The 144,179-nt window shown below is 35.0% G+C and overlaps 4 protein-coding genes and 2 long non-coding RNA genes across 12 annotated transcripts; 1 reads left to right on the top strand and 5 right to left on the bottom strand.

Annotated features, from left to right (window-relative positions):
- Window positions 1-13,845: 13,845 nt before the first annotated feature.
- On the bottom strand, window positions 13,846-19,327 carry LOC127858395 (uncharacterized). The gene is made up of 2 exons (XM_052395515.1): window positions 18,913-19,327; window positions 13,846-18,454 (listed from the first exon to the last, which is right to left on the bottom strand). The coding sequence occupies exons 1-2, from the start codon at window positions 19,129-19,131 to the stop codon at window positions 16,142-16,144; spliced, it is 2,532 nt and encodes an 843-aa protein (XP_052251475.1). The 5' UTR covers window positions 19,132-19,327; the 3' UTR covers window positions 13,846-16,141.
- Window positions 19,328-36,821: 17,494 nt separating this feature from the next.
- On the top strand, window positions 36,822-104,510 carry LOC127859064 (galactocerebrosidase-like). Of its 3 annotated transcripts, XM_052396469.1 has the most exons (19): window positions 36,835-37,195; window positions 67,703-67,774; window positions 68,329-68,397; window positions 68,771-68,834; window positions 70,081-70,169; window positions 72,187-72,351; window positions 80,978-81,016; window positions 81,434-81,567; window positions 82,794-82,911; window positions 85,695-85,732; window positions 87,308-87,432; window positions 90,171-90,310; window positions 91,192-91,281; window positions 93,212-93,301; window positions 97,781-97,922; window positions 98,621-98,792; window positions 99,482-99,648; window positions 102,660-102,736; window positions 103,635-104,510. In XM_052396469.1, exons 1-19 carry the CDS (start codon window positions 37,055-37,057, stop codon window positions 103,914-103,916), a joined length of 2,214 nt encoding a protein of 737 aa, XP_052252429.1. In that variant the 5' UTR covers window positions 36,835-37,054; the 3' UTR covers window positions 103,917-104,510. The 3 variants fall into 3 exon arrangements, with proteins under 3 accessions (XP_052252431.1, XP_052252429.1, XP_052252430.1); XM_052396470.1 differs by lacking the exon at window positions 67,703-67,774 and having other exon boundaries at window positions 36,836-37,195; window positions 103,635-104,509; XM_052396471.1 differs by lacking the exons at window positions 102,660-102,736; window positions 103,635-104,510 and having other exon boundaries at window positions 36,822-37,195; window positions 98,621-98,701; window positions 99,482-99,642.
- On the bottom strand, window positions 49,665-60,401 carry LOC127859069 (uncharacterized). 3 transcript variants are annotated; one of them, XR_008039254.1, is made up of 9 exons: window positions 60,183-60,401; window positions 58,592-58,717; window positions 57,818-57,886; window positions 56,891-57,008; window positions 55,578-55,701; window positions 53,802-53,907; window positions 51,321-51,376; window positions 50,242-50,335; window positions 49,665-49,736 (listed from the first exon to the last, which is right to left on the bottom strand). It is a non-coding gene; the product is annotated as an uncharacterized LOC127859069 (long non-coding RNA). The 3 variants fall into 3 exon arrangements; XR_008039256.1 differs by having other exon boundaries at window positions 56,920-57,008; XR_008039255.1 differs by lacking the exons at window positions 49,665-49,736; window positions 50,242-50,335 and adding an exon at window positions 50,817-50,869.
- Window positions 54,644-55,452, bottom strand: LOC127859070 (uncharacterized). Its single transcript, XR_008039257.1, has 2 exons — window positions 55,194-55,452; window positions 54,644-55,048 (listed from the first exon to the last, which is right to left on the bottom strand). It is a non-coding gene; the product is annotated as an uncharacterized LOC127859070 (long non-coding RNA).
- A 6,143-nt stretch (window positions 104,511-110,653) lies between the features above and the next one.
- LOC127859065 (uncharacterized) lies at window positions 110,654-125,939 on the bottom strand. Of its 3 annotated transcripts, none has more exons than XM_052396472.1 (9): window positions 125,840-125,939; window positions 122,390-123,195; window positions 121,499-121,802; window positions 120,897-121,031; window positions 120,452-120,589; window positions 119,612-119,740; window positions 117,424-117,602; window positions 115,143-115,268; window positions 110,654-110,822 (listed from the first exon to the last, which is right to left on the bottom strand). In XM_052396472.1, exons 2-9 carry the CDS (start codon window positions 123,182-123,184, stop codon window positions 110,730-110,732), a joined length of 1,899 nt encoding a protein of 632 aa, XP_052252432.1. In that variant the 5' UTR covers window positions 123,185-123,195; window positions 125,840-125,939; the 3' UTR covers window positions 110,654-110,729. The 3 variants fall into 3 exon arrangements, with proteins under 3 accessions (XP_052252432.1, XP_052252434.1, XP_052252433.1); XM_052396473.1 differs by lacking the exon at window positions 110,654-110,822 and adding an exon at window positions 112,367-113,789; XM_052396474.1 differs by lacking the exons at window positions 121,499-121,802; window positions 122,390-123,195 and having other exon boundaries at window positions 125,840-125,904.
- A 10,216-nt stretch (window positions 125,940-136,155) lies between these two features.
- LOC127859067 (uncharacterized) lies at window positions 136,156-142,569 on the bottom strand. The gene is made up of 8 exons (XM_052396477.1): window positions 141,783-142,569; window positions 140,889-141,186; window positions 140,295-140,441; window positions 139,867-140,004; window positions 139,273-139,401; window positions 138,554-138,732; window positions 137,398-137,523; window positions 136,156-136,873 (listed from the first exon to the last, which is right to left on the bottom strand). The coding sequence occupies exons 3-8, from the start codon at window positions 140,419-140,421 to the stop codon at window positions 136,781-136,783; spliced, it is 792 nt and encodes a 263-aa protein (XP_052252437.1). The 5' UTR covers window positions 140,422-140,441; window positions 140,889-141,186; window positions 141,783-142,569; the 3' UTR covers window positions 136,156-136,780.
- Window positions 142,570-144,179: the final 1,610 nt, after the last annotated feature.

Below are 144,179 nucleotides of genomic sequence, written 5' to 3'. Positions count from 1 at the left end.
TAATAGAAAAACTTTGTGTAGAAAATAGAGGTCACAGTTTTCATCCAATCTGAAATTTGGTCAGAATGTTTATCTTGATGAAATCTGATTTGGGATTGTATTTGGGTCATCTGGGGTCCAAAACTAGGTCACTAGGTCAAATAATAGAAAAACCTTGTAAAAACCTTGTGTAGACAGTAGAGGTCACAGTTTTCATCCAATCTTTATGAAATTTAGTCAGAATGTTTATCTTGATGAAATCTGGGTTGGGATTGTATTTGGGTCATCTGGGGTCAAAATCTAGGTCACTAGGTCAAATAATAGAAAAACCTTTAACAGCATAATGAATTGTTTTTCAATAAGTGTTTTATAATAATTTATATACCAGATTGAAGAGAATAAATTTTTCTTTATTATGGTTATTTCATGAAAATCCATAAAAGATAATTGTTATTAATCGTTGCTTAATTATTGAACAATGCGAATTATCGGTTTTGGTTTTTTTCCTGACATGCCGTCCCAGATATTAACCGCTTTCAGCTGTAGACTGTGCTTCAATACATCGCCGTGTTATTGACCTGAAAAATGATACGCAGTCGGCTTTAACACCGGTCATCGAGACAAATTACTGATGTGAAAACAAATCGTACATCGTACCGGCTTGAATAAACAATTACATCTGATTAAAGATTAAAGATTGCTGCAGATTTAAATCAATTTGAGTAGTTTTTTCGTATATTTAATGCCGAATGGGAAGCTGTGTTTAGACTTAAGTTGAGAAAAATGGCAACGAGATACTTGCCTGTTGTCATGTAACAGCTTATAACATATCGTTTATTCTTATGAGTTTATTCTTATGATGGATATTAATAAGGGGATATTTCAATAGTATGTTTATGCAATGTTAAGATGAAGTTTGAGAATTTAATAATACATTTTTAGGAGATATTTGCATAAACTAAGACCTGATTTAAGATTTATTTCAAGTAAGAACACAAATACGTTTACACCCAGGGTGGGGTATAATTGGGATCAATCAAATGAAAAGTCATTTAGATAAAAGAATCGAAGGACCATATACTTAACTATGAGTTCAGGGTCAGCATTTAGGTACGAGATTAAAAGAACCCACACATGGTCATCAAACAGCGCAGATGAAAGGGTCACCTATTTGCCTGGGATACATTCGATTACGTGACAAGGTCATATTTTAGTATACGGGTGAAATGCCAATTGTCCGTGCGCAATAGCGAACAGCTCTGAAGCGTAATAAAACTTTGTTTGTATATACCTCGATCGGGTACAAACATGACAAGAAAGACCACACCTGTCGCAAAGGACGGTAAATACCCATATCGTTTATCGATCTAATCCTATTGACCGACGCTTTTGTATGTTTGCACATAAGACATTATACAAATATACGCGTATCAGACCAGCTTATGATAACACACTTGACAATGACATTAACTAACGCTAGCTTATGCCCTACAGCGCTTAAGTAAACACCATTTTAGGCGTAGGTAACATTTTAATACAGTTTGTAAATATCCTTAAAAGCAAAGCACTGTACCTTTTATAAGTATTATGTAAAAAATACAACTATATTGCTATGATTCATTAAATTTGTATTACTGATTTTATATGTAGTTTGTTATTTTTCGTTTCTTTATAAGAATGACTACATTAAGACAAGGGATTTTGTTTGTAAATTTTTTTCTCTAAGTAAATAAAACATAATAAAGCACAATGCATTTTATTGAATAGACAAATGCGTATAGTTTAAATAAAACATAATAAATTTGCGTCATGAGAATAGAGTTTGTTTAGCACATTAATTTTATTTGGGTATATCTTATCATAGGTGTGATGAGTAATCTGAGTGCTAATATTGCAAATTCCATTTACTATAAATATGAAAATAGAAGGCCCGTTTATCATTTCATGTAATTGACCCTATAAGATTTGCCAATGCGATACAAGTTACGGAGAAAAACAGCGCTCCTGACATCGTCGGCGTGGTTTGCCTGCAGCAACATGCGTTCATAACGCATTTGAGATCGTGATCAGATCTTAACGCCCCGACACAGAAGACGAATATGTCATCGACATACAGATATCTTCGACGACGATGTATCCGTCGAGGATAAGATGACGCAACAGACGACTTCAATTAGGATACAACATTGTCGACATTGATCCAAATTGTGAACCAGCATCAGTACCATACAACGAGTGGACTGTTAATGGACATTTCACGCGTCGTCGAAAATGATTTTTAAAGATACGTTGATATGAATGGACTTGATGAAAAATCGCGCGTACTTTGTACATATATTAGGTGAAAATTTTATCGTCTATGGACTTATATATATGTGTGTTACCTTAATTACGTGTACATAAACAATTATTATAATACTACAGTCATGAGCGCAGACATTCTTCAGAACTATATATAATAAACGTTTGCAGTATTCTAAATCGTACGACAACCGAGGACCAACAGCTTCTCCGACCGACAATCATCGTCATCAATCGGAAGCCGCCGTCTTCAATCGACTGCATGTTACCATCTACAACCAGATATCACATACTCTCCAACCGGACGTCTCATCTCTTCACCCAGACGCCACATCGCCTCCAGCAAAGATGTCAAAAATAAACACTATTCATAATGGATTTTCCAAATCAGTGACGCATTCCATTTCATTGTGATTGACATTGACTATTTAAATATCCCAACATTTTATTATTTCAGCAGAAACACTCGTAAAAAATTTCATTCATAATTTGCAGATTTTCATCATATATATGTTTAAGTCACTGATGTTTTCATGTTTGCATGGTCCATTTTCTACATCGTATGTGTTAATATGTTTTCGTTTACTTCCATACTTAAATTCTTAAAGATTTTTCTGTATCCTAAAATACATAAAAATCAAATTAAGAGGATAGGTTGTGTCACATAATGATAGATATTAGGTGAAATATTTGGGTTTTCTTTATGTAAGAAATATTGACAAGTTTATCAATGGCGAGTATACATGACAGTCACAAATTGAAAGATTAAATATTTAGATCTGGTGTATGTTTAACAACAAAAAGGGAACGATGCTGTTGACACAAGGCTTGGGCTGTATTTGCATTATTTATTTGTATCACAATGCTGATTAGCGTGTACATACTTGAATAGTGACTTCTCCAGTCCTAGGTCGTAATTTAACCAACCAGCAATAAGTGCGCATAGAATCGACCAATCAAATATGTTATAGAAATTTTATATTGTATGTTTATGTGTAGTTCGATATAACGAGATGTTTGGTGTGGAAACGAAGTGAGACAGCGTTTAGACTTGGAGGCGTACGGATCGAGAAAGATACGATCATGTAGCTATAAGACTGTGTTTGTATAACTGAAAATATTAAGTATGTTAGACAATACATTGGACTAGAAACTGATATATGGTATTGTTGAATAAAATACCCCACATTATGCAGAGAAATTAACATTAATAGAGAGGGACGGACTTGTCCCATGCGCGACACGGGAAAATGGTAGTTAATGCAAATCTCGTCACCATGGCAATACGCGCATGACGAGATAGTGAATGATAGGCTACACACCAGTAATTTAAGAGTAATGAATATTGCTAGTAACTATGTGTCGTCCATGAACTATGAACGATTACGGGACACAGGACATTAAATGGTGCCGTGATCAGGATAAACCTGAAGTGCCACTTCTTTAACGGGCCAATGGAGAAAAAAACGCAGATGGAAAAAACGGTCAGTGTTTTAATAAATTATGGCAAACAGGGGTTAATTTCAAATTTTATCAAGTAAGAAATACAAAGAAAAAGGCGTCATGACAACGAAATTTTTAAGAATTGATTTAAAGAATTTTACGTAGTTAAGTGTTAAAGAAATAAGTAATCATGTACGGAGAAATTATGCAAGTATCAAATCAATACAGTTTTTCATTGATCAGTATTTTTTCTAAAATATCGGTAAATTAAGAATAAAATAAATGAATAAGAAAGTATTTGAATTTTACATAATTGTATGACTTATAGAAATACTGAAATTTAATGCGCATATATAATTGAGGGTATTTAAAGAATTTTCTATATTTTTTGTATTATTAGAATATATAATTATGTACGGACACATTTTTGCATAGTATAAATACATTTGTAATTGATGGTATTTTTTTAAAATTATTGATATTTTTGCAAGTTTTCATGAAATTAGAACGTATGAAGAAATGAGAATATTTGAAGAATGTTTCATTAATTTGACATTATAGGAATACGGATACATGAGGCGTATACATTTTTATAATTAAGGATTTTTGAAGGAAGTTTAATATTTTGATATCATATTAAAGGAACTTAGAATGTAGGAATAAACATTAGAGAGTATCCGATTTTGACGTCATTTTATATAAGATATGAAATAGAAACCTGCACATAAATGGGAATTTAGAGACGTACACAAAAAATCAGTATACTTGACTAATTGTATATGGTTTTATGCATTAAACAATGCAAGAACACAAATACGTTTACACCCAGGGTGGGGTATAAATGGGATCAATAAAATGAAAAGTCATTTAGATAAAAGAATCGAAGGACCATATTCTTAACAATGAGTTCAGGGTCAGCATATAGACACGAGATTAATAGTACCCACACATGGTCATCGAAACAGCACAGATGAAAGGGTCACCGAAAAGCCTTATTTGCAAAGGATACACAAGTTATGGCACTGACAAATATAACGGGATTACTCTATACCAATATAAATTGATTAGATTTTAGTGCATTTGGCAAGCAAGTAAATACATGAATAGATTGTTCCTTCTAGAACATTCTAATAAGTCAACCAATCCGTAATAAGCCCGGACCTTGGTGACCAATGGAAATTACAAGTAGATTTTATATAAATTAACCTAGGGATAAAATGCAGTGTTTTAGTTAGTAGTGGAAAAAAGCATCCGCGGTAAGATTTGAAAAGAACTTGGAGAGTTGTCACGTCTTCTTGACGTGGCGGCCATGTTGGCTGCCGCGCTGTAAAATTGTATTTCGTGTACATTAGCAAGCGTTGTGTTAAAAGAAATATTCGACATAAATAAATCGCGATGAAATCAGAAATGAACTTTGGTTGTTACTGTGTGTTATCAACGAACAATGTGTAATTACGCTACACTGTTGGATATAATGTTAAAGATCTTGAAGGTGCATAAAATAAGTGGCGCTGGGAATTTACACGAGAAAGACTACGCTGTAGTCTACGGGCAGGAAGTAAACTGGTTGAGAAAATTGGAAGCTTGGAGAAAAGCGGTTTGAGAAGTTTGTAAGAAAACCCTGAATTATCAGTCTTGTGGGAAGAAGGCATTTCGTCTCCACGCAGAGGACCCTAATCACATAAAGAATATGAGAACCATCAAGACCAACCAGGTAGGGTTTTTATTTTTTTAAACTAACAACCCGAATTTGGTCGAATTTTCTGTTGCTAAAGTTTACTGTTTAGGTTGTTTTGCATCAAAAATCGGCAAGATAGATCTAGCAAATTTGCCATTTTTTTATTAATAAAGTATGATTCATTGATTGAGAGCTTTTACAACATTTTGACCTTTGAATAAAGCATAAAACAGGAAAAGAATTGTAACAGTAATTGAAAATACGATCAAATACGCCATTTTTACTGACTTGGACAGGTTTTTTTATGTCCCCCACTATAGTAGTGGGGGACATATTGTTTTTGCCCTGTCTGTTGGTTGGTTGGTCCGTTGGTCTGTTGGGTGGTTTGCGCCAACTTTAACATTTTGCAATAACTTTTGCTATATTGAATATAGCAACTTGATATTTGGCATGCATGTGTATCTCATGGAGCTTCACATTTTGAGTGGTAAAAGGTCAAGGTCAAGGTCATCCTTTAAGGTCAGAGGTCAAATATATGTGGCCAAAATCGCTCATTTTATGAATACTTTTGCAATATTGAAGATAGCAACTTGATATTTGGCATGCATGTGTAACTTATGGAGCTGCACATTTTGAGTGGTGAAAGGTCAAGGTCAAGGTCATCCTTCAAGGTCAGAGGTCAAATATATGTGGCCCAAATTGCTTATTTTATGAATACTTTTGCAATATTGAAGATAGCAACTTGATATTAGGCATGCATGTGTATCTCATGGAGCTGCACATTTTGAGTGGTGAAAGGTCAAGGTCATCCTTCTAGGTCAAATATATGGGTCAAAATTGCTCATGTAATGTAACTTCTGCAATATTGAAGCTAGCAATTTTATATTTGACATGCATGTGTATCTCATGGAGCTGCACATTGTGAGTGGTGAAGGGTCAAGGTCAAGGTCATCCTTCAAGGTCAAACGTCATATAGGGGGACATTGTGTTTAACAAACACATCTTGTTAGTTAAATAAAATGTTTTATTGTCCCCAACATATGAGCCCAGCAGCAAGAAATGTTTTTTGTTTACTTTTTGTAAAACAAATATGGGAAACCTATCGTAGCCCAAATTCGACGACACCTTAATTCGACGATGTTCTATTTTTATCGATTAAATGGATGGTTATTGTCTTGGAATCATTTCAAAGTAATACAGCCGAAATTAAAATTATTATTTTATGCTATTAAACATTTCATTATTTCTTTAATTATTTGCTAAAAATTGCTTCATGTAACCGTTACATCGTCGAATTTGTGTCACACCGGGATACAATTATTTAGCATTCAAACAAAACGATTGGGATAATAACTAGGGGAACCCATGCTGATATTTTCAATTTTAACTGTTGAGCAGAAGCCACCATACCCAATTTTCTTAGGTGTATGTGGAGGCTTCTGGCAGCATAATTCTGTGAATATAAATGGGGACAAACATTTGAATTTGCATTTATTAAACATGTATAATTTACTTTTTAAAGTATGTGTGAAAAATATAATGATTTGTAACGACTGTTACAGGTTTTATCGGGTTCTTCAAAAGCAACACCTGCAGTCGAGTCCATGCTATACAGAGGGTGCATATGGATGAATTGCCTTTTGACTAACTTTTGTGTGTTCCTTATCAAATACATGAAGATTTTTAAATATAGGGGAACCCATGCTGAAATTTTCAATTTTAACTGTTGAGCAGAAGCCACCATACCCAATTTTCTTAGGTGTATGTGGAGGCTTCTGGCAGCATAATTCTGTGAATATAAATGGGGACAAACATTTGAATTTGCATTTATTAAACATGTATAATTTACTTTTTAAAGTATGTGTGAAAAATATAATGATTTGTAACGACTGTTACAGGTTTTACCGGGTTCTTCAAAAGCAACACCTGCAGTCGAGTCCATGCCAGACAGAGGCGGCATGTGGATGAATTGCCTTTTGACTAACTTTTGTGTGTTCCTTATCAAATACATGAAGATTTTTAAATATATGTGTATGTTGTTTTTTTTAAGAAAATAGAATCCCCAGAACAGGTACAGGCACCCTTTAAATGCGTCGAATCCAGGAGCTTCTGGGGGCCTCCGGCCCCCTTGTCCCCTGGACCCACCGAGGGCCCTGCGGCCCCTGGCCCCCAGCTTTAAGTTCAGGATTTTCAAAATATACAACTTTGACCCCTGCAAATGCGTTACAAAAAAATTGGCTACAGTTTCTAAAATTTGGCTACACAAAATTCCATTTGGCTAAAATGTTGGCCACAGAAATTTTTGGGCAAGGGGAGCCCTGTTTAGATTGTATTTGGGTCATCTGGGATCAGCAACTAGGCACTAGGTCAAATAATAGAAAAACCTTGTGTAGACTATAGAGGTCACAGTTTTCATCAGACCTTAATGAAATATAGTCAGAATGTTTGTCTTGTTAAAATCTGGGTTGGGATTGAATTTTGGTCATCTAGGGTCAAAAACTAGGTCAGATTTAAAAAAAAACTTTTGTAGACAGTAGAGGTCATAGTTTTCATTAAATCTTGATGAAATTTGGCCAGAATATTACTCTTGATGAAATCTGGGTTGGGATTGTATTAGGGTCATCTGGGGTCAAAAACTAGGTCACTAGGTCAAATCATAGAAAAACTTTGTGAAGACAATAGAGGTCATAGTTTTCATATGATCTTAATAAAATATGGTCAGAATGTTTATCTTGATAATATCTGATTTTGGATCGTATATGGGTCATCTTGGGTCAAAAATTAGGTCACCGGGCCAATTCTAGTAAAACCTTGTGTAGATGAAAGAGGTCACAGTTTTCATCACTCAATGAAATTTTGTCAGAATGTATTAATTGATGAAATTTGGCTTGGGATTGTATATGGGTCTAATTAAATTAAAGTTCATGAAGCAAGGTTAGTCAGGTGAGCGATTCAGGGCCATCATAGCCCTCTTGTTATATAGTAGGGTTTAACACTTAATTTGTATGAAACACAGTGAGTTTTTTGCTAGAGTAATTTTCAACGATGTCATCTGCTTTAAAGTCTGAGAAAGTCTTAGGGGGAACTCTGCATTTAGATTGCTGGACTGGGATAAGGAAGTCTTGGCTTGGCATGGCTGGTACCTGCCCTAAACCACCTTATAGAAGAAGATAAGTCCGTTGGCCTTTCTTTTCTCCTGGAGGGGTTATGATGGAGTTGCAGCATAGTCCCACTTCCTGCAGAAGGGATCTGGATACTCCATCGTTACTTAACTCTTTGCAGTCTTTCACCTTTAACACAGCCAGAAACACTTATAAAATAACAATACATATCAAATATTTATAAAATAATCAAATGCATATAAAAATCGTTTTGATGTCGTTTTCCTCCATTATCTGGCAGCTTTGCAAAATCGCGAAAAAAATGGTACGAACACGCGAATAAAATTTTAAGTTCGTACCCGGTTCAAACAAGCCATTTAATTACGTAAATACTGATAGAAAAACGTATTCATTTATTTGTTTTTATATAAACAGCCATTTTAATGCGATTATTTGCATGCATAACACGATACTGAAATATTCATTCACATAATGGTTATATGATTTGCGTGTAAAATTGACAAATCGCGAACGTTGCCATCGGCATCGATCCGAAAAGCTGGTTTAAATATATATAGTATGATTTTGTTTTTAAATATCTTTCAACCATAATTAATCAGAAAATGACCATAGCAAACCTTTTCTGGTGTTTTCTGTATAGTTAACGCGAGTATGATTTAATGAATTCCGACTATTATGAACGATACCGATTAGCGAAGCAAAACAAAATTGGTGCCACCCTCTTGCAGGTAAATCGAGGTCAAATGGTATAAATGCGCGTCTTTGTTTAAAGATGCGGATACCTAATTTTTATTTGCGGGCAATAATTTTGGAAATTTAAGTTAGACTTTCTAGTTTTTAGAACTACTTTCGAAATTTTGATCGGTCCATCCTAAGTCATTTTATTCAACGTCAACGTCGGGTACTATTTTCTCGGCGAAGGGTGGTCCTACGTCAATTTTGAAAACATTGTAGTAATTTTCAATCATTCGTGAACAAGATGACGTCAATCTCATGAATATTCATGATGTTTGACATATCCGCATTTGTTTTGTAAACACACACATGTCGCAAGTAGTCCGAAAATCGGTATGACTAGGTTGCGATATTTCTTTCTCAATTAACAGCATATTTAGTTAACATTATGAAATAATAGTGAAATAAAATGTTTATGCATGATAAGAAAAAAGATTTCTCTTTTTAAAAAACTTTTTTTTAAAGACCACTTTTTTTGGATACGGAGGAAAAAATAAAAGTAAAATTTTTTTTTTCTGTTTTATTTTTATTTCACTTTTCCGAAAATTGGATACGGCGCTTCCGTTAAACAGACGATCAAATTACTCTGGCCTAACACTCTAGAGGTCACATTTATTTTCCGATCATCATGAACCTTGGTCAGAAGATTTGTCCCGTTGATATCTTGGATGAGTTCGAAAATGGTTTTGGGTGCTTTAAAAACATGGCCACAAGGGGCGGTGCATTTTTCCTTATATGGCTATATATTACTATAGTAAAACCTTGTTACCTCTAGAGGCCACATTTATTGTCCAATCTTCATGACATTTGGTCAGAAGATTGGTCGCAATAATATCTTGGATGAGTTCGAAAATAATTATTTTTGCTTGAAAAAAAATTGCTTCCAAGGGGCGGGGCATTTTTTTATATGGCTATAGTAAAATCTTGTTAACACTCTAGAGGCCACATTTACTGTCCGATCTTCATGAAACTTGGTCAGAAGATTCATCCCGATAATATCTTGGACGAGTTCAAAAATGATGCCGGTTGGTTGAAAAACATGGCTGCCAGGGGACGGGGCATTTTTCCTTATATGGCTTTAGTAAAACCTTGTTAACACTCTAGAGGCCACATTTATTTCCGATCTTCGTGAAACTTGGTCAGAAGATTTGTCCCAATAATATCTTGTTATCTCAGGTGAGCGACTTTGGGCCTTTCATGCCTTCTTGTATAAATTTTATTTTTGATTTTTTTACTGGAGCTTTTAAAATTTAATGTTTTCATTTATCAATATAAAGCATTTAATGACAAACTTCAAAACATGCCAAAATCTGTGAAAAGGCCCCTTTAAAGTTAGAAAAGAAAAATATAGTTATCTGATTATCTGAGTGTTTCCTGTATTTTCGTTTTAGTATTTTAATTCATACCCATGATATACCGTACCATACTTTTCATCTCAACAATTGTAGTATTAATATATGTTGTTTTTTTTCTACACCGACATTACATGTACATTTATGTTTTCTTTGTGGCTATGTACTAATGTATTTGCCAATAAAATTGACTTGACTAATAGTACATGGGCGTGAAAAGTTGTACAATTTTAATTGGATAGTTTTACACATGCATTTGAACATTTTAAAACCGTAGGGCTCTTATGAGGTAAACAGTGTATGTCAATCTGATTACTTCATCTCTTTAAGTGTGAGTTACCAAAGTTGGGTTTCTTTTAATAATAACAACTTGAACCAGATAAAAAATAGTTATCTAATTTGTGACAGATAGTGAGACCTGCACAACTCAAAAGATTATTACGGGCAGGTAGCGTGTTACATTTTGTAACCACATCAACCGTTCATAGTTTTATAATAAAAAGCACATCTCAGTACCATAGAAGTCTAAACTTAATGAAGCCATTCTTCGTTCTAATTTTACAAAAATACACAAACCTATTTTCTTTGATATGTGCTTTATATTTATTTTTCTTTATATATACGTAATATACGGGTGCTTGACTTATTCAACAACGTAAAAGCAACGGTGGCGTTGTTATATATATATACGCCGCGTCGTAGTGGATATGGTGTCCGCCTTGCGATCACAGGTTCGATCACATCGTGATATCGGTTTTTTAATCTCCCCAACCATATACTGGTTCTACCCAAAACCAAAGATTCCTTGTATTGTCGAAGTGCGTCGATGCTCCAGATGTGCCCTGCACTTTATCGAAAAAAGAAGAAAGGTATTTTAAGGTAATTTAAATCGCGTCATAACCAACAGTATTTGAAAAATACTAAATTTCGTGTGTGTTGTGTTGTTTATTCTTTAAAGTTTAATAATTGAACTGATGCTGCCGTGCCTTTATAGAGGCATTCTTAAAACAATATGTGTAATTCGCAAGTCGCTCTGCCAATCTTCAGTCATTTATATGGTTTATTTTGTTTGGTATATATTGTCCTATATTGTATAAGCAATGTTCACTTGCAGTAAATATAAGACTTGCAGGTATAAATAAGAATCTTTCTACTGGTAATGTTTTTGGAGTTTCATTATTCCTATATATTTTTTAATTATTAAACGTACCAGTATATCCATACGTGGATACGGCTCTCGCCATCTCTTTCATAGCAAGTATTATTATATTATGAAAGAACAAGTGTTTTTACATTGCTTTTACAAACATTGACATTAAGATAATAGAGCATAAGTGTAAATACTTACACATAGGCCTCGCAGGAAAAGTGCTTGTAATAACAATACGACCGAAAACGCAACAAGCATTCGAATACACAAATCTAATTATCAATGTAACTACTTCCATTAATATAAAGGATTAATATAATTAACACTTTCAAAACCAATCACGTAATTGTCAGATTTTTAAATTTGATAATCGACACATAAACGGTTATAGGGCATGCAGGACGTAAATTAAGAACATACATGTATTATGTTAATGGATTGATATTTTAATAACGAGTTGATATTTTCTGATATAATCTGCGCAAATAATTGACCAAATGTATGTCACTCAGTTTATTTTAAATGAGAATGAAATTCGAAATGGCTCTCTTTATTATACAAGCAAATCTAACTCTCTACAAATACATAAACGTGCCGAACCGCATTGAAAGCTTGGCGTTGAATTCATCAACAACTCAAGAAATTAAACAGTGTTAAACAAATATTAAAAGATCATAGTTTCATTCAATCTTATATAAACTATTTGATATTGTGATTGCGATAACGCACTAAACACCCAGGCGATTTCTTTAAATATGAAGTACACATTACATGGACAGTAAATGGTGCCTGATAACAATGTGTTTAACGTTCAACTTGGTGCATTTAATCTGAACAGCAAAAAATAGAATATTTGACAGCGGTTCAAAACAGTCGAAAACAACGGCCCTAGCTGGTCGTTATCGGTTCATTAATTAATCGTATACATTGTGCATACACAAATAAAACCGAACAGAAGTACCTCATATTTTTCATTGTTTTTAATGCAAACACAATCTATGATAGGCCAGATCGAATCTTGGTGGGCGAAGCCTTTCATGAAAGCTTAATAGATCTGCAAAACACGTTCCTATCAAAACATATTTTAGTTGTAATCTTAACAGGCGCTTCTTTCGCTTGGAGCGATTGTACTGAAAATTACGCATTGCTATTGAGGTTAGTTTGAAATTGATAAAAATGTATAGCATATCAACGGTGACGTGGATGGGACATTAAAAATATTTATAGTCTTTACATGCGCAAGTTTAAATCCTGCACGTGCATACATAAATACTAGCACGTTCGCACCTAAGGATGTGTACTTGCACACGTGCTAGTTTTAATGTATGCACGTTCAAGACTCCATATTTGCCAGTTTAAGTATTTACGCTCGCACTTGAACGCTTTTAGGTGAACACTGTCAGCAAATAACGTTGACATTATGTCGTAAATATTTCCAAAAACATAAAACTAAGACACGTTTTGAAGTATGTAAAATAATAAGGAATTTAGGTCGTGAAACATCTTATAAACTTACTAAGTCGTTTGATCGACTAAATTAGACATGGGAAATACTTAGTTAAACGTAACTACCTTATGGAAAGTTTTCGAACATTTGATTTATTTAGTGTATTTCCAAATAAAAGCACATATTTCGGTAATTTAATTTTTTTTATAACTAGAACCCTTTATAATACACTTTTTATTTTGACTGTTGCTTTAATCGAATAATACCATATATCAGGCCGTTCATTGGTAATACTTACACGTGAAGATTTAACGTTACACACACAAATACCTAAGCGTGCACATGTCAAGACTTTTACGTGAAGAGTTACACGTGCCAACGTAAAGACGTGTACACCATGTCTTCACTTGCGCACGTAAATTGCACGTGAGATAACAATAATATTTAAAAAGCGCACGTGCGTGACTTAGACTTTTAGACCTTTACAAGCGCACGTGTAGAAGAAAGTATTACGGATGACACCACTATTCCACTTAATCACGTGGCGCCAGAAAAAAAGTCAAATTGTTTCGGCCTCGTAGGAAGTTAGCACAAGTGCATTAGCAATAATTTACCTAAAATAAATTAATATCAAAAACTTTAATTCAAAATCATGTATTAGCATTAATAAACAAGCATACATAATGACGTTTTTATAATACATGTTCTTCTAGACAAACAATATAATGACACCAATTATATGGAATCAAGCCGGATTTTTATCAAACCGTTATGGGTGTTATAAATTCTTAAAGACATATCATTCCGTTACTGTGCCACATTGTGTGGCTTTTAAACACTGGAGAATGCTTTTAGGAATACGTTTTCCTGAAATTGGATGTTATAATGACATAAAAGAGATATTGCGACACATGTAAAATATATCGACTGCCTACATTGATAGTAAAATATTCAGTGGCAAATACTTATACACAGGCTAACTTTATTTCAGTGTTTTTATTTCTCACTGACTGACAACAGTGTATCCTTGTGGGGGTTTACGTTAAGAGATAATATATATTTTCTCCTAACTTTCCCCTTTATATTTACATTTCTCTAAAAGTGAATTCGGCCATGAAACAAATTATAAAAAAAATAATTTCTGCAAAAACTTTATAATTGTCAAATTATTACAACACTAAACATATTTATAATTTTACTACTTTTTAAAGAAAATAAAAGAAGTCAATACCACAAATTAACTACATCACGTGGATTCTAATTTGTAATTTAACCATAAGGCAAAAGAATGAAATCTAGCGGTCACGAAAACATATAACATAACTATTATTAACCGTGAACTGAAAATTATTTACAAAATTGAACTTCGCTACAAACGTTTCTTAAATACTTACAGAAAATTATCATGTTTAAAATTAATACAATATTTTCAAAGACTGCAATAACACCGAACTGAAATACAAGACGTGTTTGCATACGTAATGTTTACATTTGATAGCAAAGGAACTATTTTTGTGCACATACGCACACGTAATAAGAAGTGCGCCATAAATATTGAAAACAACGAACAGTTACAGAAAGTTCTAGTGACGACATTCACAATTAAAAAGTACAAAAGTCACGTGGTGTAAACAAAACTTCACATAAACACTGAACAACACGCGGATTTCTCTTACGAGAAAGTGCATAATTAATACACAATCCAGCTGTCCTTTCGAAAGTACTGCGGGTCCTGCGAAACGGTCCTAGGAGCTGGACGAAAGTCAACGCGCTTCTTTGGGGTTGTCGTGCTCCCGAATCCAGCACCGCTCCGACAGCGTGGGCCCGTCCTCAACGAACGTGGTACCAACCTCGCCGCCCTCCGGGAACCTGGTCCAGCCGCCAACCTGGTCCTTCCGTCGCACGTCTGCCCCACGTTGGGCGCCATTTGTAGTGGGTGTGGAGATTGGGGGTACACCATTCAATCAAAGCCGTGGAGGTTTAATTGTATTTATTGACGCTGACCAATATAGCCATAACGGAAAAGACCAGGTTGGAATAAAACAACGACTATGGACTTGCGTCCACTAGACGGTCTTGGCAAATGCCTGCGTGGTCAGTTATTTCATAATGAAATCAACAGGTACATTTGAATGACCAATGAAAATCTTGCAACAGATCAATTCTAAATAACGATTGGACATGACCACATAGCACGAGCTTTCATGGGTAAACGAACACTGCCGAGAGGACGAAATACACACAAGAAGTAAATATATGTTATATGAAAAGGGAGATAACAAATTGACCTGTACTACATTAAATTTATATCATTAAAAAATCAGTCGCCGTGAGACTTGGTTAAAAAGTCCGATGGCATTAATTACAAAAAAATTACCATTCGAATCTCAGTGTCACTATAAATGCATTTCCAGTCTGAGAAAATTATATACCCCGCAGTATTCCTCACGTGTTCTGGGTTCAGTGGTTTATGTTGTGTTATGCATTACATCCGTTTATTATTCTATAATGAGTGTCAGTTAAATAAAATAAAATACACATTTAACACATTTTGTAGATAATGGTCACTAAACAGTAACCTTCACGTAAGCTCGTCAAAATGATTTTGATTAATCAAACAAAAGAATATGTTCATGTTTAAAATAATTAAACAGTTTGATGGAGACCATGTTAAACACGTCGCTATTAGCTGCCCTAACTTTATTAAGCTGTCGCACCTACGTGCATAAAACCGCACTCGGTTTATATCACATAAAAAAATCAGTTGTGTACAGTATGATGCTTTTGCAGATACGGTCTATTAGCATTGTTTATAATCCATTATTACTGTAGCGTCCAGCGTTGCAACCTCTCTTAGTTTCAGGCAGTCATGAGATTTTGAATCGCAGTACCAATATGCTACTGAACCCTCTGGCTTCTCTTTTAGTATCGTTTTCATATATCCATACACTCCGCCATTAACCCTTCCATATCATCAATCATGTTCCCATCAGTATTTTGATTCTGTTTCATCGATTCGACAAGTTTTTGAGCAAACTCTTGGTCAGCTGCTCTTGTCTCTCCTCCATCTGGCATCTTCAAACTCTTGCATGCCGACTGGAGTATACTTTCTATGGTTGGTATCTCGTTATCCTGTATTGTGTTGTTTTTGTTGTTGCATTGTTTTTCTTTAATTAGTGTTTTCTTTTTCATATAGTCCTCTTTTGCTTTTTTCATATTGGTCTTTATGTCCCCAAGTTCGAACGGAATGTGTGCATCATTCGGCTCGCATGCTTCAGGTTTTTGGTTCTTTATCATCAATCTTACAAGAGTCCTACCAAACGCTGGATCAGCTGCACCTTCCTCTCCTCCGAGCAGCATCTTTACACTCTCCCCTGCCAACTGCAGTAAGGATTCCAGGATTGGAATTTCGCTTTCCGATATAACATTGTTAAATTGGTATACATGACACTTTTCTTCTGAATTTGATAACCTTGTCAGTTTGTACAAGGCATCGCCAAAAGTGTTTTTCACGTCGAACTCCACTGGCTTACGTTGTGTCTCTTGAGAAGATTTCTGGCTCTCTGGAATTTCTGTCGCAGATGTTTTCGCTGATGGGTTTTCATGTTCGATTTTGATAGGTCCTCTGTTGTTGGCTTTTGCCAAAGTCTCCTTTAAAAGATCAATAATGTCCTGTTGTGGCTTACTTAACAAGCATGTTGATGACCTTTTCAGTTGGTGCAAGGTGTCATCAACTGTTCTTTTCACGTCGTCTTCCATATGCTCACAATGTTTCTCTGCAGGAGATACACGGCTCTCTATCGCACAATTCGCCACTGGCGGGTTTTCTTGTCCGATTTGGATAGGTCCTCTGGTGGTGGCTTGTGACAAAGTGTCTTGTAAAAGATTACTAACGACCTGTTTGTATCTGCTTAACAATTGTGCGTCACTTTTTAAAAGATCAATAACTTCCTCTGTGTTCCCACTGAACAAGCGTGCGTCATTTAAGATTTCATTCACAAAATCTAGAGGTGTCACTGGCTTTGATTTTTCCAGAAGATTTGCACGTTGTGGTTCCGGCATCATAGTGATTGGTTTTGGAGGGTTTTCAAGAAACTGGCGGAGACTTTCAATGGGCTTTTCTAGAATTTGTTGAATCGTTTTGATTGTTTTCTTAATCGCATATTCGCTTGTCGTCGTGATTAAGTTTTGCATTCGCACGAAATATAGAGGGAGGAAGCGTTTCTCGAGGCAATCGATCATCTTCTCAAGCATTTTTAAAACAGCATTCATGAAATTTTCTTCTTTCCAGAAGGTTGGTTTGGTCTCTTCTACGAACCAGAAGACTACAGTTTTCCAGTGATAAGATTTCAAAACTTGCGGCTGAGTTTCAAAATAAGCTTTCTGGTAGGCTTTTAACACACGCCAACATAAAACTTGCAGCTCCGACAGGCTTTCGACAAGGATACGCTCACATTGAGAAAATGAAAGACGAAAATATCCATCATTTACATTTTCTTCATCTGAATGTCCTCCATCTTTATCTGCGTTATTAACATATCTTTGCTGGTCTGAATCATTCTCATCTGTTTGTGTATCAATAACATTGTCGACTTTCTGATTGCTATCAGTATGTCGTTCAATAAACTCAGGAATACTTGCATATAATCCTGTGTCTAAGGGCCGCTTAGCAATAATCTGACAGCCCTCATCAATAACCTTCTTAACTACCTCCTCAGATGGCCATTCTCTTTTCCTTTTGGTCCATTCTTCTGCTGTAAATGGCCATCCTTTGAAAGAAAAAGCAGGAACAATGTCTGCGGAGAGAAACTTTTCGAATACAGCATCTTTTTCGTCTGTGTCTTCTTTGTCTTCTCCAGTTGGCATTGATTCATAAGTATACCCTACTTTCGATCGCTGAATAGTATTGATTCTATCCTCAGAAATGTATATTCCGTGTTGAACTTTCCTATTGATGTCGGCTTTTAGTTTTTCCTCGAAGTCCTTTTTAATGTGCCTTAGCACAGACACTGGGACATACTGACCTTCAATCAAAGTTACATCTATAAAATACTGGGCATGTTCTTTGTTCTTTGCAGGTACCCAAAGGGATGCCGGATGATCCTTGACATACCGAAACAGTGGTTCCGATAAAAGCTTGTCCGTTGCAATAAGAATAATATCAACGTCACCAGCGTCATAAGGGGTGTTTACCTTCGACCCATCTTGTGAACTTCCGACTAATACTATTTTAACTTTAGTTAATTGCTGAAAATCCAAAAAGGTCGATATAAAATTACGCAAACATTGTTTAGTTTTAATCGTTGTATTTTAGTGAATGCTCATTCTGGATAAAATGTGCTTTGTAAACATAAGGACACATTCACTCTGTTAATAAAAGCTCATATTATTCAAAAGCTCTGCGTGAATTTTAGCTTTATAGTGTACTCCATGTTTAGAGCATGTTCATGATAAAACATAAATGTTGAGAAACTTTCGATTAAACGTAAACATGAAACGGTTTATAACTTAATATTATCAAATACGTGTCGATTATTTTCAAACAAAAATACTGTTATAATAACAGGATGTTAACATTGAACAGGCAATTAAAATGGACAAAACGTTTTAAGTGTAACAGAGACATAGGCCAAACAGCTTTTTATATTTGTACAAGGTCGTATTTTAAGAAATTATAATAACGTTTCTTCATTCACAAAACAAACCTCGAGCAAAGTTGAGTGTAGTGGCCCTATTGCCAGCGTCTGTTGAACGGCTTCGGATAACTTCGAGTCGAGTTTATCGGCCAAACGTTTAAGTTCTTGACTATTTTCTTTTTCCATACGTCTACGTTCCTGGCTCTTTTCTTTTTCCAAACGTTTAAGTTCCTTGCTCTTTTCTTTTTCCGTGTTCAATGACTCAGAATAGTCGAGAGCAGTCGCCATTATGTTTTCAACCTCGATATCAGAGCAAATCACATCATTATACTACACGTGAATGACTTAATACTTGAACGTGTGTGTTTCTCCTTCTAGATAAGAAAGGGTGTTCACTTATAAACGCGAAAACAAACCAATACAGAGTACGTGCAATCTAATATGGCAAAATATCCGTTGGAAAAAACGATCATATAGTTGAATCGAAACCATACACAAATCTATAAATATGCCGATAACAAGGACATTGGATATAAATAGATCACCGATAACCTTCCTTCGCTTCTGTAGTTAAATATTGATGATCTCATGTAAGTATGAAATGACCTATGCATAAACATGAATTCAATAATGTCTCCACGCTTCCTTATCAGCCTTAAATATAAAGGACATTTTTCATGCACTTTTCCAAATAAATGAAAGGAGAGAGCGAATTATTATTTTATTTAAGAGTTTATTTTTATTTTACTTGTTCGTACGAGCATTCTATAAACACACATCTGCAACGGTGTCATTCCTTCAAATTCAGCAGTGGCAAAGGATTTTGTTTCTGGAAACGCTTTATTTTGCTGTCAGGTATTTATAATTTATCATTTAGAAAAATCATACAAATATTGTATAAAGATTATAATCGTCTTTTCTCTAGGCAGAAAATACGAGCCATAATGTTATGGCTATAAAGAACCTTTTTTTATCATGAAGGAAAGGTTGATATACATAATATGCACGCTCATAATAAATTAAACCTAAGCAAGATTCTGTCATCCAGCCATTCAACCACTCTACCATCCATCCATTCAATCACTCTACCATCCGTCCATTGAACCAGTCTATCATCACTCCATTAAATCACTCTACCATCCGTCCATTGAACCATTCTATTATCCATAAATTCAATCACTCGATCATATATCCATTTAACCAGTCTATCATCCATCCATTTAATCACTCAGCATCCATCTACTCAACACCTCTATCATCAATTCATTAAACCATTCTACCATCCATCCATTCAACCACTCTACCATCTATCCATTAAACCAATAAAGCATTAATCCATTCAACCATTCTACCATCCATCCATTCAACTATACTACCATCCATCAATTCCACCACTCTACCATCCATCCATTCAACCAGTCTACTATCAATCCATTCAACCACTCTACCATCCATCCATTCAACCACTCTACCATCCATCCATTCAATCTCTCTACCATCCAACCATTAAACCACTCTACCATCCACCCATTCAACCACTCTACAATGAATCCATTGAGCCTCTCTACCATCCATCCATTAAACCACTCTATTATCCATCATTTCAACAACTCTACCAGCCATATATTCAACCTCTCAACCATCAATACATTCAACAATTATTCATTCAACCACTCTAACAGCAATCTATTCAACCTCTCTACCATCAATACATGCAACCACTCTTCAATCAATTCATTCCACCATTGTACTTTCTATGAATTCAACCACACTCCAATCAATACATTCAATCACTCTACAATAAATCGATTTAATAACTATTGTCATCCTTCCATTCAACCTCTCTACCATCCATCCATTAAACCACTCTACCATCCATACATTCAAACACTCTACCATCCATTCAATCACTCTAACATCCATCCATTTAACCACTCTACCATCCATCCATTAAACCACTCTAGCATCCATTCATTCAACCACTCTACCATCTATCCATTAAACCACTCTACCATCCATCCATTCAACCATTCTACCATTCATCCATCCGAACACTCTACCATTCATCTATTCAACGTCTCTACCATTTATATATTCAACCACTTTTCATTCAACCACTCTACCAGCCATCTATTCAACCTCTCTACCATCAATACATGCAACCATTTTTCAATCAATTCATTCCACCACTGTACTATCTATGAATTCAACCCCACTTCCGTCAACACATTCAACCACTCTACATTCAATCAATTCAATCAATCTACCATCCATCCATTCAACTGCTTTACCATACATGCATTCAATCACTCTATTATCCATTCATTCAACCAATTTAATTTATTCAACCACTCTACCATCCATGCATCCATTTAACCACTCTGCCATAAATCCATTTAACCACTCTACCATCCATTCATCCATTCAACCAGTCTACCATCCATCCATCCAACCACTCTACTATCCATTCATTCATTCAACCACTCTATCGTCTACCCATTCAACCCCTCTACTATCCATCCTTTTAGCAAATGTACTATCAATATATTCAACCACTCTACCATCAGTTGTTTGAACCACTATATCATTCATCCATTTTATAACTTCCCCATCCATCCTTACAACCACTATATCATGTATTCATTCAACCACTCTACCATCACTCCACTCAATCACTCTATCATCCATACATTCAACCACTCTACCATCCATTCAATCACTCTACTATGCATCCATTAAACCAATCTACCATCCATCCATTCAACCACTCTACCATTCATCCATTCAACCACTAAAACATTCATCCATTCCACCACTCTACCATCCATCCATGCAACTATTCCATCATCCATCAATTCAACTGCTCTACCATCCACTCATTTAATCAGTCTTTCATCCATCCATTCAACCACTCTATCATCGATCCATTCAACCACTCATCCATTCATGCTTTCAACCTCTCTACCATCCAACCATTAAACCACGCTACCTTCCATCCATTCAACAACTCTACCATGAATCCATTCAACCTCTCTACCATCCATTTATTAAACCACTCTAACATCCATTATTTCAACCACTCTACCAGCTAGCCATTCAACCTCTCAACCATCAATGCATTCAACCATTATTCATTCAACCACTCTACCAGCAATCTAATCAATTTCTCTACCATCAATACATGCAACCACTCCTAAATCAATTCATTCCTCCACTGAAATGTCTATAAATTCAACCACACTCCAATCAATACATTCAATCATACTACAATAAATCGATTTAATCACTATATTATCCATCCATTGAAACCCTCTACCATCCATCCATTCAATCATTGTACAATCCATACATTCAAACACTCTACCATCCATTCAATCACTCTAACATCCATCCAATTAACCACTCTACCATCCATCCATACAACCACTCAAGCATTCATTCATCCAACCACTCTAATATATATCCATTAAACCACTCTACCATCCATCCATTCAACCATTCTACCATCCATCCATTCGAACACTCTAACTTCCATCCACTCAACCTCTCTACCATCCATCAATTCAACCACTCTGTCATCCATCCATTCAACCTCTCTACCATCAATTCATTCAACAACTATTCTTCAGCCACTCCTCTACCAGCAATCTATTCAACCTCTCTACCATCAATACATGCATCCACTTTTCAATCAATTTATTTCCCCACTGTACTATTTATGAATTCAACCTGTCGCGTAATCGTTCATAGTTCATGGACGACACATAGTTACTAACAATGTTCAATACTCTTAAATTACCAGTGTGTAGCCTATCATTCGATATCTCGTCATGCGCATAATGCCAAGGTGACGAGTTTTGCATTAACTATCATTTTCTCGTGCCGTGCATGGGACAAGTCGGTCCCTCTTTATTTATGTTAATTTCTCTGCATAATATAGGATAAAATATTCAACAACACCACATATCAGTTTCTAGTCCAATTTAATGTCTAACATACTTAATATTTTCAGTTATACAAATACGTTGTGATTGCTACATGATTGTGTCTTTCTGGATCCGTTCGTCTCCAAGTCTAAACGCTAACTGTCGTGTTTCCCTCTAACATCTGCCCAGTGAAACTCTGTTATGAATCCCATTGGTCGGTGTTCTATGTGTGTTTATTTCTGATTGGCTGAATTTCAACCTACTGGAGAAGTCACTATTCAAGTATGCACACGTTAAACAGCATTGTGATACCAATAAATAATGCAAATACAGCCTAAGGCTTGTGTCAACAGCATTGTAACCCCTTTGTTGTTAAACATACACCAGATCCAAATATTTAATCTTTTGACCGTCATGCATACTCGCCACTGATATACTTGTCAATATTTCGTACATAAAGAAAACCCAAATATTTCACCCAATTTCTCATCATTATTTGACAAACCACACTTCCATCAATACATTCAACCACTCTACAATCATTCAATTCAATCACTCTACCATCCATCCATTCAACCACTTTACCATACATGCATTCAATCACTCTATCATCATTTCATTCAACCAATTTAATCTACCATTCATTCATTCAACCACTCTACCATCCATTCATCCATTCAACCACTCTGCCATCCATTCATTCAAACACTCTACCATCCATTAATCCATTCAACCATTCTACCATCCATTCATTCAACCATTCTACCATTCATTCATTCAACCACTATATCATCCATCCATTCAACCACTCTATCATCTATCCATTCAACCCCTCTACCATCCGTTCTTTGAACCACTATATCATTCATCCATTTAACAACTTCCCCATCCATCATTACAACCACTATATCATGTATTCATTCAACCACTCTATCATCCTTCCACTCAATCACTCCTTCATCCATACATTCAACCACTCTACCATCAATTCAATCACTCCAACACCCATCTATTGAACGAGTCTACCACCCATCCATTCAACCACTCTACCATTCATTCATTCAACCACTCTAACATACATCCATTCAACCACTCTACCATCAATCCATTCAACCACTCTACTATCTATTGATCGATTCAATCACTCTACCATTCATCCATTCAAACACTCTACCATCCATTCATTCATTCAACCACTATATCATCCATCCATTCAACCACTCTATCATCTGTCCATTCAACCACTCTACCATCTATTGATCCATTCAATCACTCTACCATTCATCCATTCAACCACTCTAACATCCATTCATTCATTCAACCACTATATCATCCATCCATTCAACCACTCTATCATCTGTCCATTCAACCCCTCTACCATCCATCTTTTCAACCCATATACCATCCATTCAACCACTCTAATATCCATTCTTTGAACCACTTTATCATTCATCCATTTTACAACTTCCCCATCCATACTAACAACCACTCTATCATGTATTCATTCAACCACTCTACCATCCATACACTCTATCATCCATACTCATACATTCTCATGAAGCTGCACATTTTGAGTGGTGGAAGTACAAGTTCAAGGTCATCCTTCAAGGTCAAGGTCATCCTTTAACGTCAAAGGTCAAAAAAATAATTTCAAAGCGGCGCAGAAGGGGTCATAGCGTTTCCGACAAACACATTTCTTGTTCTTGTTTGTGATGGTTTTCTTTGAATGTTATTTATAAAATACAAGCTTAACTGTCACAAGTCTTTAAAGATGTGCTTGTTTACAGTGCATATATTATTCTGTTTTCATGGTACATGTATCTTTCTGCAAATTGTAGAAACTGTTGTATGCTTGCAGAAAGACGCTTATGTAGTTAAAACAGATAATCGAGAGAGAAGATTTTTAGGAATCGGCGGCCTTAGTGCTGGAGTAAGACAAACTCTTTACCTTTTACAAAATAAACCTTGTCTCTATGGTATGAATGTATTATCAAGTGCTTGATATGTACCTATGAAGTTTCATCATCCTTGGCGTAAGCATTCTTGAGTTATTATCCGGAAACCATTTTACTGTTTCGAGTCACAATTAACATTGACCTTTGACCTAGTGACCTGAAAATCAATAGGGGTCATTTGCCAGTCAAGATCAATGTACCTATGAAGTTTCATGATTCTAGGCATAAGCATTCTTGAGTAATCATCCGGAAACCATTTTACTATTTCAAGTCACTGTGACTTTTGACCTAGTGACCTCGTTTAAGCGAGGCAGGCCTTCTGATATGTGGTGGATATTGATAAAGCTGAAAGCTCGGAACCCTGAGTTCTCCTTGCGAAGCCGTGAGGTAACTGCAGCAAACAGGCACACGGCCATTACATGTAATGCACCAAAAGAAAAAAGTCGCGTACACACATGTTTGAGTTGATTTGTAACTGGATAACTCAAAAATACCAATTAGAAATTATGTTGTACATTGTATTTGTCTTCAGCTTGAAAACACAAATCTTCAATCTTCAACTTGTTTTCGATACCTGATGAGCTTCATAGACGTTCTTGTCCATACACGCTAACAAACGTAGTGCATTAAGCAAGGCATCATAACTATATAGTTGCCCAATATTAACCTGATACTTATGAATAGTGTGAAAATAAATTAAGCAAAACCTCGCTGATCTAGTATGGCAACCACCAATCAAACTGGTATGCACCGGAAGCGAAGTCGAACCCGGGTCGCCGAGCTTAGAAGCGCGTGTAGAAACCACTGGTCGATAACGTAAGTATATAAGTAATTTTACATAATATAATTAGATTAAATAATTTCAATATAAACCAAATATTGAAAAACATTAATAGAACAAATAGTATTGTGCATTATTGATTTAGAATAGTATTAAACCATATAATATATTGTCATTTACACTGACATCTCTCACTGTCCGACTCAATATCAAAACTGTCCGACTCACAATCGAACTGGAGTAACTGTATTCAACTACACATATAGTTGACTCATAGATATTGTGCGTATTTATTGACCTGGCGTGGCGGAATTTACAACTGACTAATGTGAATAACGGTTATCACAAAATACGACCAAACCAGGGAGGTTATTATACATATTTACTACCATTATCGTTTGGTAACTGTTTGGTTACCGTTGGGGAATTCCTACACATTAATGCGATGGACCGTGATACTCCGCCCCGCATGGTCAATACATACTCACAATATGCTTGATAATTATAATTAAAAAAAAGTGACATTGAATCTTCTTTTAATTGGTATATAATCTATTTAAATGCATTATATCATTGAAACTTCTTGGTTTGTTTGTTTTTTCAATCTTGATATTTTTATTCATTTTGTCCTCAATTAAAAAAGATATTTCAAACATTTATTATGAATAAATCTGAAAAAAGCGGCTCAAGAGACGAGTGTTTTGCTTGGCTTTTCAGTAAATTTGTACGTCGAAGTACAAACATGTACGCCGATGTACAATGTGTACTTAGACGTACAAATATATATTTCGAAGTGTATTTCATACTTGTGCGTCGAAGAACAATTTACATATTGAACGTCGAAGTACATTTCTCTTTTTACCTTTTAGGTCTTGTTGACTTTCGACACAAATGGTACGCCATAAATGAGCTCTTAATTTGATGTAAAGCGGTAACGCCGACGTCATTTTTGCACAACAATTTCAATAATGCGTCGCAAATATTGATGAAACATAAAGATTTAAAACGTAAATGATATGCATGCATTGAGAAAATAAATACTCGCTGTAGCATTCAAATTTGGAAAAACAGAAACGAAGACGATTTGATCTAACAAAATGTATCAGTTTGTTAGACATTTAAACCACAACATAAATAGGACTACAAATACATTTCAATCATGCTCAATTTAATATGTTTAAATATATTTTAATCGATTAGCATGTCTATCCGTACTATCGGCCCTCTAAATGAATACATACCAAATGAAAAGTTCTAAAATACCATATTTTTACAATTGTTAGTTTATATTGATTTAAATATCACGACTCGTATATTACATTACTTGAAAAAAGTTCATATTTTTAGTATAATCGGTAATAAAATTTCGCGATGTGAAATCAAAAGTACATCGCGAAAATAGGTGACATAACGATTTACACACTATTAATAACGCAAGTAGATTGATCATTTTATATATAAAATATATACAATTCACTACGCATGCACAATTTGCATTTCTGGGTTTACCAAATGTCGATGATGATCAATCTACTGGCGTTATTTATAGTTAACTGGTAGTTACCTGGTAGACATACCCAGTAAAATTTATCACCAAATATACAGAAAATATGAAAACTTAACAACTTTTTTCAAGTAATGTAATATACCAGTCGTGATATTTTAATCAATATAAACTAATAATTGTTAAAGAACACGGTATTTTACAACTTTTCTTTTCTTCGTCGTCGTGGTTGACAGTTCCTTTAAATTGGAGGCGATTTAATTACAACCCGTTGATAAGATAACATAATTTACACCTTCAATCAGTTGTGAGGTAATTAAAACTCCGCTGATGGTTTAACTGTGCATTCCGTTGATATTTCTATCATGAAATAAATGAAACACAAGTTAAATACCCCGTCTTATATATTTCTGTTGTTGTAATGTTTTAAAAAATTATTATAGATGTTAGAAATGTTTTATTATATTTTGAATTGTATTTTCATTCTCTTCATAAATCTTTGTTATTTATTTCATGTAATAAGCCGTAATTGATGCTTTGTATGTTTTCAATAAAAATGTTAGTATCTTGAGTATGTAATTGTTATAAATTATGAATATAATTATGAATATAACACATTACAAGTTTTTGTGTTTTTCCCATGTATTATTCGTTTTGTGTATTTTGCATTCCTTTTAAAGTCAAAAATGTTATATAATACTTTTTCCCCACAAAGAGTATTATATATATCACAAAATATTTCGTTGTGTGATGTTATTTTATTTGGGGCGCTTTGTATTTCATTTAAGGGGGAATTGCCTTTCGATTGGGGCGAGTTGTCCAAAAACATTGGGGCGAGTTGTCCAGATTTTTGGGGCGAGTTGTCTTGGGGCGAGTTGTCTTTGGGGCGAGTTGTCTGTAATAATTTAGATTCATTAGTAAAGGGGACACATTAGATGCCTGACCTGAAAAATGTACGCCACAACAAATAATTATAAGTTCACTAACCAGATAAAATATATATAAATTTGGGGCGAGTTGTCTTTGGTTGGGGCGAGTTGTCCAATATATTTGGGACGAGTTGTCCAGATTTTTTGGGCGAGTTGTCTTGGGGCAAGTTGTCTTTGGGGCGAGCTTTCTGGCTCCCGTCAATAACAGAGTGCAATCTCCATGCAGAGTTGTCGTTCCTTGCTCTCACATACAACCTCTGCCATCACAAGAAAATCCTACCAGATTCGGTAGGACGTCATTATTTTTTTTATAAGTGTTATATTATGAAAAGTAGTATCGTTCTCTTTTAGATTTTCAACATATTGAATTAGTTTAGGTTCATAATAAAAAAATAAATTACCTAAATTAAAAAAGTAAAAATAACGACGGGACATTTTTTCGATTTGGTAAACATGGGGGTGCTGGACGTTTCGTGCCACTACCAGTTCGTGCCACTGATATTTGTGTAGGAGGGCATTGGACGTTTCGTCCCACTGATAATACATAGGCGGATAGGTGTGAATAATACCGTATAGGTGTGAAATCATAACAGGAAACTTTCGCACCTTTGATTGTAACATCTGTTCAATGGGAAAACAACAATGTTTTTTTTTCAAGATTGTTTAAAAGTCAATTTAAATGCTTCATATAGTACATTAACAATACATTACATAAACATATTAAAACATCAGAAGTGAATGCAAACATACATTTTAAACAAAAAATTGCATCCTACCCAATCTGGTAGGATTATCTTGTGTTGGCAGAGATTACATAAATATATATAAACATTTGCAATAAATTGACATTAACAACATCAGAAGTGAATGCATGCATACATTTTAACAATATCTAGATTGATAACATAAATATATTCAAACATTGTTTTAATACACATATACAAAAGTGCACAAATATAGAAACACAAATACAACAGCATACTATCCTATCATACACATACAAAATTCATATATACAATATATTGCATTTCAAAAGTCCTCATCGTGGATGTCATCCTGGGTTGTGCTTGGTCCCAGCTCGTTTATATGGCTGCACGCTCTCAGCAGTTGCGTAGTTGTCATGTCATCGTCTTCGTACTTCTCCCAGATCTCGAAGAGCCGCCCGTGCACTTCTTGAAAATTTTCCGGTGTACCCGAGTCAGGGCGTGCTCCAACACAAGGCGGATTGTCAGATCCACTGTTTCTGCCTCACGACGCAACAGTGGGACGAGCACGTAAAACCCTAGGTTGGGACGCCCTGCTCGACCGTTGATTCTGAAATGCCATCCTGGAAAAAAAGAAATATGTTGTGAACGATATGATGTATATTAGTTTGTATTTAATAATATTTAAATTATAACTATCCAATGAAAATGTGATATATTAGTTTTTATAAGATAATATTTAAATTATAACTATCAATTTAAAATAATATATTGCTTTATTATTCTATATATGTAAAAAAAATACCTTAAACGTCGTTGTTCGTTCGTACCGTCTGGCGGTATTATATACTGTGTGTTCAACTGACTTTATTTACTCCTTCAATGAATTACACAGTTTGTATCATAATTGATGCGGTGAGTTGTTTACTAATTGGCCATTAAAAGCCCGTGTCGGTAAATTAAAGGCCCGAGTCGGTAATTAATTGTTTGCTAATTACGTAAATACACATACGGCTAATTGAAAGTTTGTGAGTCGATAGTAAAGCATAAGCTTTTCTTAAAAGAAAAAGACCAACTTTATTATTTTAAATTGTATTATTTTTCTTTCATGTTATATATTATTATTTATGTATATAATACATACAATTGAAGCATAGAAAATAACAGCATTTCATGTTTTATATTTATTAAACATAATGAACTATGCACACATGTTTTTATACTAACAATAAATCATTTTATTTTATTATGACAAGCGCATACACATGATTCATAAAAAATAACAACACTTTATGCTTTATGTTTATCGCATATAATACACTATTTACAAATATTAGTATACTAACGATAAATCATTTTATTTGTTTGTTATTTATAATCATAATTGCCAACATTGTTGTAATGTTCAACATTTATATACACCCCAATATCATTCACACCTATACGGCATTATTCACACCTATCCGCCTTTATATTATCAGTGGGACGAAACGTCTACCCCGATGTAGCGGATCCGTGGTCTAGTGGTAACACACTGGCTTCACAATCCAGAGATCGCTGGTTCGATCCCCCGCTGCACCTAACCTACTAACTCGTCTTTCGCATGAGACGTTAAACCGAGGTGCAGTGTACTAGGTGCTATACACCGGGCACTAAAAAGACCCAGGGTCACCTCTGGAACGGGGTGTCTCCTGTATCTTGCACTATCCCCCGTAACCAACTAACACGTCTTTCTGGGGGCGATGGCCATATGGGAGACAATCCCGGTGCACTCGATAAAAAAACAAAACAACAACAACGTCTACCCCTTTTCAACACAAATATCATTGGCACGAACTGGTAGTGGCACGAAACGTCCATAAACCAAACATGGCGTTCACTTCTGAAATAACGAGAGCTTTTATTGAATTTTGTCCATCTTTTCAGCCTTAAGCGAAACAGATTGAATGTTTGGAACATTTTTTAGCAGGGAGAGACATAATTGCTAACCTTCCTGTAGGTTATGAAAAGAGTTTGGTGTATCAGATAATTCCAAAGTTGTTGTCAATTGTGAAAAAAGATGAACCGCAACTTGGCGCAAGCGACGATATTAGTCATCTCTCCATTAACAATCATTCAAAATGAGCAGATTGAAACTCTGAAAAAGTATGATGTAAAGGCCTGTAGGCTTTCTTACCATGAATGTGATGGAGAAGTAGAGGTAATTGCATTGCATTATCATTATTACTATTAGAAATATTATGAAGACCTCTTACCAGGAGACTTTGCATACCTTTTTGTGACTATTTTATACCAATATTTTCAACAAAACAAAATATATATGTACCTTTTTGTTTGTGGCATTTAAACATCTCTTTATGTGTGGAATGTATGTATCCCGGAAAAGTAACCTCTTGAAAAAACCCACTAATCTTTTGGTACAAATAATTCTGACCCATTCATAGTACTTTCAAAATCACACACGGTATCAACAGTTATAAGTTAAATCAAGATATCATTAGTTGATATAATGGACCAGCGTTGTTTTTACCGGTATGATAAGTGTTTTTTTTTAAATGATCATAACATTCATATTACATTAATTTTAAGTGGTGGAATTTTAACACTTTTTAGTAGATCCAGCAATAATTGTTAATAAGTACATGTAACACTGACTAGCCTTAATTTATTGTATGACGTATTTCAAATTATTTTTAATACTGCTTGAATAAATGATATTTTAGAATAAATGATAGATATTTATATAACATGTATATGCTTTGCTGTACTGATATAAAGCCATTGTAATTGTATTTATAGTCCGTATATATACCATATTATTATTATTCAAGAAATATAATATATATATAATAATCGATAATTATACCAGTAAACGTAGTACCATATTACTTCCACTCGGACTTGACCAAGAGTGAAAGAAGAGTTATTATTCACATCATATAATCTGTAAGTTAGCAACTATTGGTATATTTATTTATAGCTTATGGAGAAAGATATGATCCAGAATATTGCAGAAGGGGAATTCGCAATTGTGTTTGCTCATCCTGAAGCACTTCTTAACAGTCAGTGGAAAAGTCTTGCTGAGCAAAAGACAATTCATTGATCATGTAAAAGGGGTAGTGATAGATGAATGTCACATTGTAAAAGAATGGTTAGTAACTAAGTAAGATTCAAGATTTTATTAACAGCATTTTTAGAAGGCCAATTGCCCATGTGGACAGATGTTAATACATGCAATATGATAATAACATTAATAGACACATATACATTATTTTAACAAGCACTTGAAATTATGATTAAGCAAGGTTACAAAACGTTTAAAATAATAATAACATAAGTAGTACAAGCAGTGTGCGAAATTCAAATTTTAAAGTAATATCCCAAATTCTTTTACACATGTATTGTATAGAAAAGTTAAATTTCTTACTGGCCCGACTATATACATTTTTAAATTCCCACTACCTCGAAAGGATTTTCACTAGCCAAAACCCTTCAAGCTAGTGCGAATTTCGCACACTGAGTACATGTATCAATAAATAATTTACATCAGGAAAAACATATTAACTGTAATTATATTTAAGAGGAGTACTCATACTTATCAGTACATAAATTAATGCATTGATTTTAACATACGTTTACTCTATAAACTAAATCTAATGTGGCGTAAACAAGAACTCACACAAAAATACTGTTTATACAGGATTTCACATGTATTCACATACACAATCAAAAACAGCAGTAAGTGAGTAGGGAATATGGGCCCCATAGAAGAGTCAAGACATATATCCTCTTAATTTCATATACAATTTATTAGCCTTTGTAGTTCAATGTAAGAACACTTCCCCTGCTCTGTGGGAAGAAATCTGGGTTCAACTCCCAGCAAAGGCCATAATTTACACATGTGTTATTTTGAGGATAAAATTTTTTTGCAGGGCATTTGTATATTTTGATCATTAATGTATTGATAATTTCTTCCAAGAATGATTTTTATTGGTATTTTTCCCCCTTTCATTATTTATGCACAAAGACAATTTCAATAGCTAAATATTAACCGTTGTGATGTAGGTATACATGTTTAATTATATATGTACACCATTTTATATGAATTCAGTCAACTTCATGTAAAATGTTTTGTGCTTGAGCTGTGAGTGCTTGTACAAGTTAATGATCACAGAAGAAGTAGACTACTAAAATTTCTAGATTGCCATTAAAAATGGAAACTTCACTGATGCATTTAGGTTTGTTTTAGTCTTTGCCTTATCTTCACTTAATACATGTATATAAAATTATGTTCATCATATTTTCTCTTTATAATCTTCAAAGCACCCTACTGATATTAATGGTTCTAAAAATGTAAAAGAGAACTCTAGTATAGTTATAATAATATTACGACTTTTGTTGTTTAAATCTTCTTTCATTATTAGGGGAAAGGAATTCAGGACAGCCTTTCAAAAGCTGAAGACTCTTCCTGCAGTGTTTAATGATGTCCCATTTATGGCATTAAGTGGGACATTACCAACCAGTCTGATGAAGGAGCTGCCAAACATATTGGGTCTCAACAACCCGTGACAGTCCAAGAAAGCCCTGACCGTACGAATATAATTCTGAAAAAACTTCACAAGTCGAAATCTGGCGACACTAATGAAATTTATGAATCAATTTTCAAAACAGGAAGCAAAAAACTGTTAAATTAAAATAATAACATTTTTCCGTACTCCAATTTCTGATAAGTATTATAAATTAATTTTAAAAACAAAACATCGAAATTGAGATGTATTTTGGCAAACAATTAATAATTAAGAAAGAAGCATTTACCATAATTTTAACGCCGAAATATTTTGAATGCAAAAAAGTTAAATATGTGCTCTTTATGTATTTTGGAAAATATGTACTCCTGAACAATTTACAAAATGCCAGTTACACATGTTATAACATTCAGTAGACAAAATATTTTATGTCTTGTTTTGCACTGGAAAATAATCCAGAGCTGACCTAAAACAAATAATACTGAATTTAAAAAAATCACATGACTAGCCTGTTGGTAAATGTACATAAACTGTAAATCTTCAGTGTACAGACAGAACATATTTGTGTTCTACATAAACATGTGTTCTTGAAATGAGTAGTTGATTAAAAACACAGGTGATGTGAATGTACCATGATATTAAATTACATGTTATTTGTATGGTATTTTGTTATGCATATTTGTTCTTGCTAGGCAAACATTAACTCTTTCAGTGCGGGAACCGAATTTTGAAGGCCTGTGCAAACAGTTTGGATCCAGATGAGACGCCAAAAAACATGGCGTCTCATCAGGATCCAAACTGTTTGCTATTCAGATAGTATTCTTTGAAAAAAATCGAAGAAAATGCTAATTGTAGAAATTTAGCAGACAACATTTTAGCAGACGACAAATTTCCCAGCATGCAAAGGGTTAATGTAGTTCAGTTCGAATTATACATGTAGTCCCAATCAACAAAATACTACGCACATTTGAACGTAAAAAGATGCATGTCAATTTATTATTGTGATTTATTGTGAATAAGACCTGTCAACAGAGAGGAATACTGACAATTTCTTTTGCTCTTATTTGAACAAAACGTGTAAAACGAAAAAAGAAAAAGAACACAATTCTAAATACATCCACTTCTGACAGATAAATATTATGAAAAAGTTTTTTATATTCTGTATTTATCACACAAAAGTGAAAATGATGATCCAATTGAATAATGTGGAAGCTTTCGTTCTAATCATAAACTCACACAAAAAACAAACATGTATATAGTAATGTATACAACATATAAGAGGGAATTTTCACAATATAGAAGAAAACCTTTTAAAGACTTTTAAGATGCATAGTCATGATTGGTAGAATTTACACTTCAACAAGGTATTATTTAAATGTTAATGTTTTTGTAATGCCTAAAGAATCCACTTTGATGAATGAAAATATCCTAAACAGAAGTAGGGTTATAACTTAGGAAGAACAGCTAGTGTGCTTGCACATTCAGGTGTACTTTCATGTTCTTTTCATTCATAAAAAAAATACTTCTACTAGAGTTCTATGCACCCATAGGATCAATTTTTACAGTTTCACATTTTTTGTATAGATTGCTCATTAATGTATGGTAAAATTTAAGTCTTTACCTTTCTGAAATTTCCTGTAATATTTCTGGAATAATGTTTTCCCCATTCTGCATCAACTGTGAGACACTTTTCTTTTTCAGAAGAATGCTGTTAAATGCAGCATTTCTAGAGGACAATCAAGCGCAGACATTGTTGATTTGTTCCAAGAATCTTGCTTGAACTCGATTGGATAATATCTACAATAGACCGAAAGGTTACTGGTATATTAAATAACATAGTTGCTGTCTATTTACAGAAAAACGTTTATTGTGGAAAAGGGAAATTATCTGTTTAATTGTATAGCTGGTCCTTAGAAGAATATGTACAATTTATTTGGGATTATTCTACATTTCATTTGAGGAATCAACACCAGTTCAAATAATTTGTAAACAATATAATTATCCCGCTGCTATTTTAAGCCCATGTTTTCATTCTACCATGATTTTAAAAATGTGACAAAAATCCACATGGTGACTTTGAAACCAACAAAATAAAATAATGCCTAATACAATATATCTGAAAGTATTTGCATTTATTTTCATGTTACTAACATGTTTGATGACAGCATAATTGGGTAAGTAGCTATGAATAAATGTGATGAGTGGTGGATACAAATTAAGACTTTCATGCTGTGGAATGTCCCTTAAGCCTCACACCATAAAGTTCATCTCTATCTAACACTATAAATCTTATATTCAATACAGATCCTGATTTAAAAAATTGTATCAATACTTCCAATATGCAGATTTAAGTTGATAAATTGGTACAAATTATAAATGAAGAAGCAAATTATTATCAGTAATTGTTAGTACAAACCTTGTTATTGGCGACAATATCCACTATTTCGCCCACTATTTCAGTGCTCCCACTTGTCTCACACAAATGCTGCTTGATTATGTCCATGGCAGTTATTGTATGGATGGCATGAATGTCATGTGGTTTCATATCTGTGTTTAAAGCCCTGGTGTAGTCATGATCTGACCCAACGGCTTTGGCCGTATAGTCATGATCTTTTGTGAGCACAGAATGACCTACAACAACTTCAACCTCTGAAGTCTCCTTGGAAGGACCTGGTATGGCCATGTCACCAAGTGAATGCCTTGCAGGTTTTTTACCAGCAGTAGGAGCATGTTTGCAACGCTTCACAGTTGAAGATAATTTTGGGGTTATGGGCGAGACTGTGCCACGCTTAAATCGAGTTGAGTCTGATATTTGAACGCCATCATTCAAAGCCAGGTCCAGTTTTTTTTACAATTTCATGAGCAGATTTAATTTTGGCGTCACACCCTCTACAAACTCCTTATTCAATTTGTGCCTCTTGATTTGCAGATACAAAATCCTTAAATGGACGCTTTAATAAATAAGAAATTGCTTCATTATAATTTTATTCTTTTTTTCCAGTCAAACTAAAAACTCTTTTGTTTTCACAAAGGAAACAATTCTCCGGCACTTTCTTCTTCGGCGTACACATGGTCATCTATCATTTCTACGTCGTCTGCCTGGATTTCGATGAGACATAACATATTTTAACATAGTTCTAAACTTACTTTATTAGCGGGCGCACTCGACTTTATTCTCTCCACTTTCCTAGTTATCAGTTATTGGTTTACACTTATAACTAACTAAGTTACAGACAATTGCTAAGGCTTAAGGAACAGAAATAAAGAAACACTTTATATTGTAAGGCGCCATTATTTTTTATCGTATCACGTGGCTCGACTATCATCACGTGGTTGCTTATAATGGCAGGGTTTTGATCCAGCTATGCTGGTTCCCGTCAAATCACTGCGCGGGGGTTGAACAGAGTGTTCTACATTGAGCTAAGTCTACCCAGTATTTTGTCAAAACAATGTCGATTAAAATGCAGTATTGTTGTTTTGTCCAAGAATACACATTTAACGACAGATTTATATATAACACATACGTGTTTTTTATTTGTTCACTTCCAAAATTCGTATGTATTCATTAAGACAAAGACCTATAATACACTATATATAGGTCTTTGATTAAGAGGACCGATACAACGGATAGACATACTAGTGTAATCATACTCTCTTACACTGCGGTTCGTTGCATTCATGTATGGTGAGGAACGAACGACAACTCTGCAAGGAGAATGGTGTAATCTATGTCTCTAACTATAAGGAGAGTCCATAAACATTATTTGAAATTATCACACACCGTTTTTACGTGCGACCATCTTGTCCTTAAACAAAAACAATAACAACGAACAACTTCATAGATCTAGTCTGCAAACTTTTGCCAAGTTGGTGTTTGCTTATTAAAATGTCATCAGTTATAGCAAATCTATTTCTCTGCATCGTAGGATTTGTTAATGTTTTAAATGCCTCCACTGTTTATAAAGTTGTTCCAACACGAAATGAAGCTGGAAGGTTCAATGGCATCGGTGGGCTGAGCGGAGGTGGGGTAAGCTACGGGTGTCATTGTATTCAATATAGATATGACACAAATAACGGTACCAATAGATATTACACGTCAATCAAATGAGGATTGATACAATAAATATTGTTTACAAAGATATTGTATACGGATGAAGGATTCTTATTAAAAATCAGATATTATGATAAAATTAGTTACCATATGTATGCGTTTAAAAATTTAAATCTCAAGTTTTTAATCTATTACGGGAACTATTTTGCGTTTGCTTCAAACACGAGTCGAGAAGGCCACAGGTACAAACGGTCTATGGACGCTTAATTACCGGTTAACGTTAGCAGAAGGATATGATTTCCGTTAGCGAATTTGTAAAAATATATAATAAATGTGTATAAATTATACTCAGACGTTAAACGTTTTTTTTCCGAGCGAGTATCATACGTTGTCAAGTATAAGGCGTGTGGAAGAGTGCAACGATACACTACGGAGCATGTAACAAATATGTGGTGCTATATTATTCGATAGCGCGCAATATTATTGTGAATAAATTCTACTGAGATATGCAACATTGTATTTCTTTGAGCGAGAGTCAACCTTTGTCAAGTTAAAGGTATGTGAAGGAGCTATACAATGCGCTTCAGAGCAAAAACAACACATGCGCCATGTCTATTTGGAGTTATATGTGCCGAAACCATGAATCGTGAACTTTTTGGAAATAATTGAACAGCGTTTATGGCAATATATGTGTATAAATTATACTAAAACGCACAACGTTGTCTGTCCCCGAGCGGGTATAATCCATTGTCAAGTCTGAGGCATGTGATTGAGTGCAACAATACACAACGGGGCATTAGCAGAATATGTGCAACATCTTGTGGTGTTATATTTTCCGATAGCGCAATGTGCAATATCTAGTTGGAGTTACATGACCAACGATGTGCAACGATGTCTAACCCTCTGCCAGTATTTACCACTGTAAAGTTAAAGGCTTGTAAATAACTCACACAACACGCCTCGGCGCAAAAACAACGCACGTGTAATATCTATTTGGAGTACTATTTTCAATTGCACGGGTGAAAGGCACAGAATGTGCATAATCTAGTTGGGATTTCCTGACCAGGGTGTATCGGACATATGCTAGGCGTGTGATTCCGTAAAATATTTCATTTCGGACCATTCACACCACCTGTGCTCTATCGGACTGGACTTGATTTTTTCCATAGTACAGAAAGTGCTATATCTATTTTGAGTTCTATTTATCCTCAAACGCGCAACGGTGTCTGTCCACGAGCGGGTACAAACAATCGTGCAGTCTGAGGCATGTGAATGAGTGCAACAATACGCTGCGGGGCATTAACAGAATATGGGCAACATCTTTTTGGTGTTATATGTTGCGATATATATAGCGCGCAATGTGCAATATCTAGTTGGAATTACATAACCATGGTGCAAAGGCAATGCATATGTACATATTTTGCTTCGATGTCCAACGATGTCTTGCTCTCTGCCAGTATTTACCACTGTAAAGTTAAAGGCTTGTAAATAACTCACACAACACGCCTTGGCGCTAAAACAACGCACGTGTTATATCTATTTGGAGTACTATTTTAAATTGCACGGGTGAATGGCACAGAATGTGCATAATCTAGTTGGGATTTCCTGGCCAGGGTGTATCGGACATATGCTAGGCGTGTGATTCCGTAAAATATTTCATTTCGGACTATTAACATCACCTGTGCTCTATCGGATTGGACTTGATCGTTTCCATAGAACAGAAAGTGCTATATCTATTTTGAGTTCTATTTATCCTCAAACGCGCAACGGTGTCTGTCCACGAGCGGGTATAAACCATCGTGCAGTCTGAGGCATGTGAATGAGTGCAACAATACGCTGCGGGGCATTAACAGAATATGGGCAACATCTTTTTTGGTGTTATATGTTGCGGTATATATAGCGCGCAATGTGCAATATCTAGTTGGAATTACATAACCATGGTGCAAAGGCAATGCATATGTACACATTTTGCTTCGATGTCCAACGATGTCTTGCTCTCTGCCAGTATTTACCACTGTTAATTTAAAGGCTTGTAAATAACTCACACAACACGCCTCGGTGCAAAAACAACGCACGTGTTATATCTATTTGGAGTACTATTTTCAATTGCACGGGTGAAAGGCACAGAATGTGCATAATCTAGTTGGGATTTCCTGACCAGGGTGTATCGGACATATGCTAGGCGTGTGATTCCGTAAAATATTTCATTTCGGACCATTCACACCACCTGTGATCTATCGGATTGGACTTGATTTTTTCCATAGTACAGAAAGTGCTATATCTATTTTGAGTTCTATTTATCCTCAAACGCGCAACGGTGTCTGTCCACGAGCGGGTATAAACCATCATGCAGTCTGAGGCATGTGAATGAGTGCAACAATACGCTGCGGGGCATTAACAGAATATGGGCAACATCTTTTTGGTGTTACATGTTGCGATATATATAGCGCGCAATGTGCAATATCTAGTTGGAATTTCATAACCATGGTGCAAAGGCAATGCATATGTACATATTTTGCTTCGATGTCCAACGATGTCTTGCTCTCTGCCAGTATTTACCACTGTAAAGTTAAAGGCTTGTAAATAACTCACACAACACGCCTTGGCGCAAAAACAACGCACGTGTAATATATATTTGGAGTACTATTTTCAATTGCGCGGGTGAATGGCACAGAATGTGCATAATCTAGTTGGGATTTCCTGACCAGGGTGTTCGGACATATGCTAGGCGTGTGATTCCGTAAAATATTTCATTTCGGACCATTCACATCACCTGTGCTCTACCGGATTGGACTTGATTGTTTCCATAGTACAGAAAGTGCTATATCTATTTTGAGTTCTATTTATCCTCAAACGCGCAACGGTGTCTGTCCACGAGCGGGTATAAACCATCGTGCAGTCTGAGGCATGTGAATAAGTGCAACAATACGCTGCGGGGCATTAACAGAATATGGGCTCTTTATTGGTGTTATATGCTGCGGTATATATAGCGCGCAATGTGCAATATCTAGTTGGAATTACATGACCATGGTGCAAAGGCAATGCATATGTACACATTTTGCTTCGATGTCCAACGATGTCTTGCTCTCTGCCAGTATTTACCACTGTTAATTTAAAGGCTTGTAAATAACTCACACAACACGCCTCGGTGAAAAAACAACGCACGTGTAATATCTATTTGGAGTACTATTTTCAATTGCACGGGTGAATGGCACAGAATGTGCATAATCTAGTTAGGATTTCCTGGCCAGGGTGTTCGGACATATGCTAGGCGTGTGATTCCGTAAAATATTTCATTTCGGACCATTCACATCACCTGTGCTCTACCGGATTGGACTTGATTGTTTCCATAGTACAGAAAGTGCTATATCTATTTTGAGTTCTATTTATCCTCAAACGCGCAACGGTGTCTGTCCACGAGCGGGTACAAACAATCGTGCAGTCTGAGGCATGTGAATAAGTGCAACAATACGCTGCGGGGCATTAACAGAATATGGGCAACATCTTTTTTGGTGTTATATGTTGCGGTATATATAGCGCGCAATGTGCAATATCTAGTTGGAATTACATGACCATGGTGCAAAGGCAATGCATATGTACACATTTTGCTTCGATGTCCAACGATGTCTTGCTCTCTGCCAGTATTTACCACTGTTAATTTAAAGGCTTGTAAATAACTCACATAACACGCCTCGGTGCAAAAACAACGCACGTGTTATATCTATTTGGAGTACTATTTTCAATTGCACGGGTGAATGGCACAGAATGTGCATAATCTAGTTGGGATTTCCTGGCCAGGGTGTATCGGACATATGCTAGGCGTGTGATTCCGTAAAATATTTCATTTCGGACCATTCACACCACTTGTGCTCTACCGGATTGGACTTGATTGTTTCCATAGTACAGAAAGTGCTATATCTATTTTGAGTTCTATTTATCCTCAAACGCGCAACGGTGTCTGTCCACGAGCGGGTACAAACAATCGTGCAGTCTGAGGCATGTGAATAAGTGCAACAATACGCTGCGGGGCATTAACAGAATATGGGCAACATCTTTTTTGGTGTTATATGTTGCGGTATATGTAGCGCGCAATGTGCAATATCTAGTTGGAATTACATGACCATGGTGCAAAGGCAATGCATATGCACACATTTTGCTTCGATGTCCAACGATGTCTTGCTCTCTGCCAGTATTTACCACTGTTAATTTAAAGGCTTGTAAATAACTCACATAACACGCCTCGGTGCAAAAACAACGCACGTGTTATATCTATTTGGAGTACTATTTTCAATTGCACGGGTGAATGGCACAGAATGTGCATAATCTAGTTGGGATTTCCTGGCCAGGGTGTATCGGACATATGCTAGGCGTGTGATTCCGTAAAATATTTCATTTCGGACCATTCACACCACTTGTGCTCTACCGGATTGGACTTGATTGTTTCCATAGTACAGAAAGTGCTATATCTATTTTGAGTTCTATTTATCCTCAAACGCGCAACGGTGTCTGTCCACGAGCGAGTATAAACCATCGTGCAGTCTGAGGCATGTGAATGAGTGCAACAATACGCTGCGGGGCATTAACAGAAAATGGGCAACATCTTTTTGGTGTTATGGATACTATGAAACTCTTATTACAGAGTTGGTGGGTGGCTGACCTGTGATATGATGCGTCTCTCTGTTCCATTTCCGGCCTCTCCTGCACTTGGTGCGAACACCGAGTTATCCATGACAGGGTCACTGAATAACACGGAATGAGCACCATGGATAGCGTCACTCACTTTGCAATTAACACTGCCTATTTCACTCACTACACTCTTTGTTGACTCATTCGACCCACCAGAAATACCCTTGTTTTTGGCAATACCCTTGTTTTTGGCAGCTATCTTCTGTTCATTTTTAGTTGGTCGCGTTAGCGGCTGAATGAATTTACAGACCATGTTTTGCAATCAGTATGTGCTTGGAAGCCTAAGCTACGCTAACGCTAAGAAGCGCAACTCACTATGCTAGGAACGATTACCGCTGCCTATCTGCACTGCAGACGACATATGCTAAGGAGCGTCTGTTCTACTAAACTGCAGTGACTGTATTTACCAGCTTGTAAGATGTAATTGGCCAGTCTTGTGGTTATCATTGAAATCTGTACATATCGGCTGCTTTCAGGGAAAACGGTGCTTAATGCATGTAAAACAAGATTAGCCTGTGCACACTGATGAGCCTGTGGAAAGCGCACAAGCTAATCAAGGACGACAACAGCGAACTATTTCAGTGCCTTCGGCGCTTTGATTTGGTCCATTGCTACTACTAGAGTTGTTACTACTGTTTTTACGTTTTTGTGCTTTTCCCATGGACTGTTCTGTAAAATAAGCTGATAATTGCAATACGCTTGTTTGAATCTAGAGGTGTGTAAGTGTAAAAATTATACGCAATGTGCGACGTTGCCTCTCCCAGGGCGAGTATGATGATTCGTGAATGAGTGCGATCAGAAAATACAACATATCACAATTAATTACATTAAGATGAAAAAAAAACGATACACGGATGCCTGGCACCGCAACATAAGTAATTTGAAAATCAAGTTAAGAATGACGATATCACTGCGTGAACCAAAAACATTGTAATAACTTTTTTTCATTGAATTGTCAACGTTATAAAAATACTTTTTTTATCTTGATATCAGCACCTCGATTATCACATGCGACACACAATACTACTTTGGTTGTTATTTATATCAAGGAGCATTAAAATACGACCATGTATAGCGACGCTATATGGTGAACAAAAACCATTTTGATGATGACATTTAATTTTACATCGATTTTTGTCAAAGTTCAAAAGCAACGTTTATCTGTATCATCATGCGTCTTTCACGAGACATATTATTCACGTGTGGGTATTACTCTCGCCAAGTATTATTAAAATCCCGACCATGTATGGTGTTTTTTTGCGACATGAACCCCGGTGTTGTTTCGGACTTATTAGTTATGTTTGTCACAGTGCAAAAACACCATTGGACCTTGATCTTCAGGACTTGACAGAACAGAACAGAACAGTTAATGGAGTAAATCAAGGCCTCTGGCCCATAATACATAGCATAATGACATAATGCAATACAATGTAAGAGCTGTGTCCATGATATATAACACAATAACATCATAATTAATTATAGTTTCAAAAGTTGTGAAATTTTAAATTTCAAAAGTCGAATGGCAGGCTTGTCGGATCACCTCAGACATAAGACCCGTTTTCGCAATACGTGGCTCAGTTTTAAAAGCACGCCCAATAACATGACAACAGTATTGGTATAAATGAAAAAGAAATGTCTTGATAACAATTACAAAGATTATGAAATAAAAGAAGACATCAGCATTACGAGTCTTTTACGCGACAACCATTTATATTGTGTATAGTGAAGTTATTTAGCGTTCACGAACGACTGAAAAACTTAGAATTTTTTATTGTTTTTTGTGAAAGTTCAATAGCACCGTTTGAGCTTCACATCAGCACCTTGAGCCTTTTGCGCTTCACATCATACTTGTGGCTATTAGTTATGACAAGTATTATAAAAATCCAAACATTAGCAAAGTTATTTAGTGGAAACAAAACACTGTGATGATCACATTGTTACATTGTTTTTTTTTTTGTCAAAGTTCCAAAGCACCTTTTTACCTTGACCTTGACATCAGCATCTCGAGTCTTTCACGTGACATATCAAACAACATGTATTGTGTTTTTTTCTTATGCCAATTGTCATTAAAATGGACCATGCACGGCAAAATGATTTATTGGACACCAAACACTGGTATTTACATTGATTATTGTCAAAGTTATATAGCACCGTTTGACCTTGACATCTGGCTGTTGAGTATTTCACATATACTCTTGTGGTTAATACTCATGCCAAGTAATATTTTAATCCGACCATACATAGCAAAATAATTGAGCGGACACGAAACCTTTGCATTTTTTAGAACATAGTTTATTAAACAATCCATCCAGAAAGCCAAAAGCCCAAGTGGACAAATCAAGCATACATGATACAGTGTTTCCACAATACACAGTTTATGTTTATACAAAATAAAGTTATGCAAAGAAATAAAATCGTTTGGTTACAACGGTGCATACATGAATTATTATACATTATGAGTTATTATACATTACACTAGAACATAAATAATTATCGAAAGTATACATGTAATTAAATATATCCTAAGTGCGCCAGAGTGTATGAGGCTAATAAACTCAATTTAATGCAATATAAAAACAAGGGCTGTTTGTAAAACATGCATGCCCCCCATATGGACTGTCCGTTGTAGTGGCAGCCATTGTGTGTATATGATTTTTGTCACTGTGACCTTGACCTTTGACCTAGTGACCTAAAAATCAATAGGGGTCATCTGCGAGTAAAGATCAATGTTCCTATGAAGTTTCATGATCCTAGGCCCAAGCGTTATTGAGTTATCATCCGGAAACCACCTGGTGTACGGACCGACCGACCAACAGACCGACCGACATGAGCAAAGCAATATACCCCCTCTTCTTCGAAGAGGGGCATAAATATAGGTATAATTATATTAATAACCATTGATAGTATATATGTAATTGAATAGGTCGTATTACATCATTTGTAATGGAGCTTAATTATGACAACAAAATATCAAATAAGCATATTGTACATATATTGGGTCTTCACATGACAATTGTCACAATAATAACACGTTTTACTTACCCCGCGTAACAAATTTCGTTTCACGTGATAGCAAACAGTATTTAACTAAATATCAATTATGCATTTTTCATGCTTGTATCAATTTCATAAGAATTAGCCCTTGCTTGCTACCTTTGCGAAACAAAAATATAGGCAGCTCAAAGGCTCTGCACATAGTACAATATATTATTTAATGAAACTGATATTATGACATTATGAAAAGGTGTCTGTAGTTAAACAAACACGAGAAACAAAATGTTTTAACTGGTTGCGTTTGATATTAAAAACAAGCATTTCATAAACCATAAACAGACCACCTACGCAATAAAAAATGTAGATGGTCAAAAGGTCATGTAATATGCTCTATGAAAATATAGATGTTACAAGTACAGTATTTAATGTGACATAATAGTTGTATATCAGTGCATAACAGTTCTAAAAATGCAGCCATATTGTCGTAGAATACATCTAGGAACAGACACGATACTATAATATAACCTTCATTAAAAAGATAATAATGGCAATTGATTAAATACATTCAAACACAGTTTTGACAGTCCATTAAAGGCGACCGTTAAAACACAAAGACAGATTAAACAAGATGCGTTTGTGAAACACAATGTCCCCCTATATGATGTTTGACCTTGTAGGATGACCTTGACCTTGTGAAGGATGACCTTGACCTTTCACCACTCAAAATGTGCAGCTCCATGAGATACACATGCATGCCAAATATCAAGTTGCTATCTTCAATATTGCAAAAGTATTCATAAAATAAGCGATTTGGGCCACATATATTTGACCTCTGACCTTCAAGGATGACCTTGACCTCGACCTTTCACCACTCAAAATGTGCAGCTCCATGAGATGCACATGCATGCCAAATATCAAGTTGCTATCTTCAATATTGCAAAAGTATTTATAAAATAAGCGATTTGGGCCACATATATTTGTCCTCTGACCTTGAAGGATGACCTTGACCTTTCACCACTCAAAATGTGCAGCTTCATGAGATACACATGCATGCCAAATATGAAGTTGCTATCTTCAATATAGTTAAAGTTATTGCAAAATAATAAAGTTGGCGCAAACAGACAGACAGACCAACAGACCAACAGACAGGGCAAATACAATATGTCCCCCACTACTATAGTGGGGGACATAAAAACACGTGAATAAAAACACGTTACATATGCGGAACTATCCCAACAATTAATATGCAGTACATAATAAATGCAATTAAAGTTACAACAAGATATATACCTTACTTTACAGTTTCTAGTGTTAAACAAAAACAATAATGCAAAATCCTTGAATATAGTAAGTGGATTAAGCAGACATGTTATAAAATAGTTATGAATGAACTTTACAGATAATTGAACAAAACTTGTTTTAAATCACATGATAACAGTGTATATTGCTTTTCACTCGCGTTATAACCGTTAAGGTGAAACCTTAATTGTATTTTGAAGGAGCATAGAATATAACAGTGTGCATCCAAACCACATAAAATTTAAGTAGCAACGGCACTATTACAAATTATAGTTGAAAGTGTATGAAAATTAAAATATAAACATAATTCTAATTTCGAAATATAACAATAATTATACTTTGTAATATACACAACTATACAACCATTGATTCATTTAACTGTCATTAATAACAGATACTTACAAATGTTATATGTAAGAGTTTTCAATATACCTAATATGTCAGACTGCCTATTTGGAACACAAAAATAGAATCACACATAATAAAATGTAGTATTTAATTGAATCTCTGTACAAACGAGACAGTAACATGTCATGTCCAAAAGAAATAGAGCATCAGTTACAACCTTTAAAAGAACAGATATTCATTCTACCCAGATACATTCTTAGACATTATTACTACTGAAAAATATTAAGAAATAGATATAAACAAGAGCACCGCCTTGCGGGTGCAGACCGCTCATCTATTTTCTTTTTAAAGGTGAAGGGACTCTCATTTTCAATCACAAAGGAGGGAGGGGTGGAGTGAAGAGGGGTGTATAGCATGGGAATGTGGACATTTATGACATTATTTTCAAAAAAAGGGGAAAAAAATGCGAAAAAAAATAAAATCGGGGGGGGGGAGGGGGAGGGGGTTTAACCATTAAAATAAAATGAAATTTTGGGTGGAGGTGGGGTGGTATAGTGTGAGGGTGTGGTGGTCAATTCGGGTAGGGGGTAGGATTCAAGGTAAAATTCAACTTGCCAGGTACAGTCACCTCATGATAGCATGAAAGTATTTGAAGTTTGAAAGCAATAGCCTTGATAGTTAAGAAGTAAAGTGGATCGAAACACAAAATTTAACCATATATTCAAAGTTACTAAGTCAAAAAAGGGCCATAATTCCATAAAAATGACAACCAGAGTTATGCAACTTGTCCTTTTACTGTACCCTTATGATAGTTTGCAAGTGTTCCAAGTATGAAAGCAATATCTATGATACTTTAGGGGTTAAGTGGACCAAAACACAAAACTTAACCAAATTTTCAATTTTCTAAGTATAAAGGGCCCATAATTCTGCCCAAATGCCAGTTAGAGTTACATAACTTTGCCTGCACAGTCCCCTTATGATAGTTAGTAAGTGTTGCAAGTATGAAAGCAATAGCTTTGATAATTACGGAATAAAATGGACCTAAACACAAAACTTAACCAAAATTTTCAATTTTCTAAGTATAAAAAGGGCACATAATTCTGTCAAAATGCACGCCAGAGTTATCTAACTTTGCCTGCCCAGTCCCCTCATGATAGTAAGTAAGTGTTCCAAGTTTGAATGCAATAGCATTGATACTTTCTGAGAAAAGTGGACCTAAACGCAAAACTTAACCAAAATTTTCAATTTTCTAAGTATAAAAAGGGCACATAATTCTGTCAAATTGCACGCCAGAGTTATCTAACTTTGCCTGCCCAGTCCTCTCATGGTGGTAAGTAAGTGTACCAAGTTTGAATGCAATAGCATTGATACTTTCTGAGAAAAGTGGACCTAAACGCAAAACTTAACCGGACGCCAACGCCGACGCAAAGGTGATGACAATAGCTCATAATTTTTTTTCAAAAAATAGATGAGCTAAAAATACTTATCACAAGGGAAGAACATATGAAGTTGATTTAATAGTAACCATATCATGCCTATTTGAAACAAAACAAGGAAAACAATTGTCAGAAAACCAAGTTGTCAATTACAAAAAAGTATGATAAAAGGTGATATGGGATTTACAATTAATATTTAATTAAAACAAGCCGTCAGAGATGGGTGAAGCTCCCAAAAGTTTTTTTGGTCACAATATTGCACTATATATTCAGATAAAAGGAAACATCTTGAGTGGCATAACTTTGGACAAAATAATAGGATGGATGGTTTAGCAACTTAACAATTTCAAAGGGCCATAAGTCTCTAAATAAATCATCTAACCAGAACCCACAAATAACACGCGCATCTCTTCAAGGCAGTTAAGCTTCCCATAAAACTTCATTGAATTCAAGTCATTAGTTGGGGATAAATAGCCCAGACAAGAATTGCACTATATGTACAGTATATTGAAAATTTCAAAGGGCCATAACTCTGTGAAAAATCATCCGACCATAACTTGCTGATAATATGCACATGTCCTGTTGGTAGTGAAGCTTCCCATAAAGTTTCATTCAATTGCAGACATTAGTTGCTGAGAAATAGCCCGAACAAGAATGCACAATATGTACAGTAAATGGAAAATTTCAATGGGCCATAACTCTGTGAAAAATCATCCGACCATAACTGGCTAATAACATGCACATCTCCTCTTGGTAGTGAAGCTTCCCATAAAGTTTCATTGAATTCCCGTAATAAGTTACTGAGAAAAAGCTCAGACAAGAATTTTTTAGAGGAGCATAAAAATGATTCAAATATGAAATTTCTTTGTGTTATATACCTCATTATAAACTTCCTATTTTAAAACAAATCAATAGGCAACCGTGAGGCAAACACGAAGGTATTATAAAATGACAGCATATTTTTTATTGAAGTTTCTCTCTGTGAAGACAACAGACTATGAATTATTGCATATGGTTTCTTAGTCTGATTTTTGTTATCCCTGAATTATTAAAAAAAACACATTTAGTTCTGATCACCTTTGAATAAGATGCATTTTTAATTTGAGAAGACATGCTTCGCACAATTATAAGGCAACTTTTAAACAAATGCAAAGCACAAGATACACGTCGTTATAAACTTGTGTGTTTAAATTGTACACTCTGGTCAAACTTTATGTTCAAATAATTATTTTTATCAATTTTACAAGTCTAAACTAGGTTTTTTTGTTATAAAAGCAAATGTAAAGAATGCTTCATTAATTTGTAATGCAATGAAGACTAGTTTTCTCATGAAATATCACATATACCTAAAGCTACCGTATAGGGAGAAATAATTACTTTTGACAACTTTCAAATTCGAATAAATGACAATTGAATGTTATTAAACAATGTTTCTGAAACAAGTTATGTATTAATTTTAAAACAATTTGCAAAGAGATATCATATTAATTCATCAATTTTACCAAAAAAAAAATACCTTGACCTTACACAACTCAAAGTGTGTAGCTCCTTGAGATGCACATGCATGCTATATATGAAGTTGCTACCTTTAATATTGCAAAAGTTATTGCAAATGTTAAGGTTTGCACAAACAAACAAACCAACAGACAGGGCATTATGTAAATTAAATTAAATAAATTGTATTTTTTAAAGAAAAATTGTGCTTCCAATGCTGGATGCATATTTCCTCATCAACTGTGTCCGCTTTGACTCACCTGAAAAATATATAAAGATGCATATTAAATATTGGATCTGTCATCTTTACACATATACTCTAAGCTGGTTTTCTAAAAGTTTCTAAGATAATTCTTAAACAAATTGTTCTAAGATTTAAAGTTTTAATTTACTCTTCTTTTCATGAATCTTCAACACAATATGAAATTCAAAATCCATGCATATTTGTATGATTGTTTCAAATGATCATGATATACTCATATTTACTTCCTTTATTTACTAAGGACTTATAGAAAAGCAAGAATTGAAATTACCATAACACAGATGAAATATTTGTTATCAAGGACACGTTTTTAACAGTAACTCTTATTGCTGTTGCTTCGCGATTGTATAATCAATTGAGTCTTACTGACTAGACAGTGTTTTCTCAAGCCCTTTTCAATCTAAGTATGCTGCCTAAGATAGTTCACTGCTCTTTGCTCGGATAACTTTTTCTGCATTTTTGGATATATTTATGTTTACAATTAATTCACATAAATAGAGTACCCTGGCTGTTGCTACATGATCGACCACTGGGTCAGTGTCTCCCCCCTTCCAACTCCATGGCAGAGGCAGGGTTGTTTGCCAGCTGGTCCGAGTTCTGCAAAATGATCATGATGAACTCATATTTACTTCTTTTATGTTCTTGTATTCTTATTTTCTCTACCGTAAATGACAGCTGCAATCTCATTCCTAATGTGCTTATTCACTCATGTTATCCTAGTATTTTAATGTAGTAGATGGAATATCATGTGAATGGATCTTAAATGAGAAAGGACTTATAGAAAAGAAAGAATTGAAATTACCATAATACCCATAAAAGATTTGAAAGCAATAGCACACTTTTAACAGTCACTCTGATTCCTTTTGCTTCGCGATTGTATAATCAATTGTGTCTTACTGACTAGACAGTGTTTTCTCAAGCCATTTTCAATCTAAGTCACCTGCTGCCTAAAATAGTTCACTGCTCTTTGATCGGATAACTTTTTCTGCATTTTTGGATATATTTATGTTTACAATTAGTTCACATAAATAGAGTACCCTAGTTGTTGCCACATGATCGACTACTGGGTCAGTGTCTCCCCCCTTCCAACTCCATGGCAGAGGCAGGGGTGTTTGCCAGCTGGTCCGAGTTCTGCAAAATGATCAGGATATACTCATATTTACTTCCTTTATGTTTTTGTATTCTCATTTTCTCTACCATAAATGACAGCTGCAATCTCATTACTCCTGTGATTATTCACTTATGTTTTCCTAATATTTTAATGTTGGAGATGAAATATCATGTGAATGGGAAATCAGATCAGAAAGGAATTATAGAAAAGCAACAACAGAAATTATCCTAACTTTGAGTAAAGATTTGTTAGCAAAGGCACGTTTTTAACAGTGACTCTTATTGCTTTTGCTAAGAGATTGTATAATCAAGTGTTTCTTACTGACTAGACAGTGTTTCCTCAAACCCTTTCCATTCTGAGTCCTTTGCCTAAGATATTCCACTGCTCTTTCATCGGATAACTTTTTCTGCATTTTTTAAACATATTTATTTTTATAACTAATTCACATCAATATAGTAAGGTGGCTGTTACCTCATGTTCGACTGATGGGCTACTTGCTATCTCTTCTAGATGACCTTCAATGAATTCTAGAAAAGTAAGTTAACAATTTGAATAAATAAATATGCTTTAAAAGTATTTGCAGCAATTAAGTTAGTCATTCATGTGTCCAAACATATTATTTCTATGGCTTTTCAAACAAGGCATGCAAACAAGGGCTGTTTGTAAAACACGCATGCCCCTCGAATGGGCTGTCAGTTATAGTGGCAGCCATTGTGTGAATATGTTAGAAACTATTTTAATGCTTCAGGTCAATGTGACCTTGACCTAGTGACCTGAAAATCAATAGGGGTTATCTGCCAATCATGATCAATGTACCTATGAAGTTACATGATCCTTGGCCTAAGCATTCTTGAGTTATCATCCGGAAACAATTTTACTGTTTCTAGTCAATGTGACCTTGACCTTTGAAGAAGTGACCTGAAAATCAATAGGGGACATGTGCCAGTCATAATCATTGTACCAATAATGTATCATGATCCTAGGTTTACGCGTTATTGAGTTAACATCCGGAAACCATTTGGTGGACGGACCGACCGACAGACCTACATGCGCAAAACAGTATAACCCCTGGGGGCATCCAAAGTGCAATATAAATTCATTTACATATACATGTTCACACTGTACATGCAAACCAGCAGATTCTGTTGTGTGTGAGTTCCAATTCCACAGGGACAGTATTGGAATTTTGTGTGTGTGTTTCATTTCTTTGACTTAACAATTTCATCAATTATCATAAGTGCATAGCAAAACACTTTAGTAAATTTTAGTCTTGACTCTTGATGATTTACATTCTACTTCATTTTTAGTTAAAGTGCCCTGGGGATTTTTTTAATACTTATTCAAACACCTATCTTACAGGATAATTATTATAATGGGGTATCATTTTAAATAAATCATTAAAGCGGGTATATACGATTTTTATATGTGCTGAATTGTAAAATATTGATACAAATATGTTATAATAACACACAATATGTAAGAAAAATGATACATTTAAGACGAATAGTAGTAGAAGTAGTAGTAGTAGTAGTAGTAGTAGTAGTAGTAGTAGTAGTAGTAGTAGTGGTAGTAGAAGTAGTAGTAGTAGTAGTAGTAGTAGTAGTAGTAGTGGTAAAAGTAGTAGTAGTGACAGTAGTAGTAGAAGGTGGTGGTGGTGGTGGTAGTGGTGGTACTAGTAGTAGTAGTAGTAGTAGTAGTAGTAGTAGTGGTAGTGGTAGTAGTAGTAGAAGTAGTAGTAGTAGTAGTAGTAGTAGTAGTAGTAGTAGTAGTAGTAGTAGTAGTAGTAGTAATAGTAGCAGTAGCAGAAGCAGTAGCAGCATTACAAGACCAATACTTAAGAATGATCAAATGGGAAAAGGTAACCTACACTGGCAGTAAATATGGGGCTCATTTACAGGTCAGATTTGGAATCTCTGCTGTAAAATGAGATTTTGAATGAATTAAAGGGAGGTAAATCTGTAATAAAAAGAACATGCATAAACCGTAGTTATTTCCCTTGTTTGAACCATGCTAAATCCTTACAAGTTTGGAAATAATTGGATGAAAAATTTGGACTTTATTGCATAAACACCATTTTCTCAATTCAAGGGGAGGTAATTCTGTACTTCATGGACCAGTAATGCTCATTTTTTGTAGGGTTCGTGTCCTCATCGATATAAAGACACTGTGCAAATTTGGAAAGGATCGGACAAAAAATGTGGAAGATTTTTTAAAGTTTTCACAAAATAGGCAAAAACGAATAAACATGCAAAGTTCAACGTGCTCCTGCGGCCATGTTTTTTGACGAATCAAATTTCTTTGAACAACTTTTTCAAGGGAGCCTTCAAAGGTCATCCATGTGAAATTTTTTGAAAATTTGATGAGCGGTTTCTGACAAGAAGATTTTTTAAGGTTTTTACCATATATGGTCATGGCGGCCATCTTGGTTATGTGATCAATTTTTTTTTAACAATTCTTTTGTCCCATGACCTAGGGATGCTCCACATGAAATTAAGTTGAAATTGGCTCAATGGTGTAGTAGAAGAAGATGTTTACAAATTGTTTACAGACAGACAGACGGACGGACGGACGCCGGACGCTGAGTGATCACAATAGCTCACCTCGAGCTATCGCTCAGGTGAGCTAATAAAAAATATAATCATATTGCAATGATTTGTTTCTTATTTGTAAAGCCATTTTCTATCATTTTCCTTATTGAACATTTTTTTTTTCATAATCCAGTAAAAAAAGCAATGGAAAGTAATTCACTTAAGAAAGCATAAAAAGAACTTTTCTGGATAAAAAACACTGGTAAGTTATAATAACGGTTTGCTTTTCTTTGGTTTTAAATCAAAACATATAAAACATATATATCATTTTGGTGGAAAAGTGATAAATGATAAAATGGTGGAAAAGTGATAAATGATAAAATATATACAGTGTTTCGTTTTTGTTGGAAATAAAATTATTTACCCCCTTCAGAAAGCAGTCTTCTGGCTATTTGTCTCCGTTCTTCTAGTAGTTGTGTTTTGCTGAGCACAAACTCTAGGGATTGATTCTGCAGGTAGCATTCTGCTTACTAAAGTTGTTAATATCATTATATTTACTGAGAGGTAGCATTGGGCAGAAAAAAACACAACTGTTTCAACCAATTAAGTGGGTTTGAAAATTAATTTACCAAGGCAATCCAAGTAATACTTAGGCACGCACAAACATTTTATGAACATACATATTAATTACAAGTTTCATGTAGTTCCATACAATAGTTACTGAGCAACAGCTATGGAAAGCAAAAAAAAGTTATGAAATTCCTTACTTTCAATCAATGAAGAGGATAACTATGGCTTTACCAAGTTGATGCAGATTCCTAACGTTCAATCAATGAAGAGGATAACTATGGCTTTACCAAGTTGATGCAGATTCCTTAATTTCAATCAATGAAGAGGATAACTATGGCTTTACCAAGTTGATGCAGATTCCTTACTTTCAATCAATGAAGAGGATAACTATGGCTTTACCAAGTTGATGCAGATTCCTTACTTTCAATCAATGAAGAGGATAACTATGGCTTACCAAGTTGATGCAGATAAATTGAATGCGTGTACCAATGCAACATGATAATAGAAAATAATTTTTAAGGTTCATTACAAGAAAAAGTTAAGAAACAGCTGTGGACAGAAAAGTGTCACAGATGGACAAAAAGACAAACAACGCTTAAAGAAAAACAAGAGTTCCGCGGTCGGAGATGACCGCATTGAAGCCGGATTTTTGATTTAAATGACAGGAAAGTACCTTTCGTGTTTTTGTCAATGCAATACTTAAATTACTGAAATATTGTTCAAAGGTCAAAATGAAATGTAAGTACTTTTCAAGGCATGAGCAAACCTTGTGTTATGTTTTGAATGCATGCATATACATGAACAACAATAACCAGTGGTCATCTAAGTGTGCTTGCAAACCTTCATGTCAAGTTTGAAGACTCTATGTCCAAGCATACCAAAGTTATAACAATTTTAACATTTTAACATTTAAGGTCACAGTGACCTTGACCTTCAAATGAATGACATTGAAATGACCAGTGGTCATCTTCTAGTACTGGCCAATCTTTATTTCAAGTTTGAAGACTCTAGGTACAAGCATACCAAAGTTATAACATGAAATAAGAACTTTAACATTTTTACATTCAAGGTCACAGTGACCTTGACCTTCAAATGAATGACCTTGAAATGTCCAGTGGTTACTTACTAGTTCTGGCCAACCTTCATGTCAAGTTTCAAGACTCTAGGTCCAAGCATACCAAAGTTATAACAACTTTAACATTTTTACATTCAAGGTCACAGTGACCTTGACCTTCAAATGAATGACCTTGAAATGTCCAGTGGTTACTTACTAGTTATGGCCAACCTTCATGTCAAGTTTCAAGACTCTAGGTCCAAGCATACCAAAGTTATAACAACTTTAACATTTTTATATTGAAGGTCACAGTGACCTTGACCTTCAAATGAATGACCTTGAAATGACCAGTGGTCATCTGTTAATCCTGGCCAACCTTCATGTCAAGTTTGAAGACTCTAGGTCCAAGCATACCAAAGTTATACCATGAAATAAGAACTTTAACATTTTCGAGCACGCCGCCACCCCGCCCGCCCGACCCCCGCCCGCCCGACAACATCAATCTATAAGCCGAGATTTTTTCGAAAAAAATCCGGCTAAAAATCATTGGGAAGTACAAATAACAGATTCCATTACCTTTAAAACGTAGACACCGCAAGATATTGAATCTGACTGTTTTGCATGACGTGGGCAGAGTATGTTCCAATGTATTGGTCCGCCCATATCAATGCTGGATAAGCGCCGAATGTGCACAAATTTACTGTTCAAAAGCAAAAAGTAAAAAAACAACATCATCAAATCACCATAAATGATACATTATGAGTACAAATATTATTTGCTAAATTTTTGGAATGAATAAGGAATGACATTCCCTAGCTGGTAATGGAGACATATTTTTTGCGCTGTCCAGAGTGATGTCAGGATGTCTGGTTAGATGTTCCTTGCATCTTGTCAGCACTTATTCTCATAAAACACTTAAAGGATTAAAAAGAAACTTAGAAGGAGTGTTCATTACCAAGCCTTGGTTTGCATATTGGCAGATTTGTCAATTAAGTCAAGTTCACAAGGTTAAAAACATAATTACCTTGCCAGTGCTTCTTTGCATAAATCAATGAAGGATTTTAATGTTACTTGGTCAGATTTATTAATAGCTAGCTTGGTTCTGCATACTGTGAGGATTTTTATTTGGGTCAAGGTTAGAAGGTTAAAACATGGATTTATTGTACTTCAAACAAGAGCAAACAAAAGCATAAAGTAAAGAAATGTTTCCCTTGTCCACGCCTCTTCTCGTAAACAAACCAATGCAGGAATATTAATGAAACTTGCTAAGTGCTAGTACTAAGCCTAAATGTAAATTATCAGGATTTTTAGTTAGGTTAATGTCAGGGTCACATGGTTAAACAAGAAAAGTGTTTTTAGAAACACTATGTCCCCTATTGCGCCGCTTTGAAGCTATATATTTGACCTTTGACCTTAAAGGATGACCTTGACCTTTCACCACTCAAAATGTGCATCTCCATGAGATACACATGCATGCATGCAAAATATCAAGCTGCTATCTTCAATATTGCAAAAGTTATGGCAAATTTTAAAGTTTGACGCAAACATACACTCAAACCAACAAACAAACCTACAGACAGATAGACTTACAGACAGGGAAGAAACAATATGTCCCCCACTATAGTGGTGGGGGACATAAAAAAGTTCTTGGTAGCAATTATTCCCATAAACCACTGAAAGGTGTCAATCAAACTTAGAAGGAATTACGCTTATGCTACATATTGTCAGGAAGTCTAATTTCGGTAACGGACATGACACCAAAACCTCCACAATCTGATCAGTGTAAACTTTTTATATAAATGATGATTATTTGCAAGTTAAATATTTACATAGCATTTTACAGTCTGTGATATTTTCTAATTTAGTATATGAAGTTAAATGTATCTAACCTGTTTAATTAAATAATGTACACATTTACATCCATTGTTGCAGGATCTGTTGCTGGGAAACATTCTGCTCCCCCATCGGATTTATGTACAAAACTTTGTTGTCTTTCGGTTGCACAACCTTAAGAAAATAAAAGAGGCCCCCAGAGGGCCTTGGGGTGCTAACCTGAATAATATGCGATCTTAATAATTAGTCCCACTGGCAGGAATCTTGAAAATTTAACCTATTTAGAAAAATTTTAAAGTTTTTTTTATATGTACATGCATAAAAATAATTTGACTGCTCCAGGTTGGGGATATTTTTTTGAACAAGAAAAATAAATTTAGCAATCAAGATGAAAATACTATAAATTGTTCATGCCAAAAACCTTTTATCTATGCCTTATGTTTTCAGAGGTTTTTTTAAGTTTTTACTAACTACATACTTTCTTGTATGAACACAATGGCCCAGCAGGACAGGGCAAATTTTAACCTGTGTGCCTAAATTTGAACAATATTGGCAGATGTCCACTTGGCAATGTTGTATGCACAATATTTATCCTATATGCCTTGTGGTTTAAGAGAAGACTATTTGTGAAGTTTTTTTAGTATATACATGTAGGGCAAACATATTGGGCCCCAGGGTGGGCCTAACTTTTGGCCCCAAGCCTGTAATCTCAACAATCTTTGTAGAAGCCCACTATACGAATGCCAAAAATGTAAGCTCTATGCCATGTGTTTTGAGTGAAGATTTTTGAAGGGTTTACTGTTCACATAGAGGAAAAACAGATTCATCACAGGACAGGGCAAATTTTGGCCCCAGCTCTGTTATGGAATCAATTTTTGTAGAGGCCCAGTAGACAATGTTTCATGCCATTTATACATGTATCCAAGTTAAAAATTGGACAACCGTGATATTTCGCAAGTAAATTGAGAATCATTTTCACTTACTATAAGAGACCAGTGGAATCCACCCTCATTGACTGCACCAACCAGATGATCATACTCCAGTATCTGCACCTTTGCATAGAAAATACACTTAAGACAAGAGCAACGCTCGGCGGCAGGTTCAGTCTTGAATAAATGAAAGCTTGTCAGAATTATTTTTAAATCACAAAGACCTTGACCTTTGACCTAGTGACCTTTAAATTGAGTGTGGTGTGTAGAACACATCAAAGTGCATCTACATATAAAGTTTCAAAGTTGTAAGTGAAGCACTTTCATTTTAGAGCCAAAGTAAAGGTTTTAGCACGACACAGACGTCGGACAGCACGAGCTGGCTATGACAATACCTCGAGTTTTCTCTGAAAACAGCCGAACTTATAATACTCAATCAATTTATTCTTGAAAATAACAATATACATGTAGACTTCTTTTAATCAATGCTTTATAAACTTTTATTCATTGAGACCATCAAACAACTCCTAATAAATACCAAGTAAATGCACAGATTTAACATGAATCTTCATGCAGTTATGACCATATTTCATAATATTTAAAAATATTTCAATGCTTAAAAGTTTTTACATGTTCCAGCAACTGTCACAAAATCTCAGCCCTTTAATTTCAGGTGAGCTAAAATATGGTTTCCATCATATTGGTCAATGCAAAGGGTTATTTCTTAATAACGTTAATGTGCTGTCATTTTAATGTAAATGTTTAAATGTTCACGGAAATGCCTCAAAGTTAAGGTATTAAGATTTTATTATTGAACATGCTACATACCTCGCTTAAATACCTGTGTTTATCAGGGTCTTGTCCCAAAAATATGGCAGTCCATACTGTACTTGCTACATGGAGAACACTGCCATCCAAAGGCAAACACAGCAGATGTAAAAATGCATCCATTATCTAAAATTAAGTATTTAAGACATGCCATAATTAAACAATCATTTTAACACATGAAGTCAGAACAACCAGATACACTGTTATCATGACAACAAAGTTTGTTTGTTCATTGAAATGTTTTCCATTTATGTGTTGGCATTGTATATTTGTTTATATGTTTTCAATTAATTGGTTATTAAAATATATTCAATAAACTCAAGCCAAGCCATCAATTTTTCTGTTCAAGTTAGAAACAAGTACACATCAGTGAACAATGAAATAATAATAAGAACACCATGAACAATTTAGAAGCAAGACATGGATTAAATAATCATTGGTACAACTATCTGTGTAAACAACAAACTATAAAACACCATTTACTCTACATTATTAGAAGGAGACTATTATTTTCTGAATGCAAAATTAAATATATAAGGAAAATAAATATTATAGGTATTAATGTTCAAACAGGTCACACAATTTTACGGCAGTTAAATTGTAAGAACATTTGGTTTGATAAAAAGGTCACGAGGTCCGGTAATATTAGAATCATTTCCAAATTTGCCAAATTATTATCGGAAAAATCCGAGGACCGACAGTATTTCGGAAAGACTGCAATAGCAGAAACAACACATGTTCTTTAAACCCACTATGTCTTTCGCGTCTCTGTTCTTAACGATCAATGGCACTGACATCTTCATATAAATATTTGATGCAAATGTGCCAAAAATATACATATGTGGTATGTAATTTGCAAAAGTAGCATGATTTTGTAGTAAGTGGGAAAAGATTGAAGTGATAGAAAGTCCTGAATTATTTTTGATGTAGGACGAACCTAGTCATGATGGTGTTGAGGAGCGATTGTGTGAAAAAATTATGCAAGAAACATGTAAATAATGATTTCAAGATAAATGAGATTTTCAAGTCTGCTTGCAAATTTTTAGCAAAGGCAAATTGACAGACAATACTTCAGTATGTTTTTTGGTAAACGTACAGCTTAATTAAAAAATGTTCACATAGTCAGTATAACGAATCGATATGCATGACAATGTTCTGTGCAAGTGAATTTCATATAAACTTAATGTTTTAAATCTATAGCCAGTGGCCAACGTTAATGATTCCGACAACACTTATTTGCATGTACATGTAACCCTTTTGGCTTTATCATCGTGAACTCACTTTTGAAGCGAGTCAACAGCATCTTGAAACCCATAGAGAAAGTGTAAACAATAAGCTAGGTGCGGTATTTAACAGGCACAAAAATTCGATTCGAAATATTAAAACACCTGTAGACTGGGGTGACCCACGTCTTGCCAAAATAAGGGCACCATATAACACACTATGCATCTGCGGAAGTGCAGGTCAACAGAACAGGAACTTCAAAATGCTGGAGGGGTGTAAACAAATAAGCAAGGTGCAGCATTTAACAGGCAGTCTTCGAATACCAAAATGACCATAAAAAAACACTGGAATCGCACTGTTAAAATACCTGTAGACTTCGGTGACCCACGTCTTGCCAAAAAAACAAAACGTTCGCACGTTTTGATTTCTTCCTCTCTGATGTAATTGTCGGCGTCAATAAAATAGGGAAATTTTAACACCGCCATTTTTTACAACAGACTAAGTTATCTCCCTTCGTGGGCGGAGTTAACACCGCACTACTTTTGAGAATACTCTTTGGCTGATTAATTTATTTGGAATACAGCGTTACCGGGTAAGCTACGCTCGATTAGTCATAGTCGGCTTTGGTACTACTTAAATGTATCACCACGGGTACTCCCAAGATACTTAAATGTACTCGGGGGCAAGGAAAATATACTAAAACGTACCAGGAATTCTAACGCTTATTGATGTTGTCTGCTTTTTTTCAAATTTATTTTATATTTACACGGTGTGTAACCTAGCTGAAATAATTCGCGTTCAGAATAAATCTGAACCCTGAAACTCCGGTCTGCAAAAACCATAACGAAAATTAAATACAATACTATTATATCAATATGCTTAAAATTGCAAAAGAACGTAACCAACTCATAAAGTTTTAGTTAATAAGTCCATTTTTACCTCAAATAGCGTCGAATTGAAGTTAAAAGGCATAATTTGTTTCAGTTAAACTTCTACTTAAATCGCAATACAATCACTGACCTCTCGCCATGTTATGAAATATTTAAATATCAACCAATCAGAAGAAGGCATACAGTGTAATAGGCTGCGTTATCGATTAAAATCTACCTGCCGTATACAGCGGGCACAGCGATTGGAATTGAAAATGTGAGTAGTGTGTTGCATTAAATTGGTCAGGCGTGCAAAATTGAAAGAGTCATTACATAATTCTTACGGAACATTATTGAGGAATGAATTATCTACACAGGTATGTAAATATTATTGCAATCCGTTGATATTAACTGTCTGATATCGGGGCTTGAATGTTGCGCACCAAATTCCTTGCGCATCAATATAGACAAAGAAGAAAAAATCTCGCTATTAAAAAGATAGAGTGGACTATTGACGCCAAGAGTCTGCCAAAGAAAAAATCATCAAAAGACTCTTAAGGCGGCAATTTATATTGACTAGTGTGTAACCATATCAGTCTGGGACAGTCACCCTCTCGGATGAAACGCTATATCGCATCCCTCGCGGATGCAATACCAGTCATTCTCAGATAAAAACATGGTTCTGTGATGAAGAGGGGTCACCAAAAATTAGTTTTGGTCCTTGAAGAAAACGCAACTACAGACAATACCAAACTTCCAGATTGTTGTCAGACATCGCGCCATTTTTATTGAGACAAAGGGTAAACACCAAATAAATTATCAATGTTTATTTGAAGCAAGAGTCTGTTAACGTAGAGTTAACATTTACATTCCGAAGTGGGTTTCGGATTACAAATTTAATTATGCTCATTTAAGACTTCAAGAAAACATTAAAAGTTGCATAATGAATTCAACGATGATTTGTTTAAACGCTTTGCTAGTCAAGTAAATGTTTTCACAGTATTATTCATGAAATGCAAAACTTCCACAGCGATCATCAGTCTTCTAAGTAACTGGCCAAGATTTCTGTGAAAATAACATGTACATCACGAGTCGTCTGCACGATTTAACTGCAGGTAGTGCCTGCCTAAGAGTGCTGTTGCTTAAACAAAGCGTACTCTCTCAGTGGCCAATATTGATTTTCCATTACAGCGACGCTGCACTCTTAAGCGGGATTTAGTTGGGTAAAACGTTATATGTAGTTGACAGAGGATCGTAAATAGACTTTCAAAACTTTCGGCGAAGTTTATATCGCTTTGATCTTATGAATGGCTAGTTGCAGTAACAGCCAAAAATACACTGATCGGAACATTTCAGGCGCCCCGCAGACTCTGATTTCAAAATTCAAGCCCCCCGGTGAGGGACCGTTAAATGGCCTGTGGAAAGCACTGCACAAAAAAATGAGAAGATGCGCCATGAACGACATTTTCTAAAAAAAATATATTTTCAAAAATAAAATTATTTGCCTACCTACCTACCCTAATATTTTTGGCCCTGTCAGTGGAAACAAACACTTTTTTTAGGCCTTATAATTAAAATCAAAATCAAACAGTATCGCCAAGTATCTCAACATCGTGGGAGTTCTAACATCGTGGTATCCATTATTCTCGTGACCTCTTGTCGCGTGCGATATTTTTCTGCGTGCGACTTATGTCAAAATTGACAGCAGTTTGTTTAAACAGCGTCCGAGAAGAAATTCAACAAAAATGCGATTCAAACAGGTAAATAAGAATAAATGTATTACCACCTTTTTAAAAAAATTATAGCTTACTATTCCATGTTCATAGCACGTGAAAAATGACCGATATAACGCCCCAAAGTGTTGCCCTAATTTTTTTCATTTACAGAGCATACGACATGACCTTTCCAGGGCCGCGTATGCAAATGAGTATTTAAATTTAAGGCCAAGCAATTTTTATTTTTCGGTTAAAGTGACTTGATATTTTAGCTGTTTTCTACATTTTATCAATGGTCTGCAATAAAATAGCACTGAGTTAAATGGGTTAAAGTCTCTATAACGCTCAAAATCAACGAAAATTTCGTAAAGTATTTCGTAAAATAAAGTAAGCACCTGAACAATTAGTGTTCCTAATAGCAATAGCCAAAATGTCAACGCTAGATGTGGTATGATTACATAGAATTTTGTAGGTACAAAATGCTCGTTTTTATTTATTTGTGACCACAATTAATTCATTGTTAATTTTCTGCGATTATAACTATTGGTACGACACATAAACACTAAAATGGTACCATGTTAAAACCATAATAAAAATGAACATTTTGTATCCACAAACATCTCCTCTACCATACCACATCTGGCGTTGAAATTTCGACAATGGCCATAAGGGACAATGATTTTTAATTGTTTAGCTTTATTTTACAAAGTATTGTACGAAATTTTCGTTGATTTTGAGTAGTAATGTTACTTTAGGTAAACGCAACTAATAATATTTTGTAAGGATTGGGAATCCCTTTTACTGCATCTATTTCTCCCCTGGTTCCGAGGAATAAGTTCTGTTTTAATGAGACATACGTAGATAGTGTTTTTGTTATTTTCAGTGTTCAAAAGTTAGAACTTGTTAATCCCACATTAAAAAAAATTTCTCAGCTAAATGAAAGTTAATTATTTAAAGTAAACAATTGTTCTGATTGGCCTAATGCAAACAAAGAACATTTTGAAACCGGAAGTTGATCAATTTTAACCTGGAAGGTTTACCACAAACTTAGAATACACAGGGACCGATACGCTGAGCAATGGGTATGCAATGAAAAGGTAAATTATGTAATATTTTGCTGCATGTTTTTTGTTTTATCTACCGTAGTAACATTAACCGATAACCGATGTAATATTGAAGTGTTGAACCGCCAAGATCTCTTGACAGTTTACGTCGCGCGAGGCAAACTTTCGTTATTACCACAATGTTAGGATACTCGAGGATATTCATTAAATAATTGATGTTTAAAACGAAATATCAGTCGGGGTTTTCAATAGTTTCTGAATCTTATTTAAGCAGCAGTAAAGTAAACCAACTTTATCTGAGAGGTTGCCTGTGAAGGTATACTCACATATTGAAGTGGGATACCAGTGCTTCATATAAAGGGGAAGTAGACAGATGTCAATGGTCTGTTCACGTTTTAAACCATATCTACCATTATTTTATACAACTTCTGTAAACAAAGCGATCAGATGTTTGCATTTTACACCACAAACTCATTTTAAAATAATAAAACTCATATTCAATAGCAGGAAATCCCTTGACTGCGTAGCTTATATATAAGTAGTCACTAAGGAAGCAAAGAAATTAAACATATAACTACAAAGCAGAATGATTCTAATCTTATGTGCAATAATTACTTTGAATGAACCGTGTCCTTTTTTATCAATAAATTATTGTTTTGTGGATGACTATCCACACAGAACCATGTTTTTATCCGATAATAATCCGAGTTAGCGTTTCATCAGAGAGGGGGACGGATATGATTATACACTGTGATTAATATCAACATTTTGGAAAATGGCCTCGATATTATCGAAACTTATACTCAAAAAAGAAAGTTTAGGCAGGTTTTGTTCATAGAGAATGTGTTTTGTATTCTGTAGCGTGTTTTCCAACATCTTATTTTTGGCAGAATAAAACTCCGGTATAGTCTAAATTTACCGGGTATGTTTTAGTAGATTTTCTGTACCAGGGGTACATTTAATTATACTTAAGAGTACCTGAGGTACATCGAAGAAGTACCTGAGCAAACAATGACCAATGGAAGGTAAGGGACTTTACCCTATGTTGAATTGCACTAATTCAAGTTGCTATAGGGTCCCAATATACAACTGTCAACTTTCAAAGCATTTTTCATACCTTTTCTATGTATCAAATTGTGTAAGTCTATTTTCTTAGTTTTTTTTGGTCAGATTTCAATAAAAGCATTGTACTTCAATAAATGCTACCCATACATGCATCTTTCAACTCCCCTATGAAATGAACCAAATGGTTGGTAAGTGAAAATAAAATATTAACTGGAAACACCCAAGTAAAATATCCGAGAAAAAAGCAGCATTTTCTTGCAATAGACTGTTATAAAGTTTAAGCAAGTAATCATAATCTGAGTTGTATGTCCATATATGTAAAAAATACTTAAAATACAGAGCTGTCTAATGTGCACACCGCAGTGTGATGTCATTTTAATATGGCATTTTTTGCCAATCGTTATAATAGTGATAGAAAATCGGGACATTCTCTCTCTATCATGAGCAAAACTTATGCAACTGTGCAAGATTTTGTGAATGACACTATATTTTGTTATAAAAGAGAAATTACTTACCCATAGATAGGCCATTTCTCTGATATTTTTATATTCGATACCCTGGGGAAAACACTAGGAAGCCATGTGGCAGATATTTGGCATGTTTCGGATTACATCGATACGTTGTACCCACAAAACGCAGTACTGGAAAGATACCCCATGAGTCTATTTCCTGGTGCTTTTTCTAGGAAATCATGAGAACGCTTCTAGTGTGGGGATCGTACCCATAACTCCTCCATGAATCAGAGTCCAAACTTCAGTTAACCCTTTCCCACTCAGAAGCAAAGTGAAAATGGCTATGAGTGTGAAAATAGCATAAAACCAGCACTTCCTGCGAGTAACTCGCAGCCTGTTTTATGCTGTTTGCTTGTCATCAGTATCTAAGGGTTGGAATAGAAGCCTTTAAAACTTGAATCTAGTAAGAAAGGTTTTTAATTACATTTAACTTAGGGACTACAAATGCGTACAAATACGTATCTAACTCTAAGTGGTAAAGGGTTAAAGTTTTTTCTGTTGTCAACCTGATTTCTATTCACAGTTCCCCTGATATTCCATCCACCCTCATTTTTCAACCAGCTCTACAACCTTCCCCCAAGTTGAAAACATTAAACCACAAAAATTGAATTTCATGATTTTCCACATTTGCAAACGATTTTGGTTCTCATTTTATCGGAGTAAGGACTTATATTCCTAGGTTTTTATGCCCCCACCCACTATAGTGGGGGACATATTGTTTTTGCCCCGTCTGTTGTTCTGTACGTTGGTCTGTTGGTCTGTTTGCTCCAACTTTAACATTTGCAATAACTTTTTCAATATTCAAGATAGCAACTTGATATTTGGCATGCATGTGTATCTCATGGAGCTGCACATTTTGAGTGGTGAAAGGTCAAGGTCATCCTTTAAGGTCAGAGGTCGAATATATGTGGCCAAAATCGCTCTTTTTAAGAATACTCGTGCAATATTGAAGATAGCAACTTGATATTTGGCATGCATGTGTATCTCATGGAGCCGCACATTTTGAGTGGTGAAAGGTCAAGGTCATCTTTCAAGGCCACAGATCAAACATATGTGGCCAAAATCGCTCATTTTATGAATACTTTGGCAATATTGAAGATACCAACTTGATATTTGGCATGCATGTGTATCTTATGGAGCCGCACATTTTGAGTGGGGAAAGGTCAAGGTCATCCTTCAAGGTCAGAGGTCAAGTATATGTGGCCAAAATCGCTCATTTTATGAATACTTTGGCAATATTGAAGATACCAACTTGATATTTGACATGCATGTGTATCTCATGGAGCCGCACATTTTGAGTGGTGAAAGGTCAAGGTCATCCTTCAGGGTCAAAGGTAAAAAAAAATCAAAGTGGCGCAGAAGGGGACATAGTGTTTCTGACAAACACATTTTTCAATATTTAAGATTATAGCAACTTGATATTTGGCATGCATGTGGCATTTCATGAAGCTGCACATTTTGAGTGGTGGAAATTCAAGGTCAAGGTCATCCTTCAAGGTAAAAAAAAAATTGTTTCAAAAAGCGTTCTCATGAAGCTGCAGATTTTTAGTGGTGGAAGTTCAAGGTCAAGGTCATCCTTCAAGGTCAAAGGTCAAACAAATAAATAAAAAAAAATCAAAGCAGCGTTCTCATGAAACTGCACATTTTAATGGTGGAAGTTCAAGGTCAAGGTCATCCTTCAAGGTCAAGGTCATCCTTCAAGGTCAAAGGTCAAAAAAATAATAATTAAAGCGGCATTCTCATGAAGCTGCACATTTTGAGTGGTGAAAGTTCAAGGTCATCCTTCAAGGTCAAGGTCATCCTTCAAGGTCAAAGATAAAAAATTAAAATAAAAATCAAAGCGGCGTTCTCATGAAGCTGCACATTTTGAGTGGTGGAAGTTCAAGGTCAAGGTCATCCTTCAAGGTCAAAGGTTGAATATATGTGGCCAAAATCGCTCTTTTTATGAATACTTGTGCAATATTGAAGATAGCAACTTGATATTTGGCATGCATGTGTATCTCATGGAGCCGCACATTTTGAGTGGTGAAAGGTCAAGGTCATCCTTAAAGGTCAGAGGTCAAGTATATGTGGCCAAAATCGCTCATTTTATGAATACTTTGGCAATATTGAAGATACCAACTTGATATTTGGCATGCATGTGTATCTCATGGAGCCGCACATTTTGAGTGGTGAAAGGTCAAGGTCATTCTTCAGGGTCAAAGGTAAAAAAAAAATCAAAGTGGCGCAGAAGGGGACATAGTGTTTCTGACAAACACATTTTTCAATATTGAAGATTATAGCAACTTGATATTTGGCATGCATGTGGCATTTCATGAAGCTGTTCATTTGGAGTGGTGGAAATTCAAGGTCATCCTTCAAGGTAAAAAAAAAATGTTTCAAAGCGGCGTTCTCATGAAGCTGCAGATTTTGAGTGATGGAAGGTCAAGGTCATCCTTCAAGGTCAAAGGTCAAAAAGAAAAAAATCAAAGCGGCGTTCTCATGAAGCTGCACATTTTAGTGGTGGAAGTTCAAGGTCAAGGTCATCCTTCAAGGTCAAGGTCATCCTTCAAGGTCAAAGGTAAAAAAAATAAAATTAAAACCGGCATTCTCATGAAGCTGCACATTTTGAGTGGTGGAAGTTCAAGGTCATCCTTCAAGGTCAACTGTTGTATGCTTGCAGAAAGACGCTTATGTAGTTAAAACAGATAATCTCGAGAGAAAATTTTTAGGAATTGGCGGCCTTAGTGCTGGAGTAAGAAAATCTCTTTACCTTTTACAAAATAAACCTTGTCTTTCGGTATGAATGTATTATCAATTGCTTTAGATTTTCATCTTTTTTGTGAGAGGTGTGAACAATTATTTTTTTTGCAACTTTTTATTACACATATTTGAGTATAGCATGCTATGATCCTTTGGAATAAATATTTTAAGCCTGTCTTATTTATGTCAGCAACCAATATATGTTGCCACAAAATGCATCCCATATAATCATTTGCTTAATTTTGCACAAGTTTTGCTCCTGTTTCACTGCTGTCCATGCATCACTTATTTTAACCATTTAGCAATTACGTTGATATTTACATGTAATTGTTAAATAAATTGTAATAATTTATATTATTAAAAACATCATGTCCTTAATTAACAGACTGTTAATGAAATTGAAAACTATATGTGCATAATCAGATTTCCTAAAATTATAATCAACCCATAATAATATTAAATTCATTTTATAATTTTCGTAAACATACCCACTAGCTGACATAATATTTTGTGGTTTAAAGTTGTTGTTTTTTGTTTTGTTTGCAGGCAACATCCAAACTGTTGATGAATTATCCAGAGGAACAAAGAAATCAAATTCTCGATTATCTTTTTAAGGAAGGGTATCATGCTGTTTGTTAAAATATACTTACAAACTTGGATGTGTTATTTGTGCAAAAGATTCCAGGGTTATTGAGACTCCTTAGTAGAATTGTTTTAACATAATTTTGCAGCAAAACAAGCTTATGTTTTCAATTAAAGCAGGCAAGTTTTATCTAAATTCAAATAATTTACCCAGTGGTGAAGTTATATAAGTGGTCACTTAATATGTTCCAGTAACGTACCAAACAAGATTTCTTGGAATACAGATTAGCACAGTCTACAATTATGGTGTCAGTATTGAAATTTGTCACCACTCGTAAATTTGTCTAATTTTGCAACAATTGCAATCAATAGTGAAACCTCTGCTATTTTACCTGCCATATTTCAGCCAGGGTTTGGAGCATCCCTTCAGATGTTAAAGGTGGAGATAGGAGGAGATGCACAAAGCACAGGTGAGTGGAAATTTGGCATCAATAGATTAATACATGTAGAATGTTTTAAGGACTGATTCAAATCTGGACTTAAATTCTGCCTAATTCCACGATACTTTCCTATATTTTCAGAATTATAGATGACTCTTGAGTTGTCAAATGATATTTAAACAAATATAGCTAGTATTAAGGAAGTTAAATGCCCTTTTCAGAATATTTGAGTACTGTACACACAGCATAACACAACAATTAATGTTTAGAACCACATTAGAAATGTCCGTTGGAAACATTAGGTGTAATATTTCACGTGAAAGGAATATTTAGCCTCACACAAATGTCACCATACATGGGCTTGTTAATTAATTTCATAGAGCTTTTTTTATTATGCCCCCTTCTTCAAAGAAGAGGGGGTATATTGTTTTTGGCCTGTCTGTCAATCTGTCCCAAAACTTTAACCTAGGTTAAAGTTTGATGACTTTTGCAATATTGAAGATAGCAACTTCAGATTTGGCATGCATGTGTATCTCATGGAGCTGCACATTTTGAGTGGAGAAAAGTCAAGGTCATCCACCAAGGTCAAAGGTCAATATCATTGTATTTTCTTTCTTAAAACTTTACCCTTCGTTAAAGTTTGGTCATAACTTTTTGAATATTGAAGATAGCAACTTGATATTTGGCATGCATGTGTATCTCATGAAGCTGCACATTTTGAGTGGTGAAAGGTCAAGGTCATCCTTCAAGGTCAAAAGTCAAAAAATACAATCCCTAGGAAGGTAGTAAGCTTTAAAAGGGAGATAATTTCTAAACCTGCCAAATGATATATTGAAATTTTATTTCAAAGCGGGGCAATAAGGGCCTTTGTGTTTCTGACGAACACATCTCTTGAATAAGTATATATCATATTTGTTGTGTCCTCCAAATTGTATTGAAACATATTGCCTGTTTTGATAAAGTGACTGATAAAAAGTGGAATTAAAGATGACCCAAAATACCTTAGGGTGACCTGATATTTTCAGCCGCTAGCGCTGCAGGACAAGTGGCTTTAAACAGATATGGTCACCTCTGCTCATATAAATTACATTGCTGGTCAGTCTTATAGGATAGACAACCCCTATTGATTTTGAGATCAAGAGATTAAAAGTGGAGGTCCTATGATCATGCAATATTAATAAAAATGTATTGACAATTGCACTAATGAACAAGCTGGGTGCAGCTTGCTGACATAAATGTTTTGAAAACTTGATGTAGATATATAATTGTAATTCAGATGGTACAGAAGCATCTCACATGCACTACCCCTGGGACGAGAATTATCAGAGAGGCTATGAGTGGTGGCTCATGGTAGAGGCAAAGAAGGTGAGAATATGGTCCCTGGACTCTGTCTAAGCCAGTCTATATAAGAGGGGCGACACTGTCTATAACAGTCTATATGAAAGGGAGTGACTCTGTCTATATGAGAGGGGGTGAACTCTGTTTATACCAGTCTATATGAGAGGGGCGACACTGTCTATAACAGTCTATATGAGAGGGAGTGACTCTGTCTATATGAGAGGGGGTGAACTCTGTCTATACCAGTCTATATGAGAGGGGCGACACTGTCTATACCAGTCTATATGAGAGGGTGTGACTCTGTCTATACCAGTCTATATGAGAGGGTGTGACTCTGTCTATACCAGTCTATATGAGAGGGAGTGACTCTGTCTATATGAGAGGGGGTGAACTCTGTCTATACCAGTCTATATGAGATGGGCGACACTGTCTATAACAGTCTATATGAGAGGGAGTGACTCTGTCTATACCAGTCTATATGAGAGGGTGTGACTCTGTCTATACAAGTCTATATGAGAGGGTGTAAACTCTGTCTATGCCAGTCTATATATGAGGGTGTGAACTCTCTCTATGCCAGTCTATATGAGAGGGTGTGACTCTGTCTACACCAGTCTATATGAGAGGGTGTGAACTCTGTCTTTGCCAGTCTATATGAGAGGGTTTGACTCTGTTTATACCAGTCTATATGAGAGGGTGTGACTCTGTCTATACCAGTCTATATGAGAGGGGGTGAACACTGTCTATACCAGTCTATATGAGAGAGTGTGACTCTGTCTATAACAGTCTATATGAGAGGGTAGACTCTGTCTATAACAGTCTATATGAGAGGGAGTGACTCTGTCTATACCAGTCTATATGAGAGGGTGTGACTCTGTCTATACCAATCTATATGAGAGGGTGTAAACTCTGTCTATGCCAGTCTATATATGAGGGTGTGAACTCTCTCTATGCCAGTCTATATGAGAGGGTGTGACTCTGTCTATACCAGTCTATATGAGAGGGTGTGAACTCTGTCTTTGCCAGTCTATATGAGAGGGTTTGACTCTGTTTATACCAGTCTATATGAGAGGGTGTGACTCTGTCTATACCAGTCTATATGAGAGGGGGTGAACACTGTCTATACCAGTCTATATGAGAGAGTGTGACTCTGTCTATAACAGTCTATATGAGAGGGGTGACTCTGTTTATACCAGTCTATATGAGAGGGTGTGACTCTGTCTATACCAGTCTATATGAGAGGGGGTGAACACTGTCTATACAAGTCTATATGAGAGGGGGTGTTTATACCAGTCTATATGACAGGATGTGACACTGTCTATACCAGTCTATATGAGAGGGGGTGAACTCTGTCTATACCAGTCTATATGAGAGGGGGCGACACTGTCTATACCAGTCTATATGAGAGGGGGTGACTCTGTCCATAGCAGTCTAAATGAGAGGGAGTGACTCTGTCCATACCAGTCTATATGAGAGGGGGTGACTCTGTCTATACCAGACTATATGAGAGGGGGTGACGCTATCTTTACCAGTCTCTATGAGAGGGGGTGACACTGTCTATGTCAGTCTATATGAGAGGAAGTGATTCTGTCTATACCAGTCTATATGAGAGGATGTGAACTCTGTCTATGCCAGTCTCTATGAGAGGGGTTGAACTCTGTCTATACCAGTCTATATGATAGGGGTTGAACTCTGTCTATACCAGTCCATATGAGAGGTAGTGAACTCTGTCTATACCAGTTTATATGAGAGGGGTTGAACTCTGTGTAAACCAGTCCATTTGAGACGAGTTGACTCTGTCTATACCAGTCTATATGACACGGGTGGGATGTTATTTACCTATGTAGAGGTGTTCTGCCTACATAACCCTTGAAAGGAGAACTCATGGAAGAGGCAAATAAGGTTATAACATGATCCCCAGATATCCTATTAATTTTCAAGGCATTTACACATAATTTTAATTAACATTCATTACCTTTTATTAACTATTATTCTAAATCCTAAAGTATTCTGAAATTTGGAATAAATGTGAATCCTGTCTTTTCAGAGAAATAGTGACATCTTGCTTTATTGTCTCCCCTGGGCATTCCCAGCCTGGGTTGGGGCCGGAAAGAGGGACCCCTACAATGACCCTGAACTGACGGCCTCCTACGTTGTTAAGTTTATCCAGGGGGCCAGAAAATACTACAATCTCACCATGGACTATGTAGGGGTAGGTTTTGGGGCCAGGTATTTACTTCAATTCTATCATGGACTATGTATGGGTAGCCATATATAATGTGGTCAGGAAATACTACAATACCACCATGGACTATGTAGGGGTAGGTTATGGGGCCAAGGGATACTACAATCTCACCATGGACTATGTAGGGGTAGGTATGATACCAGGAAATACCACAATTTCACCATAGACTATATAGGGGTAGGTTATGGGGCAAGGTTTTTACTTCAATTCTACCATGGAATATGTAAGGGTAGCCATAGGTAATGTGGCCAGGAAATACAACATTACCACCGTGGACTATGTAGGGGTAGGTTATGGGGCCAGGAAATACCACAATTTCACCATAGACTATGTAGGGGTAGGTTATGGGGCCAGGAAATTCTAAAATCCCACCATGGACTATGTAGGGTAGGTTATGGGGCCAGGCATTACAACAATTTTTTATGTCCCCCACTATAGTAGTGGGGGACATATTGTTTTTGCCCTGTCTGTTGGTCTGTTGGTTGGTTGGTCTGTTGGTTGGTTGGTTGGTTTGCGCCAACTTTAACATTTGCAATAACTTTTGCAATATTGAAGATAGGAACTTGATATTTGGCATGCATATGTATCTCATGGAGCTGCACATTTTGAGTGGTAAAAGGTCAATGTCAAGGTCTTCCTTCAAGGTCAAAGGTCAAATATATGGGTCAAAATCGCTCATTTAATGTACACTTTTGCAGTATTTCAATATTCAAGATAGCAGCTTGATATTTGGCATGCATGTGTATCTCGTGGAGCTGCACAATTTGATTGGTGAAAGGTCAAGGTCATCCTTCAAGGTCAGATGTCAAATATATCTGGCCAAAAGCGCTCATTTTATGAGTTCTTTTGCAATATTGAAGATAGCAACTTGATATTTGGCATGCATGTGTATCTCATGGAGCTGCACATTTTGAGTGGTGAAAGGTCAAGGTCATCCTTCAAGGTCAAACATATGTCGCCCAAATTGCTAATTTTATGAATATTTTTGCAATATTGAAGATAGCAACTTGATATTCGGCATGCATGTGTATCTCATAGAGCTGCACATTTTGAGTGGTGAAAGGTCAAGGTCATCCTTAAAGGGATCTTTTCACTCTTTTGTAAATTGACAAAATTGAAAAAAGTTGTTTCAGATTCGCAAATTTTCGTGTTAGTTATGATATTTGTGAGGAAACAGTAATACTGAACATTTACCATGCTTTAATATAGCCATTATATGCATCTTTTGACGATTATAAAAACCTAAAAATTATAAAGCGTTGCAACGCGAAACGATTGAATAATTTGGAGAGTTCTGTTTTTGTCGTTAAATTTTGTATAACTACGAAGATTGCTTATATACGGTATAAAATACGTAAAGTATGTGTACACGGCGGAATAGCTCAGTAGGCTAAAGCGTTTTTACTTCAGGACTCTGGCAGGACTCCAGGGGTGACTGGTTCGAAACCTGCTCCGGGCAATGTTCTTTTCCTTTTTTTAATTTTATTCTTGATTTTTTACTGGAGCTTTTACGATCCAATGTTTACCTTTATCAATATAAAGCATTTAATGAATTAGTTAAAAAATGCCAAAATCTGTGAAAAGGCCCCTTTAAAGGTGAAATATATGGGTCAAAATTGCTCATGTAATGTCACTTCTGCAATATTGAAGCTAGCAATTTTATATTTGAAATGCATGTGTATCTCATGGAGCTGCACATTTTGAGTGGTAAAGGGTCAAGGTCAAGGTCATCCTACAAGGTCAAACGTCATATAGGGGGACATTGTGTTTCACAAACACATCTTGTTTAATTTTATTTTTTTCCAATTATTTAGTTATTCGCCAATATGCATTGTACAACTGAACGTGTTAAATACAAACATTGCTGGAATAATTATAAATTGAATTACAGTACAATCAGTCATGTTACAATAATGTACGCCAATTCTGTAAAAATACAATACAAAAATACTAATAATTATGAAGGTAAATTAGTATTACAAAGAGATTCGACCAATACCCACGAACTTTTATAACTATTAGCTAAATGCGTGTTTTGTATAACTGCAGAGGCTATTTTGTAGCTACTTTGGAGACCATGAATTGTAGGGGTTACCATTCTACGTCTACAGTTATATATAAAGCTTTTAATTTCGAGACATAAAACATTATACTTTTCATATTGGTTACCAACTGATCCCAGTATAAATGTTTTACAATCAAAACTAGATTTGTTATCAATGTTTTTATGCCCCCCCCCCAAAAAAAAAAATTTGGGGGGGAGTGTCTAGTCGCCCCTTCGTCTGTCCTTGTGTGTGTCCGTCCGTCCGTGCACAATTTTTGTCCGGGCTATTTCTCAGCAATTAATGACCGAAATTCAATTAAACTTTATGGGAAGCTTCACCACCAAGAGGAGATGTGCATATTATCAGCCGGTTCTGGTCGGATGATTTTTAACAGAGTTATGGCCCTTTGAAATTTTCTATTAACTGTACATATAGTGCAATTCTTGTCCCCCCTAACTACTAGACATTTCCTTTTATCTGAATATTAAGTGCAATATTATGACAAAAAAAAACCTTTGGGGAGCACCACCCGTCTCCGACGGTTTCTTGTTAATAGCAGATGTGATGTGATGTAAAAACATTTGTATGACATTACAACTCCAAAATAAATGGACGGGAGTCTCTGTTTCTGTGTTGCAGAAAGTACATTTGTCTGAGTCATTTATTTTCATTTTTTTTAATTAATTTTTTGTGGCTAGTATGTTGTGAGTCAGTCTCACTTGGAACCATTCGTTGTTTGAATCTTTTGTGGTTTTAAATACCCATGCATAAAGACTTCTCCATTCTGAGCATTCAATACTGAAAAGACTGTTCCATTTTACTTGGAATTTCATTGTTGTGAATTAATATGTTATATATATGTGAGTTATTTTTGTTGTGCAAAAATATAAGCTTAATATATATCGGGATTGGGAAAGAATAATCATTATTCATTGTTGAGATTTTATCAAGTTTAAGCAATCCTAAGTATTTTTTAATCGCCTGTAGTATTCCTTCAAATTGTAGAAAGTTCGCACTAGCGCCTAATTTTTGTTCAAATTCCGTTCTAGTTAAAAATGTTCCAATGTAATTTATGATATCTTAAACAAATCGTATTCCTTAATTATACCAACTAGAGACATAAAATGTCTGTGTCCAATTGAAAACTTATGGTTAAAGTATAATGGAAGTTCTTGAAATGTCGTGATATTGTCTATTGAAAAAAAGTCGATAAAATCTGCGAAAGATTCTAATACGTCTTTCCAAAAAGGATTAAACATCTGTCTAACACATAACTCAGTATACTTTTTTCTAATACAAGTATATTTTTAAGTGCAAATCCATTGCATGTACTACTATAACATGTAATAAGTCAGTTTAACCATAGAATTGTTAACTTTTTAACATACCAAAAGACATTAATCATTTTTAAACCTCCATTGTCATAATCTTTAATAAGTACTTTACTTGTTATTCTTGGCTGACAAATTTGTAAAACATGCAATTTATTTTATTTAATATTTGTTGATTTGGGGTTGGAAATGTAGAAAATAAATTTGTTAGCAGAGGTAATAAAAGAGATTTGACAACTGTTATTCTACCAATTGGCGTTAGCGCTCTTCTCTTCAATAATTTGATGCAATTTGCAATGCTTTGTATTCTATCATTTAAATTTAACGACACCATTTTTTCCAAGTCAATATGAAACTGTTTGCATAGTATTTTAAAATTATTATTTCCCCAATCAAACTTCCATTTCATTTTTATCGAACGGGTGCTATATTTTAAGGAACCTATCCAAATAACATGGGTTTCCTCGAAATTATTTTTTAAACCTGAAAATTGAGAGAAGTGGTAAAGGATATCGAGGGTTTTATTAACTGTGTCCTCACTTCCATCTAGCAGTTGTGTTGTATCATCTGCAAATTTTGAAATTTTATATTCTATGCTAATGATACAAATACCATTGATATTCCTGTTATTTCTTGTTTTAATTGATAAAATGTCAGCACATAAAATGAATAAGTATGGACTTATGGGATCCCCCTGTCTACAGCCACGACCTTTGTTAAAGAATTCGAAAAGAAAACCATTCAACTGCACAGCAGTAGAAGTATTATGATAAAAAAGTGATATCCATTTAATGAAATTGGGACCAAACTTTAAAAAAGTTAGCGTTTTAAAAATAAAATCAAAAGAAAGAATCAAATGCTTTTCAAAGTCTGTCATCATTAATAGTCCAGGTATATTATGTTTTTCAGTAAAATTCATAATATCATATACAATTTCACCATAGACTATGTAGGGGTAGGTTATGGGGCCAGGAAATTCTACAATCCCACCATGGACTATGTAGGGTAGGTTATGGGGCCAGGCATTACAACAATCTTACCATGTACTATGTAGGGGTAGGCTATGGGGCCAGGTATTACAACAATCTTACCATGGACTATGTAAGGGTAGGTTATGGGGCCAGGTATTACAACAATCTTACCATGGACTATGTAAGGGTAGGTTATGGGGCCAGGCATTACAACAATCCCACCATGGACTATGTAGGGTAGGTTATGGGGCGAGGCATAACAACAATCTCACCATGGACTATGAAGCTGTCGGTTATGGTGCCAGGTATTACAACAATCTTATCATGAACTATGTAGGTGTAGGTTATGGACTATGGAAGGGGAGAGGGTAGGTTATGGGACTAGGGAATTATACATTCATATCATGTCATATGCTGGGGTATGCAAATGGGGCTAAGGAATTATACATTCATATCATGTCATATGTTGGGGTAGGCAAATGGGACTATGAAATTATACATTCATATTTTGTCATATGTTGGGGTAGGCAAATGGGACTGTGGCATTATACATTCATATCATGTCATATGTTGGGGTAGTCGAATGGGACTATGGCATTATACATTCATATCATGTCATATGTTGGGGTAGTCGAATGGGACTATGGCATTATACATTCATATCATGTCATATGTTGGGCTAGGCGAATGGGACCATGGCATTATACATTCATATTATGTCATATGTTTGAGTAGGCAAATGGGACTATGGAATTATATATTCATTTCATGTCATATGTTGGGGTAGGCAAATGGGACTATGGCATTATACATTTATATCATGTCATATGTTGGGGTAAGCAAAGGGGACAATGGAATTATACATTCCTATCATGTCATATGCTGGGGTAGGCAAATGGGACTATGTCATTATACATTCATATTATGTCATATGTTTGGGTAGGCAAATGGGACTATGGAATTATATATTCATATCATGTCATATATTGGGGTAGGCAAATGGGACTATGGCATTATACATTCATATCATGTCATATGCTGAGGTAGGCAAATGGGATTATGGCATTATACATTCATATCATGTCATATGTGGTGGTAGGCGAATGGGACTATGGCATTATACATTCATATCATGTCATATGTTGGGGTAGGCAAATGGGACTATGGCATTATACATTCATATCATGTCATATGTTGGGGTAGGCAAATGGGACTATGGCATTATACATTCATATCATGTCATATGATGGGGTAGGCAAATGGGACTATGGCATTATACATTCATATCATGTCATATGTTGTGGAAGGCAAATGGGACTATGGCATTATACATTCATATCATATCATATGTTGGGATAGGCGAATGGGACTATGGCATTATACATTCATATCATGTCATATGTTGGGGTAGGCAAATGGGACTATGGCATTATACATTCATATCATGTCATATGTTGGGGTAGTTGAATGGGACTATGACATTATACATTCATAGCATGTCATATGTTGGGGTAGGCAAATAGGACTATAGCATTATACATTCATATAATGGCATATATAGGGGTAGGTGAATAGGACTATGGCATTATACATTCTTATCATGTCATATGTTGGGGTAGGCAAATAGGACTATGGCATTATACATTCATATCATGTCATATGTTGGGGTAGGCAAATGGGACTATGGCATTATATATTCATATCATGTCATATGTTGGGGTAGGCAAATGGGACTATGGCATTATACATTCATATCATGTCATATGTTGAGGTAGGCAAATGGGATTATGGCATTATACATTCATATCATGTCATATGTGGGGGTAGGTGAATGGGACTATGGCATTATACATTCATATCATGTCATATGTTGGGGTAGGCAAATGGGACTATGGCATTATTCATTCATATCATGTCATATGTTGTGGTAGGCAAATGGGACTATGGCATTATACATTCATATCATGTCATATGTTGGGGTAGGCAAATGGGACTATGGCATTATACATTCATATCATGTCATATGTTGGGGTAGGCGAATGGGACTATGGAACTTTACATTCATATCATGCCATATGTTGGATAGGCAAATGGGGCTATGGAATTAAACATTCATATCATAAATTATTTGGCAGTAGGTGGCTGGAAATTTGGTTTGATACAATGGCACAATAACTTATGTGGCTTAATTGGATTTGGGAATTATAAAGAGGATATTTGTTGGATTCGGTGGATTATCGATTTAAATTCACGAGTGATCATAGAAAATATATATTTTCTATGATCAGGAGTCGTCAAAAATTATCGATAATTATGTCCCCCACTATAGTAGTGGGGGACATATTGTTTTTGCCCTGTCTGTTGGTCTGTCTGTTGGTCTGTCTCTGTTAGTCTGTTTGCACCAACTTTAACATTTTGCAATAACTTTTGCTATATTGAAGATAGCAACTTCATATTTGGCATGCATGTGTATCTCATGAAGCTGCACATTTTGAGTGGTGAAAGGTCAAGGTCAAAGTCATCCTTCAAGGTCAGAGGTCAAATATATGTGGCCAAAATCGCTCATTTTATGAATACTTTTGCATTATTGAAGATAGAAACTTGATATTTGGCATGCATGTGTATCTCATGGAGCTGCACATTTTGAGTGGTGAAAGGTCAAGGTCATCCTTCAAGGTCAGAGGTCAAATATATGAGGCCCAAATGGCTTATTTATAAATACTTTGCAATATAGAAGATAGCAACTTGATAGTTGGCATGCATGTGTATCTCATGGAGCTGCACATTTTGAGTGGTGAAAGGTCAAGGTCATCCTTCAAGGTCAGAGGTCAAATATATGTGGCCCAAATCGCTTATTTTATGAATACTTTTGCAATATTGAAGATAGCAACTTGATATTTGGCATGCATGTGCATCTCATGGAGCTGCACATTTTGAGTGGTGAAAGGTCAAGGTGAAGGTCATTCTTCACAAGGTCAAGGTCATCCTATAAGGTCAAACGTCATATAGGGGGACATTGTGTTTCACAAACACATCTTTTTTTCACTGATAATTTTCACTGTTTGAAACAGTGAAAGTATCAGTTTTAATTCACTGATATTTCTATAAAAAAACACTGGAAAGCATAAAATAAATAAAGGATATTTGTTAGTTGAGGTTTATTTTAATTTACGAGTGGTCAGAGAAATTAATATTTTCATCAGCCACTTGTGATCTTTTCAGATTATCTTTTGAAATCAAAGCGTTTCATTTTGTTTAATGCTTTAACTTACATTGTACACAATTTGATATTTTAAAATGGTATAACTGGAATATTTTGCTGAAATGTTAATTTCATGATGCCTAGCATAAGAAACTATTTCATAATAAAACATTGAACTTTATCAATTATTTTAAATGTTATTTTATTAATGTTTACAGTTATTAATACCAGTTTTTAATTAAAATAATTGTACCATTAACTATTAAATTAAAAATAAAAAGTGTACATCATAATAAAAAACACAGACAAAATATGATGACTCTGTTTTTAAAAAAAAAATGGATGCCGGCAAATGGACCATGTGATTGCAATAAAAAAAGAAAGTATTTCATTTTGCAAATTTTTGGGTCTTTTAATCAGACAAACATTTTATCAGTTTGTTGTTACCTATTATAAGCAAATCAAATGAAAATGTGCCATATTCACAACATGCAGGCTTTTATTGTCCCCTTCCGATGAAACCGGAGGGGAATTATGGTTTGCGCTCTGTGCGTCTGTGAGTCTGTCTGTCAATCTGTCACACTTTTCTTGATCCTGCGATAACTTAAAATTTTCTTAATATTTTTTCTTGAATTTTGAAACATGGATAGATGGCAATATGGAGATTATGCACGTCATTTCATTTTGTTCATACGTCAAAAATTATGGTTGCTATGGCAAAAAATACATACAAATGAATTTAATTTTTTTTTTAATTTACTGACAATGGTGGATTTTCACCGGTAGGGGACCATATTGCTTGGCAATCTCTTGTTTATTATATTAAGTACACAATGAAAATTATTAAAAGTGCATTCTTGCAACAAAGCTTTGTTTGAAATTCTTTCATCTGTCTGTAACAAATTGGATAGAAACTTAATTCTCGTAAGAAAAATTCAGACTTCACACTTTATACTTAGCCAGTAAAACACAAAATATGAGCATACATGAATTTATTTAACCAACTTGAGCCAGGCATTGAAATAAAAAAATGTATATTTCCAGATATGGAATGAGCGGCCATACAGTTCAAAATATATAAAGGTAAATAGTTTGTCATGTTGATGTTTGTTAAACACCAGTGGATACTGTATCCATTAGATATACAATTGTATAATATACCAGCAAATGGACTCAACAAATTGTTCCTTTAGCTTGTTTCACTTAAGAGAACCAGAGGTTTAATAAGAATTTTGAACTTTGGGATGAAGTCCAGCATTCTAGGCATTATATTCTATCATTGGTCTTGCGCTTTTGAATATAATCTTTATTATATGAATTCATTGGTCTTGCGCTTTTAAATATAACCTTTATTATATGAATGTCTTACTAAAATTATAGAACTTTTCAGTCAAAAAAAATATTTTACTTTATACGAACCAATAACATTTAATTATTGAATTATTTTCAGCAGACCTGTGATTTTATCTGATGAGACTTTTGTACGACATAAATCTTCAGACGCTGAGTCAAATGTTGGATGAGGCTGGTCTGGACCGGGCCCCAAAGATCGTGGCATCAGACGATGGCTGGGAACCAATAGCGTCAGACATCCTGGCAGACGAGGAACTCGCAAAGGCTGTTGACATTATTGGGTAATATCATGTAATTGGCTATAGTTACACAAAGGCTGCTGATAATATTGGCTAATGTCATGTAATTGGCTGTAGTTACACAAAGGCTATTGACATTCTTGGCTAATGTCATGTAATTGGCTAAAGTTACACAAAGGCTGTTGACATTATTGTATTAAATATTCACGCTTTCTATTGAGGCGTTGAACATTTCAACATTGGATACATCATTTCAACCATATTTATGAGACTCAATCATGAATATTTCATGAAATATAATGGACGAATCAGTGACACGTGGAAAGTCGTTGTTCACGCGATAAGAGATACAACTGAAAGAACAAAGTTTTAGATGTCAAACCAGACTGGTGGTGGTTACACAAAGGCTATTAACATTATTGGCTAATGTCATGTAATTGGAAGTTTTTTTCAAAGGCTGTTGACATTATTAGCTAATGTCATATAATTGGCTATAGTTACAAAAAGGCTGTTGACATTATTGGCTAATGTCATGTAATTGGCGGTAGTTACACAAAGGCTGTTGATATAATTGGGGAGTATCATGTAATTGGCAGTAGTTACACAAAGGCTGTTGAAATTATTGGGGAGTGGCATTTAATTGCGGTAGTTACACAAAGGCTGTCATCATTTCTGTATATCAGGGTTCAAATTCTGATAGCAATATTGTTAGGCTGCCATTAATTTTCTAAGGCTATCAATTTTTTAATGTATAATATATAAATATATATACATATATATATATATATATATATATATATATATATATATATATATATATATATATATATATATATATATATATATATATATATATATATATATATATATATATATATATATATATATACATCCATTGTAAGGATTTTGACAGTATTAGGTATGGATACTGTTTGTATACTTAAACACAGAAAGCATGTCCATCCATATTAAAGGTCAAATGTCAAGGTCATAATAAGTCCTAAGGGCAACACATTGTCTGTAGCACAATTTGTCAACCATAGATGGATTTTCATATTAATTATATATTGAGATTTTCTCACACAAAACTAAAAGATTCTCGAGTTCCAAGGTCATGGTCTAAATTCAATGTCAAATACAAAATGTAAGAAATATAATAAATCAATGCTTTGAGAATTGGTCTCATGTTACTCTCCACAGACTTTAATAACTGCTTATAATATTCATGATATTAATAATATATGACTTAAATTCATTAATGTTTTTAGAGTGCACTACCCTGGAACTACAACCACTCAAAAGGCCATCGACACAGGCAAGCCCCTGTGGTCCTCGGAAGACTACAGTTCCTTCAATGATAACGTGGGGGCTGGCTGCTGGGCGAGGGTAAGAAATAGGGAGCCAGTAAGGATTTATGAACCAGGGTAAGAGATAGGGAACCAGTAAGGAATTATGAATCAGGGTAAGAAATTGGGGCCAGATAGGAAATTTGAGTCAGGGAATGAAACAGGGAGTTTTGAGCTATGGTAAAAAATGGGGAACCAGTTGGGGAGTTTTTGAGCCAGGGTATGAAATGGGAAACCAGTTAGGATTTATAAACCACGGTAAGGAATGGGGAGCCAGTTAGAAATTATGAGACTGGGTTGGAAAGGGGGAACCAGTAAGGAGTTATGAGTCAGGGTATGAAATGGGGGACTAGTAAGGAATTATGAGCTAGGGTAAGAAATGGTGAATCAGTGAGGAGTAATGAGTAAATAGGAAATGGGAAATCAGTCAGGAGTTATGAGGCAGTATTATAAATGGGGACCCAGTTAGGAATAATGAACCAGGGAAAGAAATGGGGAATCAGTTAGGAATTATGAGCCAGAGAAAGAAATGGGGAACCAGTAAGGAATTATGAGACAGGTAAAAAATGGGGAACCAATAAGGAATTATGAGTTATGGTAAAAATGAGGAACCAGTTAGGATTTATGAGCCAATAGGAAATGGGTAACCAGTAAGAAGTTATGAGGAAATGTAATAAATAGGGAACCGACAAGGAATTATGAGCCAGAGTAAAAAATGGGGAACCAGTAAGGAATTATGAGTCAGATTAAAATTTGAGGAAAAAGTTATGAGCCAATAGGACAATGGGAACCAGATTGGAGTTTTAAGGCAATGAAAGAAATTGGGAACCAGTGAGGAGTTATGAGTCAGGGTACGAAATGGGGAAACAGTTAAGAATAATGAGCCAAGGTATGAAATTGGGAACCAGTTAACTCATGGACCAAATTACCAGAGGAGTTATGATCACATATAATTGTCCCCTACTGGTTTCACCGGAGGGGAATTATGGTTTTTGCTCTGTCTGTCGTCTGTCTGTCGGTTGGTTGGTCTGTCTGTCGTCTGTCTGTCTGTCGGGCGGGCGGTCGGCCTGTCTGCCTGCCTGCATGTCTGTCTGTCTGTCTGTCTGTCTGTCTGTCTGTCTGTCTGTCTGTCTGTCTGTCTGTCTGTCTGTCTGTCTGTCTGTCACACTTTTCTGGATCATGCGATAACTTTAAAAGTTCTTAATATTTTTTCATGAAACTTGAAACATGGATAGATGGCAATATGGACATTATGCACGTGATTTCATTTTGTTCCTACGTCAAAAATTCTGGTTGCTATGGCAACAAATAGACTAGAAATACTGATGAAAATGGTGGTTTTCTGGATCCTGCGATAACTTTAAAGTTCTTAATATTTTTTCATGAAACTTGAAACATTGATAGATGGCAATATGGACATTATGCACGTCATTTCATTTTGTTCGTACGTCAAAATTTCTGGTTGCTATGGCGACAAATATGAAAAATCTGACAATGGTGGAATTTCTGACAATGGTGGAGCCGGTAGGGGACTATATTGCTTGGTAATGGTCTTGTTTAAAAATAATTTCCATTGCATGTCTTTTACAGTTTTCATAAAAGCAAGAGCCATGCATAGCCACTTTGCAAACAGCTTCCTCAAGACCAAATGATTTTACATTGTTTCCAGGAATATCTCAATAACAAAAAAGAAAAGCACTTTGGACAAATTTAATGTTGATTTTATGTCCCCCAACACTATAGTGGGGGACATATTGTTTTTGCCCTGTCTGCTGGTTTGTTTTTGTGTTTGTTTGTTTGTGTGTTTGCGTCAAACTTTAACATTTGCCATAACTTTACAATATTGAAGATAGCAACTTGATATTTGGCATGCATGCGTATCTCATGGAGCTGCACATTTTGAGTGGTGAAAGGTCAAGGTCATCCTTTAAGGTCAAAGGTCAAATATATAGCTTCAAAGCGGCGCGGAAGGGGACATAGTGTTTCTGACAAACACATGTCTTGTTTTTACTAACTATTCACAAGTTTTTATCCAAATCTGTACGGATGTTCTATAACAGTAAGGAGCTCCAATCCAAGCAAAATTTTTATATGTTAAATTGCATAAAGTAAATAAGATGTAATGTTAAAAACATTATCAAAAACAAAGAGTCTGAGCTAAAAAGCTGTCCTGACTACAACCTGCAATTCTAAAAATATAAAGTTGAGATTTGACTTAATGCCCAGTATGTCACCTGATGATTGAATGTAAAAAAAGTAGTATGCGACCTTATTGGGGCTTTTCTTTTAATTGCTCGATGATGATGATTGAAAGATAACATGTAGTTGATTCTTATTTTGGTTTCTTGCAATTGTACCACAGAAAAGTACTGTTGTACTGCTCTGGTCTGTATACAACCCTTGAGTAGTTAAATGGTCATTAAACCCTAATTGATTCTTTATTTGCTATTTAATTTGACTTGTGATGCTTTGTGGACACAATTTATTTACATTTAAAGGTTTTATAAATAGATCTGGGTAAAATATGAAGTTTTGAGCTCCTAAAACTGGTTTAAGTCCCCAATGCCATGTATTGACTCTTCCAAGATGGTGATCCCAGTTTTGTTCACTGTTGTGTGTTTGTTGTGTATTGAAAATATGCCTATCTTGTCTACAACATTTGTTTTGTTCCTCATTGTTTGCAAGGTTACTTGCCATAAATAAAGAGCATCATGGCATAACGTTTCTCTCCTGCTGGTGCATACTTGTCAAGAGATGTGCTTTTGCTGATGCTTATTTGTGGACTTCCAGCTTATTTTCATGACAAATTCAACTATGTTTCAGATACTGAACCAGAACTATGTCAACGGCTACATGACAAGGTAGCACTTTTGCTTTGTATGTTTTAGATGTTGTGAATGTCTTTCATGACTGATGAGCCACATTCTTGGAAAACTAGACTTTATTTATGTACCTAGGGTGTCATCCCAGATTAGCCTGTGCAGTTTTCACAGACTAATCAGGGACGACTCTTTCTGCCTTTATAATTTTTCTATGAAAGGTGGTTCCTTCTTAACAAAAATCCCATTAAGGTGGAAATGGTCAACCCTGAATAGCTTGTGCCAACTGCACACACAGCTAATCTGGGATGACACTTTACTCACATGCATTAAGCCCAGTTTTCCAAGAGTGAGGCTTGTGTTACCCATATCCTTCATTAAGCTGTTTTATGACCACATGACTGGGGCAATTACATTCTTACTTGATCTTATTTGGGTCCCCTAAAGATAGTGTTGCTCTTACAAACATTTTAAACAGGTGCATGTGTATTTCATCAATGTTTCAGATGAGTTGACTGACAATTCCTTCTATGCGCGCCTATCTGTTTCTTTACAGTTGCAGTTTTTCACTTTTTCAAAAGCCTCTACATCAAGTCAACTAACTGTACTAAGGAATAGTAGGAATGTCTCTTTTGTTTGTCCAACAAAAATGCTGACAGTTTTTAGAGATACTGATAGAAGGTATGGGCTCTGAGCATCTAAAACACAACCATTTTTGAAGCAATAAAACATAGCTTAAAAGGACTTAAATTTTGCACCACAGGTTCTTAGTCCAAATCTACCGTAAACAAATGTGATTTAAATGCCACAAGTGACATAAGGTAAAATCATGTTATCAAAAAATGTTGGTTTGTGTACATATTTTATACAAATCTCTGTTGTTTAATTCTTTTTAGCAAAATTTTCCAGAAACCTAATAGCCAGATTCACTTATTGTGTGGTATTATTTTTAGCACAATTTTCAGGAAGAAGATAACCAGCTTTTAAGTATTTCAGTTCTTAGCTGCATTTCTTAAAAACCAAATATCCTGGAACCTCATAGCCATCTATTATGTGTTACTATTGTTAGCACAATATCCTAGAACCTCATAGCCAGCTATTATGTGTTACTATTGTTAGCACAATATCCTGGAACCTCATAGCCATCTATTATGTGTTACTGTTTTTAGCACAATATCCTGGAACCTTATAGCCATCTATTATGTGTTGCTATGTTGAGCACAATATCGTGGAACCTCGTAGCCAGCTATTATGTGTTACTATTTTAAGCACAATTTCCTGGAACCTCATAGCCAGCTATTATGTGTTACTATTTTAAGCACAATTTCCTGGAACCTCATAGCCATCTATTATGTATTACTATTTTTAGCACAATATTGTGGAACCTCATTGCAAGCCATTATGTGTTACTATGTTGAGCACAATATCTTGGAGCCTCATAGCCATCTATTATGTTACTTTGTTGAGCACAATATCCTGGAACCTCATAGCCAGCCATTATGTGTTACTATTTTTAGCACAATATCCTGGAACCTCATAGCCATCTATTATGTGTTACTATGTTGAGCACAATATCTTTGAACCTCATAGCCAGCCATTATGTGTTACAATTTTAAGCACAATATCCTGGAACCTCATAGCCAGCTATTATGAGGACCTTCCATATGCTCGGGATGGACTTATGACAGCAGACAGTCCATGGAGTGGCTACTATAGAGTGGATGCACCCATATGGATCACAGGTACTGTATTATTATATGGAAACAATCATGGATCATATGTACCTAACTAAATCAAATAAACTGAGTTGTACCTATGTTCTGATCTTTGTGGGACAGTCCAGCTACCAGATATGAGACAATTTTTTCTGATATTCGTAAAAAAAAACGACGTTCGTTCTATAAGTTTATCATAATATTTGCTATTCAAGCTCTGTCTGGCTAATACTTATCATGGCTAATCCCATTAATTCCCCCTATTAACAACCAACTTCTACTGTTTGAGTGCACTGGTATTATTTACACTTTGTCAGCAGTTTATCAGCAAATTATTTATTTTATTAGGCATTCACACACATTATGGTATTGTGATGATGGGGGTTGATAATTTGTATTGATAGTCGCATCATTCTGAAAAAAAGCCAATTGCATTTGTATAACATGTCCCAATTCAGTCCAAAAAGATACTATTATCTTGTGTATTATATCATGTAAGGTTAAAAAAACTGTCAAAATAACGATTTTGTATATCAAACACATGGAATGCTGACCAATACACATTGATGTTTCACCTAAATTTACTTTCTTTTTCGACTGATTTGGAGAAAATAATGTACATTTATGCATTTCATCAAGCTAAATTAAGAGGTATTTGAAAGTTGTCTGAATAAGAACAGTGCTTGATGTGTGCACATTGCGTTACTCAATTAACACATGTTTAATGGGAATACCCTGTCCCAATTGAATGTCAAATAAAGGCATTGCCCACATTCACACATTTATCGTAAATATTGGACATACATTTAGATTTATTTGGTTAAGTAATAAACAGACTTCTGACTAAAGTAAAGGTTGAATGATTGAGCGTTTTAGCGTCCCGGTGAGACAGTCCTGCTTTTTTGTCATATGTCCTGACGATTTTTTACGGAAGGTACTGATTAAGACCTTTACAAAGTCTGGCATGTACGCAATATCATAGTTGAATATCCTATATGAATCACAATTATATGTAACATTATTAGTCCCTTGTAACTAGACTGGACATTAGGTCAAACCTGGTCTGTCTGCTCGTCCAAATCTGGGTCCTTTGATAATTCAAAAGTACTTAAGCAAGATTTATGAAACTTAGTATGAGGATAAATGGCCGTATGGGAATTGAATGGGTAATTTCAGTGTTTTCATCTCATGAAAATTGTGTTGGAATGGTTTAGGTCATAATTGAAAACTTAAATCTGGATCTAAGATCATATATGACTGAATATGTACCCAAGCTAGATTAATAAAACTTGCTATGTGAATAGAGGACCATGTGGTTATAATGCAGGACATGTAAGTTTTTTTGTCACACCAACATTGTGGTTGCTAAGGTTATAGATGCTTTGGTTACAGAATTGACAACTAACATCTTGATCCTGTGGTAACTCAAAAAGTATGTACTGTAATTACTCAAAGTTTCGAGCACTTAAAAATAATTACTATTTTTTTGTGTGTGTTAGAAAATTTAGAGAACTAAAAAATAGAGGTGTTTGAAAATATGGAGACACTTAAAATTTTGCATAAAAGATCGTATACTGGTATGTAATGTGTCAATTGTTCCAATAAATAATTGCACTGGCTTTTAACATTCATTGCCATAATGCATAAAAAATGTATATTATATATGTTTCACTTTAATCTGTTGGGTGAAAACTATGTCTTTTACTGATATACATAGCTATTAATCTAATTAAGTATATGTCATGGTCAATTGCCTTAAGGCATCAGTCTTCCAGGTTTTATGACCGTTAGCTGGTTGTATAAATGCACGATCAAAGGGACACATGCAACAGGGAAGACTACTGGTAAAATACCATTGTAAAATAAACTATCCTAAAACTAAGATTCATTAATTATTGACTAAAACCCGTTTGTCTGAAAATTTAGAGTCTCGGAAAATAATTATTTTAGCTAACAACAGGGATATCCAAAATTGAGTGTCGTCCCTTTATAGCCATAGCAGACGGCAGAAGCTAATCTTGGACAACATTTACGCACATGCGCTAGAACAAGTTTTCCCAGAATGAGGCTCATATATTCTCTGTGTCACTCTCCATTCAGCCCATACAACCCAGTTTGTGTCACTCTTCATTCAGCCCATACAACCCAGTTTGTGTCACTCTCCATTCAACCCATACAACCCAGTTTGTGTCACTCTCCATTCAGCCCATACAACCCAGTTTGTGTCACTTTCCATTCAGCCCATACAACCCAGTTTGTGTCACTCTCCATTCAGCCCATACAACCCAGTTTGTGTCACTCACCATTCAGCCCATACAACCCAGTTTGTGTCACTCTCCATTCAGCCCATACAACCCAGTTTGTGTCACTCTCCATTCAGCCCATACAACCCAGTTTGTGTCACTCTCAATTCAGCCCATACAACCCAGTTTGTGTCACTCTCCATTCAGCCCATACAACCCAGTTTGTGTCACTCTCCATTCAACCCATACAACCCAGTTTGTGTCACTCTCCATTCAGCCCATACAACCCAGTTTGTGTCACTCTCCATTCAGCCCATACAATACAGTTTGTGTCACTCTCCATTCAGCCCATACAACCCAGTTTGTGTCACTCTCCATTCAGCCCATACAACCCAGTTTGTGTCACTCTCCATTCAACCCATACAACCCAGTTTGTGTCACTCTCCATTCAGCCCATACAACCCAGTTTGTGTCACTCTCCATTCAACCCATACAACCCAGTTTGTGTCACTCTCCATTCAGCCCATACAACCCAGTTTGCGTGGCCAGGATGGTACTACGCACCCCAGGGGTTGGGATCGTCACTTCTAAAGGACGGAGGCAGCATGGTGTCACTGGTCAGCTGGGACAGTTTCCAGTTAACTATCGTCATAGAAACCATGGTAGGTATTTTATTGACACACAGAAACAAGATTAATGGAAATGGGTTGTAAGGCCTAAATCATCATTGTTTATGGATGGGTTGTTAGATCTCAAACAATATTTTTGTGAATGGGTTGTTGGATCTTAAACAATTATTGTTTATGGATAGGTTGTTAGACCTTTAACATTAATTGTATCGATGTGTTGTTAGACCTTAAACATTTATTGTTTAATTTGTATGATTCAGTATTTTAGGGTGTTCTTTTTGTGTAAAGTGCCTGGATAATACCATTTGCATCTGGTGTCAACACCAATTGCTTCTACACTTGCACAGTGACTGTTTTGCTTAACAACAGAACTGTTTTATCAATACTTAGAAACTGAGTTGTTGCCAAGGACTGTCCCAAATTAAACCATATCAGCCAACCTCATTTTTCCATTGACTTTTATCATATTTAGACTTTAAATAACTTAAAATGGCCTTCTTTTGGTTAAATTGATTCTAACATTATGTTTAGCAGCACTTTTAGCAAGCGTTCTTTATTTGTACACAGAATCAAATTAAACTTAACAGCATATGGAACAATTTCATTTTTGGTGAAAAAAGTTTGTTTCAACCAACCCACCTGATAATTTTGTGTATGTTGAAACATTTAACTTCCTTTGGTGTTTGTGGTTGGGTATTTGATCATTTTATTATTAATTTAGTCAAATAATATTTGCTTAATTAATTTAAAATTAACTGAAACTTCTTATGTACAATTGAAATATGAATTGATTGTTGGTATTTCCAGTCATTAATTGACTAATTGAAAGAGGTAAGATATCAATGCACATAATGTGATTAATTGGTCAATTATCAAGACAAATAATGTACAGGGTTATTTTTCTACTTTTGCAGAGTCGCAACCATTCCGTGTGTATCCGCCCATACCTGCCAGAGTATGATGTCAGGCCCCAAAACATCTCCATTCAGCTGCAAGGACACTTTGTATACATGTTTATCTTTCTACCTTCCTACTAGAACTAGCAGTGCCCCAGATAATTATTTGGGAAATAGGGTTTTCACCCATTGATTTTGGAAAATAGGGTGATTTCATTCTTGAAATAGGGTGAAATGAGTTATAAAAAGGTATACCTTAAAATCATTGCTGCTTTACTTCTGTTGAAGCTGCACACTTGTATTGATTCAATAAAACTGTAAACTATTATAATTAACTTTAATAAACTGATGTTTCATAACTTCTTTAATCCTTGAAACTGTCCATATTAAAAACTTTAAAGAAGAATTATGTTAACTGACATCTTTGTAACTGTCAAACATATAGACTGATATTTTGGAGCAACAATCGCGTACGTTTTCGACCTCTTTAAGACATATTTATTTCGAATCCTTATAGAAACTGAAAGTACAGACGCTTTACAAATACATGCACAATGATTGACAGATGAAGTCAGATTGAAAACGCATGAATGTCGTCGTAAATAATTTGGTCAGACGCTTTCTTTAACTATAAAATCTGGTCCGCAGAGCGTTTGAATAACTTTGACTTTTTTCCAGCTCCGTCATCCAGGCGCTTGCTGAATGAAACGGTCGCCGCGTTACAGTAATATTTCCAAAGAGGAAATACCTAAAATGAGCAAAGCATTTTCGATCGAAGCGATTGTATCGTACGCATTAAATTTGCAGAATTTGCGTAAATGTCAAATTGGTTGCGTTTTCAATACGCATGATATTGTATTTCTTTGCGTTTTAAAATATTTTAATAGAGTGAAAGACGCAGATACGCAGCTTATCTGGGGCACTGAACTAGTAACCTTTAAATGATGTTTTAATTTTAAGGAAGAACACATATTTTTATGTCATCTTAGATTGAATATCCTACAATAATGGGTTAAGTCATGATGTCTTTTACTGGCCTCTGGGGACGTTTTAAGACCGAAAACCATACTGTCGCTATTATAGTACTTTTTTAAATAAAAACCGAAACAAATTGGTCAATTGTAAATGTATGCTTATAATACATGTCTGGTGTATCCCAAACTTGACTTTCTTTACATCAAAATTTAAGCACAGTGTTTTATTATGTATTTAATTTACTAACTAATACCGCTTTTTATTTCTTACATACAAACAACTTTACTTCATGCTCTAGCATTGCCATATTTTGTATATTTTGCCAAAACATTGAAATAATTACATTTAATGTATTCCCTAACTTTCCAATAAATGTATGTTATGCATTTACATATTAATGATTGTATTTTATGGACGAACAAACCAATATTTGTATTTGATGCGCGAACATTCCAATAATTGCATGTAAAACCTGTTTATACCAATCTTGCATTTTATGCCCTAGCTTACATATACTTGGATTTTATGCCCTTACATACCAATATTTGTATTGTATGCTCTTAAATACCATTTTGTGTATGTTATGTCCTTACATACAAAAATGGCATGTAATTCCCTATATATATTTATAACATACCAATAATTGCATTTAATACCTTAACATATCAATGATTGTATTTTATGCCTGAATATACAAATAATTGTATTTTATGCTCTAACATACCAATAATTGCAATGTTTGACCTATCATACAAATACTTGAATGTAATGATGTAACATACCAATAATTGCATTGTATGACCTATCATACAAATACTTGAATGTAATGATGTAACATGCCGATAATGGCAATATATGACCTATCATACAAATATTGAATGTAATGATGTAACATGCCAATAATGGCATTTTATGACCTATCATACAAATACTTGAATGTAATTATGTAACATACCAATAATTGCAATGTATGACCTATCATACAAATACTTGAATGTAATGATGGAACATGCCAATAATTGCATATTATGCCTTATTATACCAATTACTGTATTTATTCTAGGCACAATTGACGAGCATGTTTGTTCACTACAGCAAACTTGGTTTTGATGGCGAGGACTCCATACTGTTCAAAGACATGGGAACCATACCAGTAAGCAAATGTGCCTTAGAAACTTCAATATGAGCCATAATGTGCCTTAAAAATAATGTGCCTTAGAAACTTCAATATGAGCCATATTGTGCCTTAGAAACTTCAATATGAGCCATATTGTGCCTTAGAAACTTCAATATGAGCCATACTGTGCCTTTGGAACTTCAATGTGAGCCATACTGTGCCTTAGAAACTTCAATATGAGCCATACTGTGCCTAAGAAACTTCAATATGAGCCATACTGTGCCTAAGAAACTTCAATATGAGCCATACTGTGCCTTAGAAACTTCAATATGAGCCATACTGTGCCTTAGAAACTTCAATATGAGCCATACTGTGCCTTAGAAACTTCAATATGAGCCATACTGTGCCTTAGGAACTTCAATATGAGCCATACTGTGCCTTAGGAACTTCAATATGAGCCATACTGTGCCTTAGAAACTTCAATATCAGCAATACTGTGCCTTAGAAACTTCAATATGAGCCATACTGTGCCTTAGAAACTTCAATATGAGCCATAATGTGCCTTAGGAACTTCAATATGAGCCATACTGTGCCTTAGAAACTTCAATATGAGCCATAATGTGCCTTAGAAACTTCAATATGAGCCAAACTTGGCTCAATGCATGTTCATAAAGTATTGCCCCAGATTAGCCTGTGCAGTCTTTACATTCTAATCATGGAGGACACTGTCCCTTTATGACATTTCGTATTTCAATGAAATTTCTTTCAAATGAAAATCCAGTCTTAGTGGAAAATTTCATCCAAAATAATCCTGTGCGGACTGCAAAAGCTTATAATATTGGAGAATATCTTACCTACATGCACCAGTTAAGCTCGGTTTTCTTAGAGCAAGGACCATTTAGAATAAAAGTTAATCTCAATGCTTACTATAACTTGGTTTGTTTATCTCAATGCAAACTATAACTCGGTTTGTTATTCTCAATGCTTACTATACCTCGGTTTGTTAATCTCAATGCTTACTATAACTTGGTTTGTTTATCTCAATGCTTACTATAACACGGTTTGTTAATCTCAATGCTTACTATACCTCGGTTTGTTAATCTCAATGCTTACTAGAACTCGGTTTGTTAATCTCAATGCTTACTATAACTCGGTTTGTTAATCTCAATGCTTACTATAACTCGGTTTGTTAATCTCAATGCTTACTATACCTTGGTTTGAGATTTTAATGCAATTCCTAGTGAAATTTGAAGGTGTATCATTTAATTTGACTTATTTAATTCTTGTTTAATTTTTGATGATATAGGCTGTAATGTCTACTTTTCTTTATAAACAAGCAGTGTTTTCCACAGGATTTTTGTCCGGCGCCCCGGGGCTAATAGGGATGTTTCGGGAGGGGTGTCCCCTCCCGACGTTGATTTTTTTAAAATTTAACATGTCAATTCCCATTCTGTGGTGCGTTTTAACTCAAAAGAAAAACAGCGTCAAAAGACCTCATTTGGTGCGCTATGACTCTTCAAGAAAATTCCACAGTCGTTTAAAAATATATATAATTTTTCATATTATTTAATTGTTTTAAAACTTTCTCGCACAGATAGTAAAATCACGACTCGAACGATTCCCCAATACATCCGTTTCAACCCGATTCTATTACTGTATACTTACTACTTTTAAGTTTCTATTTATTACCCGATAATCCCGTTTATTCTGTTTTTATAAATCACTTTCTGGTAAATATTTACGATAAAAGCTCTCAATAAATTCTATAACACAAACCTTGCCATTTTTCTATAGTATCAAATAAATTTTAAGTGACTATTTATAGATTTGATGAAATATTGCCTCTGAACATGCGTTAATCCCCTGACGTGTTGTGTGCTTGTTAAAACGCTCAATACACGCACGCTTATTATGCAAATGACGCGACGTTGACATACTGCATAATTTTCGCGCTCTTTTTAATTGAGAAAAAGATTCGACACAAAATAAATTTGCACATCTAATTGAAGCAAAAATATTTTTTTGCGGTAACATTTACATTCGGTAGTGTGTTTCGGATTAAAAACGCGTTAACATCGACTTACGGGAATCGGATTACAAATTTAATTATTATGCCCCCCTTCGAAGAAAAGGGGGTATATTGCTTTGCTCAGGACGGTCTGTCGGTCGGTCTGTCGGTCCGTCCACCAGGTGGTTGTCAGACGATAACTCAAGAACGCTTGGGCCTAGGATCATGAAACTTGATAGGTACATTGATCATGACTCGCAGATGACCCCTATTGATTTTGAGGTCACTAGGTCAAAGGTCAAGGTCACGGTAACCAGAAAAAGTAAAATGGTTTTTGAATGATAACTCAAGAACGCATACGCCTAGGATCATGAAACTTCATGGGTAGATTTATCATGACTTGCAGATGACCCCTATTGATTTTGAGGTCACTAGGTCAAAGGTCAAGGTCACGGTGACCCGAAATAGTAAAATGGTTTCAGGATGATAACTCAAGAACGCATACGCCTAGGATCATGAAACTTCATGGGTAGATTGATCATGACTCGCAGATGACCCATATTGATTTTGAGGTCACTAGGTCAAAGGGCAAGGTCACGGTGACCCGAAATAGTAAAATGGTTTTAGGATGATAACTCAAGAACGCATACGCCTAGGATCATGAAACTTCATAGGTAGATTGATTATGACTTGCAGATGACCCCTATTGATTTTGAGGTCACAAGGTCAAAGGTCAAGGTGACGGTGACTTGAAATAGAAAAATGATTTTCGGATGATAACTCAAGAACGCTTTTGCCTAGGATTATGAAACTTCATAGGTACATTGATCATGACCTGCAGATGACCCCTATTGATTTTCAGGTCACTAGGTCAAAGGTCAAGGTCACAGTGACAAAAATCGTATTCACACAATGGCTGCCACTACAACGGACAGCCCATATGGGGGGCATGCACAGTATTAACAGTTGCGTTATGAATTCAACGATACTTTGTTTCAACACTTTACGAGTCGAATAAATATTTTGACGGAATAATGCATGAAATTTACGTTGTCCACGAGGATTACGGCCAGTTGCCATCATCAGTCTTCTTAGTATCGATTATCGGACGAAACATTTATAAGTGTGCGTAATTAATTCAACGAAAACTTGTTAAAGCGCATTACGTGTCGAATAAATGTCAGGAAAACGAGGTGAATCAGTTCTATAAATGGACATGATGAAATATACATTTACTGGAATTAAATTGGTATCGCATAATTGCAACCGGGAGTTATTTGCACAACTTACTCGCTATAGTAATTAATTGTTTACCACTTGCAATTAATTTTTCGTATTAATTATGAGTCATATGTAACACTTGTTTACAGTAAAAAGGTGTTATGATGATGCCCGAAACCGTCTTTAATTTACTGTACTGTACTAGTTACCGGTTTATATTACGTAAATGGAACAACTTCTTGCTAATCAAGCTGCGATAAACTCTTACTTCGTGCCCGACGTCAATCAAAAATAATGGTCGATAGTTAACCCCGCCCTAAATAGCATTCGCGAAACCGATTGGACGATGAACATCACAGTTTGACAACTGGAAAGTTACCTGATACATGCTTGTCGGCATTTTAATGACTTTGTAATGTGGCTAGAATAATCGATACGCGAGTCTTATCAGTGGATTATCCATTACCCCATGTGGTGTTTATGGTGATTACTTGTGAAAGTAGGTACCGAGTGCTCTTTTAAAACAGGGAATATTGATACACTGATTGAGAAACTTTGAATTTTTTTTTTTGACAATCTCCTCTTTCTTTTACAGAAAAATACACTGATCGGAAAATTTCAAGCGCCCCGGGGACTCTGATTTCGAAATGCAAGCGCCCCGGCGAGGGATCGTTAGATGGCCGGTGGAAAGCCCTGAAACAAGCCATGTGTGAGAGATGTTTTCTGTTGCACTAACGTAATAAGATGTTGTCTTCTGACAGCTATTTTAATAAATGAACAGGCTTGCCTTCACTGTCACCCTTGTTTTCTTTTATCAAGTGCATACCTCTTCACTGCTGCATCAGTTTGTTGTATCCTTTCATCCCCATTTAGGTGGTGACTGAAACATTCAGGCATGTGATTTGGCAAATATTTTGGTGTTTTTTCCAACAGTCCAATATGCAATGTGTCCAATATTCAGATGATTCTTGGAACTGTCCAATTTGTTATTTAGTTTGCTTACGGAACAGTCCATTTTGTGATTTGTCCAATATTCAGATACTGTTTGGAAAAGTCCAATATCTTTGTCTATATTCAGATGGTGTACATGTATATAACTGTGCAATATGTGATTTGTCCAATATTCAGGTGTTGTATGGAAAAGTCAAATATGCAATTTTGCCAATTTTCAGTTAATGCATGACACTGTCTGATATGCGCTTTGTCCGATAGTCACAAAGTGTACGGAACAGTCCACTCATGCTTAATTATAACATGTCCAATTTTCGCTATACTCTTATATTCAGGTTGTAAATGGAACAATCCATCTAAGTCTGGGTGTAGATGAGATGTACACGTTGAATACCATCGGGGGTGGCCGTAAGGGCAATAGCAGCAATATTCCACCGCAAAAACCCTTCCCACTGCCATACATGGATGACTTTGAATGTAAGTACATATGAACAAATATTCATTCAGGTTCAATCACATAAGTTTATAAACTTAAGTCAACTTTGGTTATTTGTCTCTACATGTGGTAACGGAGGGGAGTATTGTAAATGTTCAGTGTAACCGTTTTCTCAAAAATATCAAAAATACAATGAAAATTTGCTAATCTGAAATAATTGTTTACAATTTTGTCAACTTTTCAAAACGTGAAAAGGTCCCTTTAAAACTTAATTGCCTGTTACCTCTCTAAAAGGGCCATGTAAAGCTAAATTCTGTGTTACATGTCAAAACTGACCAATTAAAAAATGAATTCTCTGTCACATGTCAAAACTGACCATTTAAAGCTAAATTCCCTGATGTCTGTCAAAATTGACATTTGAAAGCAAAATTTTCTGTTACCTCTCTGAACTGACCATTTAAAAATAAATTATTTCTTACCTTTAAAAACTAACCATTTAAAAATAAATTATCTCTTACCTTTGAAAACTGACCATTTAAAAATAAATTATCTCTTACCTTTAAAAACTTGCCATTTAATAATAAATTATCTCTTACATTCAAAAACTGATTATTTAAAAATTAATTCTCTGTAGCATGTCAAAACTGACCATATAAAGCTATATTCTGTGTTACCTACCTCAGGCTACCTCTACACACTGTACTTCTGAAGCTTAACTTTCTGTTACCTCTCCAAACAGCGTATCAAGAGTTCATGGAGCCATTTAACCTTGCCCAGCAAGTTGGAGCCTTTGAGATCATAAAAACAACCAGTTCTCATGGTAACGTTGCACGCCAGATGGTTTTGGAAGCGCCCATATTTTGGTGCGAGAAAGAAACGAGTCCTTTTAACATCATCGGAAACACAAGCTGGTATTACCAAGGGACATGTCGTAGATTGGTGTGATATTACCAAGGGGAAATATATTGTCAAGTGTTTTTGGTCTGTCTGTCTGTCATTCTGTCCCAAAACTCTAACCTTGGTTAAAGTTTTGCAATAACTTTTGCAATATTGAAGATAGCAACTTGATATTTGGCATGCATGTGTATCTCATGAAGCTGCACATTTTGAGTGGTGAAAGGTCAAGGTCATCCTTCAGGGTCAAAATTCAAAAAATACAATCCAAGGGAAGTAATTAGCTTTAAAGGGGAGATAATTTTAAAACCTGCCAAATGATGTATTGAAATTTTATTTCAAAGCCGCACAATAGGGGGTATTGTTTTTCTGACAAACACATCTCTTGTTTTTGTTAAGACTTATAAAATAATTTGTTATTGTACACATGAATGTCCCATTAGATTTGTATTAAAATGTATTATGGTTTGATATTTGTCCATAGGAAGAGAAATACGTAGGGGCCTAATTTTAATTATTTAAAACTGCGAATATGTGAATTATTTTATCTCACTAATTGTTTACTGTATTTCCTTGATAATTTTGCACTTGTTGTTGACTTTATTGATGTCAACATGCTCTGTTATATATTTAGGTCTGCGATTACTTTGAGGTATTGCCTACATTGGTGGAGTGTCAATATCACCATCCTTTCGTATATATTTAGGTCTAACATATACGTAGAACTAGACGTCTACATTGGTACAGTTAATGCTACGTCAGGAGCCTATGTAGCGGCCAGAGTCAACAAGGGCGGTTGTGAGTCGTTTTCTGCCGAGGGCGTTTTCTTCTTCATCTTTCCTGGACAGGGAATCGTTGTCACTGGAGACCTAGGTATGCCTTGCTCTAGAACATTGGGGCTTTATGCATGTTCTTAAGCTTAGTCCCAGAATAGCCAGCATAGTTCACGCAGGCTTAGCAGGGATCTCACTTTTCGCCTAAACTGGATTTTTTTTAACAGAGACTTTCTTTAAAGGAAAAAGTCAATACCAATTTTCTGGTTTTTTCTCCCCTATCCTGTGGGTACAAAGATAGGTGCCATTTTCAATCCAAATTTTTTATTTATCCAAATCCAAACAAATATTTCCAAACCATTCAAAACCAAGTTTGAAATAAATTATTTCTTGCGCTTTAATCAGGAATATATATATATATATATATATATATATATATATATATATATATATATATATATATATATATATATATATATATATATATATATATATATACATATATATATATATATATATATAATATATATATTGCTTGAAATGGATTTACCATGATGGACAGCTGTCCGTATGCCTGTCTGTCTGTAAATATATGCAATGTTCATTAAACTGGTATTGACGAAAAGTTTTAACCGTATTTTTCAGAGTATAAGACGCAATTTTCCGGTGTGTATAATATGTGAAAAAAATCCCCCAAAAACATATGTGTCAGAATGCCAAATGATTTTAAGTCGGAATTGCATAAATGCACAAGGGATAATCATAACCGGTTATTTGTTTGGCTGTTTTTATTAAACAATTTTGTCTTACACGAAAATTAATACCCACTTCTGAACAACAAGTATAACTACATCGTATATGTACAATGTACCGCCACTTATGTTTGTGTTTCATTGAATATGTTATAATATATAACAAATCAAGACAAAAGTAGTCTTCCGATGTATATACTTAACGATTTTACTATATGATTTTCCTGAAGTGTGTTTAAAAGGCACTAAAGTTATGAACAGTTGTTAATCAGTCTTGCGTAAATAACCCCATAACACTATTTTTTTCACTATCAGTCACTCTCAGTGAATCATTTCAGGGGTTGTGTGGCGGTTTGTTTACCTTGCTATACCTATGACACTTATTCGTCCCTTAAGTGTATACCTTCACGCTAAAATCATTAGGAGACTGATGATGGCAAATAAGTGTTATCCTCGTGCATCGAACATGTAAAGCGTTAAAAAAATTATTGAATTTCAAAAACGCAACTGTAATGGTTTTGGTGAATTTTTTTATGACCATAATTAAATGTGTGATCTGAAACACTTTCCAATGGTAATGTATACAGGATGATAACAAGTAAAGACAGTGCTCATGTAGTTTGTGTTGATCCTTTGTCCCGATAAAAAGCGCGCACAATTAATGTTGCTCATGTACACAATTACTTCATCTGCATAGGAAGCGTGGTTTTACTGATATTTATGCCCCCCTTCGAAGAAGAAGGGGGTATATTGTTTTGCTCATGTCGGTCCGTTTGTTTGTCGGTCCATCCACCAGATGGTTTCCGGATGATAACTCAAGAACACTTAGGACTAGGATCATGAAACTTCATAGGTACATTGATCATGACTGGCAGATGGCCCCTATTGATTTTCAGTTCACTAGGTCAAAGGTCAAGGTTACAGTGACTCGAAATAGAAAAATTGTTTCCGGATGATAACTCAAGAATGTTTAGGCCTAGGATCATGAATCTTCATACGTACATTGATCATGACTGGCAGATGACCCTATTGATTTTCAGGTCAAAGTTTAAGGTCATAGTGACTCAAAATAGTAAAATGGTTTCCGGATGATAACTCAACAATGCTTACGCCTAGGATCATGAAACTTCATGGGAACATTGATCATGACTGGTAGATGACCCCTATTGATTTTCAGGTCACTAGGTCAAAGGTCAAGGTCACAGTGACTCAAAACAGTAAAATGGTTTCCGGATGATAACTCAACAATGCTTACGCCTAGGATCATGAAACTTCATAGGTACATTGATCATGACTGGCAGATGACCCCTATTGATTTTCAGGTCACTAGGTCAAAGGTCAAGGTCACAGTGACTTGGAACAGTAATATGGTTTCTGGATGATAACTCAAGAATGTTTACGCCTAGGATCATGAAACTTCATAGGAGCATTGATCATGACTGGCAGATGACCCCTATTGATTTTCAGGTCACTAGGTCAAAGGTCAAGGTCACAGTGACTTGGAACAGTAATATGGTTTCTGGATGATAACTCAAGAATGTTTACGCCTAGGATCATGAAACTTCATAGGAGCATTGATCATGACTGGCAGATGACCCCTATTGATTTTTAGGTCACTAGGTTGAAGGTCAAGGTCACAGTGACTCGAAATAGTAAAATGGTTTCTGGATGATAACTCAAGAATGCTTACACCTAGGATCATGAAACTTCATAGGTTCATTGATCATGAATGGCAGATGACCCCTATTAATTTTCAGGTCACTAGGTCAAAGGTCAAGGTCACAGTGACGAAAAACATATTCACACAATGGCTGCCACTACAACTGACAGCCCATATGGGGGGCATGCATGTTTTACACACAGCCCTTGATGTATAAAAACTTCTTAGCACAGAGAACATTGAGATCTTTTAATTTCGATTAAAAGGCTTGCATGCTGCTGGTATGCATATTGTTCCAAAATCAATATATGGGTAATCATCGTTCCTTTTAGTTTATCAATCGTGGGATATAAGTGTTCTGTTATAAATGATAGGAAATAACTGTTCCTTTATCAATGATGGGATATAACTTTTTCTTAATCGATGTAAGGCAAATGATTGTTCTTTAGTCACTGCCTTGGTTAAAATGATTCAATATTCAATGACTGGGTAATACATGTACCTTAATCAATTTCTGGGTAATAATAATTCATTAAGCAATGTGTGGGTAATAATTTTTCTTAATCTATGTTTTTGTGTAATTGTTGTTTAATCATTGTATTATAATAATTTTTCATAAATACAAATATGGATGTAATTGTTTCTTAATCAATGTTTTGTTAATAATTGTTTGCTTTTTCCTCTTATATTGGTTTACAGCCAGAACCAATGAATTATACAAGCAGGATATGAACATTTCCACCAACACCTGGTACAAGATGGAGCTACTGGTTAAGGTACAGCATAGCTATTTGTTGCATTTCTCTGTGCTGTGATGGTATTTCTCTGTTTGGTGATATGTTACATAGCTATTGTCAGTGATTTGTTGCATTACTCTGGTCTTTGTTTGGTTAACTTGCATTACTCTGTTCTGTGATTTCATAAATGTGATGTAAAATTCTCTGGTCTGTGATGTCACTGCACTCAGTTCTGTGATGTCACTGCTCTGGTCTGAGATGTCATAAATGTTGTCTGCGATGATATTACTCTTGTCTGTGATGTCATTACTGTTGTGTGTTTTGTCATTACTCTGGCCTGTTATATCATAACTCTTGCCTGTGAAGTCATTATTTTGGTGTGTGATCTCATTTCTCTGGTGTGCAATGTCATGACTCTGGTGTGGGATGTCATTACCCTGCTCTGTGATGTCACTTCTCTGGTCTGTGATGTCATTACTCTGGTGTGTGATGTCAACTCTGGTGTGTTATGTCATAACTCTGGTCTGTGATATCATAACTCTTGTCAGTGATGTCACTGCTCTGGTCATTGATGTGGTTACTCTGCTCTATGATGTCACTTGTCTCTTCTGGAATGTCATTCGCTGGTCTGTGATATCATAAACCTGCTCTGTGATTTTTTTCCACTTTCAGCTGACTTTAATTTTTTGATTGCTTTGAATTGTGTATGTACTTTACTGCACTATATTTATAGATGAAGAGGTTTTGTAAACCCAGGAAATAAGTAGGGATTTTCTCTTCCAGGAAGAAAGGCCAAGGTCTTTAATATGAAGCTCAATGGCTTGAATTCTTATCAAAAGTTACTTTATGTACTTGATCCCTTACACATAGAACACATTGTAGTATATAACTTGTTTTGTTTGCTCATAATGGACATTGACAGAATCTTCCATTACAGGATGGTCAAGTGATTTGTTTACTGAATAGTAAACTTGTGGTCAGAATCGGTGCACCGGTCAGTCCCGCTCCGCAAAACGGCGTTGTTGCCTTGGGAACAGCAGACTTCGGTCTTGCAGACTTTGACAACCTCAAGATTGCTGACAGTACAGAAAGAAGTCAAGTGGTGAAGGGAAGATTTACTGCTGATGAGGTCTTTTACGATGAGAAGTTTAAAGATGTAAAAGACAAGCTTGAAGATACCCTGTACTTTAAGTCTCAGAGATTTAATACTGTAAAATAATTATTGTTGTTGGGAAAATATGTTAAAAAAAATTATTTCATGGATTGACCAATTCACAAATCAAAAATAAGCACTTCAAAAAATGACCAACTCAAGTTATTTATGCTGCAAAAAATTATAACATTCATTGTAAGCATACTTACCATAATTATTTAAGACATTCCAATTTTGTGCAATTTTATTAGCGAGGCTGTTTTCGGAGAAAACCCGAGCTATTGTCATAGCCGGCTCGCCGTCCGTCGTCTGCCGTCCGCTGTAGGCGTCGTGCTAAAACTTTAACATTGCCCATAACTTTTTAAATATTGAAGATAGAACCTTGATATTTGTCATGCATGTGTATCTTATGGAGCTGCAGATTTTGAGTGGTAAAATTTCAAGGTGAACATCATCCTTCAAGGTCTAGGGTCGAAAGAACAAAGTCAAGGGAAGTAATAAGCTTTAAATGGACATAGTTATCTGACCTGCCCACGTATATATTTTTGTTAAATAAATCAAAGCGGCGCAGTAGGCAGCATTGTGTTTCTGACAAACATTTTGTGGTAAAAGGTCAAGGTCATCCTTTACGGTCTACGGTAAAAAATACAAATTTAAGAGAAGTAATAAGCTTAAAAAGGGAGATAATTATTCAATATTGAACATAGCCACTTTATATATTTGGCATGCATGTGTATCCCATGGAGCTTCACATTTCGAGTGCAAAAAACTCAAATCATTGATTTGTCAAAGGTTTTTCTTAATGATATAATTATAATTTCTTTGATGTTCATTACATACCTGTGGACTTATGTCCATAGATACATGATCAACTCTGGCTATGATCTTGTTTAAATCGCATGGCCTGATTGTCAGTGATGTCTGACATGGTCATAATTGACTGAGACCCCCCCCCCGGTTGGATTGGACAAAATCCAAGGGAAGTAATAAAGCTTTAAAGGGAGATGATGTCTATATCTGCCAAATGATAAATATAAATTTTATTTCAAAGTTTCAAAGTGTCTCAGTAGAGGGCATTATGTTTCTGACAAACACATCTCTTGTTGGGTCACTAGGTCAAAGGTCAAGGTCACTGTGACCTCTAAAAAAAAAATTCTAACAAGCTTTCGCAGCCGAGCGTGGCACCGTTATGCGGTGCTCTTGTTTATTTATTGCAATTTGTATAATGAAATATTTATGTTCATTCATTGCAATTTAGATGATGTTTAAATTTTAAACTTTTTAAAATTTAAATTGTGCATTAAAGTGCAATTACTTTTTAGCTCACCTGAGCACAACATGCTCATGGTGAGCTTTTGTAATCGCCTTTTGTCTGTCGTCCGTTATGCATCGTGGGGCGTCAACATTTTGAGTTGTTACCACTCCAGAGGCCACATTTATTGTCCGATCTTCATTAAACTTGGTCAGAACATTTGTCTTATTGATACCTTGACTGAGTTCCAAACTGGGTCATGCTGAGTCAAAAACTAGGTCACAAGGTAAAAAAAAACTAACTTTGTGAACACTGTAGAAGTCACGTTTGATGCCCAATCTTCATGTAACTTTGTCAAAATGTTTGTCTAAATGATATGTTGGTTGAGTTAAAAAATGGTGTCAGTCCCTTAAAAAACATGGCCGCCAGGGGGTGGGACCGTATTCACTATATGGCTAAAACTCTAGAAGTCGCAATTTTTGCCAATCATCCTGAAACTTGGTCAAAACATTGGTTTCATTGATATCTCGAAGAGTTTGTAAATGGTCCAGATCGGTGAAAAAACATGGCCGCCAGGGGGCGGAGCATTTTCTCTATATGTATATAGTGATTGTGTTTAATCTAGAAGGGCAGAGGGGCATGGCGCATGACTTAAAAAATGCATTTCCCACGGCAATTCCCTAACAAAGGGCGCATTGGCAGCTTTCAACTTGTTGAAACTTTTAATCACAGCTTAAAACTTGGATTTATACATTTTAAATGTTATTTTCGTGAAACATTCACGCGAACTGTATTATTAACATACACAGCTATTTTGTTGACATGTGCATTTATTATTATATTTTTTGGAAAACATTCAAGTCGAATGCATAACACGAAAATGTAACTGATCATGGCAGCTCTAAACTGAAATTAAACTGTCCAGATGTTTATGACTAGCGTGCATCAGATTTGCGAAATGACGTCACATTCATATTCAACGCTCTCGTCTTTTTTTAATGAAAAGGTTAAATGAAACAGCGATGTATACAAACACGTGTACAAACACGTGTTTGTATAAGTCCCTGAATTAACTAAATAACATGTGTTTCGTAATTCCTTTAACAAATGCCACTTTTTAACTATAAATCTTGTCTGTATTCATTAATTAATGATACATTGAACAAAGAAAGTTTCAAACAGCCTGAAATATCCGCGTGTTCCTCGTGACAATAAGAGTCAAACGAACGGCGGAACATGTATATGCAGGTTTGCCACTCATGGACCTGGTTGGCGTTAAATACAAAAAAATGCTATACATTGAAATGAAAGTTCTTTACTATTGGCGAGGATTCGACTTGTTATAGACACTGTCACAGTATTCAAAACTCGGCTAATCTCTAAGTAGTAGCAATCTTTACCGTTGCGGCTCTTGTGTCTTACGAATATTGCGATATTAACAAAGGATTTCGGATCATTTTAGTTTGAATAACAATATGTAACATCATTGATTTAGGTAAATGTTATTTGTACCTTATGTAAGTGAGCGAAAAAAACAGTCATATGTGAGGACTGAATAACAACTATTGCTGGTTTATTTCAGATAAATAGTCTGCGCCAGAAGTTTGTGTCGTCGTTGCTTGTCATTTAGAAACCTGACTATCATTAATTCGTCGACACAAAACCCACGCCGTTTTCTTAAGAACAAACTCCTTTTTCTGATTGGCTTCCATTGAAAATGCCGCTTAGCTAATCAAAGAGACGTATGCATCACAAAAATGCCTGGCGGAGTTAAAATGTTTTATTTGGAGTTTTACCAATTGCGCAATTAACTGCTACGGGATGATTATTGATTTTTACAGCACTTTTTGGGTAATAGGCCCTCTTTTATTGCGTCATACGCAGTCATGCATTAATATGCGCGTCTCGGGGACACTGAGACACGCAATTGCAAAAGCAGATAAGACTTGATACATAGGGATCTAGATAAAAGGGCACGTGGAGCTAATTGGCTTTGAAAGGGGAAGTGTGGCGATCCGAAAAAAAGGGGCATGGCGGGTCGCCACGCTGATTAGGCCTGGATAAAACACTAAGTTAAAACATGTGAACACTCTAGAAGTCACATGTTTGGTCCAATCTTCATGAGCTTTGGTCAGAACATATGTTTTCTGGATATGACAGTTGAGTTTGAAAATGGTTTGGATCTGTAAAAAAAACATGGCCACCAGTGGGTGGGGGTCATTTTCCTTATATTTATATAGTAAAAAAAGCTTGTGAAAACTCTAGAAGTCAAACTTTTTGCCTAATCGTCATAATTTTTTTTCTAAACATCGATTTTTATAGATATTCGGACGAGTTCGAAAAAGGTCATGATGGGTGGAAAAACATGGCCGCCAGGGGGTGGGGCAGTTTTCTCTATATGTATATAGTGAAAACATGTGAACAGTCTAGTTCAGATAAGCTATAATGTTAAAGAAAGATAAACTGTTCATACTTTCTAATAGTTAACTCCCTTGTATAAACCTGGTACTTCCTTCATAAAATGTGGTGTACATAAAGATAGTAGTTTCCATGCAATTTAATAAACCTATTGTTTCTATATAAAGAAGTGCAACTCCAGCTGCTGGAGCAGTATTGAATTCTCATTAAAAACAATTAGTTGGTCCTTTATTTAAGGCAAGTGACCGATTGCCCAAACAATACAAAACAGCACAATACAGCACAATACAAGCCAACATAAACACAAAATATGAATAAAGCTGGGGTCACCGCCTTGGAACGGTCAATGCAAAGCATTGGGGGTTTAAACCGGTTACAGAGCGCTCAACCTCACACTTGGCCCAACAATATTCATAATACATTTAAGTGTAAATAAAATTTAACGTCCTAGCATTGTAACTCAAATCAAACAATAAAAAAGGGAATTGAAACGCATTCAATTTAATTACAATTTAATTACTCAATGGTATTGAAGATACCAGAGCAACAGAGTTACAACTTTTTGACGAACGATAAAATGAAACTACAAACAAGTATCAACTACATTCCTTCTTTATAGAAAAAGATTTAAAAATATAGTGTCATTAAGTTAATATTTCAGATAATCATGGCGCAAATACAGGAAGAAGCAGCAATAATGGGTGTAAAAGTTCCATATTACATTGCTTGGTTGTTTATGTGACTGCTAAAAATTAAATTAATAATAATTAAATAAAAAAAAGAAACGCCTATCAGAGAGAAAATATAAATAAAATTGAACGTTATAAACCCAATGACCTATGCATGTAGCTTACAACTGGAATTGTTTGTTTGTTTTATTTGTGTATAAATGTCAAGCAATTTACAATTCAATGCAATCAAGGCAATAAATAACGTATAGATTGCATTATTATCATATTCAGAAACATGCATTACATGAATGGTGCCATTTATCACAGATCTAAATAAGATTACGACATGATGTATACACAGGATAACCCGTAAAGCTTAGACATGTAAATATGAAAAAGCTTATTTCCAACGGGGTCCCTGGATTTAGTCGAACAGATCTTATACGTGACTATAAATATATTGTTTTTTTCAGTTCTTAATATAGAATCGACATGATCCTACACATGATTTCTTCTACAAATTAAGTGAATCTTTCAAAAGTTGACATGCTAATACACTGACACGAATAAATAACATAAAAAATAATGAATTACATAAAATAAAACAAATCTTAAAGTAAAAATACATGGAATTCTCGTCTACCTTCATATCTATGTCATAAAATAACTGTACATGTACTAATGCACTGTCGAGCCTTATCTTTGATCTTTACTGATAAGCAAAGTTAACCTACTGTGTTTTGGTGTATCGATTGAACATTTTCTAAGATCAATTGGATTGGAAAAATCAAAAATCTCCGCAGACTACTGTGCTATGAAACTGTTTCCATGGCAACCTTGACTCCAGTAAAATGCACTGGCTTACCTGTACATATTTAGTGCAGTAGATAATGAACATCCATAAAGCAGACATAATGCTGATCATTTTTATGCATCTTTTTCACTATAGGGTGTCATTATTTTGCATTTACATTTACTAGAAGTGGCGCGTCAGAGGCCAACGCGTATCCCCACGCCGCCTAGATGTTAAATTAAAAAGCAATTTTGGGTGGGCAAGGCCTAAGTTGGTGGGGCCCCGGGGTGGGTATGTGGACATGGATTGGCGAGATAGACCGTGTTGTCATTAGAGATGTTCAGTATTAATTTGAAGTAAATTGGTGAATATATAAAGAAGTTATGTTAAAACAAAATTTTGGGAACGAAAATATTATGCCCCAAAACAAATTGATTATGAAAAAAAAATTGAGTAAGAAAAAAATTTGGGTACCCAAACAAATTTGAGCACAAAAACAAAATTTGGGAACGGAACAAAAATTTGATACGAAAAAAATTTGGGTACGAAAAAAAATTGGGTACGAAAAAGAACAATTGGGTACCAAAACAATTTGGTTTGAAAAAAAATTTGGGTACAATATAATTTGGGTACGAAAAACAATATGGGTAGGAAAAAAAAATGAGTACGAAACAAAATTTTGGACCAAAAAAAATTGGGTACGAAAAATCAATTGGGTTAAAAAAAAATTGAGTACGAAAAAAAAATTGGGAAAAAAAAATTTGGGGTACGAAACAAAAAATGAGTATGAAAAAAATATGGGTACAAAAAAAATGTGGGTATGAAACAAAATTGGGTATGAAAAAAAATGTGGGTACGAAAAAAATATGGGTTCGAAAAAAAATGTGGGTATGAAAAAAAAATTGGGTATGAAAAAAAAAATTGGGTACGAAAATAATATATGCGACGGTGCACTATTTGGAATTTTGATCTGACCTCTGGGTCAAAATTTATTGTTATGTGCGTCGCTTGTTGTTGATAAAATGAGTTTTTTTTTACCCATTTATTTACTCATAACTTTTGACCCAGGGGTCAGATCAAAATTCCAAATAGTGCACCGTCGCACGTATGCTTTATTATACACATGCACATATATGCACATATTATCAAAAAATTATAATCAGTAAGCATCAACTTCAATGACTTGACAGTTCAGTAACTATAATTTTTTTATCCTATAAAACTTGTACATGACTTTTATTTAATTTACAGATTGATTATGAATTTGTGTTTGTTTTGAGCTGAAACATCAGTAGAAACTTAATTTGTCTAATTATTTTTTTATAAGACAGGCCTATGTTATCTCTAGGTCAAAGGTCAGGGTCACGGTGACCGGAAATATTAAAATGGTTTCTGGATGATAACTCAAGAACGCTTATGGCTAGGATCATGAAACTTCATATGTACATTGATCCTGACTGGCAGATGACCCCTATTGATTTTCAGGTCACTAGGTCAAAGGTCAAGGTCACAGTGACAAAAAACATATTCACACAATGGCTGTCACTACAACGGAGAGCCCATATGGGGGGCATGCATGTTTTACAAACAGCCCTTGTTATAGTGTAACTTTGTCAATGTACACTGAAATACACGTACCCATTATATAATGAGATCAGAAACTATTGCATACAGTTACTACATTTTAACAACGTGCATCATCTGTGGTATTCTACACAAAATGTGAAAGCAATTCGCTTCTGCTGTCAAAGCCTGGTACTTGTCGCAGCTACTGGTATGTCCTGCAGGATACAGGTTCCAACAGCATTGTCAATCAATGCTGACAAGTTTTCACATACCTGAAATAATTTGACTGGAATGGTCAAACTTTATGACTTATTACATAATTAGTGTATAATGCCAATGACATTTTAACAATTGGAAATGCGTAAAATATCCTTCTTTGTTGACTTTGTGAATATAAACTTGTTCACAGACATTAATTTAATTAACACTGAATACTTCGTCGGTGTTGTGCAAGTAAGACAAACCTGTGTCACAATTTAATGCTGTTAAATATAAATATGCAAACAAGCCAGCTTGGTAATCGGTAACAAAGTGGATTTTAAAATATGAAAACTGTTAACCCTCCTTTAAAGAAAACGTAGTTAGGAACATGCAATCTGCAGTTTAATATTGGTATCTATAATAACAGTGTTCATCAAAGTGGAATTCTCCACAAAATCTCAAAGCAATCCGTTTCTGCTGTTAAAGTTTGGTACTTGTCGCAGATACTGGTATTTTCCTGCAGGATACAGGTTCCAACAGCATTGTCAATTAATGCTGACAAGTTTTCACATACTTGAATTAATATGACGGGGATGGGCAAACTTTATGACTGATTACATAAAAGTGTATGATGCAAATGACATGTTTACTATTTAAAATGCGCATAATATCATATTTGTTGAATTTTTTGGTATATAAACGTGTTCACAGACATTTAATTTACCCCCACACATTAAGTTAAGGGGGGGGGGGGGTGGTGTATGTAAGAGTGAACTTGTCTGTTGGTCTGTCTGTCGGTCGGCCGTATTAAGTGTCCGCTCTCTTATTCAAGTTGTTTTCATCCGATCTTTTCCAAACTTGGTCAGAAGTTGTATCTAGATGGTGTCAAGATCAAGTTTGAATATCGGTGATACCGGGTCAAAAAACTAGGTCATAGGGTAACTGAGTGTGTCTTAACCATTCAGCATGTTGTCCGCTCTCTAATTCAAGTAGTTTTTATCCAATCTTCACCAAACTTGGTCAGAAGTTTTATCTAGATGATCTCTAAGCCCAGTTTGAATATGGGCCATGCAGGGCCCAAAACTTAGTCACGAGGTCACTTAGTGCGTCTTTAGCTGACCTGAGCTATGCTCATGGTGAGCTTTTGTGATCGCCTTTTGTCCGTCGTGCGGCATCAATATTTGCCTTGTGAACACTCCAGGGGCCACATTTATTGTCTGATCTTCATGAAACTTGGTCAGAAACATTTGTCACATTGTTACCTCGACTGAGTTCGAAACTGGGTCATGCTGTGTCAAAAACTAGGTCACTATGTCAAAAAAAAGAAAAACCTTGTGAACACTGTATTAGTCACATTTGATGCCCAATCTTCATGTACCTTTGTCAAAATGTTTGTCTAAATGATATGTTGGTTGTGTTTAAAAATGGTTCCGGTCCGTTTAAAAATATGGCCGCCAGGGGGCGGGGCAGTATTCCTTATATGGCTATAGAGAAACCTTGTGAACACTCTAGAAGTCACAATTTTTGCCCAATCATCATTAAACTTGGTCAAAATATTTGTTTCATTGATATCTCGGACGAGTTCGAAAATGGTCCAGATCGGTGAAAAAACATGGCCGCCAGGGGACGGGGCAGTTTACTCTATATGTATATAGTGAAAACATGTGAACACTCTAGAAGTCACATTTTTGGTCCAATCTTCATGAAATTTAGTCAGAACATGTATTTTCTGGATATGACGGTTGAGTTCGAAAATGGTCCAGATCGGTGGAAAACATGGCCGCCAGGGGGTGGGGCAGTTTTCTCTATATGTATATAGTGAAAGCATTTGAACAGTCTAGTTGTGATAAGCCATTATGTAAAAGAAAGATAACCTGTACATACTTCCTAATAGTTAACTAATAGTTAACTCCCTTGTATAAACCTGGGACTTTTTTCATAAAATGTGGTGTACATAAAGACAGTAGTTTGCATGCAATTTAATAAACCTATGTCATAAAATAACTGTACATGTACTAATGCACTGAAAGCCATATCTTAGATCTTTACTGATAAGCCAAGTTAACCTACTGTGTTTTGGTGTATTTAGCAGACTACTGTGCTATGAAACTGTTTCCATGGCAACCTTGTTATTTGGCATTTTCTAAATTAGAAAGACTCTTTTGATTGAAATAACTTTTGTTAATTCTTCTTATTTATTACATCTGAGTCATTCGAGTTTTCCACTCTCCATAAAAAGTGATCTTTAGATTAAGTTAGAATTATTTTATAAACAAAATTTTTGAAGCAACTTCAAGACTAACAGTAACTAATATTTATATCAGTTTTTTGACAGATTGTGAACTTCTTTTTACATTCTTTAAGGTATTTGCTGTATTTGTTCATTTTTAACGATGCATAGATTCTTTTGACTAAAGTTAGTTATTTCCATTAAAGCTGCTTTGGTTTTCACTTATAGATTAATTCTTTGAGTGTATTCAGGCGTATCTGACTGGACGCCTTTAAATAATTGAATTACAACCAGTAAGTGTGTTAGAAATAAGCGATCTTTAATTAGACTCGATAAATATTTCCGTATTACATAAGTGCTCACACAGTTACATAACTCGTAACCGTCTCGTGACTGGTTCACTTGCGTAAGCGAACGAGACCGCACTACCACAGTTGTTTGTAGTAAAACATTGTGAATACTTTTAGTCACATTTTTAGTTCAATCTGAATGACACTTGCTGATCTTCACACATGGTGACAATCTTCATGAGCATAATATTGTTTGCTCATGGTGAACTTTTGTGATCACCTTTTGTCAATTGTCTGTCTTCCGTTGTGCGTCATGAATATTTGCCTTGTTAACACTGTAGAGGCCACATTTATTGTTGGATCTTCATGAAACTTTTTCAGAAGATTTGTCCCAATAATATCTTGGACGAGTTTAAAAAATGGTTCCAGTCTGTTGAAAAACATTTCCGCCATGGGGCCATTTGTTGTTTATTCTTCATGAAACTTGGTTAGAACATTTGTTCTATTGATATCTTGGGCTGCAAAGAACAGGTCATTTCTTTTTATCTTGGGTGAGCGACTTTGGGCCTTTCAAGCCCTCTTGTTTAACATTCAGCATGGTGTCCGCTCTCTAATTCAAGTAGTTTAAATCCGATCTTCTCCAAACTTGGTCATTAGTTTTATATATATGATTTTAAGGCCGAGTTCGAACATGGGCCTTGATGGGTCAAAAACTAGGTCACAGCAGGGTCACTTTGTGTGTTTTAAACATTGGACATGGTGTCCACTCTCTAATTATACTCCCACAAACGAAGTTTTGGAGGGTATATAGGAGTGAACGTGTCTGTCTGTCGGTCTGTTTTAAGTGTCCGCTCTATACTTCAAGTCTATACTTCATCCGATCTTCACCAAACTTGGTCAGAAGTTGTATCTAGATGATACCTAGGTCAAGTTTGAATATGGGTCATGCCGGGTCAAAAACTAGGTCACGGGGTCACATAGTGGGTTTTAAACACTCAGCATGTTGTTTGCTCTATAATTTAACTAGTTTTCATCCAATCTTCACCAAACTTGGTCTGAAGTTTTATCTAGATGATCTCTAGGCCATGTTTGAACATGGGCCATGCCAGACCACAAACTAGGTCACTGGGTTTTTTAACATTCAGCATGGTGTCCACACTCTAATTTGAGAATTTTTGATCTGATCTTTACCAAACTTGGTTAGAAGTTTTATATAGATGATCTCTAGGCCATGTTCGAACATGTTCGAACATGGGCCATGCCGGGCCAAAAACTAGGTCATGGGGTCACTTTATGCGTTTTACACATTCAGTATAGTGTTCACTCTCTATTTCAAGTACTTATCATAGCTCTTCATGAAACTTGGTCAGATGTTTTATCTAGATGATTCCTAGGCCATCTTAGAACATGGGCCATGCCGGGAAAACAACTAGGGACCGGGTCACTTAATTAGTGCGTTTTACACATTCAGCATGGTGATCCCTATTTCAAGTACTTTTCATGAGCTGTTCATGTAGGGGTATACGTCCCAGCTGTGACAGAGCTCTAGTCGTTATTAACACTGAATAGTTTGTTGGTATAGTTAAATTAAGACGAACCTTAAAAATGTCACAATTAAGTGCTGGTTAATATAAATATGCAAACAAGCCAGCTTGGAAATCAGTAACACAGTGGATTTTAAAATATAAAAACTGTTAACTCTCCTTTGATGAAAAGGTGGTTATGAACATGCAATCTGCATTGTGTGTTATTGGTATCTAAAATAATATCTTATAAAATAAGAATCACTGTCAAAAATGTTAATATCCGAGCAGTTAACGACATATACATTTACAACAATTAAACAAATGCTTGAAAACTGAATACGACACCTTATGTTTAAGGTAATATCCTTTGCTGTCACGAACAATATCCAGAGTCTTCACTGCTTTATTCGAATCGATGAAGGCCAAAGATTGCTCGAACCTTTGAGATGTGTAAAGCAGGAAACTTCCTTCCTTAAATATTTAAGATATTTACTCAGACACAATATGAGGCTTTGCATATGTTGTCTGCCTAAAATATTACTTAAGCATATACAAGTGTTGACTAACGGATAAAATTTATCAACGGATATTAGTATCTCTTTATTTTGTTATCCAACTGATTTCCTAGGTCCTCCATATTCTCTTCTTTTTCTCAAAGAGAACGACTTTCAAATTTCACTGCCGCTATTCGACAATACTTATTTAGCTATTATATTTTAATTATGCAAATAATTATTAAGTAACGATGCAAGTTATTGGTTGTATTGCACCATCAATCTAAAATATGTGATACATGTTGTCCACGAAGTATTTTTTATTGTTTTCGCCTAATCGTATACGGTTTCGATGATATTTATGCCCCCCTTCGAAGAAGAAGGGGTATATTGCTTTGCACATGTCGGTCGGTCTGTCGGTCCACCAGGTGGTTTCCGGATGATAACTCAAGAACGCTTGGGCCTAGGATCATGAAACTTAATAGGTACATTGATCATGACTCGTAGATGACTCCTATTGATTTTGAGGTCACTAGGTCAAAGGTCACAGGTGAAGGTCACAGTTACTGGAAATTGGCATTATAAATTTATAAGGATTTAGCATGGTTCAAACAAGGGAAACAACTACGGTTTATGCATGTTCTTTTTATTACAGATTTGCCTTCCTTTAATTCATTCAAAATCTCATTTTACAGCAGAGATTCCAAATCTGACCTGTAAATGAGCCCCATATTTACTGCCAGTACTAGGTTACCTTTTCCCATTTGATCATTCTTAGGTATTGGTATTGTAATGCTGCTACTGCTGCTGCTACTACTACTACTACTACTACTACTACTACTACTACTACTACTACTACTACTACTTTTACTACTTCTACTACTACTACTACTACTACTACTACTACTTCTACTACTACTACTACTACTACTTCTACTACTACTACTACTACTACTACTACTACTACTACTACTACTACTACTACTACTCCTCCTCCTCCTTGCCCCCCTTCGAAGAAGAGGGGGTATATTGCTTTGCACATGTCGGTCGGTCTGTCAGTCCACCAGGTGGTTTCCGGATGATAACTCAAGAACGCTTGGGCCTAGGATCATGAAACTTCATAGGTACATTTATCATGACTCGCAGATGACCCCTATTGATTTTGAGGTCACTAGGTCAAAGGTCACAGGTGAAGGTCACAGTTACTGGAAATAGGCATTATTAATTTATAAGGATTTAGCATGGTTCAAACAAGGGAAACAACTACGGTGTATGCATGTTCTTTTTATTACAGATTTGCCTCCCTTTAATTCATTCAAAATCTCATTTTACAGCAGAGATTCCAAATCTGACCTGTAAATGAGCCCCATATTTACTGCCAGTGCTAGGTTACCTTTTCCCATTTGATCATTCTTAAGTATTGGTATTGTAATGCTGCTACTGCTGCTGCTACTGCTACTGCTACTACTACTACTACTACTACTACTACTACTATTACTACTACTAATACTACGACTTCTACTTCTACTACTACTACTACTACTACTACTACTACTACTTCTACTACTACTACTACTACTACTACTACTACTACTACTACTACTACTACTCCTCCTCCTCCTCCTCCTCCACCACCACCACCACCACCACCACTTATTCTACCATGTCTACTGGTCAGGGACAAGTCAGTGAAAAGTCAGGGAATTTTATTTCATCAGGTGGGTGGCAACCCAGATAAACTACAAGGCAACTTCATATTTTGCTTACTGGGGGCATTGTATTTCTCAAAGAAATCTCGTTACTTTTTTATTTTATATTATGTTAATAATTATATTTGATTTACATCGTGTTCATTATATGTTAAAAGAAAATATTTTAGCTTCATTCTGATTTATTTATGTTAACTTAATTTTTAAAACATAAATTACACCATTTTATTATTGGGAGGGAAAACATTTCCTTAGTTGATCTTTGGCATAACTATAATAAAACAAAGCAAAATCAAAGGTGGCATCCGGAATGTTCACGTTACTTTTAAATAATAAATAACACATAGTATTGGGATAAACTTGTACTCTCTGATGCTACGACTCGTTGGAAATTAATTTTGATAAACTACATAATATTAGTACCTTTTTGAATTTTAACTTTCCCTCAATTTCGGCGAATTCCATTTTGCCATGGTGACATCTAGGCCATTGTTTTGGGCGCGGTGGTGTTTGAACTGGCGCTGAACGAATCCGTTCTTCCGGCATGTCCGATTCAGACTTTGAATAAACTAATCTATTTTTCCTCAATGTAGAAGGCATCTCTTTAAGTGAAAATCAGATATACTGATTGAATGTGTAATACGAGTAAATATAAGCAATTATAATGTTAAAAAAACCTTAGTTGAACGTTCAATACCTGATATTTAAGTAATTCAGAAACAGAAAATAAAGTAATAACAAGGGCTGTTTGTAAAACATGCATGCCTCCCATATGGGCTGTCAGTTGTAGTGGCAGCCATGGTGTGAATACGTTTTTTGTCACTGTGACCTTGACCAAGTGACCTGAAAATCAATAGGGGTCATCTGCCAGTCATGATCAATGTACCTATGAAGTTTCATGATTCTAGGCCTAATTATTCTTGAGTTATCATCAGGAAACCATTTAACTGATTTGAGTCACTGTGACCTTGACCTAGTGACCTGAAAATGTATAGGGGTCATCTGCCTGTCATGATCAATGTACCTAAGAAGTTTCATGATCCTTGGCGTAAGCATACTTGAGTTATCATCCGGAAACCATTTTACTATTTCGAGTCACTTTGACCTAGTGACCTGAAAATCAATAGGGGTCATCTGCCAGTCACAGGGGGTTTTATCTGATTTGGGGGGAAGGGCCTGGCCTTTTTTTAAGGGAAAAAATCGCACGAAATGCCGGATTTGGGGGCAAAAAAAATCATGCCAAACGCCGGATTTTGGGAAAAATAAGGAAAGTCATAAATAATCAATTTAACATATTTTACTGTTTTAAAAACAAATTCAAGGCAACAGATAATTTAATTATGCAATATGTTCTATTTTCTACACTGGATCAGGTTAACTTATGTATCTAAAATAAAAATAAAAAATTGGGCGGGGGGAAATGAAATCTGGGGGAAATTTACCTGCTGAGGGGAAAAAATCCGAGGGGTCATCTGCCAGTCATGATCAATGTACCTATGAAGTTTCATGATCGGCCTAAGCATTATTTAGTTATTATCCGGAAACCATTTTACTATTTTGAGTCACTGTGACCTTGACCTTTGACCTAGTGACCTGATAATCAATAGGGGTAATCTGCCAGTCATGATCAATGTACCTATGAAGTTTCATCCCCCTAGGCGTAAGCATTCTTGAGTTATCATCAAGAAACCATTTTACTGTTTCGAGTCACTGTGACATTGACCTTTGACCTAGTGACCTGAAAATCAACAGGGGTCATTTGCCAGTTAAGATCAATGTACTTATGAAGTTTCATGTTTCTTGGCGTGAGCATTCTTGAGTTATCATCCGGAAACCATTTTACTATTTCAGGTCACTGTGACCTTGACCTTTGACCTAGTGACATGAAAATCAATAGGGGTCATCTGCCAGTTATGATCAATGTACCTATGAAGTTTCATGATCGGCCTAAGCATTATTTAGTTATTATCCGGAAATCATTTTACTATTTCGAGTCACTGTGACCTTGACCTTTGACCTAGTGACCTGAAAATCAATAGGGGTCATCTGCCAGTCATGATCAATGTACCTATGAAGTTTCATGATCCTAGGCCTAAGCGTTCTTGAGTTATCATAGGGAAACCATCTGGTGGACGGACAGACCGACGGACCGACCGACATGTGCAAAACAATATACCCCCTCTTTTTCGAAGGGGGGCATAAAAACGTAAATGAAACCTGACATTTGCGACATTTTTCGTGGAGCATTTATGGCACCAGTTCTTTTGCACTTTGTTTTTATTCAACAAGACAACCATTCCTTTCTTTGCACTGCTTTGAATGTAATTGTTAAAGAGGTTTCTATCCTCGTATTTATTGAGTTGTTTGTGTGCTCAAACTGACAGCCCCCGTTTCGGCGAATACCGATGATGTTATTTCTTTGATAAGTATGATACTTTGCAATAAATGTGCTGTTTAAGTCTTGTGTTTAACAACAGACTTACGCCTTATCTTTCCAATCATATATGGTTTTATATTGGACAGAACATTGGTATTGGTGACAATTTGCACAATAACTTGCAAACTGTACATACAATCGAGAACATTTTATTGCGCACGCGTCTCTACAAACCGGTTGGGGGTGGTGGGCGAGGTGGCAACTTTGGTGGACCTGAAGAAGCAAGAACATGCTCGTCCTGAATAGTGCTATACAGGCTGCGGTACAGAGGCCCGTCGTTGAATACTTCTTCCTCTTGTTCTCCTTTTAAACAAAAAGTTATTCTTTCATAACCATCGGAAATTGAATACACCGCTTTAAATGTTATCGATAGCATTAAAGGGGCCGTCCAACAGATTTTGGCATGTATTGAAGCATGTAATTAAATGCTTTATATTGATAAAATTTAAATATTTGACCTAAAAATCTCCAGTATAAAGAGGAAAAACAATTTAAAAAAGGAAAAAAGTAACCCTCAACAGGGCTCGAACCACCGACCCCTGGAGTAAAATATCTCCCGCCAAGATCACTCGACCATCCATGCTCATGCTTCGGGCGGATGTATTTTATACCTATGTAAGCAATCATCGTAATTCCCCAAAATATAACTACAACAACAGAACTTTCCAAATTATTAAATCGTTTCGCGTCGCACGACGCTTTATAATTTTCAGGTTATAAAATCGTCAAAAGATGCATATAATGGATATATAAGAGCATGGTAAATGGTCATTTATTACTATTTCCTCAAAAATATAACAAAAAAGAAAATTTGCAAATCTGAAAACATTTTTTTTTAATTTTGTCAATTTACCAAAACGTTGGACGGCCCCTTTAAGTGACATTGAAATATTGAAATACATTTCGTGAATAATGGAAAATGATATAAGCATAAATCAATTATATATAACTTAAAGTAACGTTTTTGCAACAACACAAATTAAAGTTCTTAAGAAGGTAAGTTAAAGTATGTACTTGTATCGACACTAACTCGCCCCAGTTGTTTATCGTAATCAAAGTCATGAACTGTCACCTGGTAGGTACAATATGGCTTTGACATAAACTCTTCAATAGCTCTGTGATGTAATATATTTTCAAGAGAAAATTCTTTATCTGGAATAAAAAATATATTAATAATTATTTAATTTTTTTTTTCTTTCAAACCGTTTGCTATTGTTTTTTCTTTCTTGTCATATTGGTTTTACATAAAGGTTATACTTAAAGTAATGTATAAACGATGTACTGTTTAGCTATAACATATTTTTCGCATAGTACATATTGGTCTTTACTTTGCATTGCTTATGAATAACGATGCATATTCCGTTTATATATACGTTCATTTAGTTTGCTCATTTATGTATGAAGTCGTGCCCATATGCCTTTATCATTAACTGACATGCGTTTATTGAAATTATTTTACCTTTACTCCTCTGCAGTCGCACTGAGAGCAAGTCCTCTTGAACAATATTTTCAATAAGCATTGAGTTGTCAACATCCTTTATTTCATTGGTCTGTCTCTCGTAAACTGTACTCATTCTTTTAATGCGAACCCATACTTGAAATATATAAACTACATTTTCTGGTGTCGTCAAATTATACCGATGATATGTATTAATATTAAAATATCTTAAATTAAATAAATATTATAAATATAAAATACATAAGTATAATATATATGTTCGCATGTGCTTAGAACAAGAATTTTTAACACTGTATGCATCGTTCTAAATCTAAGTTTACATGAGATTTATAATTTATATCTTGGACAATATACGCATACTGTAAACTTGTTTGAAATAATTGTCCTTAAAAGAACATATTCAAGTGACACTTTGTCACACAAAGATTTAAATCTATCTTCAATACTGAATTTACAGTATTATATAAAGCTTAATTTAAATCATCATATTCTTTTTTATTGCAGCCCATGTCATTATCATATGATTATATAAAGGTACAGTAATTGCGCTTAGTAAAGTAAAACCTTGCAATAATGTTAACGCTAGTTTTGTGGAAATGTACCTTCTCCATTTGCGTTGATTGGAATGCATTTAAAATTTTCTCCACAAAACGTTACCGTGCTTGAATGTATCGTTACGGTAACGTTTATTGTTTTATTGTCATTCCCTATCTGTTTAGCATAAACATCACACTTCTTTTCTTTGGGTACGAATACAATCATAGAATTTTGGTCTCCACATTGAACATTTGCTTGATAAACACATTTATTTTCATTCACCGAAGAACTATTTTCTTTGCAAATGGTCACATCATCGGTGTTAGTTTCGCTCTGTCGGACGTAATCCATAAAACTTTTTTGCACAAACTGAAAATTTATATATGTTGAAATTAATGCACTCTTATGTACATGTCAATTAATTTTAGAGTTATAAATGAGCTGCTGATTGATGAAACGACCAGCCGAACTGCGGTCACACTCTACAACGACTATGTCTCCATACACGACATCTTACCAACTGCTTCCTGACACTTTAATACTTAGTGTGCCCACGACGCTGTGATCTTGTATCATTTTGCTTAATAAGAGACCATATATGTATGCAATTCTAATATATAAATTGTATGTAACGTTATATATTTGTGTTTCTCAGATTTGTAGTCGACAAGACACTAATTATAGAGTTCTTTGAATAAATAGCATATCCAACGTAGTAAAATTGTGGAGTTTGTATTACTCTTCCTGTATTTGCAAAGCCAGTTTTTGCATACTCAATCTATTAAAAGATACTAAATCTGATATGAAATAAAGATAATAATGATGTCTTTTAAACTTTACAACGCAATCAAATGAAGACCTATTTTTAAGAAAAGATTTAAGGTTTTAAAGTACTATGCCTTTCGTTCATTATTGCAGAAACAATGTTTTAATGATAAGTTTATTAAGCGGTTTACCTCAGCCTGAGATACATCAATTATTTGGGAACGTGGCTCAGATGGTACGGCATCAATTGAAATATCATTCTGACGTTGCATTGTATCTATGGTTGGATTCTGAATTTGAACGTTTGGTATATCAGATCCCATCGGTTGATTGTGTATCATAACCTGCGGTGACGTCTTAACATTTCTTTGTTGGGCTAAAGAAGGTGTCAAGTCAACTTGTTGCCCCAATGATGTGTGTGGTATTGCAGCCGATTGTTCATTTTCGGCTGATGACGTTTTCTCTTCCGTTTTGTTAACGCTAATTGGTAGGGCCTTTTCAAATTCACATACTGCCGCCACTGTGTCTACTTCGGAAGGCTCAACAGATTGTATGTTTTGTAGACAGGAGATAGTTTCATTGTTTTGTATGCGTTCCTTTACTTGTACAGGCCTTATATATGATGACGCACCCAACGTTGATGCAATATCCGATACGTGTGCCTCTTCGAACACTGTGAGCGATTGTTCAATTGGTGTTAAACATAGAGAAGTTTTCTTTACAAGGCATGTTTGCATAAAGTTTGGTAAGTAGTCGACGGTTGCTTTGGGATTAATGGCGGCCTTCGGTTTGTTTGGTTTCACATGCGCTTCTCCTTCTGGAACTGTTTTGTAACTTGATGTTGAGTCATGTAAGATTGTGTTTTCTAAAGTTTTTGGTTTTGCCGCATCCAGCTGTTTATCTATTATGCCAGTTTTTATTGGTTCTTTAGGTTCCAATTCTGTGGTATTACTTTTTGTGTTAGACGTACATTCCATATTTGACATATGCAATTTTCCTGAAGACAAAAGTGAACGTTATTTTATAACTTGCTCAGTATTGTTTTATTTTGCTCTGTAGTGGAACGAGGGTAAAAAGTTTGTTTGTCGTATACTCCAATGGTAGGGATCAATAAGATTTTGAATGATAAATTCTTCAAAAGAATACAAAAGATCGTTGTGTTTATAAAATGACAAATGTATTGTTCATACACACAAGCATGCAAAAACACAGTGTATATTCAAAATATGTAACATGTTTTAGTTGTATTTGTCTTAATTAGAGTTTTAAAATAATGATGTCCATTTGTGAAATAGAATATCGGCTGTGTATGTACAATTACTGAAAACAATGATGTTAAGAAATTGCACTGCAAAACGTGTTTATTATATGTCATTAACAATGAATTAATAACACAGATTTTAAGGTTATACATGCATGTAACAATGGTGTAGTAATATACATGTAAATTATTTGCGTTGCAAGACATATCGGTTGGATATTTTTCTCAGAGTACATCTGTTTTATGCCTGTTCGTCGCTCGAGATCTTACACAAGGTGAATTTGATGAAGTACGTTACATTCGATTACTCAACGATATATTCATTATAATGTTTTTATTTTGCAAAACGAATATTACTCCAAGGCAGTGTTTTGAATTTAACAACCCTAAATTCGTTTATTTGTACTTATATAGATGGTGTGTGTGTATGGAGTGTGGTTTGAGAAATGCTTATTTCAAACAAAAACAAATTTAGTCTTTTTAGGTGTCCGAAACATGGAACATATTTAAGAGTTTACATTTTCGTTTTATTTTATACACCCCAGCAAACCCGATACCTTGTGAGCAGTGTAATACCATTGGAGCAGTGATTGTTATTTTAGCATTAACTAACATAGCGTAAGTAATTGGAAAAATAAAAATTGTCAAAGTCCAATTTGAAACAACTATGTATTAACATTGATAACAACGTTATTGGCCTACATGTAGCAAAAATCCTGACAAATTTTCTAAAAAAAATGAGCGAACTGTGGCTCCCTGGAGTAGAAGATCGATCAAAAAGGGCCATATTCAGACATTTAGGGGAGAAAAACTGCTTTAATTTGCAAGCCACTACAATAATTAAAGGATTTATACAAACTTACACATGTCTGCCATAACCTCTCAGCAGTTTTTTTCCAGAAATCTATTTCTTCTGGAGAAATTTGTGTTTTAATGTTGGAAAAACATGGATACCATCTGAAGAAGACCATAAAACCTTATGTGAGTAGTGACTTTATAATTCTTTTTGGTGCAAAAAAAACTAATTTCCAGCCAGTTTGTTGCAATTTATCTGCTTTGTAGAGGCATAGAGTAAGTGTATGTGGGCACATGTGCATACAAATGTATTTTTAAATGCCTTATGTATTACCAATAGTGCCTTTTCAACCTTCTCGTGTTTTATTTCTTTTTAACAATACTATTTTGGAAAATGTAAACAAAGACTTTACTTCGTTGTCACATAAATTAACTGGTTAGGTAAATAGAGTGATGTTTTATTAAGTGTATATGGGGGTTGTATATATAATAATTAATTAATTTTGCCTGATCTTCTACCTCAGGGAGCCACATTTCGTGTTTTTTAAAGAAAAAGTGTCAGGATATTTTCTACATGTACACCAATACCTTTGTAATCAATGTTAATACACACTTGTTTCAAATTGGACTTTGAAAATTTTATTTTTTCCAACTTACTTAACCTATGTAAGTTCATGCTAAAAAAACGAGCACTGCTCCATTGGTATTACACTGCTCACAAGGTATCGGGTTTCCTGGGGTGTTATATTGAGTAATACAATATTATGTTGCGTTGTTGGAGTATTAATACATTTTCATACGATGGATTTTATCATCCCGTTGCAGGGACTGGGTACACAAAGATGTATGTGTTATGTCGTACAATCATATTTTAGAAAAGTTAAATCCTCATGATTAAATACATTATTTATTTATAAGTATCATTCTATTGATTTTAAACATGTGATATATTTGATTTGTTAATTGTTGATTTAAGAAGTACATGCAATGTGCTATTTAATATATTATTTATGATTGAGTTTCTTTTAGATGATCGTTTAATCGCCTCCAGTTTTCGTTTTATATTTCACTTACAATTCATGCTTAATTTCTTCAAATTAGTAAGCTGATATGGCTGAATTCCCGACTATCTGATATATTCGATCGAACATTCAATTGATTGAATACATCCAAGTATAAATTACATGTAAAATCATGTTCGTATTGACATACTTTGATCATAATCATTTATCGGAAACGATTTCTGTTTGAAATATAAATTATTAAACAAATCAGTTGTTTAATTTCAAACACCTAATTTGATTTAAATGTATATACATATGATACTCAACAGATGGGTTGAATTTTAAAACCACAAGTATTTCATGTACCACAAAAAATTCAACATTCACACCAGACCAATACAAAATTATATAGGTTAAATTTCAGAGCAAATCTTAAATATGTCGTGTGAATTAGAAATGTATTTATTTCGAAAACAAAACTAGAGTATTGATTTAGAAATCAATCACAAAGTAAGATAGATTACCAGGATATAATTCGTAAACGACCTTTTGAAAGAAAAATAAATCAAATTTTTACTTACCAGAAACCACTTGTGTACCGTTCTAAAAACAAATATAAGAAGGAAGCTCCAAGCTTACGTATTCAGTTACTCTTCTATTTATAAAGCTGGCAGATCTATACTATCATCGGTTGTTATCATTACAGTTTAAAGGGACTTGTTAACACATTGACGAATCGACAATTTTCCTTTCTTTCTACTGAATAAAAATTGAACAGTGCACTAATGTTCATAATATCTCAAACGTGGCATATGCTTGTAGTGAAATACCTGTTCGATTATACACAGTCATTTGAAATGTATATAATTAATTCAGTGCTCACGCTGCTGCCAGACATTATCGCCAATGGCGATTATTTTATCCACCTGGCTATTATTTCTTAAAATTGTCTAGATAAAATGGCGATTATTTTATCCGCCTACATCAAAAAACAAATTGCCTCTAAATGTTGTCCGGATAATGCGAAATGCCTGCAAATCGGGCCATCAAGCAGGAAAAATCGATAACGAGATTACCTGTGTACACACTCGACCCAGTGTATTGTCATACACGCGTCAATAACTTTTGCGACATTGTGGCCTAGAGCGTTTTTCTCAATCAGTGTCCGACATCAGTGATATATTTCGGGAAAAAAGTTTTATAAAATATAACCAAACGCTCATGCTTGTTGTCATAAAAATCGCTTAAATTATTTAAACTGTGTAGTTAATTGTTGCATTGCAATAGATGCCATCGATGTGTGTGATTAAATGGGACCAACTCAGCGGGTCGCAAACTGACACAGAACTTACCAAGAACGCTGGTACCATCTTGTACGCTAACTATCACCATACGGATGATAACGCATATGTATGTCAAGGCTATATGACGGTCTGTAAAGGAAACATGAAGTGGAAATAGCTGTTAAGAAGACATTGCGCCTTATTCAAAACTCAGCTTATCCTTTCTGTCAATTTACCAAAACGTGAAAAGGCCTCTTTAAGCTCTGGTCGATATAAAAACTGGAGCAATTAAAAACCCTGCATTTCAAATGTTTACGTAGGTTTAAATAAGATAAATATTACATGTTTGAGTTAGCTCTTTACTACTACTACTAAAATGTCGTTTTGAAGTAACATAGGTAGAATGACGGCTTGTAGATAATTATACCCACTACTTGTGTCAATACATGTATTATATGCGATAACAATGGAATTCTATGATATCTATTGGTCTGTACTTAAAATGAGTTTTTATATGATAGCTATATTGCGTCCTTTGCACGTGATAAATATCACGGATTTATCTCGTGTGGTATGTCTAAGCGCATCGCTATTTTAGTTGTAAAGAAATGTATTGAAAGCATGTTAAGGAAAACTGTGTGAAGCACAATCTTTATGTCTAAGATAGCGTAAAAACCTAGAATAAAATAAAAACAACAAAAGGCAAAAACCGTGCAATTATGGAAGCAAGCGGTGAAGTTTGGGTAGAATTTATAAAATAAAATGAACATAAATCAATATAAACAAGTGACTGCATATAAAATATAACCAAAAGCTCATGCTTGTTGTCATAAAAATCGCTTAAATTATTTAAACTGTGTAGTTAATTGTTGCATTGCAATAGATGCCATCAATGTGTGTGATTAAATGGGACCAACTCAGCGGGTCGCAAACTGACACAGAACTTACCAAGAACGCTGGTACCATCTTGTACGCTAACTATCACCATACGGATGATAACGCATATGTATGTCAAGGCTATATGACGGTCTGTAAAGGAAACATGAAGTGGAAATAGCTGTTAAGAAGACATTGAGCCTTATTCAAAACTCAGCTTATCCTTTCTTAACACTACTTTTAACCATAGACGCTCGATAGCAATGTTTTATTTATTTATTTATTTTAGCTAACTGTTGTTTATTATAATGCATACACATACTAAATTAATAAAAAATCTTCCGACAAAACGTCTTCTAAAACTATGTACATAGATATTGACAAGGTAAGCCACCCGCCATTTTCTCGACTAACGGAAGTGCGTCATTTCCCATAATTAAATCGCTGTCACCTCGCTCGCTTATTGAAATGCGCGCGCAGGCCGGGAACCTCGCTCTTTTTCAAACAATTGGTAAGGAATGATTCATGTATATGCAATTTACAACATATTTTGTTGATTACCCCATTACGTGAGTGAAACAATAGTTACAGGGATTTATCACATCGTCTGTGGATGTTTCTGTTGATAGATTTGATAAACTGAAAGTAGATAGAGAAAGAGCGAGGTTACCGACCTTCGCGCGCATTTCAAAAAGCGAGCGGGGTGACAGCGATTTAATTATGGGCAATGACGCACTTCCGATGCTTGAAAAAATGGCGAGAGGCTTACCTTGTCAATATCTATCAGATTTTTATTAATTTAGTATGTGTATGCATTATAATAAACAACGGGTAACTAAAATAAAATAAAATAAATAAATACATTTAAAAAAAACATTGCCATCGAGCGCCTATGCTTTTAACTGCTGTTTACACTTGTCAGATGACTAATCACAAGTTGTACACAGAACACAATATTTAGTAGTTTAATAGAGACAAAAGCGTATTTCGATATATTTAGCTTTGCATATGATGTAAATTAGTGATGGTGTTGATAGTCTATTTGTTACATTTTAAGACCAATGTAGATGTGCTGTGTTAGGTGTTGAATGTTACGATGCTGTGTGTAATCATGTTTTCAAAATGTTTTGAAAAGTTGAAACTGTTCATTTAAATGTTTTTGATCATTTTATCATTCTGTACATATTGCAGAAAGGTGGGTAAAATTATCTCTTTGCATTTTCTGTTTGCAATATGTTTGAAGTAAGAAAACATGTACATGTGTTTTAACTATTTCTAGAGTACATCATTAAAGGGGCCGTCCAACAGATGGCCACTTTGGCATGTATTGAAGCTTAAATTGTCATTAAATGCTTTATATTGATAAATTTTAACATTTGAACTAAAATTCTCCAGTAAAAAATACAAGAATACAATTTTAAAAAAGGAAAAAAAATAACACTCAACTGGGCTTTAACCACTGACCCCTGGAGTCCTGGAGTAAAAAGTCTTCCGCCTAGACCACTCGACCATCCATGCTCATGCCTAGATTTTATGATTGCTATGTTTGCAACTTATATTTTTTTGTTTGCGTTTTCCAAAAATATTTCCAAAATATATTTTTCAGGTTGTGAGTTTTTCTAATTACTTACATTTTAAACGTCTGTAGACATTAAGAAGAAGAGGGCAACTGTGTAGTATAGGCCAATTTATGTTCTCCCTTTCATGCAATACACATCCTTTTTGTCGGAATTCTGTCCTTTCTCCAGTGTGCATTCGCCCACGAAGTTTGATGCAATAGTTGTTTTGTCCAATCATAATCAAGAATTGTTACGATGCAAGATTCTCATTTGTTATTTAATAAAACTGTTTTATGTCATTAGGAATAATGATAAGGTAGATTTGTTAAAATGTCGTTTTGTTACATTATCTTAATCTAATCAGGAGTATTTTACCTCCTCTATATGGGAAAAAGTCGGGTCTCAGACCTGGCTTTGCGTTTGTCGAGTTAGGCATTATAAATCGGCATGATAACGGCGCTTCGTTGTGGACAAGTAGTTCAAGTAAATATAAATATAAAGTTTATTGTTCAATTTCTGTACGTTTAATTGATATAGTGTCCTCAAGCGGCTGGTCACGGGTTCGATCTCCTTTCGGGGAGCGTTACCAAGATCTTTCTAAATGCACAAGTAAACTAAAACTTAACTAAGTCACAATCGTTAAGTTTTGTACATAGTACATGTCTAAAAGCGTCAAGTACACTTGATACACATAACAAGGCTTTAGAACATGTGTTTACCAAGGGAGGAAAACCAACAAGAAGGTAAGGCAATATAGATTTTTGTAATAACAGAGCTGTCATTCATGAGAGAACTCATACAAAATACTGCAATGGGAAAATGTGTTTTGTAATAACTTAAATAAAAGACTTAATTTTAAAAACTTACTGCGACGGAGCAGTGCGCAGTATGGGTTTTAGTTTGGAAATAGCATTTGAAACAAAGCAACTGGACACAATAAAATCGGTGACTTAAACATGCCAACAAACACAAATGCATGAAGTATTACCATAAACAAGTCAACATTGTAAATAATTTATCGATATCATTGTGATCGGTCCATCGGCAATGCACCACACAGTTTTTTATTTCGATTTTGAATTTGCATAAAACGTGTATTCTGTTTATACGCCAAGCCAATATGCTCTTTGTTTGGAATGCCGTTTCAAATAACACTTTTTTAGAGCACATATTCTTTAACGGACAGTACACGTTTAATGTCATGAAGTTCTAGCGTTAAATGGCTTCCAGTTCACTAATTCGCTTGAGATTTTACAATGGCCTGTATAAAGTGTTTGCATGTTTTCAATTTATGTCTGCAATACACATTTTTACTGGAGACTTATTGTGATGTACATGCCTTGAAAATATACATGCCGTTTTGAATTATATTGATGACTTAATATGGTAAAATGGTGAGCTAATTTCCCATTCACGCGCAGTGATTAAAATTTACAGGTAGCCTTGTTTTTCCCCCTCCCACTGTCTTAAAACTGTCATTCGGTCGGTCGGACGGTTTTAAGTATTCCTTTCTTTTTTCAGCATCATTATCTCGAAAATGCTTTACAGTCTACACATATGACAATAGATTAGCACCGCCATCAAGTTAATATGCTGGAATATTCGGCAGAAAGGGAAGTTACTTGTTTGTTTGTTTTTCAAGAGCTTAAAGGCCAGAGGGGCCTGATACAACACATCTGGTACATAGAAAACTCTTTAACTTCTGCTAAAATAAGAATGCTGTTTACTATGTGAGAAAAGATTCTTCTTCTTTTGAATTTAAATTCAAAAGTTATAATCATTGTGGCCTGTATATGCAAACAGCTTCGTGGTCAAATATGTAACACTAATTTCATTAAATTAATATGCAGGTTACTCGTTTAATTACTGATCATCAGAATCCAGTTAAAGTGTAACAAGCCTTTTAATTTAAAGGGGCCTTTTCACAGATTTTGGCATGTTTTGAAGTTTGTCATTAAATGCTTTATATTGATAAATGTAAACATTAGATATAGAAAGTGTAAGTACAAAATCAAGATTAAAATTAAAAGAAGAAAAAAGGTGACCGACCCTCAGTAGGGCTCGAACCACTGACCACTGGAGCCCTGGAGTTACAAGTCTACAACTTAGACCACTCGGCCATACTTCCGGATAAAAAGTCAGTTGTATTTTATACTTTATATAAGCAATCCTCGTAGTTTCACAAAATATAACGACAACAACAGAACTCTCCAAATTATTAATTCGTTTCGCGTTGCAACGCTTGATACTTTTCGGGTTTTTAAATCGTCAAAATATGCATATAATGGCTATTTTAGAGCATAGTAAATGTTCAGTAGTACTGTTTCCTCACAAATATCATAACTAAAACGAAAATTTGCGAATCTGAAACAACTTTTTTCAATTTTGTCAATTAACCCAAACGTGAAAAGGCCCCTTTAATATAAAATGCATACGGGAATAAACTTTAAAGCATTAAAACATACATTCAAACATGTTGCGAGAAACTATATTACAAATGTAGATGTGTACGCCTTTGAAATGTTTACACTATAGATTTTCGCACAAATCAGATCGCATTATTGAAAATCCCCAAGAATGTTCAGTATTTTGATAATGGAAATGGTAGTGGGCATGTAAATTTCTTGCTAATTTAAAACTGGGTTTAGTAAAGGTAACTTTTGAAGGTACGTGGGGATTTTTGCCGATCAGAAAGACGCATCGTTTAAGCGAGGCAGGCCTTCGGATATGTGGTGGATATTGATAAAGCTGAAAGCTCGGAACCCTGAGTTCTCCTTGCGAAGCCCTGAGGTAACTGCAGCAAACAGGCACACGGCCATTACATGTAATGCACCAAAAGAAAAAAAGTCGCGAACACACATGTTTGAGTGGATTTGTAACTGGATTACTCAAAAATACCAATTAGAAATGATGCTGTACATTGCATTTGTCTTTAGCTTGAAAACACAAATCTTCAATCTTTAACTTGTTTTCCATACCTGATGAGCTTCATAGACGTTCATGTCCATACACGCTAACAAACGTAATGCATTAAGCAAGGCATCGTAACTATATTGTTTCCCAATATTAACCTGATACTCATGAATATTGTGAAAATAAATTTAGCAAATTCTCGCTGGCCTAGTATGGCAACCACCAATCAAACTGGTATGCACCGGGAGCGAAGTCGCACCCGGGTCGCCGAGCTTAGAAGCGCGTGTAGAAACCACTGGTCGATAACGTAAGTATATAAGTAATTTTACATAATATAATTAAATTAAATAATTTCAATATAAACCAAATATTGAAAAACATTTATAGAACAAATATTGTTGTGCATTATTGATTTAAAATAGTATTCAACCATATAATATATGGTCATATACACTGACATCTCTCACTGTCCGACTCAATATCAAAACTGTCCGACTCACAATCGAACTGGACTAGCTGTATTCAACTACACATATAGTTGACTCATAGATATAGTGCGTATTTATTGACCTGGCGTGGCGGAATTAACAACTGACTAATGTGAAAAAAGGTTATCACAAAATACGACCAAACCAGGGAGGTTATTATACATATTTACTACCATTAACGTTTGGTGGACTGTTTGGTTACCGTTGGGAATTTCCTACACATTAATGCGCTGGACCGTGATACTCCGCCCCGCATGGTCAATACATACTCACAATATGCTTGATAATTATAATTTTAAAAAAGTAACATTGAATCTTCTTTTAATTGGTATATAATCTATTTAAATGCATTAATTACTTGAAACTTCTTTGTTTTTTTAATCTTGATATTTTTATTCATTGTGTCCTCAATTAAAAAAGAGATTTCAAACATTTATTATAAATAAATCTGAAAAAAGCGGCTCAAGAGACGAGTGTTATGATTGGCTGTTCAGTAAATTTGTACGTCGAAGTACAATATGTACGTCGATGTACAATTTGAACTTAGACGTACAAATATATACTTCGAAGTGTATTTCATACTTGTGCGTCGAAGTACAATTTTTGTACTTCGACGTACATATTGAACGTCGAAGTACATTTCTCTTTTTATCTAGTAGGTCTTGTTGACTTTCGACCCAAATGGTACGCCATACATGAGCTCTTAATATTATGTAAAGCGGTAACGCCGAAGAATTTTTGCACAACAATTTCACTAATGCGTCGCAAATATTGATGAAACAAAGATTAAAAACGTAAATGATATGCATGCATTGAGAAAAGAAATACTCGCTGTATCATTCAAATTTGGAAAAACAGAAACAAAGACGATTTGATCTAACAAAATGTATCAGTTTGTTAGACATTGAAACCACACCATAAATAGGACTACAAATACATTTCAATCATGCTCAATTTAATATTTTTAAATATGTTTTAATCGATTAGCATGTCTATCCGTACTATCGGCCCTCTAAATGAATACATACCAATTTTTGAAGTGAACAAATACCAAAACACGCATGTTTTTATGTCAATCTACAGTTAAATGTGTATTCTTGTATAATAACGAAAACTGCATTTAAACCTTTGACAAAAACTGGCTAGACTTAGCTCCCTGTAGTAATCTGTTTCATATACAAATGTCTCATAGTATCGACCCTTCTGATTGGTTGCTAAGATTTGTTACTATGCGCATGTGATTGTTCTAAAAAAGAAACTTAAAGCGAGATTATACGAATTTTTATATGTGTCAAATTGTAATATATGATAAAATATGTTTTAATAACACAAAATAGGCACACACAAATTATACATTGAAGACGAATTTCATAAAATGCAGCAAAGACAAATTAGCGCCCCGAGCCGAGTGTGACGAAGATATTTCGTACACATTATCCTACAATATCTGAAGCATTCGTCTTTTTAGTTAGTGTTCGTGTGTCGTATGAATAGATATCGTTGCAGGAATTTAAAATGAACCGTCAAACTAAATTTAGATTCACATCGTACATGCATGATTTACATGCTGGCGAATTCGACTGTAGAGACATTTTCGATTTCAGAATTAAATATCCGACTTATTTCGCATTTTTCGACACATGTTCTTCTTGACTTTAATTTTAACTTATATTGAACCATAATTTTGTTTCATAAGTTTTTTAAACATTTTATATAAATTAATAAATATTTGACAAAATCGAATAATCTCGCTTTAATGGAAAAACGAAACTCTTGCTCATGTTGTTCTTGAACTATTTGTACATTTTATTCAAAAATAAGCGGCATATAAAACATTTGATAAAGCTACTATTGATCCATAAACAAACTTACTAAATTGTATGTTACGTAATTAAAAATCAATGCATCGGCCTTGAATAAACATGACCTACTTTCCAACGAAGACCGGAAATCATGTGAATGCTCGTCGTAATACTAACGGATAACCATCAAATCAATTACAATTTCTAAAAATAAAAAATAAAAATATCTTTCCAGCACTTCTTGAAGGTTATTCGTTAAAGGCACGATACTAAGAGAAAGACCGATGCTATGAGAGTAAGGAATAAGTTAAACAAAAAATAAAATAAAAGCGTAAAATAATTTCGCACAATATTTTTTAGTAACCAGTATGTTTAGTAATGTCTATGCAATAAGAAAACAATCTCTTTCTTTGCACTACTTTGAACTTCATTGGTATATTTATTTTAGCCTAGCAAAAACGGAGTTGTTCTCGTTCTGAAAATAACAGCCCCCATACCTGCGAATACCGATGAGATTTCTATGATAAGAATGTTTATTTACGAAAATAGTTTATATGAACTGTTTTTTAAACAAAATATTATTGTCTTGTATTTCTAATCATATATAGTTTTTCATTGGAAAGTAGCTTGGTCATAGTAAAAATCGACATTGTTCCTTGCAAAATGTTGAACACGCGTCTCTACAAACCCTTTGGGGTGGCGGGCGAGGTGGCAACTTTGGTGGACCTGAAGAAGCAAGAACATGCTCGTCCTGAATAGTGCTATAATGCCCGTAGTCTGCTGAACGGCTGCAATACAGAGGTCCATCATTGAATACTCCTTCCCTGTTTTCTCCTTTTAAACAAAAAGCAAAAAAAAGCATAGTTCAGTTTAATGATCTATGAAGAACGAACATACAACGTACATGCTATATAAGAAATTATCAGTATGACCACTATCTAATTTGAATTGCGGGTCTTGAAATCATCGAAATTTATTTTTTTTGATTTACTGATTTTCTTTACTTTTTATGTTAATTTCTCGTTTAGGTTATGGTTATAATTATAAGACAATAAAAAATAACGACTCGTGTCTCATATTTTGCCAAGTTATATTTTTTTTCTTAGAACCGTAAGTTAAAGTAAGTACCTTTTTTCGTCACTGATACGCCTCTGTTGGTTTCCGTAATCAAAGTCATGAACTGTCACCTGGTAGGTACAATATGGCTTTGACATAAACTGTTCAATAGTTCTGTGACGTAATATATTTTCAAGAGAAAATTCATTATCTGGTTTGTAAAAATGTATTAATAATTATTTATGTTTTCTTCCAAACCGTTTGCTGTTTTTTTGTTTGTTATCGTATTGTTTTTACATAAAGGTTATACTTATAGTACTAACGATGTACTGTTTAGCTATTACATATTTGTCACATAGTAAAAATATTTTCTTCTCATTGCATTGCTTATCAATAACGATGCATATACCGTCTATATGTACATATACACGTTCATTTAGTTTGCTCATTTATTTATGAAGTCGTGTCCATATGCCTTTATCATTAACTGACATGCGTTTATTGAAATTGCTTTACTCCTCTGAAGTCGCACCGAGAGTAAGTCCTCTTGGACAATTTTGTTCAATAAGCATTGAGTTGTCAACATCCTCTTCTTCATTGACGTTATTCAACGTCTGTCTCACGTAAACTGTACTATTTCTTTTAATGCGAACCCATAATTTAAATATATAAACTTCGTTTGCTGGTGCCATCAAAATATACCGATATGTATACATATTAAAATATCTTTAATTTAATAAATATTATTATAAATATAATATTTATCAGTATAATATAAATGTTGGCTTAAATATGTTCAACTTAGTATGTTGTATTTTTTTTAAAGACTTCTTAACACTGTATGCATGGTTCTTAACCTAAATTTACATCATTTCGAAGAAAGATCGATTAAAAAAGCAATGAAATACAACATGATATACTGATAAAGTCACATGGATGAGGTTAATACTTAGCGACCACATAATGTAAAAACTTTTTTTTTTAATGATTGCAACAAGTTTTACATTATTCTAAGCTTATTTGCTTTGTGAAATATATATAATGTCTACTACATATATATATGACATTTCATCGCATGTCAAAGCCTTTTAAACAAAATGTCATGTTTTGCGTTTGTTATGTACAAATGTATCGTTTCCAGTGCAATTATTATGAACCTCACTATTTGGCATATGTTCATTGCCGTAAATAATGGACTTAATTGTAAAATGAGGGTTTTCTCTCATACTGCTGCATCTGATATTCACTGTATCTCTATTCAATGACGATTGCTGTCGACTGTTCCGTATCTTCATGGACGACATCAACGTAGTTACATGTAGTTTGATGAAAACATACACTCGCTTTTTCTTGGCCGAAAGTTAGTTGCGCAAAACGTATGCTTAGAAGGAGTATTTTTATGATTTTACTTTGTCAATGTACACTGGAATACACGTACCCATCATATAATGAGATCAGAAACTATTGCATACAGCTACTACATTTTAACAACGTGCATCATCTGTGGTATTCTACACAAAATGTGAAAGCAATCCGCTTCTTCTGTCAAAGCCTGGTACTTGTCGCAGCTACCGGTATGTCCTTTAGGATACAGGTTCCAACAGCATTGTCAATCAATGCTGACAAGTTTTCACATACCTGAAATAATTTGACTGGAATGGTCAAACTTTATGACTTATTACATAGTGTATAATGCCAATGACATTTTTACTATTGGAAATGCGTAAAATATCCTTCCTTGTTAAATTTGTGAATATAAACTTGTTCATAGACATTAATTTAATTAACACTGAATACTTCGTCGGTATTGTGCAATTAAGACAAACCTGTGTCACAATTTAATGCTGTTAAATAAGAATATGCAAACAAGCCAGCTTGGTAATCGGTAACAAAGTGGATTTTAAAATATAAAAACTGTTAACCCTCCTTTAAAGAAAACGTAGTTAGGAACATGCAATCTGCAGTTTAATATTGGTATCTATAATAAATATCTTATGAAATAAGAATCACTGTCAAAAATTGTAATATCCGTGCCTGTCATATATATATATATATATATATATATATATATATATATATATATATATATATATATATATATATATATATATATATATATATATATATATATACAACAATTAAACAAAAACTGTATACGACACCTTATGTTTAAGGTAATATCCTTTGCTGTCACGAACAATATCCAGAGTCTTCACCGCTTGATTCAAATCGACGAAGGCCAAAGCTTTATCGAATGTGTCAGATGTGTAAACCAGGAAACTTCCTTTCTAAAATATTAAAGATATTTAGTTATATCCCAGCAAATAAAAAATTTTAGTTGCGCGACACAATATGAATAATATGAGGCTTCGCATATGTCCTCCGCTAAAAGTACTTCAGAATATACAACAACTAGATGCCAATTAATGAATATATTTATCAACAAATACTGGTCTCTCTTTATAAGTAGTGCAAACTGAGTTCCTAAGTCGTCCATATTCTATTCTTTTATCAAACAGAACGACTTACAAATGTCACTACCGCTATTCAACAATACATATTTTTTTTAATTATGCAAATAATTAGAAAGTAACCTTAAACAATCTAAAATATGTGACAAGAGTTGTTTATAAAGTATTTTTTCATTGTTTTCGCCCAATTGCATAAGTATTCGATGATATTTACTTTTTAGTCCCCTACCGGTTTCACCGGAGGGGACTTATGGTTTGCGCTCTGTGTGTCCGTCAGTCCGTCAGTCTGTCACACTTTTCTGGATCCTGTGATAACTTTCAAAGTTCTTAATATGTGTTAATGAAACTTGGAACATGGATAGATGGCAATATGGACATTATGCACGTCATTTCATTTTGTTCCTACGTCAAAAATTCTGGTTGCTATGGCAACAAATAACAAAAATATTCTGACAATTGAGGAATTTCTGACAATGGTGGAGCCGGTAGGGAACTTTTATTGCTTTGCAATAGTCTTGTTTTTTTTATAATATGTAAATAACTAATATTTGATTTACACGTGATAAACATGTGTTGAAGGAAAATATTTAAGCTTCATTCTGATATATTTGTGTTTACTTAATTCCTAAAACGTTTTAAAATACACCATTTTATAATTGAGAGGGAAAACATTGCCTTAGTTGATCTTTGACATAACTATAATAAAACGAATCAAAAACAATAGTGGCATCCGGAATTTCACGTTACTTATCAATAATAAATAACATAATATTATGGGGACAAACTTGTACTCTCTGATGCTACGACTCGTCGGAATAAATTTTAATAAACTACATAATATTAGTACCTTTTCGAATTGTAATCTTTCTTCAATTTCGGCGAATTTCATTTTGCCATGGTGACATCTAGGCCAAAGTTTTGGGCGCGGCGGAGTATGAATTGGCGCTGAACGAATCCGTTCTGTCGGAATGTCCGATTCAGACTTTGAATTAACTAATCTCTTTTTCCTCAACTTAGAAGGCATATCTTTAAGTGAAAATCAGATATACTGATTGAATGTGAAATATGAATAAAATTAAACAATTACAATTTTAAATATAACATTAGTTGAACGTTCAATACCTGATATTTTAATAATTCAGAAACAGGAAATAAAGTTATAAAAACGTAATCGAAACCTGACGTTTGCGACATATTTTCGTGGAACATATATGGCAACAGTTCTTTTTCGCATTGTTTATTCAATAAGAAAACCTTTCCTTTCTTTGCACTGCTTTGAATGTTATTGTTAATAAGGTTTCTAGCCTCATATTTACTGAATTGTTTGTGTGCTCAAAATGACAGCCCCGTTCCGGTGAATACCGGTGTGATTTCTTTTATAAGTATGGTTCTTTGCAATGAATTTGCTGTTTAAGTTCTGTGTTAAGAACAGACTTACGCCTTATCTTTCTAATCGTATATGGGTTTATATTGGAAATAACCTTTGTCTTGGTGATAATTGGCATAATACTTTGCAAACTGTATATACAATCGAGAACATTGTATTGCGCACGCGTCTCTACAAACCGGTTGGGGGTGGTGGGCGAGGTGGCAACTTTGGTGGATCTGGAGAAGCAAGAACATGCTCGTCCGGAATAGTGCTATACAGGCTGCGATACAGAGGCCCGTCGTTGAATATTTTTTCCTCTTTTTTTCCTTTTTAACAAAAAGTTATACTTTTATAACCAACTGTGATTGAAAACACTGCTTTTTAATGTTATCAATCTCATTAACTCACATTTAAATTTTAAAACACATATCGTAAATATTGGAAAATGATATAAGCATAAATCAATTAAGTAAAACTTTAAGTAGCGTTTTTGCGACAGCAAAAAAATAAAAAATTATAAAATATTTCAGTTTAATGATCTATAAAAACAAACGAACAAAAAACGAACAAACTATATAATAAATAATCATTATGACCAATATCTGAATCGAATTTCTTGTCGCTAAATCATCAAAATATGCCTGTTTTCATTAACTTCGTTTCTTCACTATTCATTTAGGTTTTTTCTTTCAGCTTATGATTAGTAAAAAGGCAGTAAGCAATAAATCATATTTTTCATTAAATGTTAAGATATATATGTTTTCCTTAAAAAGGTAAGTTAAAGTAAGTACTTTTATCGTCACTGACTCGCCTCTGTTGTTTCCCGTAGTCAAAGTCATGAACTGTCACCTGGTAGGTACATTGTGGCTTTGACATAAACTGTTCAATAGTTCTGTGACGTAATATATTTTCAAGAGAAAATTCCTTATCTGGAATGTAAATATATATATATAACAATTTTTATTTTTTTCTTCCAAACCGTTTGCTATTGTTTTGTTTTGTTATCGTATTGATGTTACATCAAGGTTATACTTATAGTACAAACGAGGGTACTGTTTAGCTATTAGATATTTGTCATATAGTAAATCTTTTCATTACATTGCTTATCAATAACGATGCATATTCCGTTTATATATGCATATATACGTTCATTTATGTATGAAGTCGTGTCCATATGCCTTTATCATTAACTGACAGGCATTTATTGAAATTGCTTTACCATTACTCCTCTGCAGTCGAACTGAGAGCAAGTCCTCCTGGACAATATTTTCAATAAGCATTGAGTTGTCAGTATCATTTACTTCATTGACGTTTTGCATCGTCTTTCTCTCGTAAACTGAACTCATTCTTTTAATGCGAATTCATACTGGAAATATATAAACTACGTTTTCTAGTGCCGTCAAAATATACAAATGATATGTATTAATATTGAAATATCTTAAATTAAATAAATATTAGTATAAATATATTATTTATAAGTATAATACGTTCGCTTTAATATGTGCAACTTAGTATGTGCTTAGAAAAAGAATTCTTATGCATCGTTCTTAACCTAAATTTACATGACTTTAATTATTATTGTGTACAAGTGTAATAATTGTCCTTAAAAGAAAGAATTCAAATGACACTTTGTCGGTTTCACAAAGATTTTAATCTTCACTGAATTGACAGCATTATAAAGCTTATTTCAGATCATCATATTTTTTTGTATTGCAGCCCATGCCATATGTTATAATTTTATTAGGCTACATTATTTGTGATCAGTAAAGTAAAACCTTAAAATAAAGTTTACGATAGTTTTGTGTAAATGTACCTTCTCCGTTTGCGTCGATTGGAATGCATTTAATATGTTCTCCACAAAACATTACTGTGCTTGAATGTATCGTTACGTTTATTGTTTTATTGTCATTCCCTATCTGTTTAGCATAAACATCACACTTTTTTTCTTTGGGAACGAATGCAATCATAGAATTTTGGTCTCCACATTGAACATTTGCTTGATAAACAGATTTATTTTCATTCACCGACGAAATATTTTCTGTGCAAATGGCTACGTCATCGGTGTTAGTTTCGCTCTGTCGGACGTATTTCATAAAACTTTGTTGCACAAACTGAAAATTAATATACCATGGAATTAATGAACATGTCAATTAGTTATATATTTATAAATGAGCTGCTGATTGATGACACGATAACACAACTAGCAGAACTGCGGTAACACTCAACAACGGCTATGTCTCCATACTCGACATCTTACCAGCTGTTTCCTGACACTTTAATACTTACATGTAGTGTGCCCACGACATTGGAATCTTTTTTTATTAAGTTTATAAGGTACAATATTTGTATGGTATTTAGCTTCCAATATATAAGTTTCAATTAACGTTTCTGAATATCTTTGTGTCACTCAGCTTTAGTCGACAAGAGAAAGATTCTAGAGTGCTTGAATAAATAACGTATCCAACGGAGTAACATTGTGGAGATTGTATTACTCTTCTTTGAGTTTGCAAAGCCACTTTTTGCATACTCTTTTAAAAGTTTTTTAAACTGCTATAAAATAAAGATCATTATGATGTCTTAGAAACTTTACAAAGCAACCAAATAAAGACCTATTTTTCAGAAAAGATTAATGGTTTACAAAGTACTAAGCCTTCCGTTCATTATTGCAGAAACCATGTTTAAATAATATGTTAATTAAGCGGTTTACCTCAGCCTGACCTTTAACATCAATTATTTGGGTTTGTGGCTCAGATGGTACGGCATCTATTAAAATATCAGTCTGACGTTGCATTGTATCTATGGTTGGATTCTGACTTTGAACGCTTGGTACATCATATCCCATCGGTTGATCGTGTATCAAGACCTGCGGGGAAGGCTTTACATTTCTTTGTTGGGCTAAAACAGGTGTCAAGTCTACTTCTTGAACAAATGATGTGTGTGGTATTTCAGCCGATCGTTCATTTTCGGCGGATGACGTTGTCTCTTCCATTGTGTTAACGCTAATTGGCAGGGCCTTTTTAAATTCATAAATTTCCGCCCTTGTGTCTACTTTGGAAGGCTCAACTGATTGTATTTCTTGTATACAGGATAAAACTTCATAGTGTTGTATGCGTTCCTTTACTCGTACAGGCCAATAAATGATGACGCCCCTGTCGTGAGTGTAATATCCGGTGCTGGGAACGATTGTTCATTTGGTGTTAAATATTGAGTTGTTTTCTTCACATGGTACGTTTGCATTGCGCTTGTTAAGTAATCGACGGCTGATTTGGGATTTATGGTTGCCTTCGCGTCGCTTGGTTCCATAACCGTTTCTTCTTCTTGAACTGTTTTGTAACTGCATGTTGAATCATTGGGAATGCTGTTTCTAAAGTTTGTGTTTTTTCCGCATCCCGCTGTTTAGCTATTATTCCAGTTTGTATTGACCTTTTAGGTTCCATTTTTTATTATTACTTTTTGTGTCAGACGTACCTTCCATATTTGACATGCGCACTTTTTCTGAAGAAGAAAGTAAACGTTAGTTAATTATTTGCTCAGTGTTGTTATATTTTGCTCTGTAGTGGATTGAGGGTTAGTAGTATTTTTTGTCGCTTGCTCCAATGGCAGAGATCAATAAGATTTAAATGATAAATCTTCAATAGAATAGCAATCACCACACACACACACACACACAACAACACACACACACACACACACACACACACACACGCACACGCACAGCACACGCACGCGCGCGCGCGCACGCACGCACGCACGCACACAACGCACGCCCGCGCACGCATGCACACACACACACCACACACCACACACACACACACACACACACACACACACACACAACACACACATGTTAAAAACACATTATATATTCAAAATATGTAACAAGCTGTAGTTGTATTTGTTTTACTATATTAAAAATAATAATAATGATATAAATTGCTGAAATAGTTATAAGCTGTGTATGTTCGATTACTGAAAATAATAATCAAAAGTAATCGCACTGCAAAACGTATTACATATATAGCATAACAAAAAAATATATAACACAGATATCAAGGTTTATAGTATGCATGTAAAAATAATATATATACTTGGGGGACTTTTTCTAACGCAAGATGTATTCAAATCAATATAGCTGCCTTATTTGTAAACGGATTTTGTTAAAATTTGGAACATGAATAATTCAAGACATATCTGATAATTCCTGAAAACTTAAATGAACTTACTTTACAAAAAATATATTTAACTTCACAAATTAAAAACATCACTTAAAAGTCAAATTCTCAAAACTGATCACATCTAAAAAAAATTCATCAAAATCTTGACTCATAATATCGTTTGGATGGTTTTTCTATATTATAAATAGATAGGTTACTCAACCATATCTTTGTGCATAGGCATACCAAATATGTCTTATGCCTGTCGTAACTCGAGGTCTGGTATAGGGTGAAATACGTTAAATTTGATTTCTGAACACTATCATTAATATACACTTACCATCCCGAACCTTTGTTTTAATTTTGTAAAAACAAATATGTCCTCAAGGTAGTGTTTTGAATAGCCAACCATTAATTCCTTCATTTCTACTTATATGATTTTCTGTTTGTATGAAGTTTTGTTTGAGAAACGCTTTTATCAAACAAAAAATGGTTCGACGCATTACTCGTGTAATTTTTATATAATTATTAGTCTTTGTACCATGTAGGTGTCCGAAACATTGAATATGTTTAAGAGATTATATTTTCGTTTTCATTTTATACTTTAATACTGAGTTAGTTGCGTCGTTGAATTGTGAATACATTTGTAGACGATGGCTATTTATCATCCCGTAGCTGTGAGTGGGCAGATATGGATGTCTGTGATATGCCGTCAAGACATATTTTATTAATATTTTGCATCCTCGTGATTAAAAACACTATTTATTTATAAGTATCATTTTATTGATGTTATAGATTGGATATATGTTTTATGTTATGTTGATTGAGAGTACGTACAGTATGCTATATACTATGTTATTTATTCTTCCGGGTTTATACGCGGTCAAGCGCGTCCGGGTTTCGGTTCATATTTCCCCCACATTAAAGCTAAATGTCTTCAAATTAGTATA

The sequence above is a fragment of the Dreissena polymorpha genome, chromosome 14, assembly GCF_020536995.1.
Source record: "Dreissena polymorpha isolate Duluth1 chromosome 14, UMN_Dpol_1.0, whole genome shotgun sequence".
NCBI classification, from domain to species: Eukaryota; Metazoa; Mollusca; class Bivalvia; order Myida; family Dreissenidae; genus Dreissena; species Dreissena polymorpha.
The sequence above is the reverse complement of the archived record's forward strand: the minus strand, read 5'-3'. Positions and strand labels throughout refer to the sequence as shown.

Bases quoted from the DNA above. Each gene is read 5' to 3' on its own strand.
- LOC127858395 (XM_052395515.1), bottom strand. From the start codon at position 19,131: ATGGCGACTGCTCTCGACTATTCTGAGTCATTGAACACGGAAAAAGAA. The intron at 18,455-18,912 runs GTTTGTTTTGTG...TTGGATTTTCAG, and splicing joins TACACTCAACTTTGCTCGAG to CAATTAACTAAAGTTAAAAT.
- LOC127859064 (XM_052396469.1), top strand. From the start codon at position 37,055: ATGTCATCAGTTATAGCAAATCTATTTCTCTGCATCGTAGGATTTGTT. The intron at 93,302-97,780 runs GTAAGCAAATGT...TCTTATATTCAG, and splicing joins AAGACATGGGAACCATACCA to GTTGTAAATGGAACAATCCA. The intron at 102,737-103,634 runs GTACAGCATAGC...CTTCCATTACAG, and splicing joins AGATGGAGCTACTGGTTAAG to GATGGTCAAGTGATTTGTTT.
- LOC127859065 (XM_052396472.1), bottom strand. From the start codon at position 123,184: ATGTCAAATATGGAATGTACGTCTAACACAAAAAGTAATACCACAGAA. The intron at 121,803-122,389 runs GTAAACCGCTTA...ATAAATTTTCAG, and splicing joins TTGATGTATCTCAGGCTGAG to TTTGTGCAAAAAAGTTTTAT. The intron at 110,823-115,142 runs GTGTCGTATTCA...AAATTATTTCAG, and splicing joins GATATTACCTTAAACATAAG to GTATGTGAAAACTTGTCAGC.
- LOC127859067 (XM_052396477.1), bottom strand. From the start codon at position 140,421: ATGAGTTCAGTTTACGAGAGAAAGACGATGCAAAACGTCAATGAAGTA. The intron at 139,402-139,866 runs GTACTTACTTTA...TTTGTTAAAAAG, and splicing joins GCGAGTCAGTGACGATAAAA to GAAAAAAAGAGGAAAAAATA. The intron at 136,874-137,397 runs GTGTCGTATACA...AAATTATTTCAG, and splicing joins GATATTACCTTAAACATAAG to GTATGTGAAAACTTGTCAGC.